The sequence below is a fragment of the Atractosteus spatula genome, chromosome 4, assembly GCF_055471065.1.
Source record: "Atractosteus spatula isolate fAtrSpa1 chromosome 4, fAtrSpa1.hap1, whole genome shotgun sequence".
Classification (NCBI taxonomy): Eukaryota; Metazoa; Chordata; class Actinopteri; order Semionotiformes; family Lepisosteidae; genus Atractosteus; species Atractosteus spatula.
Window position 1 is genome coordinate 69783040 of NC_142709.1, and position 120559 is coordinate 69903598.

The following is a 120559-nucleotide window of genomic DNA, read 5'->3' on the forward strand; positions in this document are numbered from 1 at the left end:
CCACAGCTTGTTTCTGTTCCAGTCTGATTTTTTGTGTAGGTGTTTTTTTAAATCTTTTCTGGGACCTGCTTCAGCCCTGCATAGCGTGCGATAGCATAGCATATGCATAGCCCTGTGATTTGACACGATCATGGATCAAGCCATTGCAGATTCTGGCTTGAGTCCACAAAGGCTACATAGTTTATAATACCCTGCAGCTCACAACTGGCAACCCACTGAAGCTCAGCAGGTGTGAGCCTGGTCAGGACCTGGATGGGAGACCTCCTGGGAAAAACCTGGGTGCTGCTGGAAGTGGTGTTAATGGGGCCAGCAGGGGGCACTCACCCTGCGGTCTGTGTGGGTCCTAATACCCCCAGTATAGTGATGGGGGCACTGTACTCTAACTGGCTTCATCACTCTGTTCTCCTCCCCACTGAGAGCTGGTGTGTGGTGAGCATGCTGGTACTGGTACAAGTACTGGTGCACTATGGGTGCCGTCACATCATCCAGGTGGGGCTGCACATTGGTGATGGTGGAGGGCATCCCCATTACCTGTAAAGCACTTTGAGTGGAGTGTCCAGAAAAGCACTATTTAAGTTTAAGAAATCATTAATTATTATTATAAGTAGAAGCGACATCTGTAAGTAAAGAGAACCTATGGAACTCAGTGTTAAGACTACAAAAACTGAACATAAACTAGCTAACAACAAGTATGTGAGGTGCTCTTGTTTCAAAGTGAGGAGAAAAACATCCACAAAGACATTGCTTGAGCAGGCCCAGCTGCTACTAGTCAGTTAAAAAGGAATGGAGGGTAAATTTGGCAAAATTTATTCTCCTTTTAGGCAGCATTGCAGAAACATTAAGGTCACGAATCCCAGATCAGGGAAATAGGGACAAAAAAAAATTCTTAATGTACGCCAGTCCTTTTTTAAGTAGTAAATAGCTAAATAGCATCATTCTAAAATTAAATTCATCTGAGCTATTAATGTGAAGAGTACCACATGTTTCTTAAAGCTGAAACTGCTTAATATTTAGTACAATAAATACAATTAATTATGACTATTCTAGACTTTTGAAAGACTTTCAGACCTATCCCACATTAGATGCTTGGAAATCAGCTCAAAATGCAGATTTTGAGATAAGTACAATGAAGAAATTAGTAAATTCCTCAACCTTAGTTGACCTTAAAGTAGAAAAGGATACAAATTTATATCAACTGTTGTCAAATATTTCCATTAAGAATAACTTTCTATTTAAATTCTACATACGAGTGTGTGGAAGAATATAAATATACTTCTGATTGTGTGGGTGAATGCAAAGTGTATTCAAATATAAAGTGTCATACTTCTAATTCCTCACTCTTCTAATCCAACCAGAGAGCAGTGTGTGCTGAAGGAAATCGAGTTCCTTTCATTTCATGAGATTTTGGGGATTTCCTTGACAACAATCTCAGTATGTTGAGCATGTATTTCAGCTGCAGTTTTAGCTGTGTTCATTTACTACAGGAACACCCCAGTTGTAAGAGCCAACAATTCTGAACTGAGCTTCCTGCTGCTGCTTTCTCTAATACTCTGCTTCCTCTGCTCATTGCTGTTTATTTTTCAGCCACTACACCTCACCTGTATGCTGAGACATGTTGTGTTTGGAATCAGTTTTGTCTTGTGCATATCTTGCATTCTTGTGAAAACCATTGTTGTCATCATGGCCTTCAGAGCCACACTGCCAGACAATAATGTCATGAAGTGGTTTGGTGCTGCTCAGCAGAGAGGCACTGTTTTTGTCTTTACTGTCATCCAGGCTCTGATCTGTATCATATGGCTGAGTGTGCCTTTTAAAAACACACAGTATCAAAACTCAAAAATCATTTTTGAGTGTTACATTGGCTCAATAACTGGATTTAGTTTCCTGCTGGGGTACATAGGCTTGCTAGCCAGTGTCTGCTTTCTGCTGGCTTTCCTTGCAAGGAACCTGCCTGATAACTTCAATGAAGCCAAGTTCATCACTTTCAGCATGCTCATCTTCTGTGCAGTTTGGATCGCTTTCATACCAGCTTATGTCAGTTCTCCTGGGAAATACTCGGACGCTGTGGAGATTTTTGCCATCTTGGCTTCAAGCTTCGGTCTCCTCATTGCGATATTTGCACCAAAATGTTACATCATTCTGCTTCATCCAGAGAAAAATACCAAGAAAGCTCTTATGGGAAGAGCAGGCCTGAAGTGATAAGTACATAATTATAGGTTCTATATTGTTACTGTACAGAGCAGAGCAGCTACTAAGAACTGAAGGAAGTTTTTATATTTGCAGAGTTCAGGTAAAGTGCTGTTAGAATTTTTTATTCCATTCTGAAAAGTGAATTGAGCAAGAGAACCACCTTACCTTGATCTAATATTGTTAGTATGCTAACTGATATTTGCAATATAACAATGGGTCATTAAATTTATGCAAATAGAGGCTCGTTTTACTTTCATCTTTTAATTTCACTTTAAAATATTTTGTAAATTTTACTGTATGCAATGTCATTGCTATTATTGGATTTAGATTCCAGATTTCCAACAACTTATTTTCAGGAATATACCCATCTTTGTTAATGTGGTCTGTGCTTTACACATTTAATGTAACTGCAAAGTGGTTTATAAGTATAAAAAGGAAACTTTCATATGGATAACATAGTGATTCTACTTGGCTACTGATCTTATTTGCTTTTTAAACTCTCATCACTAAAATGACATTTCATGACAAAAAGCATTTAAAAATTTGCCATTCAAAATGAAGACTACACATTAAACTTTTGTTGCAAAAGAAACATTAAATGAAAATGATCACTTAAGTAAAATTAATTATATATATAATAAAAGTAATGATTTAAAATCCCTTTAAATAAGTGGTCAAATGGCTTGATCTTATTTAAACTTATTTCAAGTTTCATCACAGTGTTTGTTTTCTGATTAAATTCTTTTCTCTAGCCAAAATAACCAAAACAAAAACCTGAGTCCTATTGTTAAAATCTTTCATAGAAACCTTTCCTCCAACTATACAACAGGCTGAATTAATTCCCAACCTCTAAAGAATAATAATAGTTTAATTCCTTCTCACATCTCTCTCACACTCTCTTCAACAATCACTTCTTTTCCAAGAGCCAACCCCCCTCTGCTAATTCTGGGTTATACCAGCTGTCTCTGGTACAGGTGTATTCAAGCGAGGTCCATCAATCTCAGTTTCACCGAGTGACCACGCCTAATTCTTCTCAACCGGTGGAATGGCATCACCTTACAGAAGCCTCCCAGGGACACCTCACCTGAACCCACCTCACAGAAGCCCTCTCACAGACTCACTATAAAGTGATCTTTCTGTCTAGGGCTTGCAGCTGCATCTCTAATTACACTGATATTGTCACTGCCTTAACTATTTTGAATGAAGCGTTAGCTCAGAGACTTGTGACCTTATGGAGTGAAGACAACTATGCATACATTAAAATATCAGGTTTATTGAAAAGTTTTTAAAATAGAAACTTTTTATGAGACTCACTGCAATATTTTTCTGTTTTGCAGTTGCGCAGCTTGTTAGTGTGAGTATAATTGTTTTGAGTGTAACAGTTAGCTCAGGGACCTGTGCTCTTTAATTGCTGCGTGTCATTGACTTGAGAGGTGAGGCAGCCCGGGAGCTCATGGAGAGGAGAGAAACTGAACGGAGAGGCTGTGATGAAGCAGCGATGAGCTGTGGTGCTCTGACTCCAGGAGAGCACAGTCCTCAGGGGCTTCAGTCCTCCACGCCCAGCTGTGAGCTACAGGAGCAGCAGGAGAGGAGCCAGGAGTGAGACCTCCTGCAGCTGGCTGCCACCTTCAGGCAGCTGTGGAGAGAGAATGAGGGCCGATGAGCTCTGGAATCCCACTGCAGGGAACAGGTCAGTGAGGAAGCAGGTCCTGGAAGTGCTGTGCTCACCAGCTTGCCTGCTGCAGAGCCAGGAGGAAACACTGCCTCTTAACTGAGGGTCCCCACTCTGTTACTCAGGACACCCCTTCTTTACTGTGCCTCTTAACTGAGGGTCCCCACTCTGCTACTCAGGACACCCCTTCTTTACTGTGCCTCTTAACTGAGGGTCCCCACTCTGTTACTCAGGACACCCCTTCTTTACTGTGCCTCTTAACTGAGGGTCCCCACTCTGCTACTCAGGACACCCCTTCTTAACTGTGCCTCTTAACTGAGGGTCCCCACTCTGTTACTCAGGACACCCCTTCTTTACTGTGCCTCTTAACTGAGGGTCCCCACTCTGTTACTCAGGACACCCCTTCTTTACTGTGTGAACTTGTCTGTGTTACAGCTGTTCCTGATCTCCACTAGGGGCCCCTTCCTTTCTTCTCTTTGCATTCAAAAACCCACTTTTTACCATTTGACTTTTGTTTCCATACAAACTAAATCTTGTCCTCTATGTCCTATAAACTGAAAAGCTAGCTTTTAGCTAATAAGTAATATATGTAAAAGTTATTATAGCAAATTATTGTACCCCTCACTATACAATTTATACACTGATTTGTATTTGACAGAAATGGAAAACATTTTTTATACCATGTAATTTGTTTATTTCTTTAGTTGACTTTTTTTCCACAGATGTTTTGAATTTAAAATAAAAACCTAATTTTGAAATAGTTTGTAGTTATTTAAAAAGCCTCAATTATATATGCCAACAGTTTCAATTAAATACAGTACTTTCGTCAATTAATTATCTCTGTATTTTAAATGGTAAAATATAAACAACAATAAGTACTTTAATGAAAAAAGCATTAAGAGAGAATGTAGCTGACAATTTTGTGGTTTGTTTTACAAACTGTTTCATACAGTAATAGAGAGTGCTGTCCTACTAAATTTTCACTGTGGCCAATGAGCAGGTGGGTACACAAATTACTTGGTGGCGTATTGTGTTTCTTTTAGATACACAGTTCTGAAACAGGGATGTGATGTCATACACGTTTCCCCAGAGAGTCAGACATTGTCTATATAGCCATGATTTTGGTCATCGTAACAAGGCACCTTTTAGTTCTGAAACGATGCAGTTCAGTCTTTTTGTTGTTGTATCTTTGGTGTTAGCGGAGCTGTCAGATACTGATGTTGTGCCCACATGCAGGCTCAGAGAAGAATTTGGCTTGTATGGGCTGTATAAAGAAGGGGATATCATTTTGGGTGGGATATTTGAAATCCATTTTATAACAGTGTATCCTGAACTGTCTTTTACTGCTAAGCCAGAGCCATTGAGCTGTGAGCGGTAAGTGAATATATTGTACTGCTTCTTAATGATAAGTCAGGGAGAAAATGCAACTGAATGAAACAATATAATTTATCTGTGTTATGAAAAGCCTAGGCAATGCATTATCTTCTTTTGAGGGAATTTAGCTAATACAAGTCATTGTATTATCATGCTCTTCATGATAGTCATGCTATTTTAAACATACAGTACTGTAAACCTAACAACAGTTCCAGTACATATGGTGCAATTAATCTGATTGATCACATAACTATAATATTTCATTTTGCATTATTGTTTCTAAGTCTTTTTTATTTAAAAGCCACATTTATGTTTTTTTTATTTCGAGTTAAAATCAATTTATACGTATAATCTAATTATACGAAGATCTTGTAGACAACATACTTTAAGACCATGAAAGCAGAACATGTGCATTGTTGTATTGCATTTAGATAATAATTGTGTCTGTTACCAGTTTTGATATTGCAGGATTTCAGTATGCACAGACCATGGCTTTTGCCATTGAGGAAATAAACAGAGACCCTGCTCTTCTCCCTAACATCACACTGGGATACAGGCTGTATAGCAATTGTCAGAATTTAGAGATGGCTCTTCGGGCAGCAACAGCTCTGATCAGCGGAGAGGATGATTCTGTCACTGACTACAGCTGTACAGGGACCCCCCCTGTCTTAGCCATTGTTGGGGATTCTGCATCAACACATTCTATCGCCATATCAAGAACACTGGGCCTCTTCCGGATTCCAATGGTACAGTAAAGCAAAGATCAGGATAGTAGTTCTGGTTACCCTATGAAATATTACTCAGTACTAATATGTTCTTACTTACATGCTAATTTGCAATATGTATGTGTATACTATGAAATAGTTTCATTTTAGTTCACTGTTCTTATTATACTTGTTCATACCATAACTGTAACATTTTATTTCTGTTTTAACATTTTTATTTGTACTGCTATATACTTCATGTACTGTACTTTAGTTAGTACAGGATGATGATGTTAAAAAAGCAATAGATCCATCTGTATGTCACAATTCATGAACTGTGTATCTGAAATTGATTTCAATGCTTCTTAAACAATACTTTTGTCCCTTCATTTGCAGGTCAGTTATTATGCCACCTGCTCATGTCTAAGCAACAGAAAGGAGTTTCCCTCTTTCTTCAGGACTATTCCCAGTGATACGTTCCAGGTCAAAGCCATGGTTCAGATATTCAGGCATTATGGGTGGACTTGGGTTGGTGTAATTGTGAGCAATGATGACTATGGGCTGTATGCTTTGAAGATCTTTACAGAGGAGGTTAATAGATTTGGCTGCATAGCTTTCACAGAAATTCTTCCTCTCATCAACAACAAGGCTGAGATTCTTAAGATTGTGAAAACCATCAGAGAGTCAACGGCCAAAGTTATTGTTGTGTTTTCAACAGGAGCCTATATGATTCCTTTGGCTGAAGAAATTGTTCAGCAAAAAATCAGAGGCAGGCAGTGGATTGCTAGTGAAGCCTGGACTGCCTCCCCTGTCTTCCATACTAAGGAGTTACTGCCTTATTTAGGTGGGACTATAGGAATTGCAGTTCGTAGAGGAGAAGTCCCAGGGCTGGAAAAATATCTCCTTCAGATTCGCCCTGTGTTTGACTCCAGGAACAATTTAATCAAACTGTTATGGGAAACAATGTTTGATTGCAAATTCCAAGACAAAGGAAACAATCACAATTTTTCAAAAATTTGCACAGGTTCAGAAGACATTGAAAAAACCAAAACTGCTTACAGTGATGTTTCAGAAATGAGGGGATCCTACAACGTGTATAAAGCAGTGTACGCCTTGGCACACACCCTGCACAATCTGATGTCCTGTGAGCCTGGAAAAGGGCCCTTTCAGAATAACTCGTGTGCAGACATCACAACTGTGCAGCCCTGGCAGGTGAGATACTGTATGTTATAAACTAACAGACAATTGTGATTAAAAACTGCAAGAAACGTTATGTTTGGGATGTGTCTTAATTACTTAGAATCAAATATATACAAATATAAATATAATATATGCCAGTCTAACATATATTCATGTTTTTAAATTAGTTGCACTACTTAATCAGATAAGTGCTGCAGAAACCAACTGAACTATTTTGTGATTAACTCATTCATTTAATAACAAAAGAATTTGTTTATATTTCTCCCAGCTGCTGCACTACCTGGCGAGAGTGAACTTCACTACTCACTATGGAGACAGGGTGTCCTTTGATGAGAACGGAGATGCTCTTGCAATCTATGATGTGATGAACTGGCAGAGGGCCGATGATGGGGCTGTGAAAACAGTAACAATCGGTCTGTTTGATGAATCAGCTCCTGCTGGACAAGAGCTCACTCTGAATGAAGACAAAATCTTCTGGAACTTTGAATCTAATAGTGTAAGTCAATCAGTGTGATTTTTTTTTGTACTCACACAATTCAATTAATTAATTATGTTTTGTCAGTGCATGGACTTAATTGTTCAAATGTGGATCTCATTCTTTGTCTCTCCTGAAATATCTTGTTACATGGGTAAATGTGCAAATCTTAAAAAGATGGATGATGCAAACATTGTTCTTTCCCAGCCTCCCAGGTCTGTGTGCAGTGAAAGCTGTCAGCCTGGCACCAGGAAGGCAACCAGGAAAGGGGAGCCCCTCTGCTGTTTCGACTGTGTGCCTTGTGCAGAGGGAGAGATCAGCAACCACACAGGTGGGAAAACGGTATTAATTTAATATAAATTAATATTTAAATATGAACTAAAGTTTATATTCTCTGCTGCTAGAGAGAAGAAATATTAATTTTGTCAAACACCAAGTTCCAGTGTGTATGAGATCCACATATCAGAACTTTTGTTGATTTGTGGACAGTTCCAAGTATAGGAAAATGCCTTTTTGCTGTCTTAACATCCCAGAAAAAACACAGACTGAAAGTGGAAATATTAACAATATTTAAAATAGTGTTTTCTTATCTATTAATAATGTAGAATATTACAGATTTTATCTACTTTTGTTACTTTGTAGTTTTTTCTCAGATCTTAAAAGACAGGCTCCATCTATATTTCAGAGTTATGAGCTGAATAGGAATGTGATCTTTTTTAGAATATAGTGCGTAGACACATAAAGAGAGCTTTGACTGAAATTTTTTGGCCTTTTTCTTTGCTGTTTCCTGAACTGTGCTCCTGGGATTCTGATAGTACTGTCAGTCATGTATAATTGTTGTTTTCTGTATATCTATCATGGGAGCACTTGAACTCTAGCACAGCAGCCATAAAATAAAATACCAATAAATGAATTAAGGCTTGCAGATCAACAGGCTTCTTTTTACCCATCACTGAGTCTACAGGTTTTCTGTGAACAGATATACAGCATTCTCTTTGTAAACACTATATATGCTATATATATACACTACAGGTAGTGAACATATTGGACCTACTTCACACTTTATTTTGTATTCTCTTTGTACGTATATACTATATAATCTCTGTATTTCATAATGAGATAACTGGATCTTTTTCTTACAGATTCAATTGAATGTTTCAAATGCCCCCCAGAATATTGGTCAAACCCAAGCAGAGATGAGTGTGTGCTGAAGAAAGTCGAATTTCTTTCATATGAAGAGACTTTGGGAATCTCTTTGACAACAGTCTCAGTGCTTGGGGCATTTTTTTCAACTGTGGTTTTAGCTGTGTTCATTTACTACAGGAACACTCCTATTGTAAGAGCCAACAATTCTGAACTGAGCTTCCTGCTGCTGCTTTCTCTAATACTCTGCTTCCTCTGCTCATTGCTGTTTATTGGTCAGCCACTACACCTCACCTGTATGCTGAGACATGTGGTGTTTGGAATCAGTTTTGTCTTGTGCATATCTTGCATTCTTGTGAAAACCATTGTTGTCATCATGGCCTTCAGAGCCACACTGCCAGACAATAATGTCATGAAGTGGTTTGGTGCTGCACAACAGAGAGGCACTGTGTTTGTCTTTACTGTCATCCAGGCTCTGATCTGTATCATATGGCTGAGTACAGCATCCCCTGTGCCTTTTAAAAACACACAGTATCAAAACTCAAAAATCATTTTTGAGTGTAACATTGGATCAGTAACTGGGTTTATTTGTCTGCTGGGATACATAGGCTTGCTAGCCAGTGTCTGCTTTCTGCTGGCTTTCCTTGCAAGGAACCTGCCTGATAACTTCAATGAAGCCAAGTTCATCACTTTCAGCATGCTCATCTTCTGTGCAGTTTGGATCGCTTTCATACCAACGTATGTCAGCTCTCCTGGGAAATACTCAGATACTGTGGAGATTTTTGCCATTTTAGCTTCAAGCTTTGGTCTCCTCATTGCGATATTTGCACCAAAATGCTACATTATTGTGCTTCGTCCCGAGAAAAATACCAAGAAAGCCCTTATGGGGAGAGCAGCTACTAAGAAGTGAAGGTACTTTTTTTGCTGCTGAGCTCAGCATAAATCATTTACAGATCTGAGATCAGCCGTTGTGATTTGTCATTCTTTGCTCTGTAAGGTGAGTATTTACGAGCAGTAGAGATACATTTCCTAGACACACCTTTTAAGTTTACTGACTAATCTATTTCTTATTCTGAAACTTTACCTCATATCAACACCAGCCAAACAATTTGATCTTGAGCATGAAATGGCATTTGTTCTTGTTGTGTTGACAGTTCTGAAATCAATAGTCTGCAATGCCACAGTGTCCAGGTATAGATTGAAGAAGAGGGAAGTTTTGCTTTTTTGTAGTGTATTTAAAAAAACAAAGAATTTAAGGCAAATGTCTATTAAGTTATACTAAACATGAAATCACTATATATATGTGTGTGTATATTTTTAGAGAAAAAAAGCAAAAACATTTTGGATATTGATTAATGTTTTTAGCATCATTTGTGTTCACTTTGTGTAGTGCTGAATAAACAATGTATAAGCTCCTTACTGAGGGAACTAACTGGACAAAGATTTTGAGGTGCCTTACTTGTTGAATGTCAAGCATAATTACAAAACTAAATGTTATTAAACATAACAGAAAGAAACCAGTATAGTTTTCTTATCAAGAGAATAATACCTTTGTGCCATTGGTGAAAAGGAAGCAAAACTGTCACGTTCGTAAACCCCTCCTCTTAAGGACGCTCCAGCCCTTCTTTGTTTTCCACTCATCACCCGCACCTGCTCCCTGTTCCAACTCCCTTTCAGTTCTCCTTAAAAGCCAGGCGCTCACTCTATCCGGGCTCTGCTCTGGTTTCCACACCAGGCGAGTCCGGGACCTGGAAGCGCCTGGTCCCGTTAAGGTTTTATTTTCTGTTTCTGTTCCTGTTCCAATCTGGTTCCCGTTTTTAAATTTTGTTTGTCTTGGATGGACTGCCTGGTTTTGGACTTTTGTCTTCGTTTGGATTCCCCCTTGGATTTTCTCCTGGATTGTTTGCCTCAGCCACGCCTCCCCCGAACACCAGTGCACCAAGGACACGCCCCCTGTTTTCATCCCCGTGTCCTGCAGGACTTTATCCCCCCCGTGTTTCTTCACTTTTCCCTGGATCTTGTCGTCCGCACAGGGTCCGGAAAGAACTGTTCCTTACAAAAACTCTCTACGTTCATTCCCCTTCTGGGGTTTTCATGGCTTTATCTATAGATTGTGCCCTGAGAATGTGACAGTTATGCAGTGGGTGCCCTACTTCCCAGGCTAAGCCTCACTGATCTTAGGGATAATTTGGGATGACAAATGATATGTAGGGATCAGAGAGTAGTGATCAGGCACAACTGTAAAAGTGGCATAGGACAGATACTGATGTAATCCTCAGTGCAAAGCCCGGACCACAGAGTCACAGCCAAGATTGCTTCCAACAGTGGTGAGGCATGCTTCTAGACTATCACAGTAAATCCCCTGTTGATCCACCTTGTTGGTGACAATGGTTAATAAAATAAGTTAATTTACCTTTGTCATATCTGTTCAATAAAACCAGTGCTCTTCATTTTACTGATACTTTGTTAATTTCTCACACTTTTAACTGATGGGTCGCTGTTGTTGCTCAGTGGATTTGCTCAAGTTATTTGCCTGCCTGCCTTGTAAAAGAGTACATGTTTATATAGTGCGATATAAATATAATCATAATATAGATTGCAACCTAAATAAAGAGGTCATTTTCTAAAACATTATTTCAGTGCTTTGTATGAATTTCTTAAATGTATGGTTTCTGCACAATGCTTGTAAACTTTGTTGTGTTCTCAACATACTGAGGAGTAATGAAGTACAGGACACACTCACATGACAGAGTGCTGTTATTACCGACTGTGAGCATGCTTTGGTGTGCATTATTCTTTGCACGTGCACCAGATTAAATTGCTTCGAAGTTAATCGATTTCTCACAATGCCATTGTTTTAAAATAAGATCATTTTAATTGGCCATATACAATTTCTTGAATTAGGAATTTGTCTTTTCCCATACCCCACCCTGCTCTCTGTGAGACACACAGACAGGGAGAGAAGCTGGGGGTCAGAGCGCAGGGTCAGCCATTTATACCGCGCTCCTGGAGCAGCTGGGGTGAAGGGCCTTGCTGCTGGAAGTGGTGCTAGTGGGGCCAGCAGGGGGCGCTCACCCTGCAGTCTGTGTCGGTCCTAATACCCCAGTATAGTGATGGGGGCACTGTACTCTAAAAAGGCACCGTCCTTCAGATGAGACATAAAACCAAGGTCCTGACTCTCTGTGGTCATTAGAAATCCCAGGGCATTTCTTGACAAGAGTAGGGGTGTTACCCTGGTTTCCTGGCCAAATTTCCCCCTGGCCTATACTAATCATGGCCTCCTAATAATCCCCATCTCTGAACTGGCTTCATCACTCTGTTCTCCTCCCCACCGAGAGCTGGTGTGTGGTGAGCGTACTGGTGCACTATGGCTGCCGTCGCATCATCCAGGTGGGGCTGCACACTGGTGGTGGTGGAGGGGATCCCCATTACCTGTAAAGCTCAGTGTTAAGACTACAAAAACTGAACATAAACTAGCTAACAACAAGTACGTGAGGTGCTCTTGTTTCAAAGTGAGGAGAAAAACATCCACAAAGACATTGCTCGAGCAGGCCCAGCTACTACTAGTCAGTTAAAAAGGAATTTTGGCAAAAATAGTTTCTCCTTTTAGGCAGCATTGCAGAAACATTAAGGTCACGAATCCCAGATCAGGGAAATAGGGGCAAAAACAAATTTCTTAATGTACGCCGGTCCTTTTTTAAGTAGTAAATAGCATCATTCTAAAATTAAATTCATCTGAGCTATTAATGTGAAGAGTACCACATGTTTCTTAAAGCTGAAACTGCTTAATATTTAGTACAGTAAATACAATTAATTATCACTATTCTAGACTTTTGAAAGACTTTCAGACCTATCCCACATTAGATGCTTGGAAATCAGCTCAAAATGCAGATTTTGAGATAAGTAGAATGAAGAAATGAGTAAATTCCTCAACCTTAGTTGACCTTAAAGTAGAAAAGGATACAAATTTATATCAACTGTTGTCAAATATTTCCATTAAGAATAACTTTCTGTTTAAATTCTACATACAAGTGTGTGGAAGAATATAAATATACTTCTGATTGTGTGCGTAATACATGGTCACAACCATTTGGAAACATTTAATTCTTTATTTGATTGACAAAAAAGAGGTTGTAGTACTTTAAAAAATACATCACGAAGGGAGTAACTGTCACCAGATTTCTGAACTTCTCACCACTGAGCTTTGGACTCTTCTTACCCTGTGTGTCATCTCATCTTGAGGGTATATGGTGTGCAACAAAAATACAATATGATTTCTGTATGAATTGCAAGCATTTTGTAAATGAATATATTGTGCAATTACAGTACTAAACATAAAAAACATACAAAAATATTGGAAATGACGAGAGCTCTGGCTCTAAGAAGGAACACAACCAGTTCAACTTTAAATAATTTCCCTTTATAATTTTGTAACACTGCAGGGGAATTGAAAGGAAGGCTTTTCAAAACATCAGAAAATTAACATGTCAAGACGGCAAGGAGAAACTTTAGTCTGATCTATTTCCTTGGTGCTGCTCTGCCCATAAGGGCTTTCTTGGTATTTTTCTCTGGATGAAGCAGAATGATGTAACATTTTGGTGCAAATATCGCAATGAGGAGACCAAAGCTTGAAGCCAAGATGGCAAAAATCTCCACAGCGTCCGAGTATTTCCCAGGAGAGCTGACATAAGCTGGTATGAAAGCGATCCAAACTGCACAGAAGATGAGCATGCTGAAAGTGATGAACTTGGCTTCATTGAAGTTATCAGGCAGGTTCCTTGCAAGGAAAGCCAGCAGAAAGCAGACACTGGCTAGCAAGCCTATATACCCCAGCAGGAGACTAAATCCAGTTATTGATTCAACATGACACTGAAAAATGATTTTTGAGTTTTGATACTGTGTGTTTTTAAAAGGCACAGGGGATGCTGTACTCAGCCATATGATACAGATCAGAGCCTGGATGACAGTAAAGACAAAAACAGTGCCTCTCTGCTGTGCAGCACCAAACCACTTCATGACATTATTGTCTGGCAGTGTGGCTCTGAAGGCCATGATGACAACAATGGTTTTCACAAGAATGCAAGATATGCACAAAACAAAACTGATTCCAAACACAACATGTCTCAGCATACAGGTGAGGTGTAGTGGCTGACCAATAAACAGCAATGAGCAGAGGAAGCAGAGTATTAGAGAAAGCAGCAGCAGGAAGCTCAGTTCAGAATTGTTGGCTCTTACAACTGGGGTGTTCCTGTAGTAAATAAACACAGCTAAAACTCCAGCTGAAATATATGCTCCACATATTGAGATTGTTGTTAAGGAGATTCCCAAAGTCTCTTCATATGAAAGGAACTCGATTTCCTTCAGCACACACTGGTCTCTGCTTGGATTTGACCAGAAATCTGACAGGCATTTGAAACACTCAACAGAATCTGGGAAAAAAATGTTAATGAGACAAGAATTCAGAAAAAAAAGCAATGCACATCACTTTGATCTTTTCTTATCAATTTTGATACTATGTGAAAGAGTTAAATGCTGCACTTAAAGCGTGGTAAAGTGGGTTTTCTTCATCATGTGCTTCAGGGTCTTTAAAAAGTGCTCATCAATCTGTCTGGTTCCTGATCTCTCCTTCTGCACAAGGCACACAGTCGAAACAGCAGAGGGAGAGAATGTAAAGGAATGAATAACGCTCACTCAAACTTAGAAGGTAAAGATACATTTAATAAATTTATACAGAAAATTATATAGTTTTGAGGAGCAATAAACATTCCTTTACTCTGATTCTGATTGCAAGTCAGAGAAAAGAAAGATGTTCTTCCTTCTCTCTAATCTGTCTATAATCTGCCCACCTGTTTGGTTGCTGATCTCTCCCTCTGCACACGGCACACAGTCGAAACAGCAGAGGGGCTCCCCTTTCCTGGTTGCCTTCCTGGTGCCAGGCTGACAGCTTTCACTGCACACAGACCTGGGGGGCTGGGGAAGGAAGGGTTATGTGTTCAGGTCAAAGTAAGAACATGAAGCAAAGATTACAGGTTCTTAACATAAGTACAATGACAAACATGTAACATTTTACTGTAAGTTGTTCTGCATTTGAGAGTAATATGCAGTCTTCCATGTTTTAATGAAATAATATGAAGCTTTCACTGTACACAATCTTGATAGGCTAATTAAAGACTAAATAATATATTGTAGGAAAATAACATGATTCGTTCAAACTAGACATTTTTAGAAATAAAATGTATGTCATGTACCGTACAACTTACTCTCTTGGATTCAACGTTCCAGAAGATTTTGTCTTCATTGAGTGTGAGCTGTTGTCCAGCAGGAGCTGATTCATCATACAGACCGATTGTTACTGTTTTTAAAGACCCGTCATCGGTCCTCTGCCAGTTCATCACATCATAGATTGCAAGAGCATCTCCGTTCTCATCGAAGGACACCCTGTCTCCATAGTGAGTCGTGAAGTTCACTCTCTCCAGGTAGTGTAGCATCTTAAAAGAAGAAAATAATTCTTCTCAATGTACACGTGAAAACAGAAGTACCACTTTCAAATTTAATTTACAAAAATAGGAAGAGAACTTTACGATATGCACACTAAAAACATTTGATGATAACAGATGCAAGTTACCAAATGTTTTATGTTATCTTGAAGGGAATGATGTTGAAGATGAGCACATTATTAAATGAGGGAAAGCAACAGCATTGCAGATGTTTTAATGAGGGAAAATAAGGTGAATGTCCTTTAGAGGAAAAAGTTTAAGAGAAAGGAGAAAGTTTTAATAACTTTAAAACCCTATCGTTGATGGTAAAAAACTAATATCTGAAAAATCACAGTATATACAATAAGGAAAGACTGCATGATGCTTATTCAGTCTCACCTGCCAGGGCTGCACAGTTGTGATGTCTGCACAGGAGTTATTCTGAAAGGGCCCTTTTCCAGGCTCACAGGACATCAGATTGTGCAGGGCGTGTGCCAAGGCGTACACTGCTTTATACACGTTGTAGGAAGCCCGCAGTTCTGACACATCACTGTAAGCAGTTTTGCTTTTTTCAATGTTTTCTGATCCTGTGCAGATTTTACTGCTTTGCACCTCCATGTAACTGTCATTTGATTTTACTTGAAATTTGCAATCAAATGTTTTTTCCCAGAATTCATTGATTAAAATATTATTGGAGTCATCAACAGGATTAAGTTTTAGGAGAAATTGTTTAAGCCCTGGAATTTCTCCCTTGCGAATCGCAATTCCTATTGTTCCTCCAAATGAGAGGAAGTTTCCCTCTCTGAGCAATAAAGTTGAGGTAGTCCAGGCTTCACTTGCAATCCACTGCCTGTCAGTGATGTTCTGGAGAACAATCTCTTCAGCAACAGGAATAAAATATGCTTCTGATGAAAAGACAACAATAACTCTTGCTGTTGATTGGATTACAGTGTTGATGATCTGATGTATTCTCATTCTCGGATTGACACTGGGGAGAGTTTCTGAGAAAGCTATACAGCCAAACTTGTTTACCTCCTCAATAAAGCTCTTTACAGCACTCTGACCGTAGTCATCACTGCTTGCTATGACACCAACCCAGGTCCATCCATAGTGCCTGAGGATTTGAACCATGGCTTTGACTTGAAAGGCATCACTTGGAATTGTCCTGAAGAATGAAGGGAACTCTTTTCTGTTGCTCAGGCAAGAACAAGTAGCATAATAGCTGACCTGTGAAGGATAATAAAAGATCAGATCATTAACAATTAAATGTTTGACAAAAAACACTTATAAGGATTAATCGTTTTCCTGTAGATTAAATTGTCCGTACCACAGGCATACGGAAGAGGCCCAGCATTCTTGATATGGCAATAGAATGTGTAGAACCAGGGTCCCCAACAATGGCTAAGACAGGGGGGGTCCCTGTACAGCTGTAGTCAGTGACAGAATCATCCTCTCCGCTGATCAGAGCTGTTGCTGCTCTCAGAGCCACTGCCAGGTTCACACAGTTGTCATACAGCCTGTATCCCAGTGTGATGTTAGGGAGGAGAGCAGGGTCTCTGTTTATTTCCTCAATAGCAAAAGCCATGGTCTGTGCCCACTGAAATGATGCAAAATCAAAGCTGACAGAAGACATAGGTATCAGTGAATTTAAATTTTAGACCACCTTGAATTAAAGAAAATATAGCAACAATGATGTTTATTAAATATTATCTATTATTACATTTGAACTGCAGCTTGTTCTGATATTATACTGTACATAGAAAAGGTTACATTTCCAATTGTCTCAAGCCATTTCTTTCAAATGTGACAAACAGTATAAATTCCAAATTTGATTTTTATGCTATGCCTTATACTGTACAGTGTCAACGTACCTCTCACATCTCAGCTGTTTTGGCTTAGAGCTGAAAGACAAGTCAGGATATATTGCTTTAAAATGTATTTCAAATATTCCACCAAATGCAATGTCTCCATTTTTGTATAGCCCGTTCAAGTCAAATGTTTCTTGATGTTTGCAAACTGGCTTTTCAATTCCACATAGCGGAAGAGCCAAAGTCTGCAATGAAACAGTGAACAGAATTAATTTCATTGCTACAGATCGAGCAGCAGAATGACTCCTTGAGAAAGGTATTGCAGCTTTATAGACAGTGAAACTCTTTGGAGACCGCCTTGTAAAGAAACATTTAAAATAGATGCATCTCAGAGAAGTCCCATACAGTAGCTTAACTACTGTAAATATTCTAATGCAATAAAAATGTCTAGACAAGACATTCCAAAAAATTGCTGTTGGAATTTTTGTGTAATCTGGAACTTGTTGGTACTTAATGCATTTATAGCCAATACAAATGCAGTGTAATCTCAAGGTTATTATATGAACATGACACAGGAAAACCCTATTGCTTGAGGCATTTAACTATCACAAGGAATATTTATATGAATTAACAATCTGAAGAGGGGGCTCCAAATATTAATCATCATGTGTCTTTTTCAAGAATATTTGAGTTATTATGGTAATTGATGCAACACCCTCAATACTTTTGATAAAATATTGCATTTTTTTCAGTGAAATGAACTGTAGAACATTTTAGCTCAGGTTGGGCTGTCAGTTTCATTTTTTGATTTTACTCTTTTATATTTAAATAGTATTCTGATCTATTGTATACATCCTTTTTAGTAATAAAATAAATTGATTGGGAAATCTTTATTGCCTCTTTATTGGGGTAGAATGTTTTACAGAAGCCCATTGTAACTGCCGGAATAAACTTTAAATGAAAAAAATGTTTTCCAAAATTGCATTGACTCTAAAGTTATTTGCATCCTCATATTTTCATGTTAACGTTTACCACAGTATGCAATGGAATAAAAAGTCCCATTTATTTTATGCATTTTATGTTAAAGAAATATTGTACATGTGTATGCCCTTTTAACCATAGCAAAACTACCCTCAACTGAAATTGGACTGAGACTTAAGTACAGTATATCCACCTCCAGCTTCCCTGGTGTCTGACTAGAGATGTCAAACTGAATTGAGAGCTGCTGTGTGGAAGCAGTGAGGTGTTTTGGGAGACAATGCGGGTTAGTGGATGTCGGCTCTGGATTCCTGGGTACAAATTCCAGGTGGGTCATATTGCTCTTTACTATCAAGCAAAATACTTAATACATAAAATCACCTAAAGTTACCTCAGCTGTATAAACTAGCACCAAATTGTGGATTTGGGAAGTCGATAACTGTAAACTCTTTACATTGCTTCTGATAAAAATATCACAATAACGAACGTGTCACAATAATAAGCCTGTTCTGAGCTCAAGAGAGCACAGTTCCCAGGAGCTTCAGCTATTCAGGCCCAGCTGTTAGTTTCATGTAACAGGTGAGAAACAACAAGGAAAAAATTGTGTTGCTGCTCACTGACGCTTTTATGCAGCTTTGTAGAGGGCAGTGTTTGTTGGCTTTTTTAAAATATGGTTCAGGCAAATTATGTATTAGAGAGAGAATGTATCTCTGATGGAATTAACCTTATTTTTTGCTTCTCAGATTATCCTGTACTTGATGGAATTGTCAAGTTTAACAATGTAACTCCCTCATGCAGGGTGGAAGTCTGTCGCTCAGTGATTTTACTCCTGGGCTTTCAAAACTTGATTAACAATCACCAGGTGTCCTGTTTTTAACCAACAGAATACGACAGCAGGGCTGTAATAAATTGAAGATTTCATTCTCTATTTTGCAGGGCATTCACTAATTGCCAGCATGCACAACACAAGTGCAATATAACAGTTAAATCTCTCTGCACAACTGTTCAGAATAAAAACAGTGATATTATTGTGATTTAGTGCCATTGTGAGTAAGCAGCTAAGAAGTAAAAATCATTTTTGCAAGTACTGCACTACAGCCTTATGCCTTTTAAAAATGAAATATTATTTATATTTCACAAATATAAATAGTTAGGACTACTTTAAGATGTAAAGTAAACTTTTTCTTGGTTTATACTTTGGAAACCAACTTAGGAAACTAATTTTGTCTGAGATTCAAAATATATTTTGCCTAATGTTAACATTTCAACGTTAAATACAATCCATTGAATTTGTAAAAGGCAGTGAATCAGTGTAACTCTTCTGTTGGTTTGTAGTTTTCTTCTTTTATTAAAGTGAAATTGAAAAAAAAACATTCACCCATGAATAGCAAGTTCTCAACTCCAAATTTAACCTTAAATAAAAGTACAAATTATTTAATTTTTAAGTCCAAAAACAACAGAGTGAAGAAAGTATATATCAATTTTCTAAACAAAACACATTACTTGGAAATATATTGATGCAGAGGAAATTTTGTAGAGAAAGTAACAGAAATTAAAATGATGTATTTATTACTTCAGGCCTGCTCTGCTCATAAGAGCTTTCTTGGTGTTTTTCTCTGGATGAATCAGAATGATGTAACATTTTGGTGCAAATATCGCAATGAGGAGACCAAAGCTTGAAGCCAAGATGGCAAAAATCTCCACAGCGTCCGAGTATTTCCCAGGAGAGCTGACATAAGCTGGTACGAAAGCGATCCAAACTGCACAGAAGATGAGCATGCTGAAAGTGATGAACTTGGCTTCATTGAAGTTATCAGGCAGGTTCCTTGCAAGGAAAGCCAGCAGAAAGCAGACACTGGCTAGCAAGCCTATGTACCCCAGCAGGAAACTAAATCCAGTAATTGATCCAACATGACACTGAAAAATGATTTTTGAGTTTTGATACTGTGTGTTTTTAAAAGGCACAGGGGATGCTGTACTCAGCCATATGATACAGATCAGAGCCTGGATGACAGTAAAGACAAAAACAGTGCCTCTTTGTTGTGCAGCACCAAACCACTTCATGACATTATTGTCTGGCAGTGTGGCTCTGAAGGCCATGATGACAACAATGGTTTTCACAAGAATGCAAGATATGCACAAGACAAAACTGATTCCAAAGACAACATGTCTCAGCATACAGGTGAGGTGTAGTGGCTGACCAATAAACAGCAATGAGCAGAGGAAGCAGAGTATTAGAGAAAGCAGCAGCAGGAAGCTCAGTTCAGAATTGTTGGCTCTTACTATTGGGGTGTTTCTATAGTAAATGAACACAGCTAAAACTGCAGTTGAAATACACCCTCCAAAAACTGAGACTGATGTCAAAGAGATTCCTAAAGGTTCCTCATATGATAAAAACTCAATTTCCTTGAGCACACACTGGTCTCTGCTTGGGTTAGGCCAAAAATCGGGTGGGCATTTGAAACACTCAATGGTATCTAAAAAAGAAAGAGACACATAATTCTTCCAATATAGAGATCTGATTGCATATAAAAACAATCCAGATAAAGAGGATTACATCTGAACTTTACCTCTCTGACATTTGAAACATTCAATGGTACAGTATCTAAAAAAGAACCAGACATATAATCCTTCCAATATCGGATCTTATAGGAAACAATACAAATTAATCAATATTTTTACATTTAAATCTGCTTTTTACAATCCACAAATAGTTAGCATAACAAAGTAAAACACTGAATGATGCACACTCAAGATTAGAAAGTACAAATTCATTCAATGAAATGATACACAAAATAATACAGTTTTGAGGAGCAATAAACCTTTCCTTTATTCTTACTTTTGCAAGTTAGAGAAAGTAAGATTATTTGCCCACCTGTGTGGTTGCTGATCTCTCCCTCTGCACAAGGCACACAGTCGAAACAGCAGAGGGGCTCCCCTTTCCTGGTTGCCTTCCTGGTGCCAGGCTGACAGCTTTCACTGCACACAGACCTGGGGGGCTGGGGAAGCATGAAACACAAGAACATATGGTTTAGGATTAAAACAAGATTTTCTCAAGTTACTGTTCAATAAATAACATATTTCGACAACAAGAGCAGCATATTCAGAAGAATATGTGCAAATTAAATAAAAAAGTGTTTTTAGTTTGTGTTCATATAGAAAACAGTGTTTTCTGTTCTGTTTTGTATTATGTTATTGTGCAATTTTACATTGTCTAGACATATTCCTTCCTTACATTTACTCTTGTAAACAGGAGACACAATGAGAATATAAAGTTCACATTATTTACTTTGTTAGAATCAAAGTTCCAGAAGATTCTGTCTTCATTCAGAGTGAGCTCTTGTCCAGCAGGAGCTGATTCATCAAACAGACCGATTGTTACTGTTTTCACAGACCCGTCATCGGCCCTCTGCCAGTTCATCACATCATAGATTGCAAGAGCATCTCCGTTCTCATCGAAGGACACCCTGTCTCCATAGTGAGTCGTGAAGTTCACTCTCGCCAGGTAGTGCAGTAGCTTAGAAAAACAAACAGGAAAATATGAAGCGATCAAATAAAAGAGTCAAATAAGAAATAATGAATAAGTACTCAAAAGTCAGTAAGTTATTGACTGAACAAAATAGGTTATCACTGTAAGAAAATGGAAATGTTAATATTTAAAGCATCTTTAAAAATTATTTACAATTTAGAATACATGAAAAAACAATGAGAGTATTGGACAATTTCCTAGACTATTTGACAACCTCTCACCTGCCAGGGCTGCACAGTTGTGATGTCTGCACAGGAGTTATTCTGAAAGGGCCCTTTTCCAGGCTCACAGGACATCAGATTGTGCAGGGAGTGTGCCAAGGCGTACACTGCTTTATACACGTTGTAGGAAGCCCGCAGTTCTGACACATCACTGTAAGCAGTTTTGGTTTTTTTAATATCTTCTGTTCCTGAACATATTTTATTACTTTCAAGATCAATTGATTTTGCTTGAAATTTGCAGTCAAATATGTTTTCCCAAAACTGTCTGAGCAAATTATTATTGGAATCAGACATAGGTTGAATCTGTAGGAGAAATGTTTCCAACCCTGGAATTTCTCCCCTGCGAATTGCAATTCCTATTGTCCCACCGAAGGACTGGAAATTTTCCTTACTCTGTATTACCGTTGAGGTAGTCCAGGCTTCACTTGCAATCCACTGCCTGTCAGTGATGTTCTGGAGAACAATCTCTTCAACAACAGGAATAAAATGTGCTCCAGGGGAGAATACAACTATAACCCTCGCTGTGGATCGTCTAATAGTTTTCACAATTTCAAGTATTCTGGCTTTTGAACTCACACTTGGGAGGGTTTCTGAGAAGGAAATACAGCCAAAGTGAGCTATCTGCTCAGTAAAGCTCTTGACAGCACTCTGACCGTAGTCATCACTGCTTGCTATGACACCAACCCAGGTCCATCCATAGTGCCTGATAATTTGAACCATGGCTTTGACTTGAAAGGCATCACTTGGAATTGTTCTGAAGAATGAGGGAAACTTTTTTCTGTTGCTCAGGCAAGCACAAGTAGCATAATAGCTGATCTGGAAAATATAGAAATACATATAAATAGGATGTGAGAACAAGAATACCTACAGTAAATATACCTGTATTAGAGAAGAGCTAAGATTTAACACCCTTTATTTTTTTCAAGTTGATAGTCTGTATAATTGTGTGTTTTTCTGTCCCTTATATTAGTACTTTACAAATACAGTGCAGATTTAAGAAGTGAAATAATTGTGTTTTGAAAAAAAATATATTGATTTATTATCCTGATATACTTTACTATACCTTATAATGTATTCCATTAATCTGTATGTATTTGTGAAGATTACTTTTTAATAAAACAATATCAATATTATGGTAAACCATTCAGTCTCTTATAAATTAAACGATCTGGTAATGAACTGAAGATGTAATTGAAACGTATTCTCGACATAAATCATTTGCATTGATTTTTCTTGTTGTACTATTATTTAAATTGATTGGACCCTGTCTGAGCAGTGCCACAGTCCAGCAGGTTTTACAAGTCACCATTAATTCAGCAATTTCTAAAGAATTGATCAAGTTTAATGGTAATAATGGGAACAGAAATTATTATCTAGAGCTCCTTCTTCCTGCTTGCTTCATAAATCAATAAATTACAACTGTTCCCAATCTTTAGAAGTGCATGGTTTGGATGATTTAAAACATATTGCATTGTGGCTCTCCAGGCTGGGCAAGACAGTGCTAGAGTTCGACTTTTTATCACGTATCTTGGTTTACCATTGGGACCCTAAAGAGGCCCAGTATTCTTGATACGGCAATAGAGTTTGTTGAGCCAGGATCTCCAACAATGGCTAAGACAGGGGGGGTCCCCGTACAGCTGTAGTCAGTAAAGGAGTCGTCCTCTCCGCTGATCAGAGCTGTTGCTGCTCTCAGAGCTACTGCCAGGTTCACACAGTTGTCATACAGCCTGTATCCCAGTGTGATGTTAGGGAGAAGAGCAGGGTCTCTGTTTATTTCCTCAATAGCAAAAGCCATGCTCTGTGCCTTCTGAAATGCTGATAAAGAGAATCTGCAAGAAGATTAAAAATATGAAAAATTCCTTTAATGCAAAAGATTACTATATTTAATGATAATTAAATATATGTGTGATCATATAATAGGCATTGTAGTGAGGAATAGTTTTGTACAACATATTCTAAACTACTGCTTGCTTCTTACATATTGGTTCTGATAGAAGATTAAATGCTGAACAGGAAAGGAGCTTACCTCCCACATCTCAGCTGGTCTGGTTTCGAAGTGAAAGGTAGTTCAGGATATGTTACTGATAAATGTACTTCAAATACTCCTCCAAAAAGTATATCCCCAGGTTTATACAAACTATTCAACTCAAATTTGTTTTGAAGCTTACAAAGGGGCACTTTTAAAGTGAAGACCAGATGGACTAGATCCAGTAAAAAAAAGATATACCAAATAAATTTCATTGCTGCTGAGTACAAAGTTCCACTTTCTGGGAAGATTGAAAATCCCTGCTATATAAACCATTCCGGGCTCCTTGGAGAGTGCTCTGTTACACCGTAGTTTAAACAAGATGCTAAGTGTCATCTACTTCATAAAGCATATTTGGAAAACTTGGTCTAGACAACATCTGAAAAAAACACAGTCTAACATTTCTCTTGGTTACATCATTTTACTTTGAACAAACACTTTTCTATATCAATAACAAAATAATATTGTAGTGCCTTTAAATACATTATCAATAAAATGGTGCTTGGGACCAGATTGTGAAATACAAATATGCCTTTTCATATTTGAAGCCATGCTACTACACTATTATACACTAGGTTTCATGGACATCCTACACAAGTATTTCTACATCATAGTCTACAGAACAACTGAAAAATGTTGGAGAAGACACCAGAGTTTATCGCATCACTTTGTGCATGAAAAAACATTTGTGACAGTGGTACCAAGCTGCACTGTTGAATTTCTTTTCAATAATGACTAACGCATTTTATTCCAGCATTGTAGAGTTACAATACCTCAATTAAATAATTTTAACAGAACAATGTAACTGTCATTATCTCCTTCTGTTCTTTGATATGCTCTGTAAACAAGCTTAAGAATGTACAGTATGTTTTTAAAACATGCTTTGGATGTTTTGTTTCAGAATTCTTTTGGAACTCTCACGTTTGAGTAAACACATGCAGAATAAAATGTATCTCATTTAGCACAATATTGCAGAAATTAAGTGGTTTTGATATGCATGTTGTGATATGTATACTGTACATTTATAGTAGCTACCCTTGGAGGTTATTCAGAGCAGTCAGACTGAAAGAGGAGCTGCTGTGCTGAAACACTGAGGTGCTATGGAGTTCTGGGTTCAAGAGAGAACAGACCTCAGGGGCTTCACTATACAGGCCCAGCTGTGAGGTACAGGGAAAGGGATGTGTCTGTCTCTGTACACACACAAAGACAGAGGTACAGTACAGTACCTTGTTTTAACTGAGGTGTCAATAGGTGAGAACTCCTCTTAAAGCACTGATCTTGTTTCACGATTCATAAAAGCGGATCATTTTTTACTACATTTACAATTTCAGAACAAACCATTTCCTATGTTAAATGTTCCTATGGGAAAAATGAGCGGCAAGATGCCCCTCTTTTAAAGATGACAGACTTTTAGATCCCCAGTCTTCATTTGGAATGGCAGGGTGACCAAGTCATCCCTCACTGTGTCTGCTTTAACCTAGTCATGCTGCATCACTTTTTAATTTCCCCTCAATTTGACATTTTGATCACTTGCTGGGTGTGAAAATTTTGTTGATCCAAATTTGGACTTGATTTGGGCTTTGAAAGAAAACCTAAGCACCTGGAGGAAACCCAGGTGAACGCAGGGAGAACAGCAGATACTGTGGCAGGTCCAGGACTGCCTGCAGAGACCGAGCACTGCAAGGCAGCAATGCTAGCAACGGCACCACCAAGCTGCCAGCATTTTCATTTCATAAAAATGATATTGAAGCACAAAAATCAAAACTTAACAGAAAACAGTAGCTTACACAGAAAGGGTGAAAAGGGTAATTCAACAAGCCCTAAAAGCATCTAGTCAAAGATTTCTCTTTAAGAGCAATCTCTGGAAATGAATACAACCAAGTGTGTCCTAAGAGTATCTAATTCTCCCACCCGGCCTTGCAAAATAGATGAATTTGCTGCAGATAGACCACAAAACTGTGCCTCAAAAGTGAAAGTAGTGAGAAGGAGCTAAACACCCGGATGTGTTTGGGCATCCTGCTCAGTTTTCCAATTACGAAGCACTATAATGACTAAAGTTGTGCTGTTTTCTTGTGAGTTTTTTTCACATTAAAATTTGACTATCGTCTAAGGCCTTCAGAAAAGTGTTTTCCAGTGATGACACAAATTGTTACTACTTAGCAACATTTTCAGATGTTATTTATAGCACATTAAATATAACTACTTCATGTATGGATAATAGTATGTTAATTGATGAAATTGTGCGCAGCACGATTTTACCTTCCGTAACCGACGAATGCCTGTTTCAGTTTGGCTCATACTGTCAGTTTCATTTTGTTGTTTATTTTTTTATTTAGAATTATGATCTATAATCTATAATATAAATCATTTGTAATGATAAAATAATTGTTTAATTTGCTGGGGTAGGAGTGTTTTTTTTTTCTGTTTAATTGAAATACCACTGTAAATGCCAAAATAACGGGAGCTTATTAGAGCCACAGAGGGAAAGAAAAGTACAGTAGTACCATCCTACAAAAAAGTAATTTCACATCAAGAATAACATACGTTTGGAAATCCGTGTCAATTCTACTTAGCAGGCGGTGGTACCAAAAGGGAAGCAGGAGACGGGAGCGCAGCTCACTAATTTATTGCCCTTAATAATACAGGGGCGTGTTCATCACTAGGGGCGAAAAAGACCGGGGTAGCAAAAGCAAGACAGGGTGCTGAGCCAACTGCTCTGTCAGGGGTTTGTCTCGAGAATGAGCACAGGGGGAAGGTGGTCCCCTGTTTAAACAGGAGGGGGAAAGGTTAAGTGAGTGTGCTGGAGCTGTCGGGCTAGGGGTCAAGTCCTCCGGCTTACTGAAACATTGAAAACAGCACGCGTTTAACCCGGAATGCTCACTGACATGTTGCTGTACCGACACCGCGTTGTACTTCGTGTATACAAAACACGGAACACGTGCTCCTTTAGGGTTTTCTTTGCAAAAGAGGAGTGTGACGATGCTACTTTGCATGGGCAATGTTATTGCATATATAATGCAAGATATTAATATACTTGTAGTATTGTAGGTAAGGCAATATTGTTCACGAAGTAAGTCGCGTTTAAACGCAATGCTATCCCGCATAAATGCCAAAAAAAACTTTTCTTCTCCGTTGCGCTAATACACTTCGATACAAAATACAATTTTAATGACAAAAACGTTCCACACGTACTGTACATTGTCTCTAAAATTATTCACAGCAGTTTTAGCCAACTTTCCCTCAACTGAAAATGAGACTTAAGTACAGTATATCCACCTCCAGCTACCCTGGTGTCTGACTAGACATGTCAAACTGAATTGAGAGCTGCTGTGTGGACGCAGTGAGGTGTTTTGGGAGACAATGCGGGTTAGTGGATGTCGGCTCTGGATTCCTGGGTACAAATTCCAGGTGGGTCATATTGCTCTTTACTATCAAGCAAAATACTTAATACATAAAATCACCTAAAGTTACCTCAGCTGTATAAACTAGTACCAAATTGTGGCATTAGGAAGACGATAACTGTAAACTCTTTACATTGCTTCTGATAAAAATATCACAATAACGAACGTGTCACAATAATAAGCCTGTTCTGAGCTCAAGAGAGCACAGTTCCCAGGAGCTTCAGCTATTCAGGCCCAGCTGTTAGTTTCATGTAACAGGTGAGAAAGAACAAGGAAAAAAATTGTGTTGCTGCTCACTGACGCTTTTATGCAGCTTTGTCGAGGGGAGTGCTTGTCGGCTATTTAAAAATACGGTTGAGGCAAATGCAGAGTATTACGTATCTCAGATGTAATTAACCGTATTATTTTACTTCTCAAATTGTACAGCATGCAATTGTCAAGCTTCCTGGAGGCACATCAACACTGTAACTTCCTCATGCAGGGTTGCAGTTTGTTTTTGAGTTATGTCTGTCTCTCAGTGAGGATTTCTCCTTGGGGGTTAAAAAAATAAATCAGACAACCACCGGTTTCGTGTTTTTCACTAACAGTGTATTTTACCACCAGAATATGACAGCAGGGTTACCATACATTTAAGGTGTCTTCCTCAAATTTGCAGGACATTTACTAATTGTCTGTGTACACAATGTGAAATTGAATAGTTACTGTAAGTCTCCTGCAGTGTGTGAGAAGAATCTGGTTAGTCTAAAAGAGATCATTACTGCACAGTTTGCAATTTTATGATTATATATAATGTGTGTTTGTTTATAATATACATTTTTCCATTATGGATGCTGTTATAGTAATGCAGTTATGGGAAAGGAAGAAGAGGAGTGAAAAGTCTTTTTCTAGGTACAGCCTTTTCAGCCTCATGTAGTCTAAAAGCTATATTATTGTTAATGGGTTATAGTTCGCAAGTGTTAAAGGATAAGATGTTTTTAAGATATAAAATAAAATAGTTCTTGGTTTGAAGTTAGGAAACTTTTTATTTTACTGAGATTAGCACAGATTTATTTTTCTCAATGTGGCACAAACGTTTAAAAACAAATCTGCACTAAATTTGTAAGCAATAGTAAGTCTGTGTGACTCTGTGTTATGTAATTTTCTTGATACTTTTAAGTGAAAAGTCAGGTATTAAGCATTCATAAATCTTGGGTTATTAATTCACAAATCATATTAACATGATAAATCTGAGCTCCGTTCCTAATAAAAAAAAAACTTAAAGAATAATACAGTACAACAGTGATTAAACTTCTACTTTTTTTATTCCCAAAACAACAGAATTAAGTACAGTATGTATTAATTCTCTAAACAAAACCACTCATGTGCTGTGCTGTGTTAAGAGTAAATTTATGTAAAGTACAGTAACAATATAAAACCTATAATTATGTACATATCACTTTAGGCCTGCTCTTCCCATAAGGGCTTTCTTGGTGTTTTTCTCTGGATGAATCAGAATGATGTAACATTTTGGTGCAAATATCGCAATGAGGAGACCAAAGCTTGAAGCCAAGATGGCAAAAATCTCCACAGCGTCCGAGTATTTCCCAGGAGAGCTGACATAAGCTGGTATGAAAGCGATCCACACTGCACAGAAGATGAGCATGCTGAAAGTGATGAACTTGGCTTCATTGAAGTTGTCAGGCAGGTTCCTTGCAAGGAAAGCCAGCAGAAAGCAGACACTGGCTAGCAAGCCTATGTACCCCAGCAGGAAACTAAATCCAGTTATTGAGCCAACATTACACTGAAAAATGATTTTTGAGTTTTGATACTGTGTGTTTTTAAAAGGCACAGGGGATGCTGTACTCAGCCATATGATACAGATCAGAGCCTGGATGACAGTAAAGACAAACACAGTGCCTCTCTGCTGAGCAGCACCAAACCACTTCATGACATTATTGTCTGGCAGTGTGGCTCTGAAGGCCATGATGACAACAATGGTTTTCACAAGAATGCAAGATATGCACAAGACAAAACTGATTCCAAACACTACATGTCTCAGCATACAGGTGAGGTGTAGTGGCTGACCAATAAACAGCAATGAGCAGAGGAAGCAGAGTATTAGAGAAAGCAGCAGCAGGAAGCTCAGTTCAGAATTGTTGGCTCTTACAACTGGGGTGTTCCTATAGTAAATGAACACAGATAAAATTGCAGCTGATATACATCCCCCAAACACTGAGACTGTTGTCAAGGAGATTCCTAAAGGCTCCTTATATGATAGAAACTCAATTTCCTTTGGCACACACTGGTCTCTGCTTGGGTTAGACCAGAAATCAGGTGGACATTTGAAACATTCAATGGTATCTAAAAAAGAACCAGACATATAATCCTTCCAATATCGGATCGTATAGGAAACAATACAAATTAATCAATAGTTTTACATTTAAATCTGCTTTTTACAATCCACAAATAATTAGCCTAACAAAGTAAAACACTGAATGATGCACACTCAAGATTAGACAGTACAAATTCATGCAATGAAATGATACACTAAATAATACAGTTTTGAGGAGCAATAAACCTTTCCTTTATTCTTACTTTTGCAAGTTAGAGAAAGAAAGAATATCTGCCCACCTGTGTGGTTGCTGACCTCTCCCTCTGCACAAGACACACAGTCGAAACAGCAGAGGGGCTCCCCTTTCCTGGTTGCCTTCCTGGTGCCAGGCTGACAGCTTTCACTGCACACAGACCTGGGGGGCTGTGAACAGATAATAACTTAAGAACATAGGTTCTAGGATAATCAGTATCATAAAATAATGATTTTCTCAATATGCTTAACTGTTTAACAAATAATCACAGAGGACAGGTGAAATGTTATGTACTCCAGAACTTCTTGATATTTGAAATTACTTTAAAATAACTAATTAATCGTTTAAGTAATAAGTTGATCTTTTTGTTCATATTTGTTTTGATGCTTTTATTGGACTTTTATGGTTTTCATGGAACATTCACCTGCATTTTGTTTTATTTCTATTCTTATTATGCATTTTTGCACCAGTGAAGGTTACATTTATGACAAAAAAGGTTTGTTAAACAGGAAAAAATTAGAATTAAGCTTAAGTTACTTACAGAATTAGATTCAAAGTTCCAGAAGATTTTGTCCTCATTCAGAGTGAGCTCTTGTCCAGCAGGAGCTGATTCATCATACAGACCGATTGTTTCTGTTTTCACAGCCCCGTCATCGGCCCTCTGCCAGTTCATCACATCATAGATTGCAAGAGCATCTCCGTTCTCATCGAAGGACACCCTGTCTCCATAGTGAGTCGTGAAGTTCACTCTCGCCAGGTAGTGCAGCAGCTTAGAAAAACAAATAGGAAAATATGATGTGATCAAATAAAAGAGAGTCAAATAAGAAATAATGAATAAGTACTCAAAAGTCAGTAAGTTCTTGACTGAACAAAATAGGTTATCACTGTAAGAAAATGGAAATGTTAATATTTAAAGCATCTTTAAAAATTATTTACAATTTAGAATACATGAAAAAACAATGAGAGTATTGGACAATTTCCTAGAGACTATTTGACAACCTCTCACCTGCCAGGGCTGCACAGTTGTGATGTCTGCACAGGAGTTATTCTGAAAGGGCCCTTTTCCAGGCTCACAGGACATCAGATTGTGCAGGGCGTGTGCCAAGGCGTACACTGCTTTATACACGTTGCAGGAAGCCCGCAGTTCTGAAACATCACTGTAAGACGTTTTGGTTTTTTTAATATCTTCTGTTCCTGAACATATTTTATTACTTTCAAGATCATTTGATTTTGCTTGAAATTTGCAGTCAAATATGTTTTCCCAAAACTGTCTGAGCAAATTATTATTGGAATCAGATGTAGGTTGAATCTGTAGGAGAAATTTTTCCAGCCCTGGGATTTCTCCCCTGCGAATTGCAATTCCTATTGTCCCACCGAAGGACTGGAAATTTTCCTTACTCTGTATTACCGTTGAGGTAGTCCAGGCTTCACTTGCAATCCACTGCCTGTCAGTGATGTTCTGGAGAACAATCTCTTCAACCAGAGGATCAAAATGTGCTCCAGGGGAGAATACAACTATAACCCTCGCTGTGGATCGTCTAATAGTTTTCACAATTTCAAGTATTCTGGCTTTTGAACTCACACTTGGGAGGGTTTCTGAGAAGGAAATACAGCCAAAGTGAGCTATCTGCTCAGTAAAGCTCTTGACAGCACTCTGACCGTAGTCATCATTGCTTGCTATGACACCAACCCAGGTCCATCCGTAATGCCTGATAATTTGAACCATGGCTTTGACTTGAAAGGCATCACTTGGAATTGTCCTGAAGAATGAGGGAAACTTTTTTCTGTTGCTCAGGCAAGCACAAGTAGCATAATAGCTGATCTGGAAAATACAGAAATGCATATAAATAAGAAGTTAGTATAAGAATAACTAAATACAGTATATGAATAATAGAGATGAGCTATCATTTAACACCTTTTATAACTGTTTTTTTTCTTTTGATAGCGTATATAATTTTGTGTTTCTTTCCCTTATATTAGTACTTTTCAAATAGTGCGTGGATTTAAAAGCAGATTCGTAAGTAATGTATTATTCTTGGAAAGTCTACATGTGAAAAATAAAATTATTTGCTATTATATTCATGGTAGATCATACAGTTTGTTAATGAAATGAAGATGTCATTAAAAAATATTGTTGACATGAATCACTTGCATCCATTTTCTCTTGATGCTCTGATTTAAATTGATTCGATTCTTGAACCTTGTCTTTGAAAGAACCACAATCCTGTAAGTTTTACCTGTACTGTAAGTTGCCATTAATTAATCAATTTCTAAAGAACTGGAAAAGTTCAATCATGTTTTGTTTTTAGAACAAAACATTTTAAGCACATATGGACTAGTGCTTCATTGATTCACTGATCAATTCATTCTAATCTTTAGAAACAGGTGATTTATAGTATTAAATAAAACTTACAGGACCGAGGCTTTCAAGAACCAGCACTGGGCTAGACAGTACTATAGTTCTTGTTTTTAGTATTTATCGTGGTTTACCATTGGGACCCGGAAGAGACCCAGTATTCTTGACACGGCAATAGAGTTTGTTGACCCAGGGTCCCCAACAATGGCTAAGACAGGGGGGGTCCCTGTACAGCTGTAGTCAGTAAAGGAGTCCTCCTCTCCGCTGATCAGAGCTGTTGCTGCTCTCAGAGCCACTGCCAGGTTCACACAGTTGTCATACAGCCTGTATCCCAGTGTGATGTTAGGGAGAAGAGCAGGGTCTCTGTTTATTTCCTCAATAGCAAAAGCCATGGTCTGTGCCTTCTGAAATTCTGATAAGTAAAATCTGCAAGAAGATAAAAAGAAACCTAAATTCCTTTTGAGTCATATATTTATTAACAATTCAGTAGTATTGTAGTGATACTACACATATTGTTCTGAAAATTATTTTTATACTAACAGAAAGGAACTTAAAATATTACATTGGAAATTAACTCACCTTCCACATTTTGGCTGCTCTGGTTTTGAAGTAAAAGATAGTTCTGGATATGTTACTGTTATATGTAGTTCAAATACTCCCCCAAAAACAATATCCCCAGGTTTATATAAACTATTCAACTCAAATTTGTTTTGAATCTTACAATTCGGTACTTTTAAAGTGAAGACTAGAAGGACTAGACCCGGTAATAAAAATATGTACCAAATGAATTTCATTGCTGCCTAGTACAAAGTTCCACTTTGCTGTGAAGTCGGACATCCCTGCTATATAAACCACACCGGGCTCCTTAGAGAGTGCTTTGGTATGCAATAGCTTAACAAAGATGCTGAGTGTCATCCTACTTCGTAATGCATGTTTGGGAAATCTAGTCAGCAAAATGTGCAAAACACAATCTAACATTTCCCTTGGTCAGTTACATCATTTTGATTCAGTTAAGCTCTTGCCAATATCAACAATGTGGGGCTATACGTTGATAATACACTACATCTATTATAAAATGTGTTCTGGACTAGATAGTGAAATGCAATTACAGTAATTGTCTTTTCTGTATGCAACACACACATATTTCTAAAACACAATGAAATGAGTTTCAGTTAAAAAATGCAGGACAGGACACCAGTGGAAACCATTTCAGATGTGTGTATATTTTATTTTCTGCCTGACATGCCAAGTTTTGTTGTTTAATTGGGTTCCAATGGTGTTATAATTTATATAATATAATGATGATAATGGTTTATAATGAAATGAAGCATTCATTTAATTTTAGCTTTCTGAAACAAGAACATTTTGGATTACTTTATCAAGAAAGTAACTGCCATTAACTAACTAAAATAAACATATAAAGAATAAAATTAATCTTTCACGCAGTATTAATTGTACAATATAATTTGTTCTAATATATAAGCTGTGAATTCAGAATAATTGATCTTGGAGGTTATTGCGAGCAGTCAGACTGAAAGAGGAGCTGCTGTGCTGAAACACTGAGGTGCTCTACAGTTCTGGGTTCAAGAGAGAACAGACCTCAGGGGCTTCACTATACAGGCCCAGCTGTGAGGTGAGGGAAAGGGATGTATCTGTCTCTGCACACACTCAGGTACAGAGGCACACAGTATTATATCTCTCTCTGCACACACTCAGGTACAGAGGCACACAGTATTATATCTGTCTCTGCACACATCAGGTACAGAGGCACACAGTATTATTGTCACGCCCTCTGCAGCCAGAGGGCGCTCCTTCTCTGTCCTGTCCCTAGTTTCCGGTCTGCCGTCCTTCCTGTCCCTCTCTTTCCCTTGGGCTATATATTTCCGGGTCTTGCACTCTGTCCTCGCTCAGCATTGACGTTCGGATGTCCTGAGACCCGCCTAGCACCAGGGCGCCCCACGTCCGCTCCCTGAGGGCATAGGTTTCTATACGGCACTCCTGAACTCTTTGCACTAACGAGCCCGGGCCTTTTTCCCGTTCCGCCGCTACGCATATGGGTCTTTTTCCGCTCTCTTGCTCCCCACGGTTAGTCCCTTTGGACGTCCGTGACAATTATATCTGTCTCTGCACACACTCAGGTACAGAGGCACACAGTACTAATCGAGGTGTTAATACAATAGGTGTGATCGGTTCTGAAGGTACTCCGAATTTTTTGCTCAGACATTTTCACTAGATTTACTAGAATTTCAAATTAATTGTCATGTTAAAAACAACCTACCTAAATAAAATAGCAAATAAAGGCAAAGACACAGATGTGAGTTTGACAGAAGGAAAAAAGTCCTTGCACGATGTCACACTATTTTCCGTTTTCAGAATGACAGGGTGACCAAGTCATCCCTCACTGTGTCTGGTTGAACCTAGCCATGCTGCATCACTTTTTTATGTCCTCTCAATTTGATGTTATATTTTTACTGTCTGGTTCTGAACATTATAATTCAATAAAAACTACATTTCCGAACAAACACCAACACTTATAAGAAAGTAGTAGCTTGCACAAAAAAGGCCAATTCAATTCAGGAAGTTAAAAAAAGTGAGAAAAAGACATTTAGCCAATATTTTGTCCTTAAGAATCATGTCTTGTCAAGAGCGAAAGTAGTGAGAAGGAGCTGTAGAATGTAAAGAGTATATATCACTATATATTTGAGCCTCCTTCTTAATTTGGCAAATAGGAAGCATTATATTGGTTAAAGATCTGTTTCTTTACAATTGCTTTAGAGGGTCCTCCAGGGTGCCTTTTATTTGTACTGTACCGGGAGAGAGTAGGATTCCTCCAGTCATGCATATGGAAGAAGGTAACCAACCAGGCAACCAGCCAATCAATCAATCAACCAACCAATCAATCAATCACAGAAATTCAGCCATTTTGTTTTTTTACATTAAAATGTAAATTTCTTATGGGTTGCAGAGAAATGACCTTGTGTTGACACAAGTTAGTTGTTACTATATATCTAATATTTTTCTGCTTTTTTAGATGTTACATACTGTATGAACAATTAGAAGACAGCTTTCTTTATTCAGTAGGATGGAAAGTATGAGTACAGCAATGAAGCCAACTGTACAGAATCAATCTATATATTTATTCTGTTGCCATTTATTTACCCATTAGGGCTTTCTTGGTATTTTTCTCTGGATGAAGCAGAATGATGTAACATTTCGGCATAAATATCGCAATTAGGAGACCAAAGCTTGAAGCCAAGATGGCAAAAATCTCCACAGCGTCCGAGTATTTCCCAGGAGAGCTGACATAAGCTGGTATGAAAGCGATCCAAACTGCACAGAAGATGAGCATGCTGAAAGTGATGAACTTGGCTTCATTGAAGTTGTCAGGCAGGTTCCTTGCAAGGAAAGCCAGCACAAAGCAGACACTGGCTAGCAAGCCTATGTACCCCAGCAGGAAACGAAATCCAGTTATTGAGCCAATGTAACACTCAAAAATGATTTTTGAGTTTTGATACTGTGTGTTTTTAAAAGGCACAGGTGGTGCTGTACTCAGCCATATGATACAGATCAGAGCCTGGATGACAGTAAAGACAAAAACAGTGCCTCTCTGCTGAGCAGCACCAAACCACTTCATGACATTATTGTCTGGCAGTGTGGCTCTGAAGGCCATGATGACAACAATGGTTTTCACAAGAATGCAAGATATGCACAAGACAAAACTGATCCCAAACACAACATGTCTCAGCATACAGGTGAGGTGTAGTGGCTTACCAATAAACAGCAATGAGCAGAGGAAGCAGAGTATTAGAGAAAGCAGCAGTAGGAAGCTTAGTTCAGAATTGTTGGCTCTTACAATAGGAGTGTTCCTGTAGTAAATGAACACAGCTAAAACTGCAGCTGAAATACACCCCCCTGACACTGAGATTGTTGTCAAGGAGATTCCTAAAGGCTCTCTGAATGTAAGAAACTCAATTTCCTTTGGCACACACTGGTCTCTGCTTGGATTTGACCAGCAATCTGATGGGCATTGGAAGCACTCAATAGAATCTGAAAGAAAAAGTAAGTTACTTTATTTAAGTTATACAAAAGGAAAGAACAGATTGAATAATAGTTCAGAGACTTTGGTTCCAATTATACAGTAGTTTACATTTCATTGCTTAAAATAGCTTTAAAGAATGTACGAATTCAAAAAAGAGCAATAATGCGAGTAACCTAAAACCAGGAAGCTGACAAAGCAAGAATGTGCTCTGAGCCTTGAGTTCATTTAATGTTGTGAATATACTACCATTAACATACATCTCACACATTCTAAACTTAGGGGTGCTTTTGGGGTACTTTTCAGAGAAATAGCTAAAATAAGTATTAGTTATAGCCGAAGAAGCAACCCTGCCCACCTGTGTGGTTGCTGATCTCTCCCTCTGCACAAGGCACACAGTCGAAACAGCAGAGGGGCTCCCCTTTCCTGGTTGCCTTCCTGGTGCCAGGCTGACAGCTTTCACTGCACACAGACCTGGGGGGCTGGGAAAGGGACAATGACATACTGTATACAGGACAAGCTCTGTAAATTTAAGGAATTATTGCGTTTTACTATTTTCTTATCTTATTTTCATACAGTACTTGCTTCATGCATCTGTTTTGTTTTTTATTATCACATTATAGTATGCGTTTTCATACAGTACCAACATGGGATACATTGAAAAGAAAAGGGAAAAAAATATCTGTTAAATAGCAGAAGGAATGAAAATTAAGTTTAAATTACTTACAGAGTTAGATTCAAAGTTCCAGAAGATTTTGTCTTCATTCAGAGTGAGCTCTTGTCCAGCAGGAGTTGATTCATCAAACAGACCGATTGTTACTGTTTTCACAGCCCCGTCATCGGCCCTCTGCCAGTTCATCACATCATAGATTGCAAGAGCATCTCCGTTCTCATCGAAGGACACCCTGTCTCCATAGTGAGTCATGAAGTTCACTCTCGCCAGGTAGTGCAGCAGCTGGAAGAAATATAAACAAATGATTTTGTTATTAAATGAATGAGTTAATCATAAAATAGTTCAGTGGGTTTCTGCAGCACTTAACTGATTAAAAATTGTCCTCACTGGTAATGAGCTAATTTTTCATAATTAAAAAATATTTGTAATGCAACTAATTAAAAAAACATTAATATATGTTAGACTGGCATATATTATATTTATGTTTGTATATATTTGATTGTTTGATTGTAAGTAATTATAACACATCCCAAACATAACTTTTCTTGCTGTTTTTCACAATTGTCTGTTAGTATATAGCATACAGTATCTCACCTGCCAGGGCTGCACAGTTGTGATGTCTGCACAGGAGTTATTCTGAAAGGGCCCTTTTCCAGGCTCACAGGACATCAGATTGTGCAGGGAGTGTGCCAAGGCGTACACGGCTTTATACACGTTGTAGGAAGCCCGCAGTTCTGACACATCACTGTAAGCACTTTGTATTTGTTTGATATTTTCAGATGCCGTACAGATTTTGTTCCTCATTTGAGATGAGAAATTATAATTATTTGACGTCTGCTGGAATGTGCAGTCAAACATTTCTTCCCAAAATTGCTTGACTAAATTATTACTGGAATGGAACAGAGGGCGAACCTGAAGGAGAAATTTCTCCAGTCCTGGGATTTCTCCCCTGCGGATTGCAATTCCTATTGTCCCTCCAAATGAGTGGAAGTTTTCCTCCTTGAGTATTATTGTTGAGGTTGTCCAGGCTTCGCTGGCAATCCACTGCCTTTTTATAACTTTTTGCTGAGCAATCTCTTCAGCCAAAGGAATAAAATAGGCTTCTGATGAAAAGACAACAATGACTCTTGCTGTTGACTGCTTAATAGTGTTGATGATCTGATGTATTTTCATTCTCGGATTGACACTGGGGAGGGTTTCTGAGAAAGCTATACAGCCAAACTTGTTTACCTCTTCAATAAAGCTCTTGACAGCACTCTGACCGTAGTCATCACTGCTTGCTATGACACCAACCCAGGTCCATCCATAGTGCCTGAGGATTTGAACCATGGCTTTGACTTGAAAGGCATCACTTGGAATTGTCCTGAAGAACGAAGGGAACTCTTTTCTGTTGCTGAGGCAAGAGCAAGTAGCATAATAGCTGACCTGAAAATAAACACAATCACTAAACACAGATATATTTTAAATATCAATAAATAAATAAGAAACGTTTTTTAAGGTCATGAAGAAATGAAAGTCCTAGTTATTTTTTCAGAATCTAACATGTTACAGATGTAAGTATTGTAATCTGACAGCAGTCGTTGACTAAAAATAATTGTGTTGTATGACAATTACAGTATATGTAATATATTTTTAATGTTTTTTCATTGGTACCATGAGGTGATAAACAATATTCAGATTATTAGTATTTATAATACATTATACAGTATTTTATTTTATAATTACTCCAAATAATGGTATTTAAACAAAAAAATGCAATATGTCACGCTTGTTGATATTACATCTATTTTTAAGATAGACTAATCAATAAAATATTTTCTGTACCAGAGGCACCCGAAAAGGGCTCAGCATTCTTGATACAGCAATAGAATGTGTAGAACCAGGATCCCCAACAATGGCTAAAACAGGGGGGGTCCCTGTACAGCTGTAGTCAGTAAAGGAGTCCTCCTCTCCGCTGATCAGAGCTGTTGCTGCTCTCAGAGCCACTGCCAGGTTCACACAGTTGTCATAAAGCCTGTATCCCAGTGTGATGTTAGGGAGAAGAGCAGGGTCTCTGTTTATTTCCTCAATAGCAAAAGCCATGGTCTGTGCCCACTGAAATGCTGCAAAATAAAACCTAGAAAATGACAAAGCATTATAAAATGTAAATATTGTAATTGGATTATAGGATAGACGAATAATAGTTTTTAAATAATCTTAGCTCTCAAAAGCTATTTAAACATACATACAGTAGCTTGCGTACTGTATAACTTGATGTTAGAGATTTTTCACAAAGTATTTTGTTTGACAGAAAACAATTTCAGCTAGCACAAACTGTTAGAACTCACCTCCCACATTTGAAATGGTCTGGTTTTGAAGTGTAAGACAACTCAGGATAGGTAACAGTAACATGAGTTTCAAATACTCCCCCCAGAATAATATCTCCATTTCTATACAAGCTGTTTAGCTCAAAATTGTCTTGAAGTTTGCAAAAGGGTTCTTTTGAAGTGAGGACAAGAAAAACTAGCTCCAATAATAACAAAACGCAATGTGTGAATATCATCTCTGCTAAGTACACAGCTTCAGTCGTTGTGATGTAAAATACACACGATACTGTATATAGGCTAAACCTTTGCCCATTGGGAACACTTTAAGTTGTTTATGATGTTTTTTGTGATGTCACATGTTTTAAATGGGATGCAAGGAGACATCCCAAAGCTGCTGTTACTGTATTTGATAAAAAAAATTTGCAGAACACAAAAGCTGAGTTATACCAATGTACTTAAAGTATAACAGAATCTTATTATTGCCTATGGTATTTTTGTTAAACCAGAGTTTTGCTGTTGAAATTTTTCTGCAGCTCCCAATAACTCAGATATTTCCTAATTATGCTAAAGCTGATCAGATTGTAAATCATTCAGAAGAAAAGACAACAGTTTGGGAGGTATTTTCAACAGCAATAAAGACTTCCATTGTCTTTTTGAGTCATGAAATATTACTACATTATTTATACCACTGGGATTGCTGGAGCACTCTTGGTAGGGGTATTTTTGTAAAGGGTACAACATCATCCCCACCTAAAAATGACATTTCATTGCCAGCAGCTACTGCTGCATGCTGTATTGTTGTGCATTTGATAAATAAACTTTTATTGATTCAAATTTGAAACCACGGCTTTGCAGGCCGATCATTTAGGTTGGTTCTGTCAGCACTGAATCAATTTAATCAGTTCGATAAAACTTTTATGCAAGAAGATAAAAAGAAATCTAAATTCCTTTTGAGTCATATATTTATTAACAATTCAGTAGTATTGTAGTGATACTACATATATTGTTCTGAAAATTATTTTTATACTAACAGAAAGGAACTTAAAATATTAAATTGGAAATTAACTCAACTTCCACATTTTGGCTGCTCTGGTTTTGAAGTAAAAGATAGTTCTGGATATGTTACTGTTATATGTAATTCAAATACTCCCCCAAAAACAGTATCCCCAGGTTTATATAAACTATTCAACTCAAATTTGTTTTGAATCTTACAATTCAGTACTTTTAAAGTGAAGACTAGAAGGACTAGACCCGGTAATAAAAATATGTACCAAATGAATTTCATTGCTGCCTAGTACAAAGTTCCACTTTGCTGTGAAGTCGGACATCCCTGCTATATAAACCACACCGGGCTCCTTAGAGAGTGCTTTGGTATGCAATAGCTTAACAAAGATGCTGAGTGTCATCCTACTTCATAATGCATGTTTGGGAAATCTAGTCAGCAAAATGTGCAAAACACAATCTAACATTTCCCTTGGTCAGTTACATCATTTTGATTCAGTTAAGCTCTTGCCAATATCAACAATGTGGTGCTATAAAGGGATATTTTACCTTGATAATACACTACATCCATTATAAAATGTGTTCTGGACTAGATAGTGAAATGCAATTACAGTAATTGTCTTTTCTGTATGCAACACACACATATTTCTAAAACACAATGAAATGAGTTTCAGTTAAAAAATGCAGGACAGGACACCAGTGGAAACCATTTCAGATGTGTGTATATTTTATTTTCTGCCTGACATGCCAAGGTTTGTTGTTTAATTGGGTTCCAATGGTGTTATAATTTATATAATGATGATAATGGTTTATAATGAAATGAAGCACTCATTTAATTTTAGCTTTCTGAAACAAGAACATTTTGGATTACTTTATCAAGAAAGTAACTGCCATTAACTAACTAAAATAAACATATAAAGAATAAAATTAATCTTTCACGCAGTATTAATTGTACAATATAATTTGTTCTAAGATATAAGCTGTGAATTCAGAATAATTGATCTTGGAGGTTATTGCGAGCAGTCAGACTGAAAGAGGAGCTGCTGTGCTGAAACACTGAGGTGCTCTACAGTTCTGGGTTCAAGAGAGAACAGACCTCAGGGGCTTCACTATACAGGCCCAGCTGTGAGGTGAGGGAAAGGGATGTATCTGTCTCTGCACACACTCAGGTACAGAGGCACACAGTATTATATCTGTCTCTGCACACACTCAGGTACAGAGGCACACAGTATTATATCTGTCTCTGCACACACTCAGGTACAAAGGCACACAGTATTATATCTGTCTCTGCACACATCAGGTACAGAGGCACACAGTATTATTGTCACGCCCTCTGCAGCCAGAGGGCGCTCCTTCTCTGTCCTGTCCCTAGTTTCCGGTCTGCCGTCCTTCCTGTCCCTCTCTTTCCCTTGGGCTATATATTTCCGGGTCTTGCACTCTGTCCTCGCTCAGCATTGATGTTCGGATGTCCTGAGACCCGCCTAGCACCAGGGCGCCCCACGTCCGCTCCCTGAGGGCATAGGTTTCTATACGGCACTCCTGAACTCTTTGCACTAACGAGCCCGGGCCTTTTTCTCATTCCGCCGCTACGCATATGGGTCTTTTTCCGCTCTCCTGCTCCCCACGGTTAGTCCCTTTGGACGTCCGTGACAATTATATCTGTCTCTGCACACACTCAGGTACAGAGGCACACAGTACTAATCGAGGTGTTAATACAATAGGTGTGATTGGTTCTGAAGGTACTCCGAATTTTTTGCTCAGACATTTTCACTAGATTTACTAGAATTTCAAATCAAATTAATTGTCATGTTAAAAACAACTTAGCTAAATAAAATAGCAAATAAAGGCAAAGACACAGATGTGAGTTTGACAGAAGGAAAAAAGTCCTTGCACGATGTCACACTATTTTCCGTTTTCAGAATGACAGGGTGACCAAGTCATCCCTCACTGTGTCTGGTTGAACCTAGCCATGCTGCGTCACTTTTTTATGTCCTCTCAATTTGATGTTATATTTTTACTGTCTGGTTCTGAAAATTATAATTCAATAAAAACTACATTTCCAAACAAACACCAACACTTATAAGAAAGTAGTAGCTTGCACAAAAAAGGCCAATTCAATTCAGGAAGTTAAAAAAAGTGAGTAAAAGACATTTAGCCAATATTTTGTCCTTAAGAATCATGTCTTGTCAAGAGCGAAAGTAGTGAGAAGGAGCTGTAGAATGTAAAGAGTATATATCACTATATATTTGAGCCTCCTTCTTAATTTGGCAAATAGGAAGCATTATATTGGTTAAAGATCTGTTTCTTTACAATTGCTTTAGAGGGTCCTCCAGGGTGCCTTTTATTTGTACTGTACCGGGAGAGAGTAGGATTCCTCCAGTCATGCATATGGAAGAAGGTAACCAACCAGGCAACCAGCCAATCAATCAATCAACCAACCAATCAATCAATCAATCACAGAAATTCAGCCATTTTGTTTTTTTACATTAAAATGTAAATTTCTTACGGGTTGCAGAGAAATGACCTTGTGTTGACACAAGTTAGTTGTTACTATATATCTAATATTTTTCTGCTTTTTTAGATGTTACATAATGTATGAACAATTAGAAGACAGCTTTCTTTATTCAATAGGATGGAAAGTATGAATACAGCAATGAAGCCAACTGTACAGAATCAATCTATATATTTATTCTGTTGCCATTTATTTACCCATTAGGGCTTTCTTGGTATTTTTCTCTGGATGAAGCAGAATGATGTAACATTTCGGCATAAATATCGCGATGAGGAGACCAAAGCTTGAAGCCAAGATGGCAAAAATCTCCACAGCGTCCGAGTATTTCCCAGGAGAGCTGACATAAGCTGGTATGAAAGCGATCCACACTGCACAGAAGATGAGCATGCTGAAAGTGATGAACTTGGCTTCATTGAAGTTGTCAGGCAGGTTCCTTGCAAGGAAAGCCAGCACAAAGCAGACACTGGCTAGCAAGCCTATGTACCCCAGCAGGAAACGAAATCCTGTTATTGAGCCAATGTAACACTCAAAAATGATTTTTGAGTTTTGATACTGTGTGTTTTTAAAAGGCACAGGTGGTGCTGTACTCAGCCATATGATACAGATCAGAGCCTGGATGACAGTAAAGACAAACACAGTGCCTCTCTGCTGAGCAGCACCAAACCACTTCATGACATTATTGTCTGGCAGTGTGGCTCTGAAGGCCATGATGACAACAATGGTTTTCACAAGAATGCAAGATATGCACAAGACAAAACTGATTCCAAACACAACATGTCTCAGCATACAGGTGAGGTGTAGTGGCTTACCAATAAACAGCAATGAGCAGAGGAAGCAGAGTATTAGAGAAAGCAGCAGTAGGAAGCTTAGTTCAGAATTGTTGGCTCTTACAATAGGAGTGTTCCTGTAGTAAATGAACACAGCTAAAACTGCAGCTGAAATACACCCCCCTGACACTGAGATTGTTGTCAAGGAGATTCCTAAAGGCTCTCTGAATGTAAGAAACTCAATTTCCTTTGGCACACACTGGTCTCTGCTTGGATTTGACCAGCAATCTGATGGGCATTGGAAGCACTCAATAGAATCTGAAAGAAAAAGTAAGTTACTTTATTTAAGTTATACAAAAGGAAAGAACAGATTGAATAATAGTTCAGAGACTTTGGCTCCAATTATACAGTAGTTTACATTTCATTGCTTAAAATAGCTTTAAAGAATGTACGAATTCAAAAAAGAGCAATAATGCGAGTAACCTAAAACCAGGAAGCTGACAAAGCAAAAATGTGCTCTGAGCCTTGAGTTCATTTAATGTTGTGAATATACTACCATTAACATACATCTCACACATTCTAAACTTAGGGGTGCTTTTGGGGTACTTTTCAGAGAAATAGCTAAAATAAGTATTAGTTATAGCCGAAGAAGCAACCCTGCCCACCTGTGTGGTTGCTGATCTCTCCCTCTGCACAAGGCACACAGTCGAAACAGCAGAGGGGCTCCCCTTTCCTGGTTGCCTTCCTGGTGCCAGGCTGACAGCTTTCACTGCACACAGACCTGGGGGGCTGGGAAAGGGACAATGACATACTGTATACAGGACAAGCTCTGTAAATTTAAGGAATTATTGCGTTTTACTAGTTTCTTATCTTATTTTCATACAGTACTTGCTTCATGCATCTGTTTTGTTTTTTATTATCACATTATAGATAGATAGATAGATAGATAGATAGATAGATAGATAGATAGATAGATAGATAGATACTTTATTGATCCCGTGAGGGAAATTGCAGTGCAACAGCAGCTTAACACACACAACACAGCCACAGTGTAACGAATTATATAATAATAGTACAATACATACAATACAATACAAGAGTTACTCACAGTCCGGACGCACAAGAACAAACTAGAACAGAACAGTACACAGAAAATCGTATCACACTCATATCACACATATGAATATAAATATAGATGTAACTATAGATATAAATATAAATGTATTGCACAGGTCCCTGGCATATATTGCACAAAAAGTGGTTGTAAACGGGAAAAAGAAAAAGAAAAAGAAAGAGAACAGATATAGCAGTAGATGTGTAGATGCGTTTAGTCCAGAAACAGGTCACTGTCGATGTTGCCTCTGCCAAGACGCAAGGTGGATGCGTTGTACAGTCTTATGGCAGACGGCAAGAATGACCTCCTGTAGCGCTCCCTGTCGCACCGTGGATGAATCAGTCTATTGCTGAACGTGCTCTTCATTCCTGCCAGCCTGTCAAAGAGGGGATGGGAGAAGTTGTCCATGATGGCCTCTAGTTTGGACCTCATTCTCCTCTCAGCCACTACCTCCAAGGAGTCCAGGTCAAACCCAATGACAGAGCTTGCTCTCCTGATGAGCTTGTTCAGCCTTTTGGAATCTACTGCTCTAATCCCAGAGCCCCAGCACACCACTGCGTAGAAAATGGCACTCGCTACCACCGACTGATAGAACATGTGTAGCATCTTACTACACACATTGAAGGACCTGAGCCTCCTCAAGAAGTAGAGTCGGCTCTGTCCCTTCTTATAGATGGCCTCGATGTTCTTAGACCATTCCAGTCTATCGTCGATGTGCACTCCCAGGTACTTGTACGAGTCCACCATCTCCACGCCACTCCCATGGATGTAGACAGGAGTAGGTTTGACCTTTTTCCTCCTGAAATCTACCACCAGTTCCTTTGTCTTCGTCACATTCAGTTCCAAGTGGTATGCGTTTTCATACAGTACCAACATGGGATACATTGAAAAGAAAAGGGTAAAAAATATATGTTAAATAGTAGAAGGAATGAAAATTAAGTTTAAATTACTTACAGAGTTAGATTCAAAGTTCCAGAAGATTTTGTCCTCATTCAGAGTGAGCTCTTGTCCAGCAGGAGTTGATTCATCAAACAGACCGATTGTTACTGTTTTCACAGACCCATCATCAGCCCTCTGCCAGTTCATCACATCATAGATTGCAAGAGCATCTCCGTTCTCATCGAAGGACACCCTGTCTCCATAGTGAGTAGTGAAGTTCACTCTCGCCAGGTAGTGCAGCAGCTGGAAGAAATATAAACAAATTTTTTTTTTATTAAATGAATGAGTTAATTTCAAAATAGTTCAGTGGGTTTCTGCAGTACTTAACTGATTAAAAATTGTCCTCACTGGTAATGAGCTAATTTTTCATAATTAAAACATATTTGTAATGCAACTAATTAAAAAAAACATTAATATATGTTAGACTGGCATATATTATATTTATGTTTGTATATGTTTGATTGTAAGTAATTAAGACACATCCCAAACATAACTTTTCTTGCTGTTTTTCACAATTGTCTGTTAGTATATAGCATACAGTATCTCACCTGCCAGGGCTGCACAGCTGTGATGTCTGCACAGGAGTTATTCTGAAAGGGCCCTTTTCCAGGCTCACAGGACATCAGATTGTGCAGGGAGTGTGCCAAGGCATACACTGCTTTATACACGTTGTAGGAAGCCCGCAGTTCTGACACATCACTGTAAGCACTTTGTATTTGTTTGATATTTTCAGATGCCGTACAGATTTTGTTCCTCATTTGAGATGAGAAATTATAATTATTTGACGTCTGCTGGAATGTGCAGTCAAACATTTCTTCCCAAAATTGCTTGACTAAATTATTACTGGAATGGAACAGAGGGCGAACCTGAAGGAGAAATTTCTCCAGTCCCGGGATTTCTCCCCTGCGGATTGCAATTCCTATTGTCCCTCCAAATGAGTGGAAGTTTTCCTTCTTGAGTATTATTGTTGAGGTTGTCCAGGCTTCGCTGGCAATCCACTGCCTTTCTATAACTTTTTGCTGATCAATCTCTTCAGCCAAAGGAATAAAATAGGCTTCTGTTGAAAAGACAACAATAACTCTTGCTGTTGACTGCTTAATAGTGTTGATGATCTGATGTATTTTCATTCTTGGATTGACACTGGGTAGGGTTTCTGAGAAAGCTATACAGCCAAACTTGTTTACCTCCTCAATAAAGCTCTTGATAGCACTCTGACCATAGTCATCATCACTTGCTATGACACCAACCCAGGTCCATCCATAGTGCCTGAGGATTTGAACCATGGCTTTGACTTGAAAGGCATCACTTGGAATTGTCCTGAAGAACGAAGGGAACTCTTTTCTGTTGCTGAGGCAAGAGCAAGTAGCATAATAGCTGACCTGAAAATAAACACAATCACTAAACAAAGATATATTTTAAATATCAATAAATAAATAAGAAACTTTGAAAGACAGAAACTTTTAATAAGGTCACGAAGAAATGAAAGTCCTAGTTATTTTTTCATATCTAATCTAATATGTTACAGATGTAAGTATCGTAATCTGACAGCAGTAGTTGACTAAAAATAATTGTGTTGTATGACAAATATATGTAATATATGTAATTTTTAATGTTTTTTCATTGGAACCATGAGGTGATAAACAATATTCAGATTATTAGTATTTATAATATATATTATACAGTATTTTATTTTATAATTACTCCAAATAATGGTATTTAAACAAAAAAATGCAATATATCACGCTTGTTGATATTACATCTATTTTTAAGATAGACTAATCAATAAAATATTTTCTGTACCAGAGGCACCTGAAAAAGGCTCAGCATTCTTGATATGGCAATAGAATGTGTAGAACCAGGATCCCCAACAATGGCTAAGACAGGGGGGGTCCCTGTACAGCTGTAGTCAGTGATAGAATCATCCTCTCCGCTGATCAGAGCTGTTGCTGCTCTCAGAGCCACTGCCAGGTTCACACAGTTGTCATACAGCCTGTATCCCAGTGTGATGTTAGGGAGAAGGGCAGAGTCTCTGTTTATTTCCTCAATAGCAAAAGCCATGGTCTGTGCCCACTGAAATGCTGCAAAATAAAACCTAGAAAATGACAAAGCATTATATAATGTAAATATTGTAATTGGATTAATAGTTTTTAAATGATCTTAGCTCTCAAAAGCTATTTAAACATACATACAGTAGCTTGCGTACTGTATAACTTGATGTTAGAGCTTTTTCACAAAGTATTTTGTTTGACAGAAAACAATTTCAGCTAGCACAAACTGTTAGAACTCACCTCCCACATTTGAAATGGTCTGGTTTTGAAGTGTAAGACAACTCAGGATAGGTAACAGTAACATGAGTTTCAAATACTCCCCCCAGAATAATATCTCCATTTCTATACAAGCTGTTTAGCTCAAAATTGTCTTGAAGTTTGCAAAAGGGTTCTTTTGAAGGGAGGACAAGAAAAACTAGCTCCAATAATAACAAAACGCAATGTGTGAATATCATCTCTGCTAAGTACACAGCTTCGGTAGTTGTGATGTAAAAAACACACGATACTGTATATAGGCAAAACCTTTGCCCGTTGGGAACTTTGATGTTTTTTTGTGATGTCACATGTTTTAAATGGGATGCAAGGAGACATCCCAAAGCTGCTGTTACTGTATTTGATAAAAAAATTTTTGCAGAACACAAAAGCTGAGTTATACCAATGTACTTACAGTATAACAGAATCTTATTATTGCCTATGGTATTTTTGTTAAACCAGAGTTTTGCTGTTGAAATTTTAGAATGTGCTTAAGTCTTTCTAATTCTGGAAAAAGCAGCTCCAAATACCTCAGATATTTCCTAATTATGCTAAAGCTGATCAGATTGTAAATCATTCAGAAGAAAAGACAACAGTTTGGGAGGTATTTTCAACAGCAATAAAGACTTCCCTTGTCTTTTTGAGTCATGAAATATTACTACATTATTTATACCACCGGGATTGCTGGAGCACTCTTGGTAGGGGCATTTTTGTAAAGGGTACAACATCATCCCCACCTAAAAATGACATTTCATTGCCAGCAGCTACTGCTGCATGCTGTATTGTTGTGCATTTGATAAATAAACTTTTATTGATTCAAATTTGAAACCACGACTTTGCAGGCCGATCATTTAGGTTGGTTCTGTCAGCACTGAATCAATTTAATCAGTTCGTGATCTTCTTCTGAGGCAAACCCGCAGCCTCTCTGCCGTGTGGTGTACTGCATACAAAGCTGTTTAATGACTGTGTATATAAAATAAAATGGTACACTTCAGTTCACATTATCTCAATAGATTTAGCTATTTGCTTAGATTTTTCTCAGAACTGCTGTGATAAAGCACGATGATGCTCTGGCATCCCTGATAAAGAAAAGCACAGCCCTCAGGTGCTGCACTAAGCCAGGCCCAGCTGTGACTTATGGGAGGGGAAAGGAGGAATGAACATTTCCACAGCCTGACAGAGGAAAATTGTACGACAAATAGCACCTTAAGTGTATAGAGCCCCCCTCCCCCTCTGTAGAGAGTGAGTGAATAAATTACAAAGAAACCAACATTTCGAAAATACTTTATTTGCATTCATTTTGTATAGAGAACAGAAGTTTCTGTGCTATAATAGCTATGTTGCTAGATTTCTGTTCTAGTTTCAACACTTTCACAAACTGAAAAAGACTTATGTTTTAGTTTTAGTGTGCAGGTATACAGTAGTCAAGTGGCAAGATTCCAAAGAAAAAACAGTGTGTAACCTGTGAAATAACATTAGGCTGAGATAGCATTTTCATGCAATCAGTTTTTCTATGACAAAATCTTATCATCATATAAAGTTAGACAACAATCATAGGAAGAACAATTGTGTAAGGGCAACAAATCACTGTTTTTCTTGCATTTGCATTTGTCTTGAAAGCAAAAAGCAATTTGTCTTGAAACATAAAAAGCAATGGACCTAAAACCTTTCTTCATACATTACAAAATTTCAGTTCATGAAAGCTAATAGTTTGGAAATAAACATTTTATCAACTCAAATGCTGAACAGATAAAACTGACACAGCACTGACTGACCCTCCCTAAATTATTAATGCTAAAACCAACAGAGTGAAATCAGAATTAAATTACTTGGACACTGATCTATACATGAAGCCTTTTTGATATTTTCCTTTGGACAAATCAATATAATTTGACATTTTGTAGCAAAATCATGAAATAATAACAACACAGAAACTGGAATAATATATTTACTTACTAAGAGCTGCTCTGCGCATAAGAGCTTTCTTGGTATTTTTCTCTGGACAAAGCAGAATGATGTAACATTTTGGTGCAAATATTGCAGTGAGGAGACCAAAGCTTGAAGCCAAGATGGCAAAAATCTCCACAGCGTCCGAGTATTTCCCAGGAGAGCTGACATAAGCTGGTATGAAAGCGATCCAAACTGCACAGAAGATGAGCATGCTGAAAGTGATGAACTTGGCTTCATTGAAGTTATCAGGCAGGTTCCTTGCAAGGAAAGCCAGCAGAAAGCAGACACTGGCTAGCAAGCCTATGTACCCCAGCAGGCAACTAAATCCAGTTATTGATCCGACGTTACACTGAAAAATGATTTTTGAGTTTTGATACTGTGTGTTTTTAAAAGGCACAGGGGATGCTATACTCAGCCATATGATACAGATCAGAGCCTGGATGACAGTAAAGACAAAAACAGTGCCTCTCTGCTGAGCAGCACCAAACCACTTCATGACATTATTGTCTGGCAGTGTGGCTCTGAAGGCCATGATGACAACAATGGTTTTCACAAGAATGCAAGATATGCACAAGACAAAACTGATTCCAAACACAACATGTCTCAGCATACAGGTGAGGTGTAGTGGCTGACCAATAAACAGCAATGAGCAGAGGAAGCAGAGTATTAGAGAAAGCAGCAGCAGGAAGCTCAGTTCAGAATTGTTGGCTCTTACAACTGGGGTGTTCCTGTAGTAAATGAACACAGCTAAAACTGCAGCTGAAATACATGCTCCAAATACAGAGACTACACTCAAAGAAATTCCTAAAACATCCTCATATGAAAGAAACTCGATTTCCTTCAACACACACTGGTCTCTGCTTGGGTTTGACCAAGAATATAGTGGACATTGGAAACAATCAACTGAATCTGAAAGAGAAAAGGTCTAATTACTTTTTCCAGCATGGAAATAATGTCTAATTACAGTAATCATTACTCCTCAAAATAAAAATAAAAAGAGGCATTTCTTCAGAGAATGTCTCTGTGAAACCAAATTTCATGGAGTAAAAGCCAGAACAATTTATACCAAATTAAATGAAAGCTAAGACAGGTTGAATGTTAGGTGAGAGAACAATATTTATTTCTATGCAACTCTTTTAAAAAACTAAACCTTAGCTACAGTATTTTTTAATTGCCTTTGCATTATATTATTACCAGTGATGCAGTGCTTAACTGTGAAGTAAGGAAATGAGTATTAGTTGTGTTTCAAGAGGCAGTGAATTCAGTCAATAGTAATATGTGAGGTGACTACAGTATTTGCATGCATGAGCTATAAAAAAAGAAAAAACTTTTCTGCAAGTTTTATGGTTTTCCATTAAAAATAGAAAACACATACTGTATACAGTATTAGTTAGATCTGAAGTATACTATAGTTAGAATTGGAAACAATTCAGATAAATCTGGATTTTGTGGTCAACATTTAAAATCAGTATATCTACTCTGAACTAGTGTTACTCTAAAAGCTTTACGTTAACTAAAAAGTGAAGCACTGATTACACAGGTCTGAAACACACTCAAATATAGGTGGTACTGAATGTATACATTTAATGAAATTATACACACTTTTGAGGAACAGTACTCTATTTTTTAACTTTCCTTTTACTCTTTCACTGTAGAGATAAGAAAGAATGTCCGATGAGCACCTGTGTGGTTGCTGATCTCTCCCTCTGCACAAGGCACACAGTCGAAACAGCAGAGGGGCTCCCCTTTCCTGGTTGCCTTCCTGGTGCCAGGCTGACAGCTTTCACTGCACACAGACCTGGGGGGCTGGGAAAGGAAGCATAAATTCTTCAACTTAAAAAATGAAAATTAAACAGTTATAACTGCTTCTAAATTACAGTGACATACATGTAACAAGTATTTTGCAGTTCAAAGTAAGAGTGCAGTCAGTCTGGCTTTTATCAAATATTACAGCTACTTAATATTTCATTATATAAAGGCATAATGCAATTTGACTTCTGCTGTCAATTTGCAGATATTAGGAAAAGAGATTAGATATACAGTAAATACATTATCATCTTTTTGATCATAGTAATTCAATTATCTCTCTGGAAAAATAATTCACTGAAACTGATAACACTGCTGGTCAGAATCCATATTTTAACTTACAACATTAGATTCAAAGTTCCAGAAGATTCTGTCTTCATTCAGACTGAGCTCTTGTCCAGCAGGAGCTGATTCATCAAAGAGACCAATTGTTACTGTTTTCACAGACCCGTCATCATTTTTCTGCCAGTTGATCACATCATAGATTGCAAGAGCATCTCCATTCTCATCGAAGGACACCCTGTCTCCATAGTGAGTCGTGAAGTTCACTCTCGCCAGGTAGTGCAGCAGCTGAAAGAATAAAAATGATTGAATTTGAACCAAGACTTTAGCCCAACTGACTCTGTGAAAATAAAAACAGCTTACAGCTAAATAGCACAGAATTAAATTACATTAATCACACATATAGAATTATACATTACATATAATTTTTTTATTTATTGTGCAGATATATGAAGAAGTACTTTTATCCTACAGATGATGATTACAATGGTTATTTTGCTGTCATAACAGTTCAGAAGCAAAATGTTCTTCTGATATCTTTGGGTAGTAAACAATAGCTTATAGTTTCAGTCTCTTATTCTGCATTTTGTCATTAATACAGTAAAAGCATAATTAGAAAAGGAACAGTTTTATGGAGTGTAAGACGTGTATTCTGAACAGTTTTAATCTGATGTATTATTCAACTTTTAAATCAATTTACATTTACAAGAAGAAAATAAATTGTATTATGTAAGAAAAGTTGTAAAATAACAATACATTGACAAACATGATACTGTAGGAGGAAATGATTATTCCCATCATATGGATTATTCTATTAAAGTCATACCCATATTTGCAAAGGAACAGCAGTTCTCACCTGCCAGGGCTGCACAGTTGTGATGTCTGCACAGGAGTTATTCTGAAAGGGCCCTTTTCCAGGCTCACAGGACATCAGATTGTGCAGGGAGTGTGCCAAGGCGTACACTGCTTTATACACGTTGTAGGAAGCCCGCAGTTCTGACACATCACTGTAAGCAGTTTTGCTTTTTTCAATGTTTTCTGATCCTGTGCAGATTGTACTACTTTCAAGGTCTTTTGTTTCCTCTTTGAATTTGCAGTCAAATATGTTTTCCCAAAACTGGTTGACTAAATTGTTATTGGCGTCAAACAGGGGGTGAATTCGAAGAAGGAATTTTTCCAACCCTGGGATTTCTCCTCTGCGAATCGCAATTCCTATTGTCCCACCAAACGAACTGAACATTTCCTCACTGTGGATTACAGTAGACGTGCTCCAGCCTTCACTTGCAATCCATTGCCTGTCAGTAATATTTTGCTGAACAATTTCTTCAGCCAAAGGAATGAAATATGCTCCAAGTGAAAATACAACAATTACTCTTGTTGTGGACTGCTTAATAGTCTGCACAATTTGGAGGATGTTAGTATGTACTATAACACTGGGGAGGGTTTCTGCAAAAGATATACAGCCAAACTTGTTTACCTCCTCAATAAAGCTCTTGATAGCATTCTGACCATAGTCATCACTGCTTGCTATGACACCAACCCAGGTCCATCCATAGTGCCTGAGGATTTGAACCATGGCTTTGACTTGAAAGGCATCACTTGGAATTGTCCTGAAGAATGAAGGGAACTCTTTTCTGTTGCTCAGGCAAGAACAGGTAGCATAATAACTGACCTGAAAAACACACAAAACAGGAACACGCTTTTAAATCTAAAAGTGTCTTAATTTTTAAAGAAAATTAAGACAGAAAGGTATTACAGAACCCTGCTGAATATTACAGATGTACAGTATGTAAGAAACTTACTGAAACGATTTTCTAAATCCACATTTATTGTAACCATGATTTGCCCCAATTTATATTTATTCTAAGCTGTGTATATTGCAAAGATAGGATAGAAATAAAATGTATATGTCACGGCAGATTTACTATTTAAAATGATTAATTTATGTCATGATCAGGCTGTACATAAATCATTCTACTGCTTATTTGTTCATATTTTTTACTTTGATATAAAAATTGATTTTTCTTTTTTTCAAAGTATCTTTGAATTCTAACTTTAGAAAATGCAATTATTTTTGTTTTATTGCTCATTTATGTGATTCAAATCATGTTGGTAGAATTGATATAGACTAATTTTACCATACCACTGGGACCCGGAAGAGGCCCAGTATTCTTGATATGGCAATAGAATGTGTAGAACCAGGGTCCCCAACAATGGCTAAGACAGGGGGGGTCCCTGTACAGCTGTAGTCAGTGACAGGATCATCCTCTCCGCTGATCAGAGCTGTTGCTGCCCGAAGAGCCACAGGAAGGTTCACACAGTTGTCATACAGCCTGTATCCCAGTGTGATGTTAGGGAGAAGAGCAGGGTCTCTGTTTATTTCCTCAATAGCAAAAGCCATGGTCTGTGCCCACTGAAATGCTGGTAAATAAAAACTAGAAAAGATTCAAAAACAAAAATAGATTATTTTGCTCATTAATTTCCCTACAGGATTAATAAAGTATTATCTATCTATCTAATTGCAAATTTCAAATGCGAGGGCTTTTTTGTGAATGCAATTCTTAAAATCTTCCTGGCAGCTTAGAATTTACTTCAGAACTTAATGAGTTTTTAGTTATTGAGAAATACTGAAATACTGTACCTTACCTCCCACATTTAAGCACGTTTGGTTTTGATGTGAATGACAGTTCAGGATATATTAGCGTTAGATGTGTTTCAAATAGTCCTCCAAAAATAATATGTCCATCTTTATACAACCCATTCAACTTAAATTTTTCTCGATGTTTACAAAAGGGCTCTTTGAAAGTAGAAACAATAAAGACTGAACACATCAGTAAAAAAATACACCAATAGAAATCCATCGATACTAAATGCACAACTTCACTGGTGGTACTGGAAATTCTTACTATATAGGCAGTGTCTCATTCCTTAGAGAGTGCTTTGTCACCACCAGTGACATAAGGAATCCCACTGCTAAATCATGTAGCATACTACAACCATATTATGAAAAATGGGATCAGAAAAACAAGCAACAACAAACAAGATACAAAGAACAGTGGTATTCAACTATCACTATAAAGCGATTCCCTACCATCAGAGTCAACATCATCTTGTAAATAGTTTCAATAGATACAGCGGAAGAATTTCTATAAATGTTGATTATTTTTGTGAATTTCTAAAAAAAAAGCCTCTCAGATACCTAACATATGATACATCAACTCATTTTAACCTCAGAAACCCAGGAAAAAACAGCAATCTAGTATTTCATTCAAACCATATTGTTATATTTTATCTGACTTAGGCATGTTGTGATGTTATATAAGCCAGTTTATTAAGTGTAAATGCAAAATTAGATACAGCACTGTGTGTATGTCTATATGAGTGTACTGTATGTACAGTATTAGTACTGTATATATTTTTATACACAAGGTAACTTGAAAGCACTAAAATCTTTTAATTACACTCTGTGCATGCTCTAAAATCACTTACAGTATACAGTACTGTTTGGGCATTTACCCAAATACTTAAAACAATCAACTGTTTTCTATTCAATTGGCCTGATGGGGGCTCCAGTTAATATGCAAAACATTTATTATTTTTTTTATATTACTTTCCTGAAATGAAAACACACATTTCAACTGTGGTAAGAGTAAGAAAGTGTAAACTTCATCTCATGAACATGGAAACTTACATTCATTCAGAACAGCCTGGAGACGGAAAATGCAGGGGAGGAGAACTTTCTTTTTGTCTGGGGAGAGCATATTTTAAAAAATGCTGAAATTACATAACAATAAAATGATATATGATGCCATTCCTACATTCTTCAGGATCAAAGAACAATTTGCAAATATCCTTCTTTTTGACTTGAAATAAGTATGATTCTGAGAGACATTAAGAAATTTTGCAAATGCAATTATTTCCAATACCCATATATGCGATACAATGTATTATAGGTTGGTACCAGTAAAACCAAGCCCCAGAAAAGCCATGGGAGAAAAAAAACTGACATAATCAGATATACAGTAAACAAAGGACACAATTTTTCACTTAATAAATATGTTTATTAATTCAGGGTATAACATTAAAATTGCACATGTATTTGGGTGTTAGCTCTTCATTTCTGCAATGATAACAAACACCACAAACAAACAATAAATAAACTACAAACAAAATAAAGCAGGTTAAGGCTTTTTTTCAGGCCATTTTTTTTAAACAGAAAGCATTAAAAGAAAACACAAAATTATTTCTTTTTAATAGAATAATTCACACCTTAAGGTTTTATTTACTTTCAAAATCAAATTGAAGAATTATGCATAAGAAACATTAATAACTGACAAGTTCACACATTAGGATTTTAACCCCCAAATGAGTAATGAAAAGAGAAGAGATCTGTTACTTTTTTCCTGCTCTGCCCATAAGAGCTTTCTTGGTATTTTTCTCTGGATGAAGCAGAATGATGTAACATTTTGGTGCAAATATCGCAATGAGGAGACCAAAGCTTGAAGCCAAGATGGCAAAAATCTCCACAGCGTCCGAGTATTTCCCAGGAGAGCTGACGTAAGCTGGTATGAAAGCGATCCACACTGCACAGAAGATGAGCATGCTGAAAGTGATGAACTTGGCTTCATTGAAGTTGTCAGGCAGGTTCCTTGCAAGGAAAGCCAGCAGAAAGCAGACACTGGCTAGCAAGCCTATGTACCCCAGCAGGAAACTAAATCCAGTTATTGAGCCAACATTACACTCAAAGATTATTTTTGAGTTTTGATACTGTGTGTTTTTAAAAGGCACAGGGGATGCTGTACTCAGCCATATGATACAGATCAGAGCCTGGATGACAGTAAAGACAAACACAGTGCCTCTCTGTTGTGCAGCACCAAACCACTTCATGACATTATTGTCTGGCAGTGTGGCTCTGAAGGCCATGATGACAACAATGGTTTTCACAAGAATGCAAGATATGCACAAGACAAAACTGATTCCAAACACAACATGTCTCAGCATACAGGTGAGGTGTAGTGGCTGACCAATAAACAGCAATGAGCAGAGGAAGCAGAGTATTAGAGAAAGCAGCAGCAGGAAGCTCAGTTCAGAATTGTTGGCTCTTACAACTGGGGTGTTCCTGTAGTAAATGAACACAGATAAAACTGCAGCTGAAATAAATGCACCAAACACTGAGACTGTTGTTAAGGAGATTCCCATTATTTCCTCATATGACAGAAACTCGATTTCCTTCAGCACACACTGGTCTCTGCTTGGGTTTGACCAGAAGTCTGGTGGGCATTGGAAACATTCAGTAGAATCTGTAAGAAAACAACAAGAAATTATATGTCATACAATGGAAGATGAATACTGAGAAAATCATATTATTAGGTATTGTGCATTTAAGCTGTGCAATATATGCAGTATATATTGCTCAGAATAGGCAGCAATGAGAATGAGCATCTATATAGTTTACAGAAGTCAAATTTTCTGTTGCTTTCACCAAAGAAATAGAAGAGCTACTGGGTGTAAACTAGAGAGAAATGAACCAAAACAAACAAATACATTGTTACACTAAATAAAAAATAGTATTTTATATAAATACATGTGTCATGGTTCTAAATTTAACTTTTGGGATATCTTTATCTGAGAAATATTAAATAAATATTAGCATAGGAGATGACGCTGTATCAATTTAATGCTGCAAGAGAAAAAAATAAAAAGTAGTAAAGTATTGTATATTTTTAGAAACACGTAAATTAATATTAGTTATACGGGATCTGAAGAAGCAGTGCCCACCTGTGTGGTTGCTGATCTCTCCCTCTGCACACGGCACACAGTCGAAACAGCAGAGGGGCTCCCCTTTCCTGGTTGCCTTCCTGGTGCCAGGCTGACAGCTTTCACTGCACACAGACCTGGGGGGCTGGGAAAGGAAGCATATATTTCTTAATTTAAAAGATTAAAAACGAACGATTGTTTACAATCTGGGAAACTAGAAAAGACAGCAGCATATTCAGATGAAGATGTGTAAATCAAGAAAGGATTAATGCAAAATCTTCTTTACCAATGACAGTGATTTAAGTGAGTAATTGTATCAATTAATTCTTTGAACCCAAATTCTTGAAAAATTGATCATACTGTTTTGTGTCATATTATCATTTTTTTACATGAATGAGGGACATAGTTCTAAGACAATGAAAAGGGAATGTTAAATTAGAGAAGAATTTGAGATGTTAAACTGTTCTTTGGGGGGAGGTGAAATTGTAATGTAGCACTTCCGCTTTTATGACTGCTAACAGCTCTCAACCTCATGGCCACTAAAACATCAAGTATGCTATCCCTTTATATTCATTGCATTGTTGTGTTAATTAGAATTTGACAGAGCTGTTGAAATGAGAATTAGTTTGGAATTTCTCCCAGAATTTTGGAATGATGTAACTGCAGAGTGGAATGCATTTGACAAAATACAAATGCTTTGTATAACTTACACTGTCAGATTCAAAGTTCCAGAAGATTTTGTCCTCATTCAGAGTGAGCTCTTGTCCAGCAGGAGCTGATTCATCAAACAGACCGATTGTTACTGTTTTCACAGACCCGTCATCGGCCCTCTGCCAGTTCATCACATCATAGATTGCAAGAGCATCTCCGTTCTCATCGAAGGACACCCTGTCTCCATGGTGAGTAGTGAAATTCACTCTCGCCAGGTAGTGCAGCAGCTGAGAGAAAAAAAGCAGCAACAATTATCCTTTAATATCTAAGTCACTAATTTAAAAAAAACAGTTCTATGAGGAACAGCTTTTTTTAATGTTCCTCTGTTTGATAGCAAGCCTGAGTTCCCTTTAAGTGTTATTTTTAACTTCTTAGAACCAGATTTATGTAAAAAATAAATCCATACCGTACATACTGACAGTACAGTTGTTTGAAGCACTTACAGATAAATACAGAAACATATTAGTACCTTAGGAATAATTACAGAAGCTTATTAGTAAGGAGAAAAAATCTGTTCTGTGTTTAAACGAGATCAAGGATAGAACCTACATCAAGAAATGAATAAGTATACAGTATAAATAAAAGAGTATGACAGTATAAATGCCACCAGTAATAATGTCAATAATTCTTGATTTATATTACATTTTAAATCACTTCACATAATATTTTTGTTTTAAAAAAAAAATACCAATAATTCGGATGAATATGTACTGCAAACAAATTATGCATTAAATAATATATCTCATTTTAAATATTAAGAACAATGTTAAAATATATTTGAGATCATAAGGAATTTTGAATCATAGCAGAATATACTGTAATTTTTTCAGAAAAATAAAAATGAATTTGAAATTAGTTACTCACCTGCCAGGGCTGCACAGTTGTGATGTCTGCACACGAGTTATTCTGAAAGGGCCCTTTTCCAGGCTCACAGGACATCAGATTGTGCAGGGCGTGTGCCAAGGCGTACACTGCTTTATACACGTTGTAGGAAGATCGCAGTTCTGAAACATCACTGTAAGCAGTTTTTGCGCTTTCAATATCTTCTGAGCCTGTGCAAATTCTGTCGCTTGTCAAGCCTGGGAAAGTGTAATTATCTGTTTGTGCTTGAAATTTGCAGTTAAAGATTTTTTCCCAGAATTGATTGAGTAAACTATTACTGGAGTTATCAACAGGGTGGATTTTTAGAAGAAATGTTTCCAGCCCTGGGATTTCTCCCCTGCATATTGCAATTCCTATTGTCCCACCGAAGGATTGGAAATTTTCCTTACTCAGTATTACAGTAGATGAGGTCCAGGCTTCACTTGCGATCCACTGCCTGTCAGTGATGTCCTGGAGAACAATCTCTTCAGCAACAGGAATAAAATATGCTTCTGATGAAAAGACAACAATAACTCTTGCTGTTGACTGCTTAATAGTGTTGATGATCTGATGGATTTTCATTCTCAGATTGACACTGGGGAGAGTTTCTGAGAAAGCTATACAACCAAACATATTTACCTCCTCAATAAAGCTCTTGACAGCACTCTGACCGTAGTCATCACTGCTTGCTATGACACCAACCCAGGTCCATCCATAGTGCCTGAGGATTTGAACCATGGCTTTGACTTGAAAGGCATCACTTGGAATTGTCCTGAAGAATGAAGGGAACTCTTTTCTGTTGCTCAGGCAAGAGCAAGTAGCAAAATAACTGACCTAGAACGTGAAGAAATGTAGAAATACAAATAAAAGTATAATTAAAGGAAAGAACTATACTATATATAAATCACACATTAGAGAGGAACTAACATTTATCACAAAAGTGAAGAAAGTTACAGAGGTGTGTAATAAGTATGGGAGTGAAAAATCCTAAATACATAATTGAGTGAACACAGAGATTTATTTCAATTTGATCATGAATGTGTAATCTGGACCATTTTTTCTGTTTCTGTAATCCATCCTTTATATTATTAGATTTCATTGAGATGGCAAAACTATTTTTTAAAAGCAGATTTAATAAGTCAAATGATTTTTTTTGGTGTAAATTAATTGTATTTTCCCTTCCATTTTATTGAACCCGATATTTTATATGCATAAATTTCATTGTAAAACACAATAATTTATTCAAATTCCTAGTAAACTTGGATGATAAACATTTTAAAAATGGAGGTGATGTAATAGTGATGCAATGAAGCAAATATTGTTTAGATAGGTTTTTGTATTAATATTTCAGAAATAAGAGAATGTTTCTCTTGATGCTTTAAAATAGGCTAGAAAAGGCTAGACTCTTGAACTGTGTTACTGGAGAGCCACAATCTAGTAGTTTTTAGAAATAACCACTAACCCATCAGTTCCTAAATTTAATTGTGATGCAATGCAGGTATTAAATTAGGTAATTTTGAAAACATTTGGTTAGGAAAGAATAATGCCTCTCACTTGCTTCACAAACAATAAATTACAAACCCAAGAAGTGCATATTTTTAGAAACAAGGGAATAAGAGTGTTCAATACAACTTACTGGAATGAGGCTCTCCAGAACCAGGATTAGAAATGTCTGGGCAAGACAGTGCTATATTTCTAGTTTTTATTATATACTGTATCTTGGTTTACCATTGGAACCCGAAAGAGACCCAGCATTCTTGACACGGCAATAGAGTTTGTTGACCCAGGATCCCCAACAATGGCTAAGACAGGGGGGGTCCCTGTACAGCTGTAGTCAGTAAAGGAGTCCTCCTCTCCGCTGATCAGAGCTGTTGCTGCTCTCAGAGCCACTGCCAGGTTCTCACAGTTGTCATACAGCCTGTATCCCAGTGTGATGTTAGGGAGAAGAGCAGGGTCTCTGTTTATTTCCTCAATAGCAAAAGCCATGGTCTCTACCTTCTGAAATTCTGATAAAGAAAATCTGTAATAAAAATGAAAATACTGTATACCCAAAAATCCTTTAGCATAGTACCTGCTCTTAATTTATCCTAATCTAGAGATGTGGAAGTAAAACAGACATTGTAGAAAGAATTCTACAGTATAATTTGAACTGCTGATTAGTACTTACACATTAGCTCTGATAAGAGATTAAAATACTAAACAGGAAAGGAAGTCAAAATATTAATTTGTAATTTAACTCACCTCCCACATCTCAGCTGGTCTGGTTTCGACGTGAAAGCCAGTTCTGGATATGTAACCGTTAAATGTAATTCAAATACTCCCCCAAAAACAACATCCCCAGGTTTATGCAAGCTATTCAACTCAAATTTGTTTTGAATCTTACAAAGGGGCACTTTTAAAGTGAAGGCTAGAAGGACTAGAGGCAGTAATAAAAATACACACCAAATGAATTTCATGTTGTGAGTACACAGTCCCACTTGCTGTGAAGACGGAAATCCCTGCCACTGTATATAAACCACACCAGGCTCCTTAGAGAGTGTTTTGTTATGCAATAGTTTAAAGAAGATGCTGAGTGTCATCCTACTTCATAATAATGCATATTTGGAAAGTGTGGTCTGGATAAGGTACAAAACATAAGTAACACTTCCCTTGTTTAGTGACATCATTTTACCTCTTGCCAATATCAATGGTGACAATATTCCCGTATCTTCTAATATTTACAGTACATACATTACCTATTAAAATGTCTTTTGGGCTAGATTTTTTAAATGCAAAAATGCCTTGTAATATTAATGATTTCTTCATACTCTATACATATATTTCTAAATCAAACTAAATAGAAAATTCAAAAACATAGGAGAAATCTCCAGTGGTGTCAATGCTTTTGTAGCCGTTTGCAAGATGAAACAACTTTACACAGTAACTACAATCAGTTGTTAATGGAGTAAAGTGACTGTGTTTATATCTTTCATGGCATTCCTTATTGAATTATACTGTCATCTGCTCTACAAACAAGCTTACACAGTAAAATTCTATGGCCTGAAAATAAGATATATTAATAAAATATTCCTAATCATGTAGAAAATCTAAAGTTTAAATAAACAAATACAGAATAAAATGTATACCCTTATTAATTACAGAATTTTTAAGCTGCAAGTTCAGATACATGTGACTGCAGAGCAGTTGTCTTTGGAGTTTATAAGAGAAGCTAGACTCTCTTACTGGAGTTACTGTAGTGAACGACCTAGATGCTCTGGAGTTCTGGGTACAGGAGAGCACAGTCCTCAGGGGCTTCAGTCATCCAAACCTTGCTGTGAGGTTCAGAGAAAATGATGTATCTGTCTATCTGATAGATGAAGTTACTGCAGTCTGAAGGTTTGCCCCTTTTGTCTTGTATAGGAAATCTACTATGCAGGTAGATAAATTACTGTTAATTAATTAGAGATACTGAACAGTAGCAGTGCCACAGATATTGAATCAATTTGTTTACATTAAGAACTGAAATTTTAATAAGACATGCATAAAGGACTTTGCTAGTGATGACACAAATGAGATGATACTACATATCCCACAGTTTTCTGCATTTTTCAGGTGTTATATACTATATAAGCAATTACCTGACAGTTTTCTTCATTGAAAGTGATGTAAAAAGTTAGCCGAACAATAAAAGCATTAACATAAAGAGTGAAATTATATATTTATTTCTTTCGACTTGATTTACCCATAAGTGCTTTTTTGGAATTTTTCTCAGGATGAAACAAAATGATGTAACATTTTGGAGTAAATATTGCAAAAAGGAGACCAAAGCTTGAAGCCAAGATGGCAAAAATCTCCACAGCGTCCGAGTATTTCCCAGGAGAGCTGACATAAGCTGGTATGAAAGCGATCCACACTGCACAGAAGATGAGCATGCTGAAAGTGATGAACTTGGCTTCATTGAAGTTATCAGGCAGGTTCCTTGCAAGGAAAGCCAGCAGAAAGCAGACACTGGCTAGCAAGCCTATGTACCCCAGCAGGCAACTAAATCCAGTTATTGATCCGACGTTACACTGAAAAATGATTTTTGAGTTTTGATACTGTGTGTTTTTAAAAGGCACAGGGGATGCTGTACTCAGCCATATGATACAGATCAGAGCCTGGATGACAGTAAAGACAAACACAGTGCCTCTCTGTTGTGCAGCACCAAACCACTTCATGACATTATTGTCTGGCAGTGTGGCTCTGAAGGCCATGATGACAACAATGGTTTTCACAAGAATGCAAGATATGCACAAGACAAAACTGATTCCAAACACAACATGTCTCAGCATACAGGTGAGGTGTAGTGGCTGACCAATAAACAGCAATGAGCAGAGGAAGCAGAGTATTAGAGAAAGCAGCAGCAGGAAGCTCAGTTCAGAATTGTTGGCTCTTACAACTGGGGTGTTCCTGTAGTAAATGAACACAGATAAAACCCCAGCTGAAATAAATGCACCAAACACTGAGACTGTTGTTAAGGAGATTCCCATTATTTCCTCATATGACAGAAACTCGATTTCCTTCAGCACACACTGGTCTCTGCTTGGGTTTGACCAGTAATCCGGTGGACATCTGAAACACTCAGTGGAATCTGAAAAAATATTTTATTACAGTTATAAATAAATAGGAGATGAAAAATAAGACACTTTGCTTGATCCATTTGTTTATTCTGTTAACTAAAATGTTCCTTGCCCAAAATAGGCAGAGGGAATTCAAAACAAGAATTGCAAAACAAAAAGTAGATAAAACAGAAAAAAAACATAAACATATGAGGTACTTTTGGATTTATTTAATGCTGAAAGTAAAAAAAATAAAATATATGTAATACATTTTTAGAAACACATACTGTAAATTAAGTGTAAGTTACAAACGAAAAAGCAAAGCCCACCTGTGTGGTTGCTGATCTCTCCCTCTGCACAAGGCACACAGTCGAAACAGCAGAGGGGCTCCCCTTTCCTGGTTGCCTTCCTGGTGCCAGGCTGACAGCTTTCACTGCACACAGACCTGGGGGGCTAAAAAAAGCATCATATTCAGATGAAGATGTGTAAATTAAGAAAGGAGTATTGCTACTCAAAGTACACTGGCAATGTTTTTGTGTCCAGTTAATGCAATGAATTATTTTTTTGGGTATTTTAAAAGTATATATTTTACACAAACTATGAACACTATTATACAGAAATACACTTATTAAACATTAAACAAAATGAGAATTAATTTTGAATTTCTCACAGTGTATTGTACAATAATCCAACTTAGTGGCAGAATACAGTTGAAATTTTAGTTTTTTAAATTATTAATTTGTAACTTATTATTACAAATAATAATAATAACAACAATTCTTATTCTTATAATATAGATTCTGTCTATGTAGTTCTACATGGACTTGGGAAACACTAATGTGAAAATGGATCTGTTAAATACAGAATGGAATGTGAATTAATTTTTCTATTTTCCAAACATTAAAAAAAATTACCTATTTGCAGGGCAGAATACAATTTAAATGTCATTAATGAGGTCCATGTTGATCAAATATACAATTAAATAATTGGCATAAATAGCTAATTCTTGAAATGACAATTTGGATGAACTTACGCTTTTGTGTTCAAAGTTCCAGAAGATTTTGTCTTCATTCAGAGTGAGCTCTTGTCCAGCAGGAGTTGATTCATCATACAGACCGATTGTTACTGTTTTCACAGACCCGTCATCGGCCCTCTGCCAGTTGATCACATCATAGATTGCAAGAGCATCTCCGTTCTCATCGAAGGACACCCTGTCTCCATAGTGAGTCTTGAAGTTCACTCTCGCCAGGTAGTGCAGCAGCTGAGAAAAGTAAAATGAATAAATCTGAATCCTTAATCTACAGTTAAGGAGGTCTCTGAAAATAATGGTTTTTACTGATACCTGTAGTGCAAATGTACAGTACCTGTCTATGTATTGTTTTTATTGCTGTTTTAAAAATGTAATAAAACAAATTACATAAGCAATGAGTAGAGCAAAAAAGGTAAGAAAGGGGTTTTAAATGAATATGTGCTGCAGCTGAATGATAAATCAAATAATATACTCTATTATGAAGAACAAGGTTAGAACATATTTTACATCATAAAGAATTTTGAAGCAAAGCAGAATGTACAGTACTTTTTTCAAAGAAAATAAGAAAAGACTAGGATAATGAAATTAGCCTCCCACCTGCCAGGGCTGCACAGTTGTGACGTCTGCACAGGAGTTATTCTGAAAGGGCCCTTTTCCAGGCTCACAGGACATCAGATTGTGCAGGGCGTGTGCCAAGGCGTACACTGCTTTATACACGTTGTAGGATCCCCTAAGATCTGAAACATCACTGTATGAAGTCTCTGTACTGTCAATGTCTTCATATCCTGTGCAGATTTTGCTCCCATCGTTAGATGAATTAAGATTTTTTAAATTCACAAATTTACAGTCAAACAAGCTTTCCCAAAACAAGTTGACAAAATTATTTTTGGGGTCAGACACTGGGTGAACCTGAAGGAGAAATTCTTTAAGCCCTGGGATTTCTCCCCTGCGGAAAGCAATTCCCATTGTCCCTCCAAATGAGTGGAAGTTTTCCCCACTGCGTATTACAGCGGAGCCACTCCAGCCTTCACTTGCAATCCACTGCCTGTTAGTTATGTTCTGGAAAACAATCTCTTCAACCAGAGGAACAAAATATGCTCCTGTGGAGAATACGACAATAACCCTCACTGAGGACTGTTTAATAATCTGCATGATTTGAAGTACTCTAGGCTTTGAATGCACTCTGGGGAGGGTTTCTGAGAAACCTATACAGCCAAACTTGTTTACCTCCTCAGTAAAGCTCTTGATAGCACTCTGACCATAGTCATCATCACTTGCTATGACACCAACCCAGGTCCACCCGTAATGCCTGATAATTTTAACCATGGCTTTGACTTGAAAGGCATCACTTGGAATTGTCCTGAAGAATGAAGGGAACTCTTTTCTGTTGCTCAGGCAAGAGCAAGTAGCATAATAGCTGACCTGAAAAACACATACAAACACAATGTAAGAGACATGATGGGTTCAAAATTTTCAAAAACATTATTAAAAATAGAGATCACAAATCATTTACTTTTCTCTAGTTACATATGAATTCTATCATTGCACAACCTGATTTCTAAGGCAGAGAAAAAAATACTATTCCAACAAAACAAACTTGATATGTCAAAAGCCTTAATTTAAATGGCCAGACTAATATGTAAAATGATGTTGGCCATCTTGATTTTCATTCACTTTTTAGGACACTTTATTGTGAGAATATTTCGACAGTTTGTGATTTATCTAGCAATAAATATAATGTTTTATAATATTTTGCATTCATTTTTTAGAAGAAAATTCCTTCTGATTGCTATTAGAAAGATAGAATTGACAATATTTTATTTATACATATATGTCTTTATTACGCTGTAATCAGCATTATTGTTACCATCGGGACCCTGAAGAGGCCCAGTATTCTTGATATGGCAATAGAATGTGTAGAACCAGGATCCCCAACAATGGCTAAGACAGGGGGGGTCCCTGTACAGCTGTAGTCAGTGACAGAATCATCCTCTCCGCTGATCAGAGCTGTTGCAGCCTGAAGAGCCACTGCCAGGTTCACACAGTTGTCATACAGCCTGTATCCCAGTGTGATGTTAGGGAGAAGAGCAGGGTCTCTGTTTATTTCCTCAATAGCAAAAACCATGGTCTGTGCCTCCTGAAAAACGGGCAAAGAAAATCTGGGAGAAGACAAACAATAACGCAACACATTTTTAAATCAGTGGATTCTGCTATTTAAAAAAAAAGTTGAAATATGCATTATGGTATTAAGCCACTTTAGTGAAAATAATCTGCTCAACTTAACTGTCTCCTGGTTACGTCTTACTGGAAGCTGACATGCCTCTTTGTGACGATGTACATTGGATAGCAATCGATCGATGGTGATAAAAGATGTCTGTACACACTCACCTTCCACATCTCAGCTGCTCTGGTTTCGAAGTGAAATGCAGTTCTGGGAAGGTTACTCTTATATGTGCTTCAAATATTCCTCCAAAAAGGATATCTCCATTTTTATACAGCCCATTCAAATCAAATTGACCTTGAACCTTGCAGATGGGCTGTTTCAAAGTGAGAATTGGAAGACTTAAGATAAGTAAATGAAAAACACGCTGAATGATTTTCATGGCTGCTGAAAACACACATTAAACTAGAGTTATGTTAAGAAACCCTTTGCTATATAGACAATATCCAGGTCCTTAGAGAGTGCCTTGCTAAATATTTTTTAAAATGATGCTTGGTCATATCCCATAGCTAAATAACAAATCAGGTATACGTAGTTTCACCAAATCAATTAGAAAGGCATGCAAAAAAAATGTTCCCATAGGTCAGTTACATCATTTATAGCATCTAGCTAACATTAATTATGCGATGATCCTGCAAGACTTAGCTCATTTACTTCTTTAAAGTTGTTATTATGTAATGCAAGTTACCTTTAACATTTCTTAGAAAGCATTTCAGAGCCGATTTAACACATGATAATAATGGAAATGTCTGCTGCTCATATCTCAAACCACTGTACCTGACGCATGTAGTATTATTTTTCCTTTTACTGTTTTTTTTTCAAATTGATTTTTCAAATTCAAATTGAACTATATGTTTAAATATTATTAAGAATATATGCAACTTGTGGTAAAAGATTGTACATTTCATTATAGCATTGTGAGGCAATAAACCAATGCGTTTATAAATCTGTTTCTCACTGTATCATTTTGAAGTTGATGAACTGAATTAAAATGAAACTATTTTTGACACATTTAAGTGTTTACAGCTATTAACAAGCTTTATTTTGGAAAAAAAACATAGAGGTTCTATAATTTAATATAATGCTAATTACAGAATGTCATCTGATTTGAGCAGAAAGGTGTGTGTGCTTCTTCATCAGATGCTGTTCACTCAGAGCAGCCAGACTGCAGTGAGAGTGACTGTAGTGAAGCACTGAGGTGCTCTGGCTTCAGGAGAGCACAGTCCTCAGGGGTTCAGTCATCCAGGCCCAGCAGTGAGGTACAGGGAAAGGAGGAAAACAGAGGAAAATCATGAGGAAGGTGTATTGGTGAGATCCCCACCAAAAGCAAGAGACAGGTTAGACAATCTCTCCTTCACAGTTCACTTCTGAACTGAGTTTTCTGCACATTTATTGACAACTGACAAGTAGAACAATTTCCTTAAATTGTAATTTCCAAATGAATACCACAAGGTAAATAAATAGGTGGTATCTGTCAAAAGGGACATTTTAGAAGAAAGTTCAGTCTTTAAACAGACATAACCTGTCCACTTCCTTATGAAGGACATTGAGGTGTGTTGAAACAGATTGTGGATGATCTTGAGAGGTTATTCATAGTTAGTCAAGTGACTGCTATGAATTTATTATGTTTTGACTCCAACATTTTGATTACATTAAATTAGTGCAATGTTTCCAGGTGATGACAAGCTCTTGAAAAAATGTGTGCACATTTTTCTTAAACTGTGATAAATGATAATAAGAATTCCTTACACTTATATAGTGCTTTTCTGGACACTCCATTCAAAGTGCTTTACAGGCAATGGGGACTCCCCTCCGCCACCACCAGTTTGCAGCCCCACCTGGATGATGCGACGGCAGCCAAACTGCACCAGTCCGCTCCCCACACACCAGCTCTCAGTGGGGAGGAAAACAGAGTAGTGAAGCCAGTTCACAGATGGGGATTACTAGGAGGCCATGACTGGTGAAGACCAGGGGGAGAATATTTGGACAGGACTTCAGGGTTAAAACCCCTACTGTTTTCAAGGAGCATCCTGGGATTTTTGATGACCACAGGGAGTCAGGACAGTTTTACATCTCATTCAAAGGAGCGTGCCTTTTTTTCAGTATAGTGTTCCCTTCACTATACTGGGGCATTAGGACCCACACAGACCACAGGGTGAGCGCCCCCCTACTGGTCCCACTAACACCTCTGCAAGCAGCAGCCTTAGCTTTCCCAGGAGTCTCCCATCCAGGTACTGGCCAGGCTCACACCTGCTGAGCTTCAGTGGGCTGCCAGGGTGATATAGCTGCTGACTATAGTGATGGTGATAAATGATGAGTTGTATTGCTGTTATTTAGTGTATTTAACACCAGCTAAAGTGAAAGTACAGTAACACATTTCTATCAATATAATTAATAATAGAAGTTTTGATTTTGTACGATTGAGAGAGATTCATAATGTTTTTGCTCTTCATTTCCATTAAGAATAAGTTTACAGCATTCAGAAAGCAATTTTATTATTACTAGTAGAACAGTAGCAGCTACAGATAACAGGAAGTTAACATCTTGCATCAATGATCATTATTTTATGAAACAGACATTAAAGCATCATTCTAAAGCCAATGAAACTATAAAACCAACAATAAATAAAGAGAATTTATATATTCATTTTTTAAGGCCAGGTTTTCCCAGAAGAGCCTTTTTAGTATTTTTCTCTGGATGAAGCAGAATGATGTAACATTTTGGCGCAAATATCGCAATGAGGAGACCAAAGCTTGAAGCCAAGATGGCAAAAATCTCCACAGCGTCCGAGTATTTCCCAGGAGAGCTGACATAAGCTGGTATGAAAGCGATCCAAACTGCACAGAAGATGAGCATGCTGAAAGTGATGAACTTGGCTTCATTGAAGTTATCAGGCAGGTTCCTTGCAAGGAAAGCCAGCAGAAAACAGACACTGGCTAGCAAGCCTATGTACCCCAGCAGGAAACTAAATCCAGTTATTGATCCAACATTACACTGAAAAATGATTTTTGAGTTTTGATACTGTGTGTTTTTAAAAGGCACAGGTGGTGCTGTACTCAGCCATATGATACAGATCAGAGCCTGGATGACAGTAAAGACAAAAACAGTGCCTCTCTGCTGAGCAGCACCAAACCACTTCATGACATTATTGTCTGGCAGTGTGGCTCTGAAGGCCATGATGACAACAATGGTTTTCACAAGAATGCAAGATATGCACAAGACAAAACTGATTCCAAACACAACATGTCTCAGCATACAGGTGAGGTGTAGTGGCTGACCAATAAACAGCAATGAGCAGAGGAAGCAGAGTATTAGAGAAAGCAGCAGCAGGAAGCTCAGTTCAGAATTGTTTGCTCTTACAACTGGGGTGTTCCTGTAGTGAATAAAAATAGCTAAAACAGTGGCTGAAATACACCCCCCACACACTGAGACTGTTGTCAAAGAGATTCCCAAAGTTTCTTCATGTGAAAGAAACTCAATTTCCTTTGGCACACACTGGTCTCTCCTGGTGTTTGACCAGTAATCAGGTGGACATTTGAAACACTCAATGGAATCTGCAAAAAGAAAGAAATACATAATCTCTCCAATACTGAGATTAAACGCTATAGGAAACCATCCAGATACATCAGGGCTAAATTAAAAAATATTTTTCAACTGAAATCTAAGGGAAGAAGTAATTTAAAGAGTTATTTTATTTCAGTTATACAGTATTAGAAAAATGCAAACAACAATGAAACTGAGACATTGCTTTCAATTTTAGTTGTTCTTTCTTTTGAAATATGTTATTCAATATATACTTTTTAAAGAGTGAGCTTTTACTGCTTTTCCAGAGGATGCCTCTCAAGAAATTAGAAAGAAAACAAGTCCAAACACACTCCTCATGCACTCCTCATGGTAATTATCCTATAGGATAAATAAGCCTAAGAAATACATAAAAATAAGTATAAGTTACAGTATATCTGAATGAGCAATGTTTCCCACCTGTGTGGTTGCTGATCTCTCCCTCTGCACAAGGCACACAGTCGAAACAGCAGAGGGGCTCCCCTTTCCTGGTTGCCTTCCAGGTGCCAGGCTGACAGCTTTCACTGCACACAGACCTGGGGGGCTAACAGAAACAACAGCGTATTTTCATTTAAGATGTGAGAAGAATTTTAGTTTTTTAAATTATTTGTAACCTATTATTACAAATAATAATAATAACAACAACAACAACAATACAAATAATAATAAATATATATTATTCTTATTCTTATAATATAGATTCTGTCTATGTAGTTCTACATGAACTTGGGAAACACTAATGTGAAAATGGATCTGTTAAATACAGAATGGAATGTGAATTCATTTTTCTATTTTCCAAACATTAAAAAAATTAACTATTTGCAGGGCAGAATACAATTTGAATGTCATTAATGAGGTCCATATTGATCAAATATAAAATTAAATAATTGGCTCAAATAGCTAATTCTTGAAATGACAATTTGGATGAACTTACGCTGTTGTGTTCAAAGTTCCAGAAGATTTTGTCTTCATTCAGAGTAAGCTCTTGTCCAGCAGGAGCTGATTCATCAAACAGACCGATTGTTTCTGTTTTCACAGCCCCGTCATCGGCCCTCTGCCAGTTCATCACATCATAGATTGCGAGAGCATCTCCGTTCTCATCGAAGGACACCCTGTCTCCATAGTGAGTAGTGAAGTTCACTCTCTCCAGGTAGTGCAGCAGCTTGACAGAAATAATATATGTGGTGAATGAATTTAAATCAAACAACTAAGCACAACAGACTCTTTGAAAATGTTATTTATTTCTGTCAGTTCCCTTTCATTGTTATTTTTTTAATAGCAATGGTACAGTAGTATAGAAGCTGAGAGAAAAAAAATATCTGAAGTAAATGTGAATGTAAATGTGAATCAAGCATTTAAGCCAAACTGACTCTATGAAAATACAATTTCTGATTTTTACAGTTAGAAAATATGTATATTCATTTTCTCATTATTTTTTAATGGCATTTTATCTCAACGTACTCAAATTAAAATAAAATTATACATTAGAGCAGAATATGTAAAAAGGCTGTTTTAATTTTTTATCTAGTGCAGCCCATTGATAGAAAAATAAATCATATCTTACATCTTGTGAGAAATATTAACATGATAGTTGATGAATACTAAAAAGAGTAAAATGTGTCTCACCTGCCAGGGCTGCACAGTTGTGATGTCTGCACAGGAGTTATTCTGAAAGGGCCCTTTTCCAGGCTCACAGGACATCAGATTGTGCAGGGAGTGTGCCAAGGCGTACACTGCTTTATACACGTTGTAGGAAACCCGCAGTTCTGAAACATCACTGTACGAAGTCTCTGTACTCTCAATGTCTTCATATCCTGTGCAGATTTTGCTCCCATTTGGAGATGAAGAATTATCATTTTTTAAATTCCCAAATCTGCAGTCAAACAAGCTTTCCCAGAACAGGTTGACAAAATCATTTTCAGACACTGGGTGAACCTGAAGAAGAAATTTTTTCAGGCCTGGGATTTCTCCCCTGCGGATTGCAATTCCTATTGTCCCACCGAAGGATTGGAAGTTTTCCTCACTGCGTATTACAGTGGAGGTAGTCCAGGCTTCGCTGGCGATCCACTGCCTGTTAGTGATGTTTTGTTTAACTATTTCTTCAGCCAAAGGAATAAAGTTTGCTCCTTGTGAGAACACAACAATAACTCTCGCAGTGGAGTCTTTAATAGTTCTCATGATTTGCAGCATTCTGTCTTTTGAAATGACACTGGGGAGAGTTTCTGAGAAACCTATACAGCCAAACATGTTTACCTCCTCAATAAAGCTCTTGACAGCACTCTGACCATAGTCATCATCACTTGCTATGACACCAACCCAGGTCCACCCGTAATGCCTGATAATTTGAACCATGGCTTTGACTTGAAAGGCATCACTTGGAATTGTCCTGAAGAACGAAGGGAACTCTTTTCTGTTGCTCAGGCAAGAACAGGTAGCATAATAGCTGACCTGAAAATAAACACAAAGAAACACTGGTAAAGAGGATCATAATTTAGTAAATAAAAAATAGATTGGAGTAATCATACAGTATTGTTCATTCTATCTTCAGTTTATATGTGTCGTAACAGTGTATTTCTTGATTGCAGAGTGAAAAGAAAAATGATTTTTGACCATTGCAAATTGAATATGTCAAGATTCTTCATTATTTTGTAAACTCTGTGCTTGGCTTCGTTGTGTAAAGCAATATATAATAATATGCCTGTTTTTATTGCCGTGCACATAAGACTATTTTCATTATACTGTACACGTACAGTAATGAAAAGAATGTCATTTTTCCAACACATCATTCTGACTGTTGTAATAAAAATCAATATATAATATTCAATTTATATATTTTATACATATATTTATATCTTTGTACCTTAAGATGCTAAAATTAATATTTTGTTTACCATTGGAACCCGAAAGAGGCCCAGTATTCTTGACATGGCAATAGAGTTTGTTGACCCAGGATCCCCAACAATGGCTAAGACAGGGGGGGTCCCTGTACAGCTGTACTCAGTAAAGGAGTCCTCCTCTCCGCTGATCAGAGCTGTTGCTACTCTCAGAGCCACTGCCAGGTTCTCACAGTTGTCATACAGCCTGTATCCCAGTGTGATGTTAGGGAGAAGGGCAGGGTCTCTGTTTATTTCCTCTATAGCAAAAGCCATGCTCTGTGCCTCCTGAAATGCTGGTAAAGAAAAGCTGCAAGAAAATAAAAAATCAAAATAGTCACAATATAATAGCCTTAATCATTATGGGTTTAAGCTCCTTAAGGGAAAATAATCTGCACAATTTCATTTTTTCCTTATGACTTCCTTTTGACACAAAACTAATACGTTTCTTTGTTTAGCTGTATATTGGTTAGCTGTGCTTTTCAATTATGTCTCTATACACTCACCTCTCACATCTTAGCTGGTCTGGCTTCGAATTAAAATGCAGTTCTGGGTAGGTTACTGTAAAATGTGCTTCGAATATTCCTCCAAAAAGAATATCTCCATTTTTATACAGCCTATTCAACTCAAATTTTCCATGAGACTTACAAATGGGTTGTTTTAAAGTGAGGACTTGAAGAACTAAGAAGAGTAAATACAAAGGACACTGAATGATTTTCATGGTTGCTGAAAACAGCCTAAGTTGATTTTGAAGAAATGATTTTAACAATGTTAAAAAAGCTTCTGCTATATAGACTATATTCAGTTCCTTGGAGAGTTAAACATGTTTTTTTTAAAATATGATGCAAGGTGACATCCCACAACTAAATCATACAGAGTAACACAAACATATTTTGGCAAACTGAGTTAGAACAACATTTAAAAAAAACGTTTGACTTGGCATTTCTGAATCCATTGAACAGGACAGGAGATAGTTGAAAGAGTGTCTCAATAGTTTCTCAAAGTCATATTGCATTTAAATGTGAAATCCTCTTGTCTAAGCAATACTTTTTTGTGTTGTGTAGTTATTGTTCCAAATTCCTCCTTTTGAACTTAAGTTAAAATAATTGTCATGTATAGAGATAAAGATACTAGTCCATCTTTCTGAGGAGAGTCACAAGCATGCAGATTTCATAAACAATCTGTATACAATGTAGTCTTTCAGTATTCCTCAAGATGGAAAATTTTATATGAACAAATTTGAATATGATGAAATTACGTAAGAGTTAAGATTGACAAATTTAAGTTTGAAATAAATATGGAAATTAAGTAATTCTCTGCTTTAACATAATGGAAATTACTGAAGTTAATTTAATTCAGTATCAACAAGATTCTGTAATTTTCAAGTATTCCTCAGGATTTCCTCAGGACCACACTTTGATACAAAGACATGACTTCATGAATGAGAATAGCTGCTGATAAAAAAGAAACTTTTTTCCTCCACATTTATGGGTTTACAGCTATGAAAAGTGCTACTTTAGAAAAAATTAAAATTAATCATCTACTGTATATTGATGCAATCAAGTATTAGAATGTCATCTGATTTGAGCTGCAAGGTGTGTGTGAGACTGCAGTGAGAGTGACTTTAGTGAAGCACCGAGGTACTCTGGCTTCAGGAGAGCACAGTCCTCAGGGGTTCAGTCATCCATGCCCAGCAGTGAGGTACAGGGAAAGGAGAAAGAAACCAGGTTCCTGGCTCTGACATTTCACTGAGCCTGACAGAGGAAATTCATATGAAAATGTTTATAGGTGAGATCCCCTATCAAGGCAAGCAGTCAGGTTAATCAGTCTCTCTCACAGTTTGAGTGTCTAGCATATTGTATACTGACTATTAAATTGAATAATTTCCCAAAACCTGTAACAGCCAAATTATCAACACAGATGAGGCCAGTAAAGACCTCAGGATAAATGCCTAGAATGCGTTCATTCTAGCTTTGTTGGAGTCACTGTGGTTTTCATTCTGGCTTCAGTACATCATTGTCTTAGAAATTTGAACAAGGAACAGGACAAAGTTTACTCCATGCTGAAAGGAAAGGAAAAGAGACTTCACCTGAAGAAGGCTACACAGCTGGAATGTTGTGTTTCTTTTATTTTTCTTTCGGCATAGAATAAACCTTTACCTGTTTCTTTGCAGCCTACACATGCTGATGCGGCTACCTTCTTTGACATTTTAAAAAGTACAGTACTTATAAAGTAATGTTAAACAGTGGAGCATTCTTGTATTATGTAGCTAATTATGGAGCTAATTAAGGTGATTCCAATAGGAGACACCAATGATAAATCTTATATCAGAAAGCTACAGTATAATGTTAACAAAGAACAGCTGTGGATGCCATTCTATAAACAACATACATACCAGTATACAGTATAGCAAGATGAGGAATACACACATTTAGATTACTGTATACCTAGAGGAACATGTGAAATAAAGATTGTTGTAATAAAAGAAACAGCATTTAGAGTTGAATGTAGCTTGTAATTTGTTAAAGCTTGTGAATCTGAAACACTGCCCGAGGAGATGTCAAGATATTTATAAATTATGACATGCTGCAGTTTTGTCTTACTTAAGGTAGTAATTCTGTGAGTGTTACAAATGTTGCAGTTCAAGTTATTTTTACTGAAAAAGTGCTGTTCACATAAATACCACTGAATTGTTTTGAAACTAAGCTGCAGTTCTGTTATTACTGATGAGAAAACAGGTTCTGCTGAGTATAAGAAGATGCTGCTGCCATAAAGGTGGTTATGAGAGTTGCCCCTTGCCTAGGCAATGTTGTGAATATACTGCAAATGCAGAAAAAACACTGCCCAGAACAGAACGATTTGAGACCCCCCTTCCCTTGCTATGGTTCAGTCTTGGGTTCCACTCTCTTATGTTAAATACCATGTAAAATAAATCAGATGCTGATATCATGCTAGACTGAGTTGTATTACACCACATAATTCTCTTCACCTGTATTAAAAATGAATTATTTTACTGTATGTTTCTGGATTTCCCATTGAGATAAAATACAGGGATCCTGCAGCAGGAGCTGGAGAAAAGGAAGGGCACTCCCCTGTCCTGCCCTGCAGCCTAGTTAACGGTTACCATCGCAACCCTCACAAGGAGTAAACAGTTAGAAAATGGACAGATGTACAGTGAGACTAGAGCCTCATATTTCAACGAAACTTTTATATGCAATTAGAAAAATGTGTTTTGATGTGATGTTCTGATCTTTTCCAATATATGGGAGAAGGCCAATTCAGTATGAATCACAGCTCTGGCAGTTGTTCAGCTCAGCCTTCTGTCTTCTATAAGAAGCCATTGGAGTCTTACTTTTGCCTTCTAGCGCTCCAGCTTTGCAGGGGTCACTGTTTTGCTTGTACAGTACGTCTGTCGTGTTCAGTCAGGGTCTTACAGACCCTCCGTGGACTTGGGAGACCCCAGAAACTTGTCAAACTTTTTGCACCAAGAACTGCACCCATACAGTTTTTTATTGATATTTCATGAATTGATCTGATCCAATAAAGCTCAGGGTGGAGTTGTGCCTATAATATAATATAGAAAAATCAGTTGGAAGTTTTTGTAACAATCAGAAGTTTTATTTCACAATAAATGTATAGACTACAATGCTACAAATATATTTTCTGAAAAGGGGGAGTTTCAGTCTCAGAACCCCTACTGCATATCATTTGCTGTTAATGGAAACTATAGCTTGACTAGAAATTCATGATAATTTTCACTAAGAATACCATTTCACAGAAGCAATAATAATTTTTTCACCAACATGACGTTAACAGCTATAAATTACATTAAATTAATATTATTCTGCAGTGGTCACAGTTAATAAAATAACTATAAAAAGATATCCTTCAGTGTAAGCATATGTGCAAAAAACTATGACAGCAAAGACAATTAAAACCCACAGTACAGAAATTGAATTTATATATTCATTTCTTTGGACCTGCCCTTCCCATAAGAGCCTTTTTGGTATTTTTCTCTGGATGAAGCAGAATAATGTAACATTTTGGAGCAAAAATTGAAAGCAGGAGACCAAAGCTTGAAGCCAAGATGGCAAAAATCTCCACAGCGTCCGAGTATTTCCCAGGAGAGCTGACATAAGCTGGTATGAAAGTGATCCAAACTGCACAGAAGATGAGCATGCTGAAAGTGATGAACTTGGCTTCATTGAAGTTATCAGGCAGGTTCCTTGCAAGGAAAGCCAGCAGAAAGCAGACACTGGCTAGCAAGCCTATGTACCCCAGCAGGAAACTAAATCCAGTTATTGAGCCAACATTACACTGAAAAATGATTTTTGAGTTTTGATACTGTGTGTTTTTAAAAGGCACAGGGGATGCTGTACTCAGCCATATGATACAGATCAGAGCCTGGATGACAGTAAAGACAAAAACAGTGCCTCTTTGTTGTGCAGCACCAAACCACTTCATGACATTATTGTCTGGCAGTGTGGCTCTGAAGGCCATGATGACAACAATGGTTTTCACAAGAATGCAAGATATGCACAAGACAAAACTGATTCCAAACACAACATGTCTCAGCATACAGGTGAGGTGTAGTGGCTGACCAATAAACAGCAATGAGCAGAGGAAGCAGAGTATTAGAGAAAGCAGCAGCAGGAAGCTCAGTTCAGAATTGTTGGCTCTTACAACAGGGGTGTTCCTATAGAAAATGAACACAGATAAAACTGCAACTGAAATACATGCTCCTAAGACTGAGATTGTTGTCAATGAGATTCCCAAGGTCTCCTCATATGAAAGAAACTCGATTTCCTTTGGCACACACTGGTCTCTTTTTGAGTTTGACCAGTAATCCGGTGGGCATTTGAAACACTCTACTGAATCTAAAAAAAGGAAAATATTTGATTTCAGTTATACAATAGAAGAAGAAGAAAAATAATACTGCGACTTTGTATCTTCTTGTTTTAATAACAAGGAATACAAAATATGTGATTCAGAAAAACAGAGGAGAAAAAAGAGAAACGTAACAGGTGTCATGGGTTCCAACTAGTGGTCTTTCGGAAAAAAAATACTATTATATACTTCATGCGGCATATATGTACTAATTATAAATAAAGATCTAAAAAGCTTGCCTGTGTGGTTGCTGATCTCTCCCTCTGCACAAGGCACACAGTCAAAACAGCAGAGGGGCTCCCCTTTCCTGGTTGCCTTCCAGGTGCCAGGCTGACAGCTTTCACTGCACACAGACCTGGGGGGCTAGCAGAAACAACAGCGTATTCAGATCATGCTGTGAAAATGAATGAAACAGCTTCTCAGTGTATGTCTTGTGATGTTCTTGTGAATAAGTATTTCAATGCTGAAGGTTTTGCTGCTTTTACAGAAAATTATAATTGATTCTACATGTTTGGTAATATAACATTACCAAACATTAGGACTTTTCACGAACTATAGATGCAGTTTTCAGAAAAGGAAATGAGATTTGTTTAGTGATACTCTCCCAGTACATTTTAAAGTGATCTTACCATAGGGCACAATATAAAGTTTGACATGGATAATAACTTACAGTTTTAGATTCAAAGTTCCAGAAGATTTTGTCTTCATTCAGTGAGAGCTCTCGTCCAGCAGGAGCTGATTCATCATACAGACCAATTGTTACTCTTTTCACAGCCCCGTCATCGGCCCTCTGCCAGTTCATCACATCATAGATTGCAAGAGCATCTCCGTTCTCATCGAAGGACACCCTGTCTCCATAGTGAGTAGTGAAGTTCACTCTCGCCAGGTACTGCAGCAGCTGGGAGAAAAATACATGTGATGAATGAAACACAATCAAACAACTAAGCACAACAGGCTCTTTGAAAAGTTCTCTTACATTGTTATTTTTTTTAAGTACTCACCTTAAAATAAAACCAAAATACTTAAGAGCAGAATATACAATAAACAGATTTTAATTGTATTAAATTGCAGCCTGATGATAAATAAACGTATATACATAATTTGCATTTTACATATTCAGAGCAAATTCGTACATTATAAAAACTTTAGGAAATATGGAACCTATGGAGAATGTTTCAAGAGCCTAAAGCAATAAAACAGTATTATAAAATGTATCTCACCTGCCAGGGCTGCACAGTTGTGATGTCTGCACAGGAGTTATTCTGAAAGGGCCCTTTTCCAGGCTCACAGGACATCAGATTGTCCAGGGCGTGTGCCAAGGCGTACACTGCTTTATACACAGTATAGGCAGTCCGCAGTTCTGACACATCACTGTATAAAGTCTCTATACTATTAATGTCTTCATATCCTGTACAGATTTTATTCCCATCTTCAGATGAAGAATTATATTTTTGTATGTCTTGTAATTTACAGTCAAACAAGCTTTCCCAGAACAGGTTGATAAAATTGTTTTTGGGGTCAGACACAGGGTGAGCCTGAAGGAGAAATTCTTTAAGCCCTGGGATTTCTCCCCTGCGAATTGCAATTCCTATTGTCCCTCCAAATGAGTGGAAGTTTTCCTCCCTGAGTATTACAGTTGAGGTAGTCCAGGCTTCGCTGGCAATCCACTGCCTATCGGTGATGTTATGGCGAGCAATTTCTAGAGCCAAAGGAATAAAGTAAGCTCCTTGAGAGAACACAACAATGACTCGCGCTGTGGACTGTTTAATAATTTGCAGAATTTGAAGTACTCTAGCCTTTGAAAGTACACTGTGGAGAGTTTCTGAGAAGGCTATACAACCAAACTTGTTTACCTCCTCAATAAAGCTCTTAATAGCACTCTGACCGTAGTCATCACTGCTTGCTATGGCTCCAACCCATGTCCATCCGTAATGCTTGATAATTTGAACCATGGCTTTGACTTGAAAGGCATCACTTGGAATTGTCCTGAAGAATGAAGGGAACTCTTTTCTGTTGCTCAGGCAAGAACAAGTAGCAAAATAACTGACCTGAAAAAGACACAAATGCAAACAGAAAGAAAATGAAGTGAAGCTTAATTTTGCAAATATAGAAATAGAAAATACATATCAGTTCTCATACAATTTGCCTTATTTTTAGGGCAATTTTCCTATTATTTTTCCTATTATTGTAGAATATGACTGAAAAATATGTTTTAAACAATAATTTTAGCATGCTATGTATTTTAATTGGAAAAATACTCATGTAAAGCCAAATATTCACATGGATTTTCATTTCTGATTTTAAAACACTTCTAAAAATAATATTTAGAAGAGTTTTAATATAAAAATATACATTTAATGTTGTTAATAACAGTGTAAAGAAGTGAGATCCATTTCATGGTAATGAAAATATACTGTATACATTTAGTAAATAAAAGCAGTATAATTGAATTTTGCATTTATTGTATATGGGCAAATAATAATTCGGATTAGGATTATTGATATAATATGGATATTCTTCTATTTTTCTACACCTATTATCATTGAGTATTTTCTTTACCATTGGAACCTGGAAGTGGCCCAGTAATCTTGACACAGCGATAGAATTTGTTGACCCAGGATCCCCAACAATGGCTAAGACAGGGGGGGTCCCTGTACAGCTGTAGTCAGTAAAGGAGTCCTCCTCTCCGCTGATCAGAGCTGTTGCTGCCCTAAGAGCTACTCCCAGATTCTCACAGTTGTCATACAGCCTGTATCCCAGTGTGATGTTAGGGAGAAGAGCAGGATCTCTGTTTATTTCCTCAATAGCAAAAATCATGGTCTGTGCCTCCTGAAATGCTAGCACAGAAAAGCTGAGAGAAGAAAAAAACAGCAATTTCATCTTAATTTTCTGAACTATGGTATTTCAAGATTGCCAAAAGATAAAGTAAATCTGTACATTGTATAACAATGCTTTTCACAGATGTCTCTATGAACTCACCTCTTGCATTTCAGCTGGTCTGGTTTTGATCTAAAATGCAATTCTGGATAGGTTACTGCAAAATGGGCTTCAAATATTCCCCCCAGCACTATATCTCCATTTTTATACAACCCATTCAATTCAAATTTGCCTTGAATTTTACAAATAGGTTGTTTCAAACTGAGAACTTGAAGAGCTAATATAAGTAAGTCAAAAACACACTGAATGATTTTCATGGCTGCCGAAAACACACCTTAAACTGGTGTGATGTTAAGAAACCCTTTGCTATATAGACAATATCCAGCTCCTTAGAGAGTGAGATGTATTTTTTTTTTTAATATGATGCTGGGTGATATCCCACAGCTAAATCACGTTGAATGATACAAACATATTGTGGCAAAACTGATCCAAATGACATCACAAATTTCAAAAGTCAGTTACATCATTTTGCTTTTCATAGCCTCAAGTTAATATTAATTAAATGATGGCACTGAATTACAGAACTATCTTGTATATATGTTTAAAGACAATTTAAAAAATGCAATTTAGCCTCAATAATTCCTCAAAAGTATTTTCAGAACTAATCAAAAATAGCAGTGGAACGTTTGCTTGTAGTGCCTCACACTTTTTCATACATCTACCCAATCTATTATTGCTTCCTTTAGTTACAGTATGTCTATAAATTATGCCATTTCAACTTGATATTTAAACATTTGTAATGTATTAATAGTATGTTAAAATATTTGTACATTCTTCAATATACTGTAAGCCTTTCTTGTTAATTAATATGTATTTTTAGCTTGTTCTAAATGATGTGTGCTATGATGAAGACAGTTTCAGAATAATATTAGAACAGTTTTATTGTGAAACAGCATGCTCAGTGCCCACATCTGAGAGATGTAATTAAAGTAACATATTTTAATGTTATTTTAATAACATATTTTAAGATGATTTATCATTTTTACCAGTACATTTGAAAACATAGTATTATCTCCTTTCATGCAATGTAAATTACAGAATGTCATCTGATTTGAGCGGAAAGGTGTGTGTGCTTCTTCATCAGATGCTGTTCACTCAGAGCAGCCAGACTGCAGTGAGAGCGACTGTAGTGAAGCACTGAGGTACTCTGGCTTCAGGAGAGCACAGTCCTCAGGGGTTCAGTCATCCAGGCCCAGCAGTGAGGTACAGGGAAAGGAGAAAGAAACCAGGTTCCAGCCTGACAGAGGAAAATCATGTGAAAATGTTTATAGGTGAGATCCCTCCATTAGGCAAGCAGTAAGGTTTAACGATATCTCTTTCTCAGTTGATTTCTGAACTGAGTTACCTTTACATTTACTGACTATCAGACTGAATAACTCTCACTATACAGTAGCAGAAAGCTACCAGTATAAACAAAGAGCAGACACATAAAAATGTGAAATCAATCGAAGGAAGAGGTCAGTCCTCTTTATGGATGACATTAAGTCGTGAAGTTAATCTTAATTGTGTCCTGTTAAAGTAAGTTACTGTATGTTACACCACATTAAATAATCAAAAACATTAAACAATTTGTGAGTCAAGTAAAAGTTACAGTACAGTAAATTATTATTTTTCTCCAGTGGCCACATTTTGCAAACCATTTTAAAACACATAACTTAAACCAATGAAATTTGAAAATGTCCCAAAATCAATCATAAACACCAGTAATTAAGGAAGTTGGTTTATATATTTATAACTTAGGAGTAGCTCTACCCATAAGGGCTTTTTTGGTGTTTTTCTCAGGATGAAGCAGAATGATGTAACATTTTGGTGCAAATATTGCAATGAGGAGACCAAAGCTTGAAGCCAAGATGGCAAAAATCTCCACAGCGTCCGAGTATTTCCCAGGAGAGCTGACATAAGCTGGTATGAAAGTGATCCAAACTGCACAGAAGATGAGCATGCTGAAAGTGATGAACTTGGCTTCATTGAAGTTATCAGGCAGGTTCCTTGCAAGGAAAGCCAGCAGAAAGCAGACACTGGCTAGCAAGCCTATGTACCCCAGCAGGAAACTAAATCCAGTTATTGAGCCAACATTACACTGAAAAATGATTTTTGAGTTTTGATACTGTGTGTTTTTAAAAGGCACAGGGGATGCTGTACTCAGCCATATGATACAGATCAGAGCCTGGATGACAGTAAAGACAAACACAGTGCCTCTCTGCTGAGCAGCACCAAACCACTTCATGACATTATTGTCTGGCAGTGTGGCTCTGAAGGCCATGATGACAACAATGGTTTTCACAAGAATGCAAGATATGCACAAGACAAAACTGATCCCAAACACAACATGTCTCAGCATACAGGTGAGGTGCAGTGGCTGACCAATAAACAGCAATGAGCAGAGGAAGCAGAGTATTAGAGAAAGCAGCAGCAGGAAGCTCAGTTCAGAATTGTTGGCTCTTACAATAGGAGTGTTCCTGTAGTAAATGAACACAACTAAAACCGAAGCTGAAATACAACCCCCTAGCACTGAGATTGTTGTCAATGAGATTCCTAAAGGCTCTTTGTATGTGAGAAACTCGATTTCCTTTGGCACACACTGGTCTCCTCTTCGGTTCGACCAGTAATCTGCTGGGCATTTGAAACACTCTATTGAATCTAAAAGAAAGAATATAATTATTTTAGTGTTGCAGTATAAATACAAAAAAACAGAAATGTTATTTATAATTATCGGCAGTACTGAATTGCTTTTTTAAGAAATATGTAATGTTGAAAAATATCCCTTAATCAATGACCTTTGGCCAGAAAGTTTTGTCTTGTATGAAAGGCTTTATCACTGAGAAAACCACGATCTAGAAGCTGTGGAGACATTTTTAAAACACAAACAAAATATAAAAAATAAACCAGAAACATTATTTTATATCAGTTAGATATAAAAGATCTAAATCTGTGCCTGGCTGCTCACCTGTGTGGTTGCTGATCTCTCCCTCTGCACAAGGCACACAGTCGAAACAGCAGAGGGGCTCCCCTTTCCTGGTTGCCTTCCTGGTGCCAGGCTGACAGCTTTCACTGCACACAGACCTGGGGGGCTGGGGAAGGGACCACAGCTTGCTAAACTCAATCTAACAATTCTCAAAACGTTGCATATCTTATGTTCTTAGGACTAATTTAATCTGCACTTTGAAATTTGATTGTGTATGATATATTTAAATCATTTAATTATTACAAATTTCTAAATTGTCTAGTGATCTAATTAAGCAGTTCTGAAAAAATAATTAAGATATTAAAATACAAAGTAAACAGAAAGTAGAACTGAATTAGAATATTATTTTTACTGTAAATGTTAGGCGTGACTTACATGTTGAGATTCAAAGTTCCAGAAGATTTTGTCTTCATTCAGAGTGAGCTGTTGTCCAGCAGGAGCTGATTCATCAAACAGACCGATTGTTACTGTTTTCACAGACCCGTCATCGGCCCTCTGCCAGTTGATCACATCATAGATTGCAAGAGCATCTCCGTTCTCATCGAAGGACACCCTGTCTCCATAGTGAGTAGTGAAGTTGACTCTCGCCAGGTAGTGCAGAAGCTTGAGAGAAAAATGGAAGCATTATGCAATTTAAGAGAGCAGACTTTAAAAAGTTATATTAATTTATTCAGGAATTCTAGGATATACAAGCAGAAGATATACACAGTTAAACCAGATTCTGGGAGCATATCCATATTTTTTCAATATCATATAAAGGTAAATTAAAGTATCTCACCTGCCAGGGCTGCACAGTTGCGATGTCTGCACAGGAGTTATTCTGAAAGGGCCCTTTTCCAGGCTCACAGGACATCAGATTGTGCAGGGAGTGTGCCAAGGCGTACGCTGCTTTATACACGTTGTAGGAAGCCCGCAGTTCTGAAACATCACTGTATTCAGTTTTTGTCTTTCTGATGTCTTCTGAGCCTGTGCAAATTGTGCTGCTTTTCAGACTTGAAGAATTGTGTTTATCTGTTTTTTCTGGAAATTTGCAATTAAATATTGCTTCCCAGAGCTGACCAAGTAAATTATTTTTGGGATCAGACACAGGAAGAACTTCAAGGAGAAACTTCTCCAGCCCTGGGATTTCTCCCCTGCGGATGGCAATTCCTAATGTCCCCAGAAATAAGCCAAAGTTTTTTTCACCAAGTATTACAGCGGAAGTGCTCCAGGCTTCACTTGCAATCCACTGCCTGTCTGTGATGTTCTGCTGAACGACTTCTTGAGCCAATGGAAAAAAATACGATCCAGCTGAAAACACAACAATGACTCTCACTGTGGACTGTACAATGGTTTGCATGATTTGCATGATTCTGGCTCTCGAGTTAACACTGGGGAGAGTTTCTGAGAAAGCTATGCAGCCGAACTTATTTATCTCCTCAATAAAACTCTTGACAGCATTCTGACCATAGTCATCATTGCTTGCTACGACACCAACCCATGTCCATCCATAATGCTTGATAATTTCAGCCATGGCTTTGACTTGGAACTTATCACTAGGAATAGTCCTGAAGAAAGTGGGGAACTCTATTCTATTGCTGAGGCAGGAGCATGTGGCATAATAACTGACCTGGAAAACATGAAGAGATATTTCAAATTATCTAATAAATGATAGAACAGTTAACATTTCACATAGCTCTGAAGAGATGAGAGTTACAAATGTACATGAATAATCTAACAATCTCACGGATAATTAAACAAATTGGTTAAATTCTGTGTAGCTGTATTTATGGCATTTTCTAATTTGTTCACATAGACTAAATCTGTTATCTGCATAGCTTGTAGAAGTTTGAGCATTATAAAATTTGAGCATTACAGTATATATGAGCCCAGGTAATTTAATATACTCTACATTTCAGACATATTCTTTTCATTGAATACTTTCTCTTATAGCTCCAACGTAATGTTTTATGGTCATTATTAAAATAAACATTTACTGCTTTGATGGAAAAAAATAAGATTTCCATTTCACCACCAGGTGATAAGAACATTTAGTTACATCATAAAATGTTATTTAATTTAGTTTTAGATTATGTAGAAGCATAAAACAATCACTTTTGTTTTGATCACTTAAATAAAGTTCAGAATATCAAATTTCCAATCCTCTTTAATTCATGTTTTAATCCATTTTACTGTACCATTGGAACCCGGAAGAGGCCCAGCATTCTTGATATGGCAATAGAATGTGTAGAACCAGGATCCCCAACAATGGCTAAGACAGGGGGGGTCCCTGTACAGCTGTAGTCAGTGACAGAATCATCCTCTCCGCTGATCAGAGCTGTTGCTGCTCGAAGAGCCACAGGAAGGTTCACACAGTTGTCATACAGCCTGTATCCCAGTGTGATGTTAGGGAGAAGAGCAGGGTCTCTGTTTATTTCCTCAATAGCAAAAGCCATGACCTGTGCTTTCTGATATTCTGCTAAAGAAAATCTTTAAGAAGACAAGAAAAGTATTGCAAAGTCACAACAATTTAACGATTAAAAGACAGCCCAGAGATATGACGTTGGAATTCACATTAAAGTGTGAATTCCCTCAACATATATGTTCCTTTAAGACGTTTTAAGAGAACTTATACAATAATATAGTACACTATAAAGGCCATTCTTTTTTGTCCATTTAACTCACCTTCCGCATTCTATTTTTTCTGGTATCGATGTGAATGTCAGCTGTTGGTATGTTACTCTTAAATGTGCTTCAAAAATTCCACCTAAAATTACATCCCCCTTTTTATACAAGCCATTCAACTCGAAATTCTCTTGAAGCTTGCAAAGTGGCTCTTCTAAAGTGAGGACTTGAAGAGTTAATCCTTGAAATAAAATAGCACACTGAAAGAGTTTCATTGCTACTGAGTACACAGCCTCCACTTGCTCTGGAGTTTTAAATCCCAGCTACAGTATATAGACACAATCCAGGTCCTTAGAGAGTGCTCTGTTAGGTACTGTAGTGCTTTCAGTCTGACGCTTGCTGTTGACAGCTAAATTACAAATACGTCTTGGTGCAATTGCTAAAAAATGTACAATTTCTTTGACGATATCAGTAGTATAATTTGCACATCATATCATTTGATCCTATCACTGTATTATGGCACTGCCATATACTCTACTTTCAAAGGACACATATTTTGTAAGGGCTTTCTTTTATATAGCAGATCAACTTTGATCATTTCTTAGAATGTATTACAGAATTTACAATTTCTCACACATTTCTCTGCTGCACTTCAGTGGGTTGATTTGACATTTGACATGAAGTGTCAGTTGTGGGAGTGCTTGTTTTTAAAGGATTTTTCTTAAATACCAATTCAAAGCCTAAATACGTACAAAAAATCAATAGTGTGCATCTGTTAACAGAATGCTAATTCCTAGGTTGTATTTGATTTGAGCACTAAATTGGGAAATGTATGAATTTGCAGCGGCTGCCCTTGGTATTCACTCAGAGCTGTCTAAATGTGGCACAGAATCCCTGAGGTTCAAAAGAATATGTTCCTCAAGGGATTCAGCAATCCAGGCTACACTGAGAGTTACAAAAAAGAGATCCAAAAAGAATACCTGTTGCAACTGGCCGGCACCTTTACACAGCCTGTTAGAGAAAAAAATAATTTCAGGGTATTTCAAGATGAGATTCCTCTTGAGAAAAGAGAGCTATCAAACAGATATATGTTTCATGGTCCATTCAACATGGATCATTTTTATGACATGCCCTGAATGTGAAATTAAAATGCTTCTTATGATCAATGAAAAGCAGAACATTAGTAACAAGATGCCAGTGCTTCAGGGCCACGATGAAGCATGGCTGAGTTAAACCAGATGTAATTTTGAGTAATCTTTACAGATTACTTTAGGTGCCAAGTTTTAATGTATAATAAATGGATCATTTTAGCCTTAGTAGTACCTAATTAATCTAGAAATATTACATCACTGTAAGATTAAAGATTAAAGTGCATTTCTTGTTGCAGGGCTGCACAGTGGCACAGTGGTTAGCATTGCTGCCTCACAAAGCAGGGGTTCAACGTCTGCGGTGCTAACTGCACAGAGATTGTATGTTCTCCCCATGTTCTCGCAGGCTTCCTCCTGGTTCTCCGGGTTCCTTCCACAGTCCAAAGACATACTGGTAGGTTAATTGGCTTCTGGGAAAATTGGCACGGTGTGAGTGTGTGCGTGTTTGTGTCTGTGTGACCCAGTAATGGACTGGTATCCTGTCCAGGGTGTATCCTGCTCTGTGCCCATTGCATGCTGGGAAAGGCTCCAGCTCCCTCGTGATACTGAATAGCTTAGAAAATGGATGGATCTCTTGTCGTCTCAGTTGCATAGTATTATAACGTTAAGAGCGCAATGGATATTCAGCAGCAAAGATTTACACAATGCTCAGTCGTTATTAGAATGTCACCATTTTCTTTCTCCAAGGAATGCTGATGAATTTATTGGGTGTGTTTAACGGCTGTGTTTCTGAGATAAGAATAGGTATAAGTAAATCTGTTACTATGCTAAGATGCTATGGTATTTTCTGTGTTTTATTTGGCAACGTAACAAATAAAGTCACTGCAGTCCACCTTGGCTATAATCAGTGCCTGTAGAAAAAGTACTGTAAATTCACCACATAGCACTATTACACAGTACTCACATTTAACATCTTTTTAAAATATTTATTTGAAACCAATAGGTTCCTTTTTCTACATTAGTATGTCATTTTGTAAGTGTTAATGACAGGACAGTTATTGTCAGGTATCTCACGTTTTCTACATACAGTAACTCACTTATACATAAGAAAATTTAAAATATTTTTTCCTTTGAAAACACGGCAAATGGCATAGCAGAAAACACAGCGATGCTGAAAACACAATTAAATATTCTTTACTTTGGGTCTGCTCTGCCCATAAGGGCTTTCTTGGTATTTTTCTCTGGATGAAGCAGAATGATGTAACATTTTGGAGCAAAAATTGAAAGCAGTAGACCAAAGCTTGAAGCCAAGATGGCAAAAATCTCCACAGCGTCCGAGTATTTCCCAGGAGAGCTGACATAAGCTGGTATGAAAGCGATCCAAACTGCACAGAAGATGAGCATGCTGAAAGTGATGAACTTGGCTTCATTGAAGTTGTCAGGCAGGTTCCTTGCAAGGAAAGCCAGCAGAAAACAGACACTGGCGAGTAAGCCTATGTACACCAACAGACAACTAAATCCAGTTATTGAGCCAACATTACACTCAAAAATGATTTTTGAGTTTTGATACTGTGTGTTTTTAAAAGGCACAGGAGATGCTGTACTCAGCCATATGATACAGATCAGAGCCTGGATGACAGTAAAGACAAACACAGTGCCTCTCTGCTGAGCAGCACCAAACCACTTCATGACATTATTGTCTGGCAGTGTGGCTCTGAAGGCCATGATGACAACAATGGTTTTCACAAGAATGCAAGATATGCACAAGACAAAACTGATTCCAAACACCACATGTCTCAGCATACAGGTGAGGTGTAGTGGCTGACCAATAAACAGCAATGAGCAGAGGAAGCAGAGTATTAGAGAAAGCAGCAGCGGGAAGCTCAGTTCAGAATTGTTGGCTCTTACAACTGGGGTGTTCCTGTAGTAAATGAACACAGATAAAACTGCAGCTGAAATACATGCTCCAAATACTGAGATTGTTGTCAGAGAGATTCCCAAAGTCTCTTCATATGAAAGGAACTCAATTTCCTTCAGTACACATTGGTCTCTGCTTGGGTTTGGCCAGAAATCTGGAGAGCATTTGAAACAATCAATAGAATCTGAAAGAAAAATTGTTTAAATTACAAATTGAACATCCTAAAACAGTAATCAATGATGTTACTTTTATGTCAAATAGGAGTGTTCAAACCTAAGAAAGAGGAAGAGTTTCAGTGAGTCATTATGTTCAAGATTATTTTAAACATACAGTACCCTTTTTTTGATATGGTAATTATGATAAAGAATCAATCCCATTCCTTTCGGATGAAACAAAAATACATTTTGAATTCAGTATTATAAAGAAACTTAATATTGCATTCAGTCAAAAGTAATATATGAGGCAACTATTTGCATGCATGAGATATTAAAAAGGTGACCTTTTCTGCAAGTTCTGTGGTTTTCCATGAAAAATAGAAAACACATACTGTATACAGTATTAATTAGATCTGAAGTATACTGTAGTAAGTATTGGAAAGAATTCAGATGAATCTGGATTTTTTTATTTTTAGATTTAAATATACCTACTGTGAAACAGTGTTACTCTAAAAGCTTTACATTAACTAAAAAGTGAAGCATTGATTACACAGGTCTGAAACACACTCAAATATAGGTGGTACTGTATGTATACATTTAATTAAATTATATACACTTTTGAGGAACAGTACTCTATTTTTTAACTTTCCTTTTACTCTTTCACTGTAGAGATAAGAAAGAATGTCTGATGAGCACCTGTGTGGTTGCTGATCTCTCCCTCTGCACAAGGCACACAGTCGAAACAGCAGAGGGGCTCCCCTTTCCTGGTTGCCTTCCTGGTGCCAGGCTGACAGCTTTCACTGCACACAGACCTGGGGGGCTGGGAAAGGACAATATTGTGTTCAGTTCTGGCAGCAATAATAAGGAAAAATTAAAAATTGTCAATATAAGTGATCTGATGTTCCTATACGTTTTGCCATCCTTTCAGAGTTGTGCACAAGAGCACAGCCTTGCTGATTTTCTTGGAACATTATCAGAATGGAAGAAGATGAAAAGCCTTTTAATTCATTGGTGTATAATTTGGGCATTAAGTTGGTATCAGTATTAGTAAAGTAGCAGTATTAAAGTGGTAGTAGTAAAGTATTATACTTTATACTCTCTAAGCAGGAGGAAATAATAATATATTTGGAGTGAAGTTTCACAACAGAAAAAAATAAACCAGTTAAAAATGAAAACATCAGGACATTTATAATAATAATGAATGTATGCTTCAATCTCCTGTAAAACATTCCAAATATATATGTACATCTTTTTTCAACTAAAAATATTTAAGGATGCTAAATAAGGTCAAACCTACAAAAAACTCTATATGGGACATTAATATGATTTGTATTGATGGAATATAAGTTTAAATAATTGACTCAAATAAATATTTTTAAACATATCTGAAATGTTGAATTTTGGTGTATAAAAGTAAGTGATTTAACAACAATTTGGGTTAACTTACGCTGTTGTGTTCAAAGTTCCAGAAGATTTTGTCTTCATTCAGAGTAAGCTCTTGTCCAGCAGGAGCTGATTCATCATACAGACCGATTGTTACTGTTTTCACAGACCCGTTATCAGCCCTCTGCCAGTTGATCACATCATAGATTGCAAGAACATCTCCATTTTCATCGAAGGACACCCTGTCTCCATAGTGAGTAGTGAAGTTCACTCTCGCCAAGTAGTGCAGCAGCTTGAGAGAAAAATGGAAGCATTATGCAATTTAACAGAGCAGGCTTTAAAAAGTTATATTAATTTATTCAGGAATTGTAGGATATACAAGCAGAAGATATACACAATTAAACCAGATTCTGGGAGCATAGCCATATTTTTTCAATATCATATAAAGGTAAATTAAAGTATCTCACCTGCCAGGGCTGCACAGTTGTGATGTCTGCACAGGAGTTATTCTGAAAGGGCCCTTTTCCAAGCTCACAGGACATCAGATTGTGCAGGGAGTGTGCCAAGGCGTACACTGCTTTATACACGTTGTAGGAAGCCCGCAGTTCTGAAACATCACTGTAAGCAGTTTTTGTCTTTTTGATGTCTTCTGAGCCTGTGCAAATTGTGCTGCTTTTCAGACTTGAAGAATTGTGTTTATCTGTTTTTTCTGGAAATTTGCAATTAAATATTGCTTCCCAGAGCTGACCAAGTAAATTATTTTTGGGATCAGACACAGGAAGAACTTCAAGGAGAAACTTCTCCAGCCCTGGGATTTCTCCCCTGCGGATGGCAATTCCTAATGTCCCCAGAAATAAGCCAAAGTTTTTTTCACCAAGTATTACAGCGGAAGTGCTCCAGGCTTCACTTGCAATCCACTGCCTGTCTGTGATGTTCTGCTGAACGACTTCTTGAGCCAATGGAAAAAAATACGATCCAGCTGAAAACACAACAATGACTCTCACTGTGGACTGTACAATGGTTTGCATGATTTGCATGATTCTGGCTCTCGAGTTAACACTGGGGAGAGTTTCTGAGAAAGCTATGCAGCCGAACTTATTTATCTCCTCAATAAAACTCTTGACAGCATTCTGACCATAGTCATCATTGCTTGCTACGACACCAACCCATGTCCATCCATAATGCTTGATAATTTCAGCCATGGCTTTGACTTGGAACTTATCACTAGGAATAGTCCTGAAGAAAGTGGGGAACTCTATTCTATTGCTGAGGCAGGAGCATGTGGCATAATAACTGACCTGGAAAACATGAAGAGATATTTCAAATTATCTAATAAATGATAGAACAGTTAACATTTCACATAGCTCTGAAGAGATGAGAGTTACAAATGTACATGAATAATCTAACAATCTCACGGATAATTAAACAAATCGGTTAAATTTTGTGTAGCTGTAATTATGGCATTTTCTAATTTGTTCACATAGACTAAATCTGTTATATGCATATCTTGTAGAAGTTATACAGGTAATTTAATATACTCTACATTCCAGGCATATTCTTTTCATTGAAAACTTTCTCTTAAAGCTTCCACGTGATGTTTTATGGTCATTATTAAAATAAACATTTACTGCTTTGATGGAAAAAATAAGATCTCCATTTCACCACCAGGTGATAAGAACATTTAGTTACATCATAAAATGTTATTTAATTTAGTTTTAGATTATGTATAAGTGTAAAACAATCACTTTTGTTTTGATCACTTAAATAAAGTTCAGAATATCAAATTTCCAGTCCTCTTTAATTCATGTTTTAATCCATTTTACTGTACCATTGGAACCCAGAAGAGGCCCAGCATTCTTGATATGGCAATAGAATGTGTAGAACCAGGATCCCCAACAATGGCTAAGACAGGGGGAGTCCCTGTACAGCTGTAGTCAGTGACAGAATCATCCTCTCCGCTGATCAGAGCTGTTGCTGCCCGAAGAGCCACAGGAAGGTTCACACAGTTGTCATACAGCCTGTATCCCAGTGTGATGTTAGGGAGAAGAGCAGGGTCTCTGTTTATTTCCTCAATAGCAAAAGCCATGACCTGTGCTTTCTGATATTCTGCTAAAGAAAATCTTTAAGAAGACAAGAAAATTATTACAAAGTCACAACAATTTAACGATTAAAAGACAGCCCAGAGATATGACGTTGGAATTCACATTAAAGTGTGAATTCCCTCAACAAATATGTTCCTTTAAGAGAACTTATACAATAATATAGTACACTATAAGGCTATTCTTTTTTGTCCATTTAACTCACCTTCCGCATTCTATTTTTTCTGGTATCGATGTGAATGTCAGCTGTGGGTATGTTACTCTTAAATGTGCTTCAAAAATTCCACCTAAAATTACATCCCCCTTTTTATACAAGCCATTCAACTCGAAATTCTCTTGAAGCTTGCAAAGTGGCTCTTCTAAAGTGAGGACTTGAAGAGTTAATCCTTGAAATAAAATAGCACACTGAAAGAGTTTCATTGCTACTGAGTACACAGCCTCCACTTGCTCTGGAGTTTTAAATCCCAGCTACAGTACAGTATATAGACACAATCCAGGTCCTTAGAGAGTGCTCTGTTAGGTACTGTAGTGCTTTCAGTCTGATGCTTGCTGTTGACACCTAAATTACAAATACGTCTTGGTGCAATTGCTAAAAAATGTACAATTTGTTTGACGATATCAGTAGTATAATTTGCACATCATATCATTTGATCCTATCACTGTATTATGGCACTCCCATGTACTCTACTTTCAAAGGACACATATTTTGTAAGGGCTTTCTTTTATATGGCAGATCAACTTTGATCATTTCTTAGAATGTATTACAGAATTTACAATTTCTCACACATTTCTCTGCTGCACTTCAGTTGGTTGATTTGGCATTTGACATGAAGTGTCAGTTGTGGGAGTGCTTGTTTTTAAAGTATTATTCTTAAATACCAATTCAAAGCCTAACTTAGTACCAAAAATCAATAGTGTGCATCTGTTAACAGAATGCTAATTCTTGGGTTGTATTTGATTTGAGCACTAAATTGAGAAATGTATGAATTTGCAGCAGCTGCCCTTGGTATTCACTCAGAGCTGTCTAAATGTGGCACAGAATCCCTGAGGTTCAAAAGAATATGTTCCTCAAGGGATTCAGCAATCCAGGCTACACTGAGAGTTACAAAAAAGAGATCCAAAAAGAATACCTGTTGCAACTGGCTGGCCTGTTAGAAAAAAAAAATAATTTCAGGGTATTTCAAGATGAGATTCCTCTTGAGAAAAGAATGCTATCAAACAGATATATGTTTCATGGTCCATTCAACATGGATCATTTTTAAGACACGCTCTGAATGTGAAATTAAAATGCTTCTTATGATCAATGAAAAGCAGAACATTAGTAACAAGATGCCAGTGCTTCAGGGCCACGATGAAGCATGGCTGAGTTAAACCAGATGTAATTTTGAGTAATCTTTACAGATTACTTTAGGTGCCAAGTTTTAATGTATAATAAATGGATCATTTTAGCCTTAGTAGTATCTAAATTAATCTAGAAATATTACATCACTGTAAGATTAAAGATTAAAGTGCATTTCTTGTTGCAGGGCTGCGCAGTGGCACAGTGGTTAGCATTGCTGCCTCACAAAGCAGGGGTTCAACGTCTGCGGTGCTAACTGCACGGAGATTGTATGTTCTCCCCATGTTCTCGCAGGCTTCCTCCTGGTTCTCCGGGTTCCTTCCACAGTCCAAAGACATACTGGTAGGTTAATTGGCTTCTGGGAAAATTGGCACGGTGTGAGTGTGTGCGTGTTTGTGTCTGTGTGACCCAGTAATGGACTGGCATCCTGTCCAGGGTGTATCCTGCTCTGTGCCCATTGCATGCTGGGAAAGGCTCCAGCTCCCTCGTGATACTGAATAGCTTAGAAAATGGACGGATCTCTTGTCGTCTCAGTTGCATAGTATTATAACGTTAAGAGCGCAATGGATATTCAGCAGCAAAGATTTACACAATGCTCAGTCGTTATTAGAATGTCACCATTTTCTTTCTCCAAGGAATGCTGATGAATTTATTGGGTGTGTTTAACGGCTGTGTTTCTGAGATAAGAATACAGTAGGTATAAGTAAATCTGTTACTATGCTAAGATGCTATGGTATTTATGTGTTTTATTTGGCAACGTAACAAATAAAGTCACTGCAGTCCACCTTGGCTATAATCAGTGCCTGTAGAAAAAGTACTGTAAATTCACCACATAGCACTATTACACAGTACTCACATTTAACATCTTTTTAAAATATTTATTTGAAACCAATAGGTTCCTTTTTCTACATTAGTATGTCATTTTGTAAGTGTTAATGACAGGACAGTTATTGTCAGGTATCTCACGTTTTCTACATACAGTAACTCACTTATACATAAGAAAATTTAAAATATTTTTTCCTTTGAAAACACGGCAAATGGCATAGCAGAAAACACAGCGATGCTGAAAACAAAATTAAATATTCTTTACTTTGGGTCTGCTCTGCCCATAAGGGCTTTCTTTGTATTTTTCTCTGGATGAAGCAGAATGATGTAACATTTTGGAGCAAAAATTGAAAGCAGGAGACCAAAGCTTGAAGCCAAGATGGCAAAAATCTCCACAGCGTCCGAGTATTTCCCAGGAGAGCTGGCATAAGCTGGTATGAAAGCGATCCAAACTGCACAGAAGATGAGCATGCTGAAAGTGATGAACTTGGCTTCATTGAAGTTATCAGGCAGGTTCCTTGCAAGGAAAGCCAGCAGAAAGCAGACACTGGCGAGTAAGCCTATGTACCCCAGCAGGAAACTAAATCCAGTTATTGAGCCAATGTAACACTCAAAAATGATTTTTGAGTTTTGATACTGTGTGTTTTTAAAAGGCACAGGGGATGCTGTACTCAGCCATATTATACAGATCATAGCCTGGATGACAGTAAAGACAAAAACAGTGCCTCTTTGTTGTGCAGCACCAAACCACTTCATGACATTATTGTCTGGCAGTGTGGCTCTGAAGGCCATGATGACAACAATGGTTTTCACAAGAATGCAAGATATGCACAAGACAAAACTGATCCCAAACACAACATGTCTCAGCATACAGGTGAGGTGTAGTGGCTGACCAATAAACAGCAATGAGCAGAGGAAGCAGAGTATTAGAGAAAGCAGCAGCAGGAAGCTCAGTTCAGAATTGTTGGCTCTTACAACTGGGGTGTTCCTGTAATAAATAAACACAGCTAAAACTGCAGCTGAAATACATGCTCCAAATACTGAGATTGTTGTCAGAGAGATTCCTAAAGTCTCTTTATATGAAAGGAACTCGATTTCCTTCAGTACACATTGGTCTCTGCTTGGGTTTGGCCAGAAATCTGGAGAGCATTTGAAACAATCAATAGAATCTGAAAGAAAAATTGTTTAAATTACAAATTGAACATCCTAAAAAAGTAGTCAATGATGTTACTTTTATGTCAAATAGGAGTGTTCAAACCTAAGAAAGAGGAAGAGTTTCAGTGAGTGATCATGTTCAAGACTATTTTAAACATACAGTACCCTTTTTTTGATATGGTAATTAAGATAAAGAAGCAAGCCCATTCCTATCGGATGAAACAAAAATACATTTTGAATTCAGTATTATAAAGAAAATTAATATTGAATTCATTCAAAAGTAATATACGAGGCAACTATTTGCATGCATGAGATATTAAAAAGGTGACCTTTTCCATGAATAGAAAACACATATAGATCTGAAGTATACTGTAAGTAAGTATTGGAAACAATTCAGATGAATCTGGATTTTTTTATTTTTAGATTTAAATATATCTACTGTGAAATAGTGTTACTCTAAAAGCTTTACATTAACTAAAAAGTGAAGCATTGATTACACAGGTCTGAAACACACTCAAATATAGGTGGTACTGAATGTATACATTTAATGAAATTATACACACTTTTGAGGAACAGTACTCTATTTTTTAACTTTCCTTTTACTCTTTCAGTGTAGAGATAAGAAAGAATGTCCGATGAGCACCTGTGTGGTTGCTGATCTCTCCCTCTGCACACGGCACACAGTCGAAACAGCAGAGGGGCTCCCCTTTTCTGGTTGCCTTCCTGGTGCCAGGCTGACAGCTTTCACTGCACACAGACCTGGGGGGCTGGGGAAGGACAATATCGTGTTCAGTTCTGGCAGCAGTAATAAAGAAAAATTAAAAATTGTCAATATAAGTGATCTGATGTTCCTATATGTTTTGCCATCCTTCCAGAGTACAGGCTTGCTGATTTTCTTGGAACAGTAACAGAATGGAAGAAGATGAAAAGCCTTTTAATTCATTGGGGTATAATGTGGGCATTACGGTGATGATTATCACACAGCTCTCACGTCCTGTGCTTATTCCACCCCTGGGTTTTCACCAGGCACCTCAGATTCCTCTCACCTTGCCATGACATACAACTCAGGTTTAATTGGCTAAATTGTCCCTTTTGGGCTATCAGTAACATTATACTATAGATGTCCATTCATAACTGAACTGTAATAAAAATACTGTAAGACTAGGGTGAGGTGTGTAGCTCAGGCTATTGTCTAGATTCGTTTTCTTTTTCCTAACATTTATTTACATTCAGTCTACATTACAGGTTGGTTATTATCACACTGATGTCTCTCTACCTGATAAATCTATTACATTTCCCCCCTAAGTAGGTATCTGTATTAGTAAAGTAGCAGTATTAAAGTGGTAGTAGTAAAGTATTATACTTTCTTCCCTAAGCAGGAGGAGATAATAATATATTTGGAGGGAAGTTTCACAACAGAAAAAAATAAACCGGTTAAAAATGAAAACATCAGGACATTTATAATAATAATGAATTTATGCTTCAATCTCCTGTAAAATATTCCAAATATATATGTACATCATTTTTCAACTAAAAATATTTAGTTTAAGGATGCTAAATAAGGTCAAACCTACAAAAAACTCTATATGGGACATTAATATGATTTGTATTGATGGAATATAAGTTTATGAGTTTAAATAATTGACTCAAAGAAATATTTTTAAACAAATCTGAAATGTTGAATTTCAGTGTAGAAAAGTAAGTGATTTAACAACAATTTGGATTAATTTACGCTGTTGTGTTCAAAGTTCCAGAAGATTTTGTCTTCATTCAGAGTGAGCTCTTGTCCAGCAGGAGTTGATTCATCAAACAGACCGATTGTTACTGTTTTCACAGACCCGTCATCGGCCCTCTGCCAGTTCATCACATCATAGATTGCAAGAGCATCTCCGTTCTCATCGAAGGACACCCTGTCTCCATAGTGAGTAGTGAAGTTCACTCTCGCCAGGTAGTGCAGCAGCTGGGACAAAAAATAATAAAAAGGTAACAGTGAATGCACTGCACTCTTGCATTAAAATGATAATGCATATTGTTTTGATATTTACAATTGAAAAGAAAACACACATTTAAATATACAGTATACACAGGTCCATATCATTTGTTTTCTTATATTTGCTGTTTCAAAATTATTTGCAGCCACTGTGTATGACAAATACTATAATGCCTGTTACACATATTTTCTTTGTGTACGCTAATATGTGTTATAGTCATTTTTACTTCATGTAACAAAATGTAAAGCACATGCAGTTTGGTGCACGGGTGAATGGTGTGAAAAATATGATGACAGTACTCGAGCAGGAGATACACGGGGAAAGTTTAACAAGAAATTTTAACCAATTTACAAATTTAAAAAACTCTAATAGTAAAAATACAGTATATAAGCTGTCAAAATCACAGAACTGTACAGTACGTACTACACACACAAAATACAGTAGTTCTCACCTGCCAGGGCTGCACAGTTGTGATGTCTGCACAGGAGTTATTCTGGAAAGGCCCTTTTCCAGGCTCACAGGACATCAGATTGTGCAGGGAGTGTGCCAAGGCGTACACTGCTTTATACACGTTGTAGGAAGCCCGCAGTTTTGAAACATCACTGTAAGCAGTTTTTCTACTGTTGAGCTCTTCTAATCCTGTGCAGATCTTTCCCTTCACCTCATATAAAGAGCTGTTAGTACTTGTTTTCCCTTCAAATTTGCAATCAAAATTTCTTTCCCAGAACTCTTCCACTAAACCAGTATTCGGACCAGACCCAGGATGGATACCAAGGAGAAAGTTTTCCAGCCCTGGAATTTCTCCTCTGCGGATGGCAATTCCTATAGTCCCAGCGAAAGAGCTCATCAATTCTGCCCTAGATATTAAAGTGGAGAACACCCAGGCCTCGCTTGCAATCCACTGCCTGTCAGTGATGTTTTGGTGAACAATTTCTTCAGCCAGAGGAAAAAAATGTGCTCCTTCAGAGAACACAACAATGACTCTTGCAGTAGACTGCTGGATAGTCTCCATGATTTGAAATATTCTAACCTTTGAATTGACAGTGGGGAGGGTTTCTGAGAAAGCTATACAGCCAATCTTGTCTACCTCCTCAGTAAAGCTCTTGACAGCATTCTGACCATAGTCATCATCACTTGCTATTACACCCACCCATGTCCATCCAAAGTATTTGATAATTTCGATCATAGCTTTGACTTGAAACTTATCATTTGGTATGGTCCTAAAAAATGAAGGGAACTCTTTTCTATTACTTAAGCAAGAGCAGGTGGCATAATAACTGACCTGGAAAACACAAAACAGAGAGTTACAAAGAATGAATTATATACTTAAATAAAAAGATATAAAATTTCAGATAGTTCAGAAGGGATAGAATTTACTCTTTTATATAACGAATGTAGCCCTGCAGTGATTACCATAGGTTCCTATCTTAATGAAAACAATGATGAATGTTTGTGATAAAGGCATTTTTGATGACCATGAAAATGTTTTTTGACTGTATTTCCAAGATGAGTTTTTAAATTGTGCAGTCTGACAGCCAAATGGGGCAAGTATTTTTTATTTATATTACTTTATTTTTTTGCATCTAAAGATATTCAGATATTTAATTGATTTTTTATCAGATTTTTTCTTTTTTACACTTTAATGTTAAAAATGTTTATAAATGATTGTTTTTTACTGTATATGATAAATTACTAAGTTTTCAGCTAAATATATATGTTTTACTGTACCATTGGAACCCGAAAAAGACCCAGTATTCTTGATATGGTAATAGAGTTTGTTGACCCAGGGTCCCCAACAATGGCTAAGACAGGGGGGGTCCCTGTACAGCTGTAGTCAGTAAAGGAGTCCTCCTCTCCGCTGATCAGAGCTGTTGCTGCTCTCAGAGCCACTGCCAGGTTCACACAGTTGTCATACAGCCTGTATCCCAGTGTGATGTTAGGGAGAAGAGCAGGGTCTCTGTTTATTTCCTCAATAGCAAAAGCCATGACCTGTGCCCACTGAAATGCTAACAGGGAAAAGCTGAAGGAAGAAAAAAAATTAAATTGATAAAATTATTTAACTTATGCGTCTGCCTAAAAAACATAATTGTTATTGTAATATTCAAAGACATGATGTAAGGAAATTATCTTTCTGATAATGTAATCTGTAAATAATTCATAGATATCTTCAGATTCTCAGAAAAAGTACCCTAGTAATTTTTTTAAATTATATTTAATGATTAATGCCATGCAACAATGTACATTTTAACTCACCTCCCACATCTCAGCCGGTCCGGTTTTGATGTAAAAGACAATTCAGGGTATGTTACTGTTAAATGCACCTCAAATATGCCTCCAAAAAGAATATCTCCATTTTTAAACAACCCAGAGAGCTCAAATCTTTCTCGAAGAGTGCAAATGGGTTGTTTTAAAGTGAGAATGTGAAGAGCCAAACCCTGTAATTGAAAAATACACTGAATAAATTTCATCCCTGCTGATGCACAACCTTACTTGCTGTGGTCTAAGAACTTCCTATTATATAGGCAATGTCTTATTCCTGAGAGAGTGCTTTGTTAAGCAGTGTTTTAAATGTGGCGCTAGGTGACATCCTACAGCTAAGTCATGAGCACTGCTACAAATACATTTTGTGACGTTTCAGCCGAAAACCATCTGAAAAATACTAGGAATGTTTCCAACAATCAGGTTATTCCTGATAAGATGTAATTAATACAAGTGTCTCAAGGGTATGTGAAAACATTGGATATTATAACATACTTTCTATGGGAACATACAGTATGTATATTTCTTAATATGCATACACATTTTTAATTTTCTATTCATGGATTTCTACAGTGATGCGAATATCTGTAGCACCTTTCACCATATCTCTGAACTTTGTAGGAAGAAATGTTAAAACAAACATGAAACAACTTGTGAGAAACAAAAAACAAACAGTTAAAAAGTGAGCCTTATAGAATAAAAACACAAAAACAAGCCATATTTTCTAGGAACAAACAGGCCCAGAGTCTCTAACAGATCTCGGGAGACAATTGTTAAGCTGAAAACCATAAGGCCCTACTGTCTATAGAAAGAATTCCCATCTTTGGAATACTTGAAAGACTGGAGACAGAGGCCCATAGTGGAGGAAATCTTTTCTATTTACTGTATTTCTAAATTGCTCTAAAGCTCAAAGACACAGGCCACCCCTGTAGAAGTGTTGAATAGTCATTTTAAATGGATCTTCTTAGTATATGCATAGTATTGCATACTGTATGTGTTTCTTACTTTGTAGAGTTGATTCTATTTATGATGATGTATAATTTTTCTTTTCAGATTCTACAATCTGGTGTAGAAAACCTTTGTCAGTGAAACCCAGTCCATAACAGCTTCTAGCATCCAGTTGTATACCAGTCTGATTCTGTGACCATCTAATTTTCAGCCATTCCCGTACAGTGGATGGAATAATAATCACAATAACGTTTCACTAGCTTTTTCAAATTTTATACAAATTCTGATGAAACGTTTGTTTGCCTTCTTGAATATATTTTGATTGTCAGGATTAATTGAATTAAATTTCTGTGTCTGAATCTGCACAAATCTGCCACATCTGTCTCAATTGCCCTTGGTGTTCACTCAACTGCCCTCGATGCTCAATATGATGCCCCTGGTTTTGAGGCCTTGGTGGTTACTTAGAGCACTCCAAAAACAAACCTTCATCTTTTTTAAATAATAACAACCTAAGAAGTTTTGTAATGGGCTAGTTTTGTGTGATTTTTAAAGTTCTACAGTATCATTGCTGAAATAGCATGCTTTTGTGAATATGAATGGATAAATTAAACAATTTTTAAAATAATTTTCATAAATGTTTAAGATTTCTAAGAAATTACAGTAAATGCTTAAAAATTATATTTTAACTAAATGATTATGTTTCCTAAATGTTCTGTGTCCGAAGATGTTCTAAATTCTAACAGAAGAACTAATCCCTGTAAAAGAAAAATCTGTTTTTTTAATCTCTGGGAAGCACAATCTCACTTGCTGTGATCTAAGAACTGCCTATTGCTGTATATAATCTTTCTAATTCTTAAGAAAGTGGTTTGTGTAGCAATGTTTTACATGTTGCACTAATGTGAGATACAGGTGTTATTCCACAGCCAACTCATTGCATTGCTATACACACATTTGATCAAGTATCATCTGACAATCATTTGCAAAACATTATGAATGCTTCCCGAATAAGGTACTGTATGTCTTAGCATCATCTAAGATTTACATTAAAAATAATACAGTAATTGTATTATTAGTAGTATACAGTTAATAGATTTACCTCGCAGTATCTACTCAATTACAATTTCAGAATGTATCGCTATTTTATTCAACTAGATCAGAAATTTGACACCCATAGAAATACAAGCCTTGTTGTTCACTCAGAGCAGTCAGACTGCAGTGAGAGAGACTTCGGTGAAGCACTGAGGTGCTCTAGCGATCTGGGTTCAGTCCTTAGAGGCTTCAATCATTAAGGCCCAGCTATGAATTACAGGCACAGGGTAGAAAGGAACTAGCAATGAAAACTGTGACAGCTGTCTGGAAACTTTAGGGCAGCTTGGCAGAAAATAAGCATATTTGAAATGATCTTTCAAGGCAATTACTAAGATAGAAGTTTATTTTGCAATATGTCTTAAGTGGACAATTGTGCCCTACTGGCTTTCTGATCACATTTTAGACATACAAAACTGCACAGCAGATAAAAAGCTATTCACGAATAATCAAACATCACATGACATGACAGAATGTCTTATAAAACCTTTTAATATGAAAATATTAACTTTGATATTGTCTGCACATTATAGAACTGAAGTGCTATTAGTACTGTATGAACTTATATGGAACAGGAATATTATATCATTATGGACATAAGCAAAGCACTATGCATTATTTAGAGGCCTTTTCTCAGTTCAGAAGAACAAGGCCTCATTACGAAGCCATAAAGTCTTGAAGAACATGCAAAGTAGCCTAATTACTTCTTAGAGATTGATCTGCCCATGAGGACTTTCTTGGTATTTTTCTCTGGATGAATCAGAATAATGTAACATTTTGGAGCAAAAATCGAAACTAGGAGACCAAAGCTTGAAGCCAAGATGGCAAAAATCTCCACAGCGTCCGAGTATTTCCCAGGAGAGCTGACATAAGCTGGTATGAAAGCGATCCACACTGCACAGAAGATGAGCATGCTGAAAGTGATGAACTTGGCTTCATTGAAGTTGTCAGGCAGGTTCCTTGCAAGGAAAGCCAGCACAAAGCAGACACTGGCTAGCAAGCCAATGTACCCCAGCAGGCAACTAAATCCAGTAATTGATCCAATATAACACTCAAAAATGATTTTTGAGTTTTGATACTGTGTGTTTTTAAAAGGCACAGGGGATGCTGTACTCAGCCATATGATACAGATCAGAGCCTGGATGACAGTAAAGACAAACACAGTGCCTCTCTGCTGAGCAGCACCAAACCACTTCATGACATTATTGTCTGGCAGTGTGGCTCTGAAGGCCATGATGACAACAATGGTTTTCACAAGAATGCAAGATATGCACAAGACAAAACTGATTCCAAACACAACATGTCTCAGCATACAGGTGAGGTGTAGTGGCTGACCAATAAACAGCAATGAGCAGAGGAAGCAGAGTATTAGAGAAAGCAGCAGCAGGAAGCTCAGTTCAGAATTGTTGGCTCTTACGATTGGGGTGTTCCTGTAGTGAATAAACACAGCTAAAACTGCAGCTGACATACACCCCCCAAATAATGAAATTGTTGTCAAAGAGATTCCTAAAGTCTCTTCATATGAAAGAAAGTCAATTTCCATCAGCACACACTGGTTTCTGCTTGGGTTAGGCCATGAATCTGGTGGACATTGGAAACACCCAATAGAATCTGAAACAGAAATGAAAATCATTATTTTATTTCATCATTGCAATGTGCGATAAAAGAAGAATGACTGTATTCAACACCTTTGAATTCAACGTCAGTTTGTTCATAAAGAAAGTGATAATTAGGAACAAAGTGATTTTAAAAATATTAAAATCCATAGCCCTTAAAAAGACACCAAAAAGGAAAACAGAAAACAGAAAATAAAAATACACTAGAGACCCCTATTTAAAGAATGTGATAAATTATACACTGTATTGCTGTATATACAGTATAAAGCTATATCTAAAGCATTTATAATGAGAAACTATTTAACATTGATGTGTTTTAATTATCAGTGGTAAAAGTTTGCATAAGAAAAACTCAAATTAACATTTTATTTCTATAAAGGGACTATGCCTGCCCACCTGTGTGGTTGCTGATCTCTCCCTCTGCACAAGGCACACAGTCGAAACAGCAGAGGGGCTCCCCTTTCCTGGTTGCCTTCCTGGTGCCAGGCTGACAGCTTTCACTGCACACAGACCTGGGGGGCTGGGGAAGGAAGATAAAGTGATCACCTCAAACTGCAAATGTCAAGCCAAAAAATGAACGTTCATCATAGTGAGCACTTTATTTTTTTTTTATTTCTTAACCCAGCCATATCAGTTATAATTTAGTCCCACACTTTCTGTTAAAGCATTTGATTTTATGGTGGACTTATAGCATGGACTCTAAAGATTTAAAACCCAGATAAAAATTTTGTTCCATTACAGGATTTGCAAAATACACACAGAAGTTCAAACAAACCAGGGTTAGCAAAATAAAATGAACAAAAGGTCACAGATCCTTACGTAGCATGCACAAAGGGAACGCCACAGGACAGAAGGTAGTTTTCTTGCAAACAATGAAAACAAAGAGGCTTATTTTTTTTAATTACGAACTGTGTCAAAGTTCCAGAAGATTTTGTCCTCATTCAGAGTGAGCTCTTGTCCAGCAGGAGCTGATTCATCAAACAGACCGATTGTTACTGTTTTCACAGCCCCATCATCGGCCCTCTGCCAGTTCATCACATCATAGATTGCAAGAGCATCTCCGTTCTCATCGAAGGACACCCTGTCTCCATAGTGAGTCGTGAAGTTCACTCTCGCCAGGTAGTGCAGCAGCTTGAAAGAAGTAAAGCGTGGTAAATTACACAAGACTACTGTAGCTGTAGTAGGCAACTTTTAAATTCACAAGCAATGTAAGCAATTTAACCTCATAATTTTCAGCTTCTATAGGTCAGAAGTCAGATCTACTATAAATCGTGTGATAAAATAGTTTTATACTTCATTAAATACAATGACAAACAACATTTCCTCTGCACTGGACATTATCCATTGTTTTTTTTTCTCTCTGAAATAAACAATAACCTCACATTTATAAAGTTTTGAGATTTGAATTACTGACCAATTTTGCAATTATATTTTCAGACATACAGTATATCTATATAATCATATTTTTTCTAGCTGCAAGCATTTATTGTAGGTTAATCACATTTATTGTAGGTTAATCACACAATTCTACTTGGGACAGGCTAATTAACTTTTAAACCAATTAAGCAATTAAGAAGTAAAAAAAATTAAGCAATTAAGACAAATTAAGTGTGTTTACAATTACTGTCACTGGAAAGTGAGATTAGTTCATATACAGTATATGACAGTAATTACTGCCATTGCCTGTAATTTTAACTGCAACAAACAATACATTTTGTTTTGTTAGGCAACTAAACACAATGAGAATTATAATTGTGCATAATTAGATGTGGGATGTAGGCAGATAAAAAGACTGGTGAGTAAATGGTAAGAAAGGGGAAAAATAATATTTTCAAATAGTATGAACAGCAAATAAAATAATTTTTCATGTAAGGAAAATATCCTTTCCGGAATCTTTCCATGAAACGCTAAATAAAATGGATGGTTAAGATAAAAATATATCATATATAGATACAGCATTTTCACTCCTAACATGACAAACAGGAAAATACTGTTTTAATTCTACCTGCCAAGGCTGCGCAGTTGTGATGTCTGCACAGGAGTTATTCTGAAAGGGCCCTTTTCCAGGCTCACAGGACATCAGATTGTGCAGGGAGTGTGCCAAGGCGTACACTGCTTTATACACGTTGTAGGAAGCCCGCAGTTCTGACACATCACTGTAAGACGTTCTGGTTTTTTCAACATCTTCTGATCCAGTGCAGATTATACCATTCACTGGACTTGATGAGTTGTGCTCAATTGAGTTCTCTTGGAATTTGCAGTGAAATATTTTTTCCCAGAACTGTTTGATCAAATTGTTACCGATAACAGTAGTTGGACTAATCTGTAGGAGAAATTCTTCCAGCCCTGGGATTTCTCCCCTGCTGATGGCAATTCCTATTGTCCCACCAAACGAGCTGAAGTTTTCCTCCCTGAGTATTACAGTTGAGGTACACCAGGCTTCACTGGCGATCCACTGCCTGCCGGTGATGTTCTGGTGAACAACCTCTTCAACCAAAGGAATTAAATTTGCCTCTGATGAAAATACAACAATGACTCTTGCTGTTGACTTCTTGATGCTGTTGATGATTTGAAGTATTTTAGTCTTTCTGTTGACACTGGGGAGCGTTTCTGAAAAAGCTATGCAGCCAAATCTGTTTACCTCCTCTGTAAAGGTCTTCAAAGCATACAGCCCATAGTCATCATTGCTCACAATTACACCAATCCAAGTCCACCCATAATGCCTGATGATTTGAACCATGGCTTTGACCTGGAACGTATCACTGGGAATAGTCCTGAAGAAAGAGGGGAACTCTTTTCTACTGCTTAAGCAAGAACATGTAGCATAATAACTGACCTGTGTAGGATAAAGAAAATACATGTAAAATTAATTCCAGCCATTAGGAATATGAAAAGAGTTGTGCATGCAAATGAAGCCATTTTCCAAAAGGAAAATTAAGGAATCCTTTGAGACTCTTAGGGACCTCTAAATACAAGCAGAAAAGACAACAATTGAAAAAGAAGTTAACATAAAATATTTGAGTTTCTTAATTTGGTAATATATAGCACATTTATCATATGTGATTATTTTTATATGTTTGAAACGTGCATGTCTTATAGATTAGAACAAAAACAATATCTGACAACTGTATATTAATCTTTTTTGATCTGTGCATAAATCCTTTTTCTGTATGGGTATTCTTTACATTACCACAGGCATACGGAAGAGGCCCAGCATTCTTGATATGGCAATAGAATGTGTAGAACCAGGATCCCCAACAATGGCTAAGACAGGGGGGGTCCCTGTACAGCTGTAGTCAGTAAAGAAGTCCTCCTCTCCGCTGATCAGAGCTGTTGCTGCTCTCAAAGCCACTGCCAGGTTCACACAGTTGTCATACAGCCTGTATCCCAGTGTGATGTTAGGGAGAAGAGCAGGGTTTCTGTTTATTTCCTCAATAGCAAAAGCCATGGTCTGTGCCCACTGAAATCCTGCAAAATCAAGGCTGACAGAGGCATGGAAACTTATAAGGCTGAAAAAAAGAAGCAAAATATAAATCTGTCACATTTGTCTTAAACCTATATTCTGCGACAGAAACCCACATCTTTATTTGATCATTATCGTAACTCCTGGTGTGACTGTAAGATTTGATATCAACTCACCTCTCACACCTCCATTGTTCTGGCTTAGAAGTAAAAGATAGTTTGGGATCTACAGTACTAAAATGTATTGCGAAGATCCCTCCTAACATGATATCCCCATTCTTATGTAAGCTATTCAACTCAAACCTGTCTTGAATTTTGCATGTGTGATCTTCATCTGCAACAAGTTGAAAAACTAATGTAATCAATAAATGAAGACACTGAAAAAATGTCATTTCTGCAGAAACGGACAATGTGATATGAGCTGTAGTTCACAGAATTGCTCCTATATATACCAGGTATGGGTCCTAGGAGATTTTGTGGCTGAACTACGTTAAGGAATTGATGATTCATGCAGATATACCCTGATGGAAGAAAAAAATTACTACACACAGTTAAAGAGTTTAAACATTATTATAACGTATTACATTATTCACACATAACAAATTCTTGTTTTTTCTCATACTCGGTACATACTCATGATGTTTGTGAATTCAAGTGTTTGAATGGTATGCTCAATAACTGGGATTTTTATTTAAGGAAATCTGATTTCAGACTTCACAGCGAGTTCTTATATTTCCGTATTATCTTTTAAAATCAGGGGACTAATTTATAATTAAACGTGAATGGACTGAAGACAATTATTATTTTCCAAATAATAATAATTTTGAGACTAAGGAATTGAATCAAACAATTAACTTAATTTGTAATTTTCTTTTCATTTGTTGATGTTATGCATTGTGCATGTAATCCTTTCTGGTTATACTGAATAGGCATGAGAATTCTGGACTTATTGTAGAATGTAGTCATCCCTTTGCACATAAATGCAAAGAGCTATATTTCATGTTCAAAGAAATTAATGTGAAGGCAGGTGCTTCAATTTTAATATGATACAAGGCTGAGAAATGTCTGAACATTTGTGTATTTGGAGTTAATAAGGGAGCACGCTCTGTGTCTAAACAGTCATAATTAAAATGCTGTTTTTTAACAACTGTATCCACAGTACCTGTTAATTCTCAACTGATTTTGGAAATGATTTGTAATCTTCTGTTTGTGCCACTACTGTACAAACTAGTGGGCACTTGAGATGTTACACTTTTAGTGCCGATTATACTGTAGGACAGACTGATGAATTGAAAAATGCATTGTTTCACCCATGCCTTTACAATTTACTGCTACTATTACTGCATATAATACTAATCATCATCATCATTGTTCTTATTTGATGTCACTGCCTTTTATAGTAAACAAATCCCACAGTCCTTCTGGAAGGATGCAGTAGAATACCTGTGTGACTTCAGCCACCTGTCACGTGTACTGTACTGTTGTTTTAGACTGGCACAGCAATCATTCTGCCTTAGCATGAACCGGCACTTTCTGTAACAGATAGTGAACTAATTGCCCTCTGCCCACTGTATCCTACATCCCTTGGGTCAGTCTGTTTTGGCAGGTTTTGAGCTTGTAAAGCTGCCAGTCTACCTGTCTACAAGCTTTTCCAGCTTTTCCAAAAGTGATGTAACAGCCCTGCAATACAGTAACCGTGTAAAGCAATATTCTGTTCTGAACTAAGAGATGCTTCATTAATGGTTCATAACTGTTTTTATATGTGAGAGGAGAAATATTCTCCTAACACAATTATCATTTTTTTGTTAGGATGATTTTTATAGTCAGTGAAATAGAGGGTAATAAGACAAATCAGACTGTGATGAAAAATTATAATCTTTTCGATAAGTTTTACACTCAGAAAGAGGTGTATTCTTTTCTAGATTTTTTCTTCTTTTTTTCACATTGCTTTTTTTTAATACAGTATATCACCTTAAAAATCTGAAAGACATTTGTGCAATTAGAGCCAAAAGCCTAATATTAGGAGCGTTCTGTTCCTCAGTGCATTGGGCTCCTGTCTTGAACAGAGCTCAGTCCTCAGAGTTTTCGCTGATCCAGGTCCAGGTGTTAACTGCAGGTAAAAGGAGAAAGGATGTCACTAGCAAGTCTGCTGCAGCTGACTCATGCCTTAAGGCTGCTTCCTAGCCTCATAGAGTTTTGAGTTAAATTTGTTGTGCACAAAAACAGAGAAATCCTTGAACTTATTTAAAATTGTTATTATCTTCTAATTAATTCATCTCAAATTTTCAATTACTTAATTTCTTTTACCAATGGCTAAAAAAAACAGAGAATGTTTAAATGCGGTAAAATTAAAAATATATATATATAGTTTTGCAGAGCTGTGTGTAAGAACAGAAAGATTGCTGGACTTTCTTTGGTCTGCATATGTGTAGATTGAACCAAGCTAAAACATAAATAAGTCTTTGCTGACTTTTTATAATACTGAAGCCTGACTAAAATCATATGTACACCTAAAGAAGGCTCCAAGGCCGAAACGTGTTTTCTTTCTTCTCTTTTCACCTGTACTAAAATCATATGTAGTTTGATGTGTGATAACTCTTGCAGCTGCTGGTCAGCACACGTGAAACAGTACAGGAATCCACTGTGTGAGGGCAACATTTCAGCTGATTTAGATATACTGGACCTCAGGAGTCAGATCAAGTCCTTCATGCTTTACACAATAGCCCAGTGACTGAAAAAGCTTTGCTTAAACCTTAGGCTATTTTTATAATACATATGAATAATTTAGTTAACGTATTTACTTTGCACTGCTGGGTAAACATGCTTACGTTTCCCAGCGATGTAAAAGGAGTCTATAAAGTATGAACCTGTGAGATGATTTATTAATATGAAATCCTGCTGAATTTAAGAGATGATACAACTCAAGCACGCAACTGAGCATACACTCACATTTTTCTTCCTGGCAGTAGGGGCTTAGGCACAACACAAATGATTGTGCAGCCGGCTGGCTTTTACAGTATACCAGGGGTGCGGAACCACTGGGGGGGGTTTTCAACACTTAAATTTTGGGGGGACAGCTCAGTAAGATGTGGCTTAGATTCAACATCATATAAGAATATCACTATAAGGATACTCCAGTTAGCGATCTGGTGTATTAAAAATAAACACTGTCTCTACATCACATTACAATGGCCCAATGACTTACTTTAGTATCTTTTTTATCCCTGGAGAAATTTGTACAGTATATGATCTGTGATTCTAAAATTCACTGAAGCAGCTTTAATTTCATTTGAACGATCAGTCTATCACTCATGCAGACAAAGCTATGTATATAAGTAGCTTGTCGCCCGTCACTGCCATTGCAGAGATGACTATAAGTAAGAGTGCAGCACGTTTTCCTTTTCCTGTTGCTGCGCTACTAACAGTAGTCATCCAGGTGTCTGAAACCAGTGGTTCATGCAAATTGCAGAAGGACCTTGATATTCCAGTGTTAGAAAAAAATGGGGATATTCTGATAGGTGGATTGTTTCCCCTGCATTTTATAGCTCCTGAACCCAGCTTATTGTATATTTCTCAGCCCCACTACAGTAAATGCAATGGGTAAGTAACTCCACATTTGTAATGACATCGTCAGATAGGTCATATTGTAAAGTTTCATAATTTTTTTCTGACATTTTGGGTGTGTTTTGTATTGCATTTTTATTTTATTATATGAAATAAAACACGTAATATCTACAATTTACTGGAGATCTTAAATGCTCTTACTCTTGAAAAAGAATCTAAGGTTTCTTAGATAACAGTATGTTTGGGCTTTTGAAATAATAAATCACATAAGAAATGGGCTCTTTTGCACTTCACTAATGAAATGTCTGTTAGTTTTGATTACAGGGCTTTTCGCTGGGTTCAGACCATGATCTTTGCAATTGAAGAAATCAACAAGAATGGCACTCTTCTGCCTGGAGTGTCCCTGGGCTATAAAATTGCGGACAGCTGTGATAATGTTCATGACGGCCTGAGAGGGGCATTGACTCTGGTAAATGGCAACGATGAAGCTGTCTTAACTCCAAAGTGCAACAAGAGCATTCCAGTCTCTGCCATCATTGGTCTGGCTTCCTCTTCTCCTACCCGAGCAGTTGCTCACACCATAGGGCCTTTTGGTGTTCCACTGGTAAGCAAAATCACTGTGGTCCTTCAATACCCAGAATAAAGAATAACCAGACATCACCAAAATTACTGACATGATCGGTCAATAATTTAAAAAATGCATGGGTACTTATCATTACCTTGCAACAACACAAATCTAAGGAACAAGAATATTTTTGTGTCTTTTAGTTACATTCATTTTATTTCCATTGTAAAAGCCCCACACACAATTTCAGTTCAAACTATGTGCGTATGTGTAGGTGCAATTCTTACCAGGCAAATTTATTTGCAAATGGTATCATTTGCATTGATGATGGATTAACAAGAAATAATCCCTCCACACCCTGTTGTAAAGCACTGAATATACAGTATATGAAATGCAATAATATCATGTAGTGCTTTAATAATGTGATTGTTTTGTTTAAAGTCGTGTATGGTAGGCAGCACATTGAGAATCCATGCTCCTACAAAGATTCAGTTTAAAAAAACATTTTAAATGGGACATAACATCTTCTCACATGCACCCCAAAATAGGATGAAACAGTCTAAAATGCATGCAGGTGCATAGAATTGAAGGCAGGTTATAGTGATAGAGTATGTGTCTTCAAAGAGAAGTGACTGAGACCTTTGTCTTAAGATGTTACTGCTCCTGTATTTTTCAGAAATGACACAAACAGTAGGTACTACAGTATTACTGTTCAGCTACAAAGGTCACTGTTGCTGACAGAAATAATTAGTCATCATGAAAAACATGTTGTGAACCATCACATTTACTCTTGAGGCAATGATAGATTCATGTTTTTTTGGCATATGCAGCCTTCTTAAGGTTAGTTGCCGTATTTCTAAAATACTAAAGAACGTTTCTGACAAAAGAATGAGAGACATACTGTATGTATTTAAGATATTTGTTATAAATATAGGTTACTGTTAGTTGAAATGTACAGTAACAGTCCTTGATATTGTATTTTCACATGTCTGTTTTTCAGATCAGTTACTTTGCTACATGTGCTTGTTTGACCAACAAACGAGAATTTCCCACTTTTCTCCGGACAGTTCCCAGCGATTTATTTCAGGTCAGAGGACTGGTCCAGCTGGTGACACATTTCAAATGGACCTGGGTGGGCGCTGTTGCCACAGATGATGATTACGGTCAATATGGCCTCCAGTCGTTTGCGGAGCAACTGAAGGAACATGGCGGATGTTTGTCCTTTTACAAAACTATACCCAAGACCTACTCTGCAGAAAAAATCAGACAGATAGTGGAAACCATCAAAAGTTCAACTGCTAAGGTTATCATTGTCTTCACAACAGAGGGGAAGTTTTCTGAACTCCTGAAAGAGGTGATACGTCAGAATGTTACTGGCAGGCAGTGGGTGGCAAGCGAGGCCTGGGTCACAGCTACACTGCTTTCCACAGCGGAGTTTCGGGAAACTTTGGGAGGAACTATTGGCTTTGCATTTCGCAGTGCACAAATACCTGGGCTTAGGGACTTCCTCTGGAGGATCAGGCCCTCTCCCAGCCCAGAGTCAGTGTTTGTTAACATGTTTTGGGAAAAGCTGTTTGACTGCAAGCTTAATTTCCCCGGGGTCAAAACAAACTATCTAGCTCCCAACTCCCATATCTGCACAGGCTCCGAAGACTTAAGGGCAACTAACAACATTTACTCAGATGTTTCTCAGTTAAGAGTTTCCTACAATGTGTACAAGGCTGTGTATGGCATAGCTCATGCTTTGCACGAACTGCTGGAGTGCAAGCGCAAAGGAGAGGCACTGGGGAATAGAGCCTGCAAAGCTGTCTTTCCTTTTGAACACAGGCAGGTAAACAGCTGTGTAATCTTCCAGCACGTACGGTAAAAGCCACTGTTCCTACATCTTTCAATTACACATGAATCCGCATCATGACTGCTTTTATTTCTCCAACCAAACAAATCCTGCTTCATGCACATTTTCAATTTGAAATTGCAATCCACCAGAAATCACGTCGATTTAACAATCTGCTCAAAACAGACAGGTCCTTCCATCCAGTGTTTTCCTCACAATATGTTATTGCTAAGAATAACCTAGTATTCATGCATATATTGTAAGGACATTCATTTCTGCTGAAAATTCGGTTAAGCAATGAGATTCTGGGATCTGTTAAATAAAAAAAATAGTCTGTGAAAATAAATAATTGAAAAACAGGTCCTTTACTTGATTGTCACAAACAAAAAATAGATAGTTCCACATTCACACTCTACATCATTGTGTGAAAATTCGATAAACATTCAATAGTGCTGTCTGCACATTGAATAATAAAAAGCATAACAGGAAACCCATTTCACTCTCCCTGCACTCTCCTTCTGCAGTCCATAGCCCTCAGAAAATATTTGGCACTGAATTCCTGTATCTCATGAATTTTATTTAATATTATTTTACATGTTAAAAGTTATCACTTCGTGAGTGAAATATGCAACCAGAAAGCACAACTCACTATAAAGACTGTTTACTTTTATTTATCCTTTTTTTTACAGCTGCTAAACTATTTGAAAAAAGTTGATTTTATAAACCAATTTGGAGAAAGAGTGAATTTTGATGAAAATGGAGAGCCAGTGCCTCTATACGACATTATAAATTGGCAGAAAGATGACAGTGGAAACATCCGATTTATAAAAGTTGGAAGTTTTGATGCCTCCACTCCGAAAGGGACACAGCTGAACATAAATGAAAAGGATATCATGTGGTATGATGGTCAGAAACAGGTAGGGATTTTTTTGTGTCAGTGAAATTTTGGCAAAATCACATATGTTGAAATAAAAATGATACATGTAGACAAACATTTTGTGGAATCAGGAGTTTCCAACAATGTTTGCCAGCATTTGAAGTGCAGTGATTTTGCATGCAAACTTTTTTTTGGAAAGGTTTTAATTTCTGTCCTGAGAACAAGACTGCAGTGTATTGTGGAGTTTGGTTCAGGCTTTAGTGTTTTCAGATTGCATTGTACAGTATGCAAAAGATATTGTGTTGCTGTAGGCCAGGAGAGTGAATGTAAGGAACATGCACATCTGAAAGTCTGGCAGAAAATGTGAGGAAATGGAAAGCAAACCTTTCTTTGTTTTCTCTTTGTGACTTTTAGTATTAGCGTGCTTTACCTAAGGACACCTCTCATAAGAGAAGACCTCAACTCCCAGTAGAACAATACATCTACAGAATACCATATCTTGAAAGCAAGTCTTGGCAGGTTATTCTTGAAGAATACCACACCAGACAGTTAGCTCCTTATCACAAAAAGCAAACAATAGGAGTAGGCCTCAGGTTTCCTCAGGTGATTTTATGCAGACATAAAATAGAAAAGCTGTTTCATTTGATGTCATTTTTTGTTTGAACTCTAAGATGAATTGATATTATAGCGTTTGATATTATGGCTCTTGGGCCAGCAATTAGTAGTCAGTGTAATAGCACTCATTTTCTTTCAGAGGCAGCGTTTTCTTTTTAACTGGACAGACTATAATTGCTCATAGGGATTTATCCTCTGCGGTGTCTATTCTCACAACTCTTAACACACGCGCCATCTGTTACTGCTCAGCACCATGGGAAACAAAGTGTGGGCCAGCACATGTGCACTGACTGTAAAGGCATTTCTTTTACATCGGGCTAATGTGCTTCCTAGCAGGGGTCATTAACACGCTGCTGTTCGGAGCTCTATTCTTCTCCATTTTTGGCTCAGATAGAGGTAGGGCAGCCAAAGGCACAACTCAGTGAAGATGAACCTGTCCATCTCGCTGATTGTTTCAGCTACAGTAATGTTTTCTGATTCATAAAACACAAAGGGGCACATCAGGAAATCAGAAAAAGAGCAGCAGTGTGTCTGAGAAATAGCAAAATCAGGGTATGTATATAAAGTCTGTTAAAACACAAACTCCTGACATAATAGAATTAGAATGCAAATCTCACAGCTTTATTTTCTTTCCTGATTGACACAAGAGGACCGCCCGACTGACAAAAGGATAATTTCTGAAAATCCATTTGTAAAATGCCAAACCTCAAGCCCACTGCATTTTGGCATCGGTTTTTCACTCTGCTATATGTGCCTATGACACATTGGCAACTGCATGCCTGAAATGACCAGATTACAACCCAGTCAGGTTTGCAAAGCTGGTGTCAGAAAAGGTCACCAACTGCAGCTGATGATACAAAATACAGAGTTGTCTTTCAATTAAAAATGACACCACATTTCAATTTGTTAAACACATTTATGCATTTCTGTGATAGACCATTAATACTGTATGTGCTCTGAGGCTTAGTCTCACAAAGGGCAGAAGAGAGTTTACAGTAATTGCCTTCGGCTCCTCTCCAGGTGCCAAGGTCAGTGTGCAGTAAGAGCTGTCCCCCAGGTACCAGGAAAGCCATTCGTGTGGGGGAGCCTCTGTGCTGTTTCGACTGCCTACCCTGTGCCGAGGGGGAAATCAGCTACGAATCTGGTAACGGCAACTTAACAGTGCTGACAGTGCCACCTATTCATCTCTTTACCTCCCTCTTCACCGGCCCCACACACACCTACTGATTCTCAGCTTCCCTTCCATCTGTCCTCCTTTCCCACTCCTCAGTCTCACATTACTGCTCTCTCCCTCCAGCTGAGATCTCATGTCCTTCATTATTTATTTTCGTGTTACATGCTCATTTCTGTGTATTATGTTACACCGTTTCCCCCAGAACAGCATACTAAAAACCATTTTTATGTTGCCCTTATGTGACCCCTCAGTTTCACAAACAGTATCTTTTCCTCAATTAACTGGTACAGTACAATTGCCTGACAGTACATCCTAGGAGATTTACCTAATACAGTATAATACACTTGACCTACTTGAACCTAAGGGTTATTTTGTTTAAAAATAATGTCTCTTAATTCCTATTTGAGTAAAATTAATTTGAGGCCTCCTTAGGCCTACTCCTTGACTTAAATAAATCGTGGCAATGTCCCTTTGATAATGATAACATTTTATTTCACTTTTCTCTGCAGACTCTACTGAGTGTACAAAGTGTCCTTCTGATCACTGGTCTGATAAAGACAGGACGATGTGTGAAGCGAGAGCAATAGAGTTCCTCTCCTTCCAGGACACTCTGGGAATCATTTTAGTCATTTTGACTTTTGTAGGAGTTTCTGTAACACTGGCCACTGTTCTCATTTTCTACAATTGCAGAAGCACCCCCCTAGTCAGAGCTAACAACTCGGAGCTCAGCTTCCTGCTGCTGCTGGCCTTGGCTCTCTGTTTCCTGTGTTCACTTCTGTTCATCGGTAAACCATCGGCCTGGAGCTGTATGGCTCGCCACGCAGCCTTTGCAATCAGCTTTGTGCTGTGCATCTCCTGCATTCTTGTAAAGACTATCGTAGTGCTAGTCGCCTTCAGAGCCACACTGCCGGGATCCAACGCGATCAAACGGTTCGGTCCTTTGCAACAAAGAGCGATCATTTTTCTCTGCACAGTCGTTCAAGCTGTGCTGTGTGCCCTGTGGCTCATAGTGGCTCCCCCTTTCCCTTTCAAAAATACGTCCTACCAGGGTGGGAAGATCATGCTTGAATGTAAAGATGGATCAACGCTGGCCTTCTATTTAGTTTTGGGATATATCGGACTTCTTTCTTGTGTTTGTTTCGTGTTAGCTTTTTTAGGCAGAAAATTGCCCGGCACCTTTAACGAAGCCAAATTCATCACCTTCAGTATGTTTATATTTTTTGCAGTTTGGATATCATTTATACCAGCTTATCAAAGCTCCCCGGGAAAATACACAGTGGCAGTGGAAATATTTGCTATTCTTTCCTCCAGTTTTGGACTTCTTATCTGTATATTTGCACCTAAGTGTTATATAATTTTGCTGAGACCTGAGAAGAACACTAAAAAAAGCATTACGTGTAGTAAAATTAAAAAACCCAACACACTTTAAATGATGATGTTCCTTGTTTCAATGGCTTTTTATTATTAAACTTTTAAAAGTATTTAAATGGGGATACTCGATAAGACTACCTCGATTTTTGATAGTAATTATAAAATAAACAGCAAAAAAGGCTTACTTTTTGTGGCGATGTGAACTCGCTTGTCTTCCACAACAGTTGTATAACCTGGTAGAGGCTGCCCTCTGCTGGACAGATGTAAACATTACACTCACGTCTCGTTTATGTGATTCCCATAATAAATTGCATACAGTACGTCTCTGTAACTGTGTCTCCTATAGGGGGTTGATTTTTGTTACAGTCAAACTCGCAATTACACCCTCAAATTGATTTAATAATTGGATTAATCTGAAGTTTGGCTATTTTGAGCTCTTAAAAATATTATAATAATCCTTACACCTACAAGTATATACTGTAGCTCTTTTCTAAACACTTTACAGGTAATGGGGACTCCCCTCCAACACCACCAATCTGTACCCCCACCTGGATGATGCGACGGCAGCCAAGTGCGCCAGTCCGCTCCCCACTCACCAGCTCTCAGCGGGGAGGAGAGCAAAGTGGTGAAGCCAGTTCACAGATGGGGATTATTAGGAGGTGACTGGTAAAAGACAGAGGGGACATTTGGCCAGGACGACGGGATACCAGCCCTACATGTATCTAGAAACAACCTGGGTTTTAAATGACCTTGGTTTTACGTCTCATCCAAAGCACAGCGTCTTTTTTTACAGTATAGTGTCCCCTTCACTATGCTGGGGTATTAGTGCCCACACAGACCGCAGGGTGAGAGTGAAAGGTCATTTAGCGGTTATCTTTCAGCTACTGCATTTTATAAATAACATCACATACTTTTCAGCAATAAAAGAAAATAAACATACAAATATTCCAATCAAGCACCTTGTTCGTTCAATTAAGGCTTCAATTGGGTAATTAAGCTCTGCTGGAATGAAACCTTGCAGGCGTGGGACCTCCAGAACCACGATCTGGAGCCCCGGTCCATTATAATATCACTAATTACTCAGGTCATGTAAAACAATGTCTTATTAAAGCCGGGGCTCTCAAGTCCCTGTGAGACTATCCAAATTTTTTACAGAATCTAATTGAAACTTAACTCCAACTTTATGTTCTTGACCAAGTTTACAAATGTGGACCTGTAAGTCCCACTTTTAAAATTAATTTAGTACAAGAAATGTTTGAACTGATAACAGGTGTCAGGTAGATCACCAGCAGGTATATCACCCTGCAGACGCCAGCTGGCAGCCCCCTCCCCACTGAAGCTCAGCAGGTGTGAGCCTGGCCAGTACCTACATGGGAGACCTCCTGGGAAAGCTAAGGCTGCTGCTGGAAGAGGTGTTAGTGGGGCCAGTAGGGGGCGCTCACCCAGCAGTCTGTGTTGATCGTAATGTCTCAGTATAGTGATGGGGACGCTATCCTGTAAAATAGGTGCCGTCCTTCGGATGAGACGTAAAATCAAGGTCCTGACGGCGGTCATTAAAAAAATTGAGGTGGGGCTGCACACTGGTGGTGGTGGAGGGGAGTTCCCATTACCTGTAAAGCGCTTTGAGTGCAGTGTCCAGAAAGCGCTATACAAGTGTAAGCAATTACTATTACAGGTGTTAGAAAAAGGTGACTGGAAATAAATGCAACGCAAACGGTCAGGAAAGAAAAAAAACATTGAATGTTAGAATATGAGCTCGCTATCTTATTTATTTTTAATGAAATGTCAAGGGATTTAATTTATTAATTCGCATTTATGGAGAGTCTGTCTTTTAAATAGAGTCAACACGAACTGCGCAAGCGCAAACATGGCTGCTATCATAAAAGATTGGATATCTAGTTTTTTAAGATTTTATTTTTAAAAAAAGGTATGTATTTTTTTATTTTTACGTTAAATATTTTACCAAAGTTTAAATAACACAGTGCACTGATGTGCAGTTTTTAAAACGTTGACGGTAGATAGAGACGTATTTATGTTTTCGTGGATTTCAAACACGCATCGGATGAAAGCTTTAAAAACATTTTAAAGTTTGCAATCAGATTCTGTATCAAAATCGCTTTTAAGTAAACTTTACATTATTTTCGAATCCAGTCAACGTTGTTTGTGAAATTTCTGTGAATGAAGTTATAATTATGTCATAAATTAATAAATGTGCCCTTTAGCACTGTTGTGTGCAGAAGTAGGCTGCTTCGTTATTCGAGTACGAACTGCTGTTCGTAATTACTAATGCTAATTACTTAATTAGCATTAATCAGGATAGAAGTATTTCATGATATAATCTTAATTTACATTGAGATTTTTTTGTCCGATGTGTACATGTGTTCCACTGATATGTGAATTGTGGTCAAATGTTTTAGCCAAGAAATATTTTGGCGCACACAATAAAA

General features: G+C 37.5%; 16 protein-coding genes and 1 pseudogene across 16 annotated transcripts; 3 read left to right on the forward strand and 14 right to left on the reverse strand.

Moving 5' to 3' along the window:
• The first annotated feature begins 783 nt into the window (after positions 1-783).
• On the forward strand, positions 784-3793 carry LOC148836994 (extracellular calcium-sensing receptor pseudogene; annotated as a pseudogene).
• Positions 3794-5021: 1228 nt separating this feature from the next.
• Positions 5022-9668, forward strand: LOC148836995 (extracellular calcium-sensing receptor-like). The gene is made up of 6 exons (XM_088913785.1): positions 5022-5236; positions 5691-5982; positions 6337-7152; positions 7409-7636; positions 7823-7946; positions 8758-9668. Exons 1-6 carry the CDS (start codon positions 5022-5024, stop codon positions 9666-9668), a joined length of 2586 nt encoding a protein of 861 aa, XP_088769911.1.
• Positions 9669-13276: 3608 nt separating this feature from the next.
• LOC148836996 (extracellular calcium-sensing receptor-like) lies at positions 13277-18357 on the reverse strand. The gene is made up of 7 exons (XM_088914228.1): positions 18217-18357; positions 17106-17287; positions 16562-16853; positions 15634-16461; positions 15019-15246; positions 14605-14728; positions 13277-14157 (listed from the first exon to the last, which is right to left on the reverse strand). The coding sequence occupies exons 1-7, from the start codon at positions 18355-18357 to the stop codon at positions 13277-13279; spliced, it is 2676 nt and encodes an 891-aa protein (XP_088770354.1).
• Positions 18358-19589: 1232 nt separating this feature from the next.
• Positions 19590-24011, reverse strand: LOC148836997 (extracellular calcium-sensing receptor-like). Its single transcript, XM_088913792.1, has 6 exons — positions 23797-24011; positions 23308-23599; positions 21771-22586; positions 21310-21537; positions 20896-21019; positions 19590-20497 (listed from the first exon to the last, which is right to left on the reverse strand). The coding sequence occupies exons 1-6, from the start codon at positions 24009-24011 to the stop codon at positions 19590-19592; spliced, it is 2583 nt and encodes an 860-aa protein (XP_088769918.1).
• Positions 24012-28629: 4618 nt separating this feature from the next.
• Positions 28630-32911, reverse strand: LOC148836998 (extracellular calcium-sensing receptor-like). Its single transcript, XM_088913539.1, has 6 exons — positions 32697-32911; positions 32252-32543; positions 30768-31583; positions 30303-30530; positions 29808-29931; positions 28630-29537 (listed from the first exon to the last, which is right to left on the reverse strand). Exons 1-6 carry the CDS (start codon positions 32909-32911, stop codon positions 28630-28632), a joined length of 2583 nt encoding a protein of 860 aa, XP_088769665.1.
• Positions 32912-35268: 2357 nt separating this feature from the next.
• LOC148836999 (extracellular calcium-sensing receptor-like) lies at positions 35269-39873 on the reverse strand. Its single transcript, XM_088914229.1, has 7 exons — positions 39819-39873; positions 39154-39304; positions 38651-38942; positions 37421-38251; positions 36881-37108; positions 36512-36635; positions 35269-36164 (listed from the first exon to the last, which is right to left on the reverse strand). Exons 1-7 carry the CDS (start codon positions 39871-39873, stop codon positions 35269-35271), a joined length of 2577 nt encoding a protein of 858 aa, XP_088770355.1.
• Positions 39874-42835: 2962 nt separating this feature from the next.
• LOC148837000 (extracellular calcium-sensing receptor-like) lies at positions 42836-48494 on the reverse strand. Its single transcript, XM_088914230.1, has 7 exons — positions 48440-48494; positions 47755-47905; positions 47267-47558; positions 46015-46845; positions 45482-45709; positions 44079-44202; positions 42836-43731 (listed from the first exon to the last, which is right to left on the reverse strand). Exons 1-7 carry the CDS (start codon positions 48492-48494, stop codon positions 42836-42838), a joined length of 2577 nt encoding a protein of 858 aa, XP_088770356.1.
• Positions 48495-49714: 1220 nt separating this feature from the next.
• LOC148837001 (extracellular calcium-sensing receptor-like) lies at positions 49715-54635 on the reverse strand. The gene is made up of 6 exons (XM_088914231.1): positions 54451-54635; positions 53948-54239; positions 52661-53476; positions 51865-52092; positions 51399-51522; positions 49715-50625 (listed from the first exon to the last, which is right to left on the reverse strand). The coding sequence occupies exons 1-6, from the start codon at positions 54633-54635 to the stop codon at positions 49715-49717; spliced, it is 2556 nt and encodes an 851-aa protein (XP_088770357.1).
• A 1561-nt stretch (positions 54636-56196) lies between these two features.
• On the reverse strand, positions 56197-61589 carry LOC148837002 (extracellular calcium-sensing receptor-like). Its single transcript, XM_088914523.1, has 6 exons — positions 61375-61589; positions 60862-61153; positions 59137-59967; positions 58272-58499; positions 57583-57706; positions 56197-57104 (listed from the first exon to the last, which is right to left on the reverse strand). The coding sequence occupies exons 1-6, from the start codon at positions 61587-61589 to the stop codon at positions 56197-56199; spliced, it is 2598 nt and encodes an 865-aa protein (XP_088770649.1).
• Positions 61590-62831: 1242 nt separating this feature from the next.
• Positions 62832-67747, reverse strand: LOC148837003 (extracellular calcium-sensing receptor-like). The gene is made up of 7 exons (XM_088914232.1): positions 67739-67747; positions 67129-67277; positions 66608-66899; positions 65338-66162; positions 64744-64971; positions 64040-64163; positions 62832-63742 (listed from the first exon to the last, which is right to left on the reverse strand). The coding sequence occupies exons 1-7, from the start codon at positions 67745-67747 to the stop codon at positions 62832-62834; spliced, it is 2538 nt and encodes an 845-aa protein (XP_088770358.1).
• A 1857-nt stretch (positions 67748-69604) lies between these two features.
• LOC148837004 (extracellular calcium-sensing receptor-like) lies at positions 69605-74116 on the reverse strand. The gene is made up of 6 exons (XM_088914233.1): positions 73902-74116; positions 73414-73705; positions 72149-72970; positions 71457-71684; positions 70943-71066; positions 69605-70515 (listed from the first exon to the last, which is right to left on the reverse strand). The coding sequence occupies exons 1-6, from the start codon at positions 74114-74116 to the stop codon at positions 69605-69607; spliced, it is 2592 nt and encodes an 863-aa protein (XP_088770359.1).
• Positions 74117-77361: 3245 nt separating this feature from the next.
• LOC148837005 (extracellular calcium-sensing receptor-like) lies at positions 77362-81476 on the reverse strand. The gene is made up of 6 exons (XM_088914234.1): positions 81262-81476; positions 80842-81133; positions 79503-80330; positions 78953-79180; positions 78522-78645; positions 77362-78272 (listed from the first exon to the last, which is right to left on the reverse strand). Exons 1-6 carry the CDS (start codon positions 81474-81476, stop codon positions 77362-77364), a joined length of 2598 nt encoding a protein of 865 aa, XP_088770360.1.
• A 1472-nt stretch (positions 81477-82948) lies between these two features.
• Positions 82949-86988, reverse strand: LOC148837006 (extracellular calcium-sensing receptor-like). Its single transcript, XM_088914235.1, has 6 exons — positions 86849-86988; positions 86362-86653; positions 84963-85793; positions 84560-84787; positions 84167-84290; positions 82949-83859 (listed from the first exon to the last, which is right to left on the reverse strand). The coding sequence occupies exons 2-6, from the start codon at positions 86617-86619 to the stop codon at positions 82949-82951; spliced, it is 2352 nt and encodes a 783-aa protein (XP_088770361.1). The 5' UTR covers positions 86620-86653; positions 86849-86988.
• Positions 86989-89070: 2082 nt separating this feature from the next.
• Positions 89071-95108, reverse strand: LOC148837007 (extracellular calcium-sensing receptor-like). Its single transcript, XM_088914238.1, has 8 exons — positions 94997-95108; positions 94562-94579; positions 93637-93817; positions 93161-93452; positions 91800-92630; positions 91397-91624; positions 90646-90769; positions 89071-89948 (listed from the first exon to the last, which is right to left on the reverse strand). The coding sequence occupies exons 1-8, from the start codon at positions 95106-95108 to the stop codon at positions 89071-89073; spliced, it is 2664 nt and encodes an 887-aa protein (XP_088770364.1).
• A 748-nt stretch (positions 95109-95856) lies between these two features.
• On the reverse strand, positions 95857-102437 carry LOC148837008 (extracellular calcium-sensing receptor-like). Its single transcript, XM_088914239.1, has 7 exons — positions 102432-102437; positions 100995-101176; positions 100470-100761; positions 99193-100023; positions 98483-98710; positions 97394-97517; positions 95857-96734 (listed from the first exon to the last, which is right to left on the reverse strand). Exons 1-7 carry the CDS (start codon positions 102435-102437, stop codon positions 95857-95859), a joined length of 2541 nt encoding a protein of 846 aa, XP_088770365.1.
• A 1297-nt stretch (positions 102438-103734) lies between these two features.
• LOC148837009 (extracellular calcium-sensing receptor-like) lies at positions 103735-108749 on the reverse strand. The gene is made up of 8 exons (XM_088914240.1): positions 108746-108749; positions 108290-108446; positions 107841-108132; positions 106952-107486; positions 106656-106864; positions 105560-105781; positions 105047-105170; positions 103735-104645 (listed from the first exon to the last, which is right to left on the reverse strand). The coding sequence occupies exons 1-8, from the start codon at positions 108747-108749 to the stop codon at positions 103735-103737; spliced, it is 2454 nt and encodes an 817-aa protein (XP_088770366.1).
• A 2730-nt stretch (positions 108750-111479) lies between these two features.
• Positions 111480-118170, forward strand: olfcu1 (olfactory receptor C family, u1). Its single transcript, XM_088914241.1, has 6 exons — positions 111480-111712; positions 111989-112280; positions 113242-114072; positions 114765-114992; positions 116588-116711; positions 117251-118170. Exons 1-6 carry the CDS (start codon positions 111480-111482, stop codon positions 118168-118170), a joined length of 2628 nt encoding a protein of 875 aa, XP_088770367.1.
• Positions 118171-120559: the final 2389 nt, after the last annotated feature.

Excerpts from the sequence above, each read along its gene's own strand:
- LOC148836996 (XM_088914228.1), bottom strand. The coding sequence starts at position 18,357 with ATGACCCACCTGGAATTTGTACCCAGGAATCCAGAGCCGACATCCACT. Across the intron at positions 17,288-18,216 it reads AGACACCAGGGAAGCTGGAG|ACTTTGGCTCTTCCGCTATG; the intron begins GTGGATATACTG and ends GTTTCATTGCAG. Across the intron at positions 14,158-14,604 it reads AGAGATCAGCAACCAAACAG|ATTTCTGGTCAAATCCAAGC; the intron begins GTGGGCAGATTA and ends AATGCCTGTCAG.
- LOC148836995 (XM_088913785.1), top strand. The coding sequence starts at position 5,022 with ATGCAGTTCAGTCTTTTTGTTGTTGTATCTTTGGTGTTAGCGGAGCTG. Across the intron at positions 5,237-5,690 it reads GAGCCATTGAGCTGTGAGCG|TTTTGATATTGCAGGATTTC; the intron begins GTAAGTGAATAT and ends GTCTGTTACCAG. Across the intron at positions 7,947-8,757 it reads AGAGATCAGCAACCACACAG|ATTCAATTGAATGTTTCAAA; the intron begins GTGGGAAAACGG and ends TTTTTCTTACAG.
- LOC148836997 (XM_088913792.1), bottom strand. The coding sequence starts at position 24,011 with ATGAAATTTATTTGGTATATCTTTTTTTTACTGGATCTAGTCCATCTG. Across the intron at positions 23,600-23,796 it reads GACCAGCTGAGATGTGGGAG|ATTCTCTTTATCAGCATTTC; the intron begins GTAAGCTCCTTT and ends ATCTTCTTGCAG. Across the intron at positions 22,587-23,307 it reads GCCTCTTTAGGGTCCCAATG|ATCAGCTATTATGCTACTTG; the intron begins GTAAACCAAGAT and ends TATATTTTCCAG.
- LOC148837008 (XM_088914239.1), bottom strand. Across the intron at positions 100,024-100,469 it reads GTCTTTTTCGGGTTCCAATG|GTCAGTTATTATGCCACCTG; the intron begins GTACAGTAAAAC and ends TGTGTTTTCCAG. Across the intron at positions 98,711-99,192 it reads CAACTGTGCAGCCCTGGCAG|CTGCTGCACTACCTGGCGAG; the intron begins GTGAGAACTACT and ends TTTTTGTCCCAG.
- olfcu1 (XM_088914241.1), top strand. The coding sequence starts at position 111,480 with ATGACTATAAGTAAGAGTGCAGCACGTTTTCCTTTTCCTGTTGCTGCG. Across the intron at positions 114,993-116,587 it reads GGTATGATGGTCAGAAACAG|GTGCCAAGGTCAGTGTGCAG; the intron begins GTAGGGATTTTT and ends GCTCCTCTCCAG. Across the intron at positions 116,712-117,250 it reads GGAAATCAGCTACGAATCTG|ACTCTACTGAGTGTACAAAG; the intron begins GTAACGGCAACT and ends TTTTCTCTGCAG.
- LOC148837003 (XM_088914232.1), bottom strand. Across the intron at positions 66,900-67,128 it reads GAGCAGCTGAGATGTGGAAG|ATTTTCTTTGCCCGTTTTTC; the intron begins GTGAGTGTGTAC and ends GTCTTCTCCCAG. Across the intron at positions 64,164-64,743 it reads GGAACTTTGAACACAAAAGC|CCCCCCAGGTCTGTGTGCAG; the intron begins GTAAGTTCATCC and ends TGCTTTTTTTAG.
- LOC148837001 (XM_088914231.1), bottom strand. The coding sequence starts at position 54,635 with ATGTGTTCAGTCTTTATTGTTTCTACTTTCAAAGAGCCCTTTTGTAAA. Across the intron at positions 53,477-53,947 it reads GCCTCTTCCGGGTCCCAGTG|GTCAGTTATTATGCTACCTG; the intron begins GTATGGTAAAAT and ends TGTGTTTTTCAG. Across the intron at positions 51,523-51,864 it reads GGAACTTTGAATCTAATGTT|CCCCCCAGGTCTGTGTGCAG; the intron begins GTAAGTTAAAAT and ends TTCCTTTCCCAG.
- LOC148837000 (XM_088914230.1), bottom strand. The coding sequence starts at position 48,494 with ATGTTGTACCCTTTACAAAAATGCCCCTACCAAGAGTGCTCCAGCAAT. Across the intron at positions 46,846-47,266 it reads GCCTTTTTCAGGTGCCTCTG|GTCAGCTATTATGCTACTTG; the intron begins GTACAGAAAATA and ends GTTTATTTTCAG. Across the intron at positions 43,732-44,078 it reads AGAGATCAGCAACCACACAG|ATTCTATTGAGTGCTTCCAA; the intron begins GTGGGCAGGGTT and ends TTTTTCTTTCAG.
- LOC148837002 (XM_088914523.1), bottom strand. The coding sequence starts at position 61,589 with ATGAAATTCATTTGGTGTGTATTTTTATTACTGCCTCTAGTCCTTCTA. Across the intron at positions 61,154-61,374 it reads GACCAGCTGAGATGTGGGAG|ATTTTCTTTATCAGAATTTC; the intron begins GTGAGTTAAATT and ends TTTTTATTACAG. Across the intron at positions 57,707-58,271 it reads GGAACTTTGAATCTGACAGT|CCCCCCAGGTCTGTGTGCAG; the intron begins GTAAGTTATACA and ends TTCCTTTCCCAG.
- LOC148837009 (XM_088914240.1), bottom strand. Across the intron at positions 106,865-106,951 it reads TAGTCCAACTACTGTTATCG|TGAATGGTATAATCTGCACT; the intron begins GTAACAATTTGA and ends CATCAAGTCCAG. Across the intron at positions 104,646-105,046 it reads AGAGATCAGCAACCACACAG|ATTCTATTGGGTGTTTCCAA; the intron begins GTGGGCAGGCAT and ends TTTCTGTTTCAG.
- LOC148837005 (XM_088914234.1), bottom strand. The coding sequence starts at position 81,476 with ATGAAAATCATTCAGTGTGTTTTTGACTTACTTATATTAGCTCTTCAA. Across the intron at positions 81,134-81,261 it reads GACCAGCTGAAATGCAAGAG|CTTTTCTGTGCTAGCATTTC; the intron begins GTGAGTTCATAG and ends TTCTTCTCTCAG. Across the intron at positions 79,181-79,502 it reads CAACTGTGCAGCCCTGGCAG|CTGCTGCAGTACCTGGCGAG; the intron begins GTGAGATACATT and ends TTTTTCTCCCAG.
- LOC148837004 (XM_088914233.1), bottom strand. The coding sequence starts at position 74,116 with ATGAAAATCATTCAGTGTCCTTTGTATTTACTCTTCTTAGTTCTTCAA. Across the intron at positions 72,971-73,413 it reads GCCTCTTTCGGGTTCCAATG|GTCAGCTATTATGCTACCTG; the intron begins GTAAACAAAATA and ends GTTTATTTTCAG. Across the intron at positions 71,685-72,148 it reads CAACTGTGCAGCCCTGGCAG|CTGCTGCACTACCTGGAGAG; the intron begins GTGAGACACATT and ends ATTTCTGTCAAG.
- LOC148836998 (XM_088913539.1), bottom strand. The coding sequence starts at position 32,911 with ATGAAATTCATTTGGTACATATTTTTATTACCGGGTCTAGTCCTTCTA. Across the intron at positions 32,544-32,696 it reads GAGCAGCCAAAATGTGGAAG|ATTTTACTTATCAGAATTTC; the intron begins GTGAGTTAATTT and ends ATCTTCTTGCAG. Across the intron at positions 29,538-29,807 it reads AGAGGTCAGCAACCACACAG|ATACCATTGAATGTTTCAAA; the intron begins GTGGGCAGATAT and ends GTTCTTTTTTAG.
- LOC148837007 (XM_088914238.1), bottom strand. The coding sequence starts at position 95,108 with ATGTCTTTGGACTGTGGAAGGAACCCGGAGAACCAGGAGGAAGCCTGC. Across the intron at positions 93,453-93,636 it reads GAAAAAATAGAATGCGGAAG|ATTTTCTTTAGCAGAATATC; the intron begins GTGAGTTAAATG and ends GTCTTCTTAAAG. Across the intron at positions 89,949-90,645 it reads AGAGATCAGCAACCACACAG|ATTTCTGGCCAAACCCAAGC; the intron begins GTGCTCATCAGA and ends AATGCTCTCCAG.
- LOC148836999 (XM_088914229.1), bottom strand. The coding sequence starts at position 39,873 with ATGTTGTACCCTTTACAAAAATACCCCTACCAAGAGTGCTCCAGCAAT. Across the intron at positions 39,305-39,818 it reads GTGCTCCAGCAATCCCAGTG|AACCCTTTTGCAAACTTCAA; the intron begins GTATAAATAATG and ends TCACTTCAAAAG. Across the intron at positions 37,109-37,420 it reads CAACTGTGCAGCCCTGGCAG|CTGCTGCACTACCTGGCGAG; the intron begins GTGAGATACTGT and ends TATTTCTTCCAG.
- LOC148837006 (XM_088914235.1), bottom strand. The coding sequence starts at position 86,619 with ATGGCTTTTGCTATTGAGGAAATAAACAGAGACCCTGCTCTTCTCCCT. Across the intron at positions 84,788-84,962 it reads CAACTGTGCAGCCCTGGCAG|CTTCTGCACTACCTGGCGAG; the intron begins GTGAGATACTTT and ends TTTTCTCTCAAG. Across the intron at positions 84,291-84,559 it reads GGAACTTTGAATCTCAACAT|CCCCCCAGGTCTGTGTGCAG; the intron begins GTAAGTCACGCC and ends TCCCTTCCCCAG.